This window comes from Hippopotamus amphibius, chromosome 3 (genome assembly GCF_030028045.1).
Source record: "Hippopotamus amphibius kiboko isolate mHipAmp2 chromosome 3, mHipAmp2.hap2, whole genome shotgun sequence".
NCBI classification, from domain to species: Eukaryota; Metazoa; Chordata; class Mammalia; order Artiodactyla; family Hippopotamidae; genus Hippopotamus; species Hippopotamus amphibius.
This window is the reverse complement of record NC_080188.1, coordinates 53,430,267-53,537,860: the sequence shown is the minus strand read 5'-3', so window position 1 is coordinate 53,537,860 and position 107,594 is coordinate 53,430,267. Positions and strand designations below refer to the sequence as shown.

General features: G+C 37.5%; 2 protein-coding genes across 10 annotated transcripts; one reads left to right on the top strand and one right to left on the bottom strand.

Moving 5' to 3' along the window:
* The first annotated feature begins 12,160 nt into the window (after positions 1-12,160).
* On the top strand, positions 12,161-80,610 carry LIN54 (lin-54 DREAM MuvB core complex component). 9 transcript variants are annotated; one of them, XM_057727304.1, is made up of 14 exons: positions 13,099-14,184; positions 14,452-14,613; positions 25,248-25,960; positions 30,027-30,150; positions 36,714-36,856; positions 61,666-61,882; positions 66,876-66,949; positions 67,660-67,857; positions 68,999-69,090; positions 69,891-69,962; positions 70,776-70,878; positions 71,032-71,169; positions 76,289-76,491; positions 78,572-80,610. In XM_057727304.1, the coding sequence occupies exons 3-14, from the start codon at positions 25,280-25,282 to the stop codon at positions 78,771-78,773; spliced, it is 2,247 nt and encodes a 748-aa protein (XP_057583287.1). In that variant the 5' UTR covers positions 13,099-14,184; positions 14,452-14,613; positions 25,248-25,279; the 3' UTR covers positions 78,774-80,610. The 9 variants fall into 9 exon arrangements, with proteins under 9 accessions (XP_057583290.1, XP_057583285.1, XP_057583289.1 ...); XM_057727307.1 differs by lacking the exons at positions 13,099-14,184; positions 14,452-14,613 and adding an exon at positions 12,161-12,316 and having other exon boundaries at positions 25,248-25,300; XM_057727302.1 differs by lacking the exons at positions 13,099-14,184; positions 14,452-14,613 and adding an exon at positions 12,161-12,316.
* Positions 80,611-85,542: 4,932 nt separating this feature from the next.
* Positions 85,543-107,157, bottom strand: THAP9 (THAP domain containing 9). The gene is made up of 5 exons (XM_057727728.1): positions 107,025-107,157; positions 99,981-100,176; positions 98,034-98,337; positions 96,701-96,851; positions 85,543-88,931 (listed from the first exon to the last, which is right to left on the bottom strand). The coding sequence occupies exons 1-5, from the start codon at positions 107,102-107,104 to the stop codon at positions 86,951-86,953; spliced, it is 2,712 nt and encodes a 903-aa protein (XP_057583711.1). The 5' UTR covers positions 107,105-107,157; the 3' UTR covers positions 85,543-86,950.
* Between the last annotated feature and the right edge of the window lie 437 nt (positions 107,158-107,594).

Below are 107,594 nucleotides of genomic sequence, written 5' to 3'. Positions count from 1 at the left end.
TCCTGATTTCCTTCTAGTTTAGTCTTCATTTTGAAAATGATATTTTTATTTCTAATTCTTTCCTGAGTTCCACCACTCATTCTGGATGTTTCTAATTTTATTATGTTATCCTGTCATATCCTTTATCATCTTCTTTTCAATTTAGTGATTACCTTCCCTTTTCTGACACTTTTTCTTTAACAATGTATGAGAACAAGTTTTCGTCCATTTCCTTTCTTCCAGACACTTTAGTCCCCCATTGCCTCTTTATTATACCTAAATAAATGAGACTCTTAGAATATTTTCTCTTTATACCCTTCACTCCTAGTGGAGACTTTCAGAACCTACAGTATTTACTTCTGCCCCTTCTGCGTCCACTTAATTCCTAGGTTTCACTGAGAAAAGTTGGTACTTTTGTTCCATTTCAGCAAGTATTTTGTTTTGCTTTGCAGTACGTCTCTTCTATTTTAGGAATCCTTAATTTACCACTTGTGTTATAATTCCCAGTTACATTGTCATTATTCACTTCTATTACTATATAAATTTAAAGTGAATTACTCACCGCAAATTTCCTTTTTCTTCATCTTTCCTGTCTTGATACAGGGTCTCTGTTCCATTTGTTTTTTCTTTTTTTGGCCATGCCCCATGGCCTGTGGGATCTTAGTTCCCTGGCCAGGGATTGAACCCATGCCCTCCCTTCAGCAGTGAAAGGGCAGAGTCCTAACCATTGGACCACCAGGGAGTTTCTTGGTAGTATTTACTCTTAAGTGGACCCTCAGATGCTGTGCATGGGTAACAAACCTGTGAATCTGTGCACATTCACAAATATCTTTCTATCATCCTGACAGTTAAATGGGATTTTGGCCTAGCTGCTGTCCTTTTCCCCCAGTGACCTTCAAATGTTATGCCACAGTTTTCTAGCTTCCAGGATTTCAGATAAGTTCAATGCCAATCTGTCTCTCTCTCTTTCTCCCTCCCTCCTCCATTCTCTCTCTCCCCTTTTCTCCCTTTTGCTTTCTTTCTTCTAAGAGACTAAGTATGCAAACAGGCAATGGCAAGACCATATACAAAAATAAAACTCTGACCCACAATCTGCAGCAACCGGTCCAAAAAATCAACTCACTATCTGCAGTAACCATTCCAGGATCCAAACAACAACTCCTGTAGCCCTCAGCCCCAAACAGCCACAACTTGATCAATAACTACCAGATTCCAGAGTTTTTGCTCCCACTTCTAATTTAGGACCAACCAGAGAAAGCCAAATATGCCCCCTTAACCAATCACAAGGGATACCCCACTTTAAGCTAGGCTGCTGACAAAATTCCTCAGGTTCACAGTTCCAATCAGGGAACGTTTAAATTCCCTTTTTTCCACTATAAAGCTTTTTCTGCCTGCCTTTTACTCGCTGTCAAACACAAGTGATGATGACCAACTCCCTTGCTATAGAAAGCTCTGAATAAATAGCTTTTGCTTATTGTTATTTGGTTGGTCTTCCTGTCTATTTCCACTCTTTCTTCCTTCTTTTTCTCCCCTGCCCCTCCTCTCCCTCTCCTCCCCCTCCCCACTTCCCTGTCCTCCTCATTGTTCTTGTTTTTCTTCTTTTTGTAGGAAACTTGTTCTTTCCACCTGGAAGTTTTTAAGATCTTTTCTTTATAGGAATTTCTCTCAAATGTGCCTAGGTGTGTCTTTTCTCATTGATCTTATCTGAAATTCACTGACCCCTTTTATCTGCAAATGCAAGTGCATCTTCAGGTCAGGGGAATATTCTAGTATTATTTGTTTAATATTACCTTTCTTTTATCATTTCCTTTCTTTCCTTCTGGAACTCCAACTAGTCATATATCAGGTCTCTTGGGATTCTCTTCAAAGTGGGTTGTCTTTTTCATTATAGCTTCTCTCTTTATATTTTCGCTCTGTTTTGAGATATCTTTTCCATTTTTCAGTCCACTTAGCAAGATTCAGTTCTCCTTCAATATATCTTCAATGCCGTATTTTAAAAATCATGATTTTCATATGTCTACTTGTGTAAGAATGATATAGCTGTTTTATTTATAGTAGCCCCAAGTGAAAATAAAAAACGTTGTCAGGAAAGCAGGCAAACAAAGTGTGGTGTATTCATTCAATAGAATACCACTTGGCATTAAAAAGGAAAAATTACAGATACACGCAACAACATGAATGAATCTCAAAAACAATATGCTGAGTGAACGAAACCAGACATAAAACAATCACATGTAATAAGGGTCCATCTACATGAAGTTCTGAATTAGAAAAAACTAATCTATGATGACAGAAAATCAGAAAGTGCTTGAGGAGGAGGAAACGGAGAAGGGTAGGAGTTTAGTAGGAAGTAACAGGAAGTGGAGGTGATGGAGGTGCTCCGTTGGTAGGCTTGTGGGTTACATGCGGTGTACGGATTTATCAAAGCTTATCAGACTGTACACTTAAGATCTGTGCATTTCACTGAGTGTAAAACCTTAATTTAAAAAGGGAACAAAGGGCTTCCCTGGTGGGGCAGTAGTTAAGAATCCGCCTGCCAATGCAGGGGACGTGGGTTCGAGCCCTGGTCAGGGAAGATCCCACATGCTGCAGAGCAACTAAGCCCATGTGCCACAACTACTGAACCTGCACTCTAGAGCCAAGAGCCACAGCTGTTGAGCCTGTGTGCCGCAACTACTGAAGCCCACGTGCCTAGAGCCACTGCTCTGCAACAAGAGAAGCCACCGCACTGAGAAGCCCTTGCACCACAACCAAGAATAGCCCCCGCTCACAGCAACTAGAGAAAGCCCATGAGCAGCAACGAAGACACAACACAGCCAAATAAATAAATTACAAGTTTTTTAAAAAAACAGAACAAAATCATGCTTTTTCTTCTATAGTCTTGTGTGTATGTATTGAGTTTAGTCTTCTTGAGTGCCTTTATTTATGCATTTTTATATTTTTTTATGGTTTAAGCTGTCTTCTGTCTTCTCTAATAGTTTCAAAGGCTAAGGATCTTCCAGCCTCAGAGGAAGAGAAGCTCCAACACAACTGTTATGCTTCCCCAAGGCTCCTCTGGTATCAAGATGACCAACAGATCCTCTTAATAATAGTACCAGGGCAGGTCTTATGCTTCCACTTGGAGGTCCATGGATCTTCACGGACTACACTTTCTTCACTATCCAGTGTGTTCTGATCCTCTTACCTTTCTATCTCTAGACTCCCTGTAACCCGAGGCTTCATTCGTGCCCTCTAGTGCCCACCATGTCTGTCTGCTGGTTCCCATGTGTTCATGTTTCAAGTGGGGTCATATGGCTGAAAGTGAGTGAAAGAGATGTGCTAGCCTGATTGACTTTTTTAAACCATCCAGTACCCACAACTTATTTGTATTAAGTAACCATTCAAAAAATATTTGTTAGCTAGAGTAAAGAACATACTTGGATAAATAGGAGACCTAGAAAATCCCAGCATCATTGAATGTGTTGGTATTTCCACCTAAATCTCCCTTCTCTGAGGGTGGCACTAAAATCAAGGAGTACACAGATTCAAAGGTGAGTGGGAACTAATATGGGTAAGGTGCAGAAGACAATCCAAATCTGCCACCAACTGTGGCAACAACCAGAAGCAGACATTAAACTCGGGTTGAAAAGCAAGAGTTCTGAGAGCCAGTAAGACAAAGATGAAGGTGAGTCAAAAATTATCCATGCTCTGGCTGTAGAATGTACTGAAATTTTAATATGACTGGAGTGCGGATAATTTTTGACTCACTCTCATAGAAAGGGGTGGGTTAAGAGAGTAAGTAGAAGGACTGTCCTGGGTACAAACTGTGATAACCATTGTGGTCCAACAATAGAGACCTTCAGACTCTCTTAATAAAATAATACCTGGAGGATTTCCAGCTTCTGCCTAGCTGGAGAGAGCTGGAAAAAGCATTGCTCTCTCTGCACAACAATAATCTAGGTAATCTATAAAATCATAACTTTTATTAAGCCAATTAAAGAGCTAAAGTCATAAGGCGACCCACTAACCCGAAACCTAAAGAAAGACAGGTGCTTCTAAACACAGATGAGATGCAGGCACTGGGTCATCTATGGCAGAGCATGGGAAGGAAGATGGGGCAGCCATACAAACAGAAAGGAAGAATTCTGCTGAATTTTTAAATAAATTGCTAAAGACTGAGTGTGGGCTGGCATGCTTGTAGAACCCCATGGAAACCACAGTCATAAAAGGAATTCACATCTACTCAGGCTCTTCTCCAGAGGCCACCACTGGGCAGCAAGGACAAAGATTGGGGGCAGGGTGGAAGGTAAGGAAAAGACTCCTGGGTCCTTCAATCCTAGAGGAGAGGCAGGTGAGTCAAAAATTATCCATTTTTGGATAATTTGGCTGCCATTGCAGGAAAGGCAGGAAGAAACCCAGACAGTTCTCCCCCAAGGAACAAAAGACTTAGATTGGTGGGAGAAGGCAGCAAACCCTGTTGTTCCCCGAGGGCAGCTGGAAGAATAGGAAACACAAAAAGAAAAAAGAAAAAACCCAAAAAACCCACACCTCTAATCCTGGGGAAGAGACTGGAAACTATTTAATTTTAGAGGTCATCATGCTCCAGGAGGGTTAGGATCACCCAGACCCAGGGACACAGAAGCTAAGAATGAAGCTGGAACAGGACCGCAGAGACACTGTCTTCCTTCCCCATCACCACAACTAGTCTAGTAAGCACCAAGTGACAAGCAGGTTACTACTCAGAAAAAGGCATGAGCCTAGAGTGACCCCCTCTGAGTGACAAGAACATAGAAAGCCTAAAGCTGAAAATGGAACACCAGCACTGAGAAAAAAACTTAGCAAACCAGCCCCATCTCTAAGCACAAAATAACTTTAGAGGAATTTGAAAATGATGATGTCCTGAAGGTAACCACAGCAACAATAAAACCCAAGCCCAGTGCAACTTCTGACTAGAATAACTCAACCTGTTACAGTAACAGCCTAGCAGAAAAGATGCATGCCCATTTCCAAGCATAAATAATATTTACCTCCATCTCTCCTGTCTGCACACAAGATCCAGCATCCAGTCAGTAATTATGAGAAACACACACACACACACACACACACACACACACACATCACTTTCAATAGACAAAGCAATCTAGAGATGTTGAAAGTATCTGGCAGGGAATTTACAATAATTATGGTTAATATGTTAAAATCTCTAATATAAAATGCAGGTAACATGAATGAACAGATGAGCAGTTAAAACAGAGAGGTGGAAAGTAAAAGAAAATATAAAAAGGAAATGCTAGAAATAAAAAGACATGTCAGAAAAGATGAAGAATGTCTTTAATGAGCTCATGAATAGGCTCAACACAGCCCAAGGAAAGAATCAGGGAACTTGAAGATAGGTCAAAAGAAAGAACCCAAATTAAGAACCAGAGAGTAAAAAGAATGTGTAGGTAGAAGAGTGGCGGTGGGGTGGGGTGGGGTGGATAGAGCATCCAAGGGCTGTGGAACGACCTGATCCAACATAGATGTAATTGGAATCCAAGAAAGAGAAGAGAGAAAGCATAAGGCAGGAGAAAGATTTGAAGAGATAATAGCTGAGAATTTCCCCCCAATTATGAAAGATATCAAACATATCAAACCATACATCCAGAGAATCTCGGAGACCCCCCCCCAAAAGATTGAAACAGTCACACACACACACACACACACACACACACACACTCCTAGACACACAATATTCAAACTGCTGAAAGCCAAAAATAAAGAGAAAATCTTAAAGGTATCTGAGGGCAGAGGCGGGAACGGGAGACACATTATATATAGAGAAATTAAAACAGATTTATAGGCACAAATTATGTGATTCAGAAGACAATGGAGTGATGTGCTGGCAATGTAAGGTGTCTGGACTGTACATTTTAATGGTTTTCCCTTGAGGTATACCTTCCCTTTGGGGATAATTCACTAAACACTACCATTCACGAAAGAGAAATGAAAAGCCACTGTTCCCGCATAATACTCTGACACCCATGTGGACATCGACTTTTCCTTTAATTTACCTCAGGAGTGGTGAATAATGGAATTATTCAGCAATGGTTAGTAATATCTTACTCAGGGCTTGGGGAGAGCAGAAGGAAATTACATATACGTGATGTGGTGGACCTGACACTGGTATGGTGCTCAGGGAAGGTAGGCCTTTCTCCATCCTCCAAGGTGGATCATGGTTGATCCAGGCAGGAGTCTGCAAACATGTTCTGTTCAGGGCCAAATAGTATTTTAGATACTGGGGGCCACATAAGGTCTCTTTGCTGCTTCTTCTCTGTCTTCTCCTCCCTCTTTTTCCATTTAAAATTGTAAAAGATACAAAAACATTCTTAGCTTGTAGGCCAAACAAAAACAGGCCATGGGCTGCATTCAGTCTGTGAGTCTTAATTTGCTGACCCCTACTCTAGGCCATTTATGGTAATTCCATTACCTTTTGCTGGTGAATGGTTTGAGAAGACATATATGGTCTAGGTCTGACTAGTGCGTCATGATGGGAAGTCTTCTGGGGGACAACTTTAACCTTGCAGATAAAAAGTGATGCGTGGGAAGAAATACCCTTCTTCTGTGGCTATTTGTGTGCTGTGTGTATTATGTCTATGTATGGTACTAAATAACAGCCACCAGAAGGGAAGCCTCTGAACTAAGACAACACCTTGAGACTGGTGGTGTGGAAAGGAGGAATGAGCCAGCATCTTTGATAATATCTTTTCTCTGTTGAGTTATCCTGGAAAAGCCTACTTCTATTTTATGAGCTGTGCAGACAGTTATGAAATACATAAGCTACTTTTACTTGGGTTTTCTGTGGCTTGCAGCTGAAAGCAGCCTAGTTACTGTAGTTAGTAAGGTACAACCATGTAGCAGATAGCTTTGTGGCTAGCTTTGTGAATTCACAGGTCCCAGGCCAGGAACAGCTCTAGACTTTTTACATTGGAAGAACAAAGAATAGCGGTTTAATTGGAATATGGAGGTTAATGCTGTGTAGGCATAGCAATTTAGAAAAAGACTGAAGAGTCATTTGTATTTGTTTAGAAGGGGTGTTTTAATGGATATTATAAAGTATTAAACCGCTCTGATCTCTTCCCATGCTACACCTGTTTATGCCGATGTGCAAGTTGTCTTCACGTTTACCTCTTGTGCTGGTTTGGACCAATGCTCCCAAATCTTTATTCCCTCTTTGTATTAGAATTTGTAATACATCTACACCCCGTGCCATGTACCTTTGCAGTACCTCTCACTAGAGTACAAAGGAATATATATCCTCCATCTCACTGATGTTGGGCTTGGCCATAAGAATTGTTTTGGCCAATGAAACATAAGCAGAAGTGACATTGTGCCAGTTGGGCTGAGGGGGAGGGGTAGCCTTAAAAAGGATATCATGTTTCCACTCATTTTTTTGTTGTGTTTCTGTGATCCACTAGAAGAATGTGCCCTAGGTAGCTAATGCCCTATCAGCTTGGGCCCAGAATTAAGATATATGGAATAGATGGGAACCCAACCAAAAGCCTGGGTTCCAACCTGGCCTACCCGAGCCTAGACTAGATCAATGAACCAGGCCAATTCATGAAAAAAATAAATGCTTGTGGTTATAAGCCATGAAGAATTGAAAGATGTTTCGTAATTAAAACAAAAAACAAAACATCAACAAACAAACTCTGGAGGCACACGTTTTCTCCTCCCGATTAGGTGGACAGTTGGGCACATTCCTTCAGACACATTAAACTCTTTGTGTCCAAGTCCAAACAAGCAAGGCTGAGAGAGAGGAAGCACTTGCCTCTCTCTGTGTGAGCCCTTCTTGCAAGTTCCCTGTCTCAAGATGTGCCTCCCAGGATGACTGATATTGGCAATATCGACTTCCTCCAAGGGAAAACCCCATCCCTAGCTACAGGGATGGTGATACCCCTAGCAGGACAAGTACATCAGAACAGTACACAGGAGTTCCAACTTCTATCCATTTAATTAAAAAGACAAAAATGACTACTATGGAGACCAAGAAATCAGAAAGCCAGAGGAAAAGTAAGTGCACCCTGCCTGGCACCCACAGATGATTTTCATGGTTGATTTTATTTTTTCAGGTGGTTTGACATTATTAATCACATCCTGTACCATAAGTGAAAAAACTTGGAGTGTATTCAAAGTGATACTGATCTACATTCCCTTATTCCAAACCCTTAAGTACCAATGTGTTTTGGAATTGAGGATTTTAGATGGCACGCGCACAGTCTAAGAATTATCATTTTTTTCTTTTAAAACCAACTTTAATGGAGTATAATTTACATATAAGAAAACATCCGTTTTAAGTGTACCCAATGAGTTAAGGCCATTGTATACACCCTTATTTTTTTTTCAGGGTGGAATAGTTCTTTTTTAAATTTATTTGCTTGTTTTTATGTATATACCCTTATGTAACCAAGACCGCAATCAACATTCCCATCATGAAAGACAGGATCAAAAGAATGTGTGTAAATAATGTCAAATATGTACACATTTGGGGAAGGATACCTACTGGGGAGTGAGCCTGAGTGGGAGGTTACTTTGGCTATGTATGGTACGTTGGCCTTTTTCTGTTTTGTTTTTTTTTTTTGCCATGTTGATGCGTAAACTTTATCAAAATAAAAACGTTTAACTTGTAAAAAAAATTCCCATCACCTCAGAAAGTTCCTTCCAACCCTTTTAGCGTTTATCAAATTCCATAATCAAACACACTCATATTTCTGCACTGACATATGTGGATATTCACACTAAATGTTCTAGAGAATATTAATACCTTATGTCATATTGGTTTTCCTACTAAATAAGTTTGTCATAAGCTTCCAGAAACTTTTCAGTTTTCAAAACATTTTGGATTTTAAAATTGTTAAGGGGTTATGAATCTGTTATAAAAAGAGTTATGTGACAATGAAAACAAAATAAGGGTGATAATTACATTATTGTAGTTTTATACATGATGGTTGCTTTATAGAAACACCCCGGATTTACGACAGATGAACTCAAGAGCAAAGGACTTCTAAATAATCTTTTGGAAATTAATGTATTTTAAGAAAATTTTATTAACTAGTGTGTACTTTGTATCTAGCAGTATATCTGGCACATAATAGGTGCTGAGTAGTATATTTTGTTTTTTCTTCTACGCAACTCATACCTCTGTACAGTCTTTTTATGTATTGTATTGATGTCTTCTTCAGAAACTCTATTTAAAATCTCTTATTTTTTCCTACTAGTTTTTGCCTGTCACTTCCTACAGAACTGTGCTGTCAAGTGCTAGCCATCGGCCACTTGTGGCGATTTAAATTTAAATTGATGATGAAATGAAATGAAAATTCCATTCTTTAGCCACACTAGCCACATTTCAGTTGCTTGACAGCCACAGGTGACTAGCAGCTACTGTATCAGATAGTGTGGATACGGAACCGTTCTACCATGGTGGAAAACTCCATTGGATAGAGCTGCTCTGTCTTGTTCACCACTTTATTCCCAGTGCCTTGCTCAGTGTTTTGGATTTGGTAGATGATCAACAAATACTTGCTGAATAAATGCTTTTAGTTCATCTGGAAAAGCTGTCATGCAAATGTAAACAAAGATTCTCTTTTGTTTGAACAGCAGTGGTTCTTACAGGCCCAAAATGCTCTCCTTGAAAAACTAAAAAATTAGATTATATTTCATACTGTATTGTAGCTTAGATTATTATTAGTTTTCAGTCATGAGCGCTTATCTTATGCCAGGCACTATTCAAAGTGCTTTACACATAGTACCTCATTCATGTTCATGACCTTATGATGATACTTTGTTCCCAATTTACAGATGAGGAAACTGAGGTGCAAGAGGAAAGTAACTTGGGTAGGTTCACATAGCTGTTAAGTGACAGGGCCAGAATTTGGACCCGCACAGTCTGGCTCCAGAGGCCAAATAATTAAATACAACACTGAGCTCCTTGTGATTATTTTAAATAAGGACCATTTTGTCTCTTCTTTTCACTATTTAAACCTCTTTTTTTTATGTTCCTATTTAATTGCACTTAGCTAGGACGTCCTGAAAAATGTTAAATAGCTGCTATAGCCCTACATCCTTGTGAGTCCCTGATTTTAATATGAATGTTTCTGCCTTTAACTCTAAAGTATGATATTACTGTTGTTTTTTGATGATTATCTTGATCCAATTAAGGAATTTTTTTTTAAAGTCTTTATTGAACTTGTTACAATATTGCTTTTGTTTTATGATTTGGTGTTTTGGCTGGGCGGCAGGTGGAATCTTTGCTCACCAACTAAGGATCCAACCCAGACCCCATGCATTGGAAGGCAAAGTGTTAACCACTGGACTACCAGGGAAGTCCCAAGGAACTTAGTTTACTCAGATTTTTTAAAATTCAGAAATTGCTGTTGAACGTTATATGATATATCTCTAGAGAATATCATTTGTTTTTTTTCCTTTAATTTAATAAATATCATGAGTAGATTTCTTAATGCTAACCACCATTCTTGGAATAAACTGTACTTTGTTATGGTGTGAATTCTTTTTATTACTCCATTATTGGATTTTATGTCAATATTCAATTTTGTCTTTGTAACAAAGTCATAGTGAGAATAGAAGAATTCTTTTTTTTTTTTTTTCTGGTGCTCTTTGCCTTGGGTTTTAGTAACCTGGTTGTGGTAGCCTTGTGGAATAAACTAAGAATTTTTCTCCTTTTGGAGGTGATCCCATGTTTCCCTAGATTTCAGAGATGGGATTTGGGTACCCCCATCTCACTCTCTTCTTCCAGAGGCGCCCCCAAGTACCACCCATCATTTAACCACTAGGATTTTTTTTTTTTAACTGCCAAGGCCCTTTTCTTTTCTTTCTTAATTTTTTTGGCCATATGGCTTGTGGGATCCTGGTTCTCTGACCAGGGATGGAACCCAGGTCCTCTGGAGTGGAAGCACAGAGTACTAAACACTGGACCGCCAGGAAATTCCCACTACCAGAATGTTTTCTTACACTAGCTCTCAAAGCTCCTTATAAACTGGACTTGCCTACTGATCCTCAATAAAGCCTGCCTATCATTCAGCTTTCTCACATTCCTTCCACAGGCCTCAGACCTTCCTGCTTCCAAGCCTTTACTAATTTCATGCCACGTGCCCTGCTAAATCCTAATCATGGAGTTTGAGGTGGAAGTTTGGGATGCTGTTGATTATGGCAAAATAAAACTAATATTTGAGGCAGAGACTGTGGGTAGCTGCTTGACACCCCTCACTTTATATGATCCTTAGGATCCTGGGAAGCTTTGTTATTTTTCTTTTGCAGATGGGAAAAGAAACTTGATAAATGTCACACACTAATTAGTGGAGGTGCCAGAATTTAAAACCAGGACTGCTTAACTCCAAACTGATTGCTGTTCCCACTACAGCATGTCTCACCTCCTCCATTGTGTTCCCAGGCTACAGTCTCTCACGTTCACCTGCACGTCCTCCGTGCTCCATTAGCAATTACAGGCTGTACCACACCATTTTATATTACATATACTCTTTTGTATTTTCTATTGTTTCCTCTGTAGTTTTGCCTCACACAGGGCAATTACTAACTGAACCTCTGCCTGTTTATCTGACTCCAAATTTGGGTATCTTTTCTTACCTTACAAAAAGAACAGAGGGAGAAATCAAAGGGAAAGACCAAATACAAAGAACTTTGATTGTGTTAGTCTTGGCTATATACTGTAAAAAAAAAAGTCCCTTTCAACATAAGTTTAATTCTGCGTGGTCTTCCAAGGGCTTTTTAGCGACCCCTGCAAATATCAGTGCCTAAAGAACGAAGAGATTTGGCATTTCTGATTACTGATGGCTTCCCCACCCAAGAACATCAAACAACGGCAAGACGCTGGAAATCGCACCTACAGCACAGACTTCCTAACAAGAAAAGCTAGAAGATAACGCAGTCCCTCCAAACCGCAGGCGCGACCCGGCTCTTGCCCCTCCCAGCCTCAGCCGGGTGGAACATTCCGTGAGACAGCTTTGACAGAGCGCCCACTCGGAGTCACGTGGAGCAGGAGCGTACTCGCGGCGCCTTGCGGGATGACGCTAGCTAGGGTTGCCAGGGGGCGGGGCAAGGCGCCGCGGAAGGGGCGGGGCGAAGGAAGCCGGCCGGGGAGGCGGGGCAGGCAGAGTGGAGGGGCGGGCGGAGAGGGGCGCGCGGGAGGGGAGGGCCCAGCGTATTATGGGATGCGGCGGTGGAATGGCGCTGGGCGCGTGATTTTGAACAAACCCGGGTCTGTGTCTCGGAGGCGCCGCCGCCGCCGCGGCTGCTGGGAGCCCAGGGAGCGCGGCGTGAGAAGGAGGCGGCGGCGCCGCCGGCATTGGTGAGTGTCAGCCCCTGGGGTGGGGGCCTCTGGGCGGGCGGGAAAGGGGGCGCTGCGGGTGGTGGCGCGGGCGGAGGGCGCCGGACCGCCCCCTCCGGGAGCCCGGGCGAGGGGGTCTTGGTGGAGAGCGGGAACCTGTAGTGTGGGGACCGCCGCGCCGCATCCCCGGGCCGCAGGGGGCGGGAGGAGCCTCCGGGCTCGGCCCCTTCCCGCCGGCACTAGAGAGGGCGGCTGTCACCCGGCTGGGCCGGCGCTCGGCCGGCAGCCCGCCCTTCCCGGCGGTCTGGAGGAAGGGCTCCCACGGCTGTTGACACGCACACTGTGCGGCCCGAGGAGCCGCCGTGTCGGCCCCGGGTTCCTAGGAACCGGTTTTGCTGCTGTGTCATTTTGTACCAGCTCCTCCTTTCCCTACTGCCCGCCACCCCGTTCTTCCTACGCCCCTTTGTATGATGTCTTCTTCGTGTATGTCCGTTTTCCTCGCGAAGCCCACCAGCCAAATGTCATAATGTTCCCGAGGTGCACGGGGGAAGGGAGCGGGCCAGGACTTAGCCTGGCCAAGCAACGGTAAACACCAAGCAGAGTGCGGGTGGACGGGGCTGGCGGTGGGGAAATAAAGTTGAAAGATGAAGAAATTGGGAAGGCTTGATACTCTCAGCGTCTAGCAGGCAGCATATAGAAACGGCGACTGGGCTGGGTGATAGGCAGCACTTGTTTAAGCCTGAAGCTATCGACTTTTATATGGAGTTGTCATCCAAGCAAGGTAAGGAAATGCCTTTTTTCAACTTCTGCCTTTCTTTTCGTAAACTAACTTGTAAAAAAGACAGTAGAGTGGCTCTGTTCGAAACCTTGAAATTCAATTTGCTCATTTCAGGCAGGTCTTTTAGAGCTTATGCTGTAGTTGAATGGTAGGTATAGAACTCAGCTTTTAAATGGGTGGTTATCAAATCTGAAATTAACAAAGGTAGCCAACGTAGTTTTTTTTAAAAATTCTGTACCCGTCAGAAGCCTTGCAGCTTATGTTTTCTTGATATTTCCTTGATGATTAAAATATGGGTATATTCTCTTTTAGTTATTTATTAAACTGCATGATGAGAGGAGCTGGTGGAGCTGGGTAGGTAACTCTAGGGTCTTGTTCTAAAGCAAGCTGCTTATTTTCACTGTATCAAATACATACATCAGTGGCAGATTTTATTCTTAATTTGGTGACTTAGATTCTAAAGACATTTGGCAAAGGATTTTAACTTAGAATTTTAATTACTGTATTTCAGAAATTATTCACTTATGAATAGGTTCAGTACATTTCAAACGTAGTTGTACTTTGACATATTAAACAAATGACAAACGAACTGGAAGTCACAGTGTTTATGGACAGAAATGATCAGACGAAATTAAGTGGAAAATAGTTCAGAACTTTATTTTGAAAACTAGACGTTTTGACCACAGTATCTGCCTGAGAATCAATGCCTGTAATTTACAAATGTATCTGAGAGGTCGGACTTGCAGCTGGAAATAGCTCATTCTGTCAAAAGTAGTGCTGACGGTGGAGGAAAATGTCAGAGCTGGTGCATGACGTTAAAGGTCTTGATCCTGTTTTTAGTGTCCGAGATGGACAGTGAATAAAAGGCATTCCATCATCTCTCAAGTTGCTTTCCTGAAAATAAAAGAGTTTGGGCTCTTTATTGTCCTTCTGCCCCCTTTCGCATGTTTTCTGCTCTTCAGACAAAAATGTGCCCGACTCGGGACCCCGCAGGTAGCGCGACTTGCTTTCGCCTTGCTTACCGGGCCCGCAGGAGCACCATCTTTCGTGGCCGGGTGAAAGGTCTCGGCGTGGGCTGTGTGTGCATGTGTATCTCCCCGAGCATTTGAAGGTTGGCGGGGCCGGCGGGAGGTTTCCCCGGATATGTGGGTGTGCGCCTCTCGGGAGGGGAGGGCGAGGGAGGGGAGGAGGAGGAAGGGGGAGGTTACTGGCGGCGGCGGCGGCGGCCCGGGCTCGGGCTGTCGGGGAAGCTGCTGAGCTGTGATGGTGATGACGAGGTGAAAATGGCGGATCTTTCGAAATACAATCCCGGCCCCTGACATACCAGAGGCGGCGGCCGCGGCGGCGTCGCCACCCGGGCTCCCTTCTCGGCCCCCAGGATCCCTGTAGCGCTCCAGTTCGGGCAGACTGGGGAAGGAAACGGCTGGCCGGAGCTACCGTGCACAGGCAAAACAAGCACCGCCCGGGCTCGAAATTGCCCGGGACCTTCTGGAGCCCCCGCCTCGGAGCCGGAGGGAGGAGAAAGCGGCAGCCGCCGGAGGTAGAGGAGAAGGGGATACCCGAGGGCTGCTCTGTTTTGAGGGCTCTTTATTTGGGGGAGGGGGTAGATGGGAGAAGAATTGCCTTGTGGGTCAAGGAATGACTAGTTCAGAGTGCAAAGAATCAGTAGCCTCGTAATGACATCAACATTATTCTTTGAGTATTAAGAGGGCTCGAGTTTGCTCTTATACCTAAGGCTGCTGCTGAGGCCTAGAGGAACCGCTAGCAGTTATCATGATTTCCTGATTTAATATTTAAAATATCCTCTCTGGCGGGTGTTGGTTTGATGATGTTCAGTAGTTTATGGGGTTGTATGTTTCTTTAGGGAGGCAGAGCATTGGCATTTTATTCTGTATTTAAGCTCTGTGTCTTAGATCATAGTCTATAACTTGTTGGGGTGTGGATGGTCACATTTTTTGAGCATATGGACCAGTTTTGTTGTCACTAAAACTGTTGTCTTTTTCTTTTATGGCTCTGTCATCTATAGAGGGCCCCTTGGCCCCTGCCATTTGGCAAATAACAATTGAGATACAGTCAGTCATATTTGATATCCATGTTTTTCCTTGCGTCTCATCCATTTCATGAATTCAGAGAGAAAAGTTATGGAAGATTTTACAGTAGATTTTATGACTCAAGTGAAATACAGCTCTGGGAGCTCTATTTTGGTTCACAAGTTTTATCTTCATTAAGAAGGAAGTTGTGATGGCTTGATGTTCACACTTGATATGAGTCAAATTTTAAGTTGGTTAAAGATGAATTGAGACCTCTGTCTTATTTTACTTTACATACTGGACTTATTGGCCCTTTGTTTAAAGAGCTGGAGAATTGGATTGATTGACTTTATGACATCCCTAGTCTGATTTCATTAGGTTACCTGAAGATCCGTGTATGTTTTAGATTGTGCTATAGATCCCCAACAGTAGTGTTACTGAAAAGTTACATGTGAATCAAATTTTTACACATTAATTTGGGGCCCTCTGTTTTTTTTCCAGCTTTTGTAATGGAAGCTTGGGTCAGTGGAAGGTTGAGTATATGAGTGAACAGAGAGGTGAATGTTTAAGACATGTCCCCTGGTAATGTTTATGATTAGCAGGGATTTTCCTTATCCAAGTTTCCTACAAAGAGATATCATATTATGTCATACAGTATTATTCATTGTGTTTTATTCAGAGAAGAAATGTTTTCTGTGTATGTGTGTGTATAGCTTGGATATTTGTGTGTCCAAATTCATTTGCTAGAAGAATAAGAGACCAAAAAAAATTTTTTAGGGGAAATAACTGAGAGGTACTCAGAGGTTTTAGTTAATGAATTTTCTAAATCATTTTTTTCTGCTAGTCTTGTTTTATCCAGTAGGAATTTGGCCATTGTTGTTTTTCTTGTAGCTTTTATGTTGCAGTTATTTGGTCTATGTCAACCCAGCTGCTACGTTAGTAGTAAGACTAAGGATTTTAAAAATAGTTAAAGTAAAGAGGGAGATTTAATGCTTTTTCATTGGCTTTCTTTTTTTTTTAATCAGCAAGAGCTGTTGTCTTTTTGTGATTCCTTGTGATTGTCTTTAAAGACTAGTTTTTAGGTTATTGTGGTTAAAACAGTTGCCTATTAATAATTAGAAATGTGTTAGTAAGAAATGAAGAGTTATGCCAGTGGAGGTAGTCAGGCATCATTTTTGATGGAGAGGAGCGTTACAGAGTCCCATTACTTTTTTTCAAAAATTACTATTGGGTATCTATTATATGTCACATACTATGCTAGGGATTGCCGATACCTCAGTATCTTTGCCTTAGGAAACTTTCACTTTAGGAATTGGTGGAGGGATAGGTTGGATAGGACCTTAATTCAGAAGGCCTTGAGAGTTACAGAAAATTTTTGAGTAGGAGAGTGACAGCCTCAAAGATGCACTCGAGGGAGATAAGTCCCATAGCTTTTTCTGTAGGATGTAATGCAGGTAAGAGGAGATAAAGGTAAAAATGCATAATTGGCTTCAAGCTTTGGAGATTTGGAAACTTTTGGTTGCAGTTGGAAGGAGACATTATGAAGGTGTAATCTGCATGATATGTGACAGATTAAAAGTTCTGTGGAGAGGCAATTCCCTGGTGGTCCAGTGGTTAGGACTCCAAGCCCTCACTGCCCAGGGCCCGGGTTCAATCCCTGGTCAGGGAACTGAGATCCCACATGCAACATGGTGCAGCCAAAAAATAAAAACATTAAATTAAAAAAATGAATAAAATTTGTAAAAAAAGAGAGAGAAATCAGGAGAAGCTAATTTAGATAGAGGAAGAAGAGAAGAATTTTCATTTGCACTTTAGTGTACTGCATAACTATTTTCACAGTAACTCTGCAAGTAAACTGGGGCTTAGATTATTGCTTAGAGTTGCATGATAAGCAACTGAGAGAGTCAAGATTTGGAAACAGATCTTTCTTATTTGAGTCCCCATGATTTTTCCACCATGTTAGTCTTGAGCATGAATAATATACAGTCCCACTTTAAAGGGAATAAAAGTACGTGGGTCCTCAGTATTGGCCTAAATAGTTTTATTAAAATACTTAATTTTTAGATGTATAAAAATTCCTTATGCTTATTGCTTTTATGGAAGTATAAAACAAAAGTAAATTTATAAAAACCATAAACCAAACTATAAAGACAGTAAAACCAATTAAATTTGGGACGATGGATGATGTTGTTCTGCTGAAATGAAATCTTTCGTTGCATAGTTAGTGTACTATTGTCTGCCTTGGCTAGGCATGCAGTTTTCTTTATGCTGAGCATCCCATGATAACTCAGCTCCTACACCACTTTACTGTATTTGAATGCTGCAAAGCTTTTCTCCTTAAAGCACTAGTTAGGTGGTTTGGCTTTCACTTAGAATAACTATATCATTTACCTTATAAGACCCTTCTATGCCTTTTTCTTTATTTATGAGGTGGCTATCCAGGTAATTCAGAATATACTTTAATAAATATTGGAATGAAAATATGAACTTTTCAAAATTTCTTCAAGACTCATGTCTTACAGTCTGCTGCTCCCAGTTTAGTTTGAGAAATGTAGTTACGTACCTAGTTTTTGAGTTGTTGGTGTTTGATCTTAGAAAGGAAAGCTAAAATCCAAGTATAGTTAACCAGTTAGTGCTGGCGGTACTCTCTAGGTACAAAAGTGTAGTTCTTAAGCATTCATATGTTTTTGTGTGAACACCTGACAAATTACTCATCTATAATATGGTGATAGGTCGCCATTTTATATTATTATAGGCAAGAATGAAAACAGTTGTTTACCAGGTTGTCCTCCACCTGTAACTAAGGAAAAGAACAGTGTTTCAGCACTGGTAATATTCTCTAAAAAACCATTTAAAGATGTAAAAGCATAATTTGTCATTTCTATCTTATATTATTTTTTATGTTGTATTTAAATCATTTCATTTAATGTCCTAAATCAGACCCTCCATTTATCTCTATCTTGAACTAATTACTGTAATAGCTTTCTAACTGGTTTCTCTGCCTCCAGTCCAATTAAATACTGAGATGAAGTTAATCCTCCCCAGAGTACAGCTGTGATCATGCCACTCTTCTGTTGGTTTCTGAGGCCTCTCTGGGCAAGGCCTTTGGTTAATTTCCCTCCACAAAGTTGGGAAGCAATATATACTAAATTAAATGCTGATAAAAATCACAAACAAGTTAAAAACTAAGGCTTTTAGAACTTTGTTTTATGAGCAGAAATATTGGAGGCATGGAGAATGTGATGTTCAATAGTCTTTTCTTTCCATACCTTGAAAGGTAACCCTTCACAGTCATCTGTAAACTAAAGCTCCTCAGTCCCATTGGCTTGTGAAGATCCTCTCTTTTCTTGGAGTGGTCCTCAACACAGGAATGATGAGGTTGCATGTGCTGGTACATATCTTCCATTCCTAAGGGATAAAATTAGAGTGATGATTCATGTAACTAGATGGCCAAACCCTTTCCTGCCATGCCCACAAGCTCCTTTTGAGAGTTTCTTTTAGCATAGGCCACCATGCCCTGCATGTGACCCTGATTGAAATAGATATGGATGTCTAATCATAAAGCAGTTATCATAGTCTGCTCAGTGGCCTATGAGGTGTGCTTGCTCCAGAACTCTGCACAGCTCATACTGCTTAGAGACTGGCCATTCAGACCTTTTCTTGTTAGAAGTTTGAACTTTACTCCTACTTCCAAGGGAAACTCCAAGTTGTATAGCTCCTAGTCTCTTTTAATAGGACAGATAAGACACTTTCTTCCTAATAAAAGAGCTTTAAAATATATGAAGAAGCAAAAATGCACAGAAGAGGAGACGTAGAGAAAGCCACAATCATATTTGGGAATTTTAATAGGCTTTCTCAGTAATTGATAGAAGAGGAAAAAGACTATGGAAGATCTGAACAACACTATTAGCCAGCTTGACCTAATTGACATTTATAGGGCACTACCCATACACTCAGTCTTAAATAAGTCTCTAAATTCCATCTCCACATGTGGAAATGGTAGAGTATTACATTCTCTGACGATAATAGGAACAAATTAGAAATCAATAATAAAAGGTAAAAAATCCCCATATATTTGGGAATTAAATAGCACACTTCTATACTTTCCATGTGTCAAAAATGAAATCACAAAGACTATTAGAAAACATCTGAAGTGAATGATAGTAAAAACATATTGAGGTTAGTAGTAGGGAATTTTTAACGTTAAATGTTTATTTTAGAAAAGAAAAAAAGTTTAAAATGAATGATCTAAACCAAGTGTAGCCAGTTTTTTTCTATAAAGGGCCAGATAGCAAATATTTTAGGCTTTGCAGACCATTATATATATGTAATCCCTCTCCCCCAACTGTTTACAAATGTAAAAATCATTCTTAGCTGGAGAGCAATACATAAACAGACCATGGGCTTAATTTGTTCTGTAGGCTATGATTTGTCAAATCCCGATCTGTGCTTCCATCTTAAGCTTTTAGAAAAAAAAAACAAATCTTAAGTGAAAGGAAGAAGATAAAGATAATAGTCAATTAAATAAAAAATGGACAAACCATTGGGAAAAGTCAATGAGGCCAAAATGGTTCTTGAAAAGATCAATAAAATTGAAAAATCTCCAACCAGACTGATCAGAAAAAGAAAAGAATAAGACAGAATGAGGATTGATGAGTTGCCATCTCTACAGACAATAAAATAAAAGAATAGTATGTATAACTTTATGCTAATAAATTTGGCAACTTAGAGGAATAGACAGATTCCTTAAAAGATACAAACTATCAAATATCAAAGGTCACGCAGGAAGAAAGAAATAACCTGAATAACCTATTCAAGAAATTGAATTTATAGTTAACCTCCTCACAAGAAAGCTTTATGTCTAGATGGCTTTACTGGTAAATTCTAACAAACATTTCAGGAAGAAATAGCAACAATTCCATGTAGACTTTTCATCAAAATTGAGGAGTGAAGACCTCCCAACTTATTTTATGAAACTAGCATTATTCCCAGAGAGCCACTACAAAGAAACTATAAACAAATAGCCCTTATGAGTATAGACAAAATTGCTTAACAAAATATTAGCTAATAGAATTTGGCAATATGTACAAAATGTGATTTTATGTAATTTTATATAATTTTGACTGGAGTTTATTTGACGAATGCAAAATTGGTTTAATAAAAAATCAATCAGTGTAACTCACAGGCTAAGAGAAAAGCCGTGTGATTATTTCACTTGTTGCAGAAAAAGCCATATGATTAGATATCCATGTATGATTATGACTGAAAAAAGAAACAACTACAAACTGGTACTGTAAATTAGCTTCCTCAGCCCGATAGAGGGAATTTATGAAAACCCTACAGCTAAGGGTAAGATGGGGAACAAGGTAAAGATGTCTGCTCTTACCACTTTTTTTCAAAATTAATTATTTTATTGGCTGTGTTGGGTCTTTTTTGCTGTGCGTGGACTTTCTTTTAGTTGCAGTGAGTGGGGGGGCCACTCTTCATCGTGATGTGCGCGCTCCTCGTTGCCATGGCTTCTCTTGTTGCAGAGCACGGGCTCTAGGTGCGTGGGCTTCAGTAGTTGCAGCACATGGGCTCAACAGTTGTGGCTCACGGGCTTAGTTGCTCCGCGGCCTGTGGGATCTTCCTGGAGCAGGGATCGAACCCGTGTCCCCTGCATTGGCAGGTGGATTCTTAACCACTGCGCCACCTAGGAAGCCCCTGCTCTTACCACTTTTATTCAGCATCTTACTGGAGATCCTAGCCAGTGTGGTAAGGCAAGGAAAAGAAACAAAGATATGCAGATTGGAAAGGAGGAAATACAGATGTTATTCTCAAACACCTTGGATTATCTTCCTAAAAAATCCTAAGGGCTCTGCGTTGAGATTTAGTAAGTGAATTTAGCTAGGTTGTTAGATGCACGGACAATATAAAATAATCAGTTGAATTTCTATATACCAGCAACAAACAGCTGGAAAATGGAAAAAGGAGCCATTTGCAATGCATCAAAAAACTTGAAACATTTAGGGATAAATTTACCAAAATACATACAAGACTTATACACTTGAGGTACAGAAAACATTGCTAAAATAAATAAGTAGAGAGGTGTACTGTTGGGATACAGATCTGCATGTGTCTTTGTGTTTCTGTACTTCTTACAAGTAAGGTGGTGACAGCCCTTTTAAACAATCTTTTCCAGGATGTTTGTATAGCATAAAGCCTTGGATGATAGAGGTAGTGACTCCTGGTATAGCAAAGGGCAGATTTGCTTATTGTCCATTATAATAAAGATAATATCTCCTTTTGGACAAAGGGCAGGTTTGCTTCAGGTTATAAATGATTCAGTTTCCTTAAGCTCAGGGTTCCTCAGTTGTGATGCAAACCTGCTGCCTACACAGTGTCTACCTGGGCCTCTCTGCGTGTCTACCCTATGGGACTTGGGGGCAACAGAGGAACTGATATACACGATACTTACGTTCGTTGCTGTGCTAGGAGTAGTAAGTCCCCTGTCTCTGACCTAGGACCACTATGTTGTCTGCCAGTATCCGTGAAACAGTGACAGACTACTTTGTTAGCTTGCACGGAGAGTTTAAAATCTCAACCCCCCTCCCAGTTCTTGACGGTTATAGCCATGAGAATGGAGTGCTGACAGAGACATGGCTTTTTTTTTTATATAAATTTATTTATTTTATTTATTTATGGGCTGCATTGGGTCTTTGTTGCTGCATACAGGCTTTCTCTAGTTGCTGCGAGTGGGGGCTACTCTTCATTGTGGTGCGCAGGCTCCTCAATTTTAGTGGTTTCTCTTGTTGTGGAGCATAGGCCCTAGGCGCGTGGGCTTCAGTAGTTGCAGCACATGGGCTCAGTAATTGTGGCGCATGGGCTTAGTTGCTCCATGGCATGTGGAATCTTCCCAGAGCAGGGCTCGAACCCGTTTCCCCTGCATTGGCAGGCAGATTCTTTACCACTGCGCCACCTAGGAAGTCCGAGACATGGCTTTTTGAAAGAGGAAGGATGAGGGCCTTGAGGGCTGAGCTAGGGGATATGGAAAGACTCTGATATCTGGTAGCGAATGCTCTTACCCAGGTGGTGGGTAAGGGTGGCAGGGGCAAGAGAAGTCAGAGCGCTTCAGTGTTCTACTTCTTAGTGAATACTTAGGGGCTGAGCTGAGAGGTAGCCTGAATGGTTACCTTGGTTGTTGTACTCTCAACTCCATGGCCCTAGCTGGGAGGCAGTGGGGCTGTAACTGCTGACTCAGGGAGTCCCCAAAGCTGAGAAAATGATGTCAAAAATGAGAATTTGGGTAGACCGAGAACATTAGAAGTTTGTTTAGTTGAGCTGCAAGTGTGGATGCTCGAAACTGAAAGTAAATGCACTATCAGACCACTGTCTCCCTCCATGGTGTGACTCTCTTCTTCTTACTCCTTTGCTTCAGGTGTTTTAAGGAAAAAGATGAATAGGGATTGGGCTGAGGTCTCCCTGTCCCTAAGGGGGACCGAAGGCCATATCCATCTGTCTAAATATGCTGGGAGAACTCCAAGGAGAAGAGGGAATCAAACTTTTATGGCTGTGTTGGATACTGACACCCAAGTTATCATCCTACCTTGTTCTGTGGGGGATGGAATGTTCAGAGACAACTGATGGGGCTTGGGCAAGGTTTGCAGTAGGGAAGGGAAGCTAATGTGACACTGTGGGTGGGGCCCTTTGTTGTTGTGTACTGTTATTTTGTCTTCCACTGCTGAAGCTGTGATTGGTGTGGATGTTTTAAAAGCCTCTTCCATAAATGCCCTGTTGTGTAAGTGCCAGAGGGGATTCTCCTGATCAGGAAGAGCCTCATCTAGAGAAGTGCTCATAATTTGGGGTCCCCAAACTCTAGTGATTCCTCTAAGCTACAAGTTACTGTGACTGATGATTTTGCAATATATATAAAGAACTCATCCAACTCAATAAGAAGATAAAAACCCAATATTTAAAAAAATTGGCAAAAGGCTTTAACACAGGCACTTTTTAAAAGAAGATATACATATAGATAACATTCATATGAAAAGGTGCTCAACATCTTTAGTCATCTGGGAATTGCAAATTAAAACCACGAGATATCACTTCACACCCACTAGAAAGGCTAAAGTTAAAAAGACCGACAAAACCCATTGTTGGTGAGGATGTGGAGCAGCTGGAAATCTCATACGTTGCTGGTAGGTATACAAAATGGTACAGCCGAGTTGGGAAGTAGTTTGGCAGTTTCATTCAAAGTTAAAAATAAACTTACCTTATGACCTTTCAAGTCCACTTCTAGGTATTTGTTCAAAAGAAATGAAAACATCTATCCATACAAAACTTGCAGTATTATTCATAATAGTCCCAAACTGGAAACAATCCAAATGTCCATCCACAGATGAATGAATAAATAAATTGTGGCAGATTCATCCCATGGACTGTTACTCAGCAATAAAAAGGAACTGGAAAAAAAAAATTATTTGGGATGAATTGGGAGATTGGGATTGCCATGTATACATCACTAATAAAAAAATAGCAAATTGTACACTTTGAATATATGCAGTTTGTTGTGTGTCAATTATACTCAATAAAAGTTTTTTTTTTTGTTTAAAAAGAACTGAGCTACTATTAAGTGTAAGAAAGAATAAAGATAAATCTCAAAAAACATGCTGAGGGAAAAGGCTCATACTGTGTATTCCTTTATGTCATGAGTGCATAATATATGGCTCCATTTATATGAAGTCCTAGAATGGGCAAAAAGGCAACACTAATCTAGTGAAGTGATAGAACAGACCAGAGTAGGATTTGGGAGTAGGGGATTGACTGTAAAGGAGTAGACTTATATTTTTTCTCCATTTTAAAATACCAGCAGTAAAAATTTAAGGCAATAAATTTTGTGATTAAAATTATGAACTTTGGTATCATAAAACATATCCTGAGTTTGAGTTCTGGCTTTATCACTTACTAGCTGTGTGACCTTGCACAAATAGTTTAACCTTTCTTAGTTTCCTCATCTGTAAAATGGGGGCAATAATGATACCATCTTGGAGTTGTCAGGATAGATTGTCATGCCATCACTGGTAGATAGTAAGTGCTCAATAATGATGATTAATTTTGGCAGTATTAGTATTTGTCAGTGCTAATAATTATAACTTGCTACTCATGTCTGTTACTCTTAATCTTGGAATGGGTACTGCATTTTTATATTTTTAAAAAAAAAGAAAAGAAGGAATTACTGATTAGGTTCTTACGGATCTTTGATGTTCTCTGGGCAGATAACTTATTTAGTCAGTCATAAATATGATGAACTGTCTTTAATATGTGGAGATGATGGTCTGACTCCCTTATTGGAAGTTCTGCATGACCTTTGGCTGAAAGCATCACAGTTCTGATTTGTTCATAATCTGCTTTATTATTATTACCATTTCTTTTTTCTCTGCGGGGACTGGCTATATACCTTTTAAATGGTTCCCTTTTTGACATTTTGAATGGCTGAAGAGGATTTGAGAATCTTCTTTCCAAATAAAGATTTCTTTAGTATGAAGTTAGTTGATCACACTTGGGCCAAATAAGCCATTTGACCTATAGTTGCTGAGATGGATTTAGAACTCTAGAAACTCTTTAATGTTAATTTGAGTACTTAATGGATTTTTATAAGTGGTATAGTAACCTCATTTTAGGACCTCTCTCACTGGAGATTTGATATTTTATAATATCTGTTTATATTTAAATCTTTATTTCCTTGTGCTAATCAGCAGTTTTCAAATCTGTCAATAGGGAAAAAACCCCACATAACTGGGAAGAAATAAGATGATCAGACATGTCAAAGATTAAAAGGTTTTATTTATGTGCAGGAATTGGAAATGAGTTTCCTGTAATTATGTGACTTAGTGTTGCCTGAATGCAGTAAACTTTTGCATTGAGACATGGCAAATGAGAATGTTTGCTTCTAGTTTTGTGTCCCATATGACTTACATTTCAGATTCTTGGAGGCTGAGGATTTGTTAAAATGGTTTAACCCAAATATGCATCAGGAATGTCCTTCATTCACTTATACATCAATAAAAATTTTTGTTTTGTCATTCACATTTTTCTTGAATACTTTTTTTCTCTTAATTCTGTTTTGAAGCCTAGTAATTTATTTATTTTTCAAATTTTATTGCAGTGCCTGATCAGCTTTCTAGCAGGAGAACGATCATGGAGGTGGTGCCAGCTGAGGTGAATAGTTTGCTTCCAGAGGAGATAATGGACACTGGTATAACTTTAGTGGATGATGATAGTATTGAGGCTGTTATTGTTTCATCCCCAATTCCCATGGAGACAGAACTGGAAGAGATTGTCAACATAAATTCTACTGGTGACTCTACAGCCACGCCCATTTCCACGGAACCAATCACAGTGTACAGTAACCACACTAACCAAGTTGCAGTGAATACCACAATTACTAAAGCAGATTCTAATACCACAGTGAAACCAGCTTTTCCAAGTGGCCTTCAAAAACTTGGTGCTCAGACTCCTGTGACTATATCAGCCAATCAGATTATTTTAAACAAAGTATCACAGACATCTGATCTTAAACTTGGCAATCAGACCCTTAAACCAGATGGACAGAAGTTAATTTTAACAACTTTGGGCAAGTCTGGTTCACCAATTGTTTTAGCACTACCCCATAGCCAACCCCAGGCTCAGAAAGTTACAACTCAGGCCCAGTCAGGAGATGCTAAGTTACCACCGCAGCAAATTAAAGTAGTTACCATTGGAGGGAGGCCAGAGGTGAAACCTGTCATTGGTGTCTCAGCATTGACCCCAGGAAGTCAACTGATTAATACTACAACTCAGCCCTCTGTGTTACAGACCCAACAGTTAAAAACAGTACAGGTAAAAGAAAAAAAAAAGAGGGGGCTTATTAATTAAAAATGCATGTTAAATATTAAATTGATTCATAGTTGTGTGTGTAGGGTGATTAAAATGCATAGTTGTTACTGAATACTTTTGAATGTTGCTTTTAGTAATTGTGTGGGTTTTTTGTAAAGTTTGATATGTCTAATGCTTTTGAAGATTTCTGCCAGAGAACTTAGAACTTAATTTTGGTTAAATTCCAATTTAGTGTATTTATAGTTTTTTACTCATTTTAAAACAATTTTATTCTCAGTGGTAGTTTGAGTACAAGGATGTTCTGCTGGTATAAAGATGCCAGAGTTGGTGTTGAGCTGTCACAGAAATCATTCAGATATGATATTTTCAGCTAACAGATGGCCAAAGTCTAGGAAAACTTGCTGCTGTGAGAAACCCTTCGAGCCAGCAGTAGTGCATACCAGCCAGTGTGTGCCTCTTCTTTGGAATTTACTGTGCGTTGCATCACTTGTGTTTGCAATGTAGAAAGGCAGTGCCATGTGATGGAAGGTTTAGAATTGGACCAACTGGATTTGAGTCGCTTCTCTGCTACCCTCCCAGCTGCGGAACTTTGGCTAGGCTACTTATTTTTTCTGAGTTTTTGACTTTAGCTGTAAGATGGCTGTTTGATGATGATGATGATGATGAAACACATAAGAAAAGTATTGTATGGTTCTCAAAACATTGAGGATCCTTCAAAATGGTACCCATTGTTAGTATGAACAGGACCTTGGATAGAAGGTTCCCAGAATATACATTAAGTGGTTCCCCATTTTTCATGCCCAGATAGGCCTTTTTAGGTCACCACTACTCTTAGAAATGCAATGATCCACTAAAGACCAGGGAACACAAATGCATTTCCTGTTTGACAGAGCTGGCCTTTAGAAAAAAGAAGGCATGAGTTAGAGAACTCATAGGTGTGTAAGGAAGTAGGAAGGTTTGGGGAACCATCCAGTCTCAGCTGATATTGGAAATAATGTTTTGGTTATTATGTTGGCAAAATAGTTAGAAACTTATTTTTCATGGGCTTTTTATTTAAGAACTTTATAAGATTTTTCAAACTTTATAGTTTGCCCGTGTCCCTTTTGCCACAATTAAACATTTAGTGCTCTTTCCTTTCTTGTTAATTATCATCTGTCACTATTCTCTGACTTCCTTTTACTTCTTTTGATAAGTGAGGATCTCTTGAATGAGATATCCTATCACCATCAAGCACCTTGTCCTCAGCTTGTTTTTTTAATCAGTTTTAAAACTTGTTTTTATTGGTTTACCACAGTTTATCTGGCTTTGGGGATGTAGATCATAACCATGTTCACGAGATACTGATAATGTAAATCAGAATGTTTTTTTTTTCTTTTTTTCATTTACAAGAGCAATGTATACATACTGTTTGTAAGACCAGTTTACTTGTATCCACTAGTTTTCTACTATAATCCCCTGAGTACCATCAATAAAAACAAAAACTGGGGTCTAATTCTTATAACTTCTGTTATTGTCGTTACTTTTATAAAATCTGGTTCTATTTATTTAAAAAGAACTATTTAAAAACAAAAACGAAGGAAACCCCATTTAGAATATTGTTCTACTTGTCCAGTTATTTTTAGGCAACTCAAATCTTTTCAACTCAAGAGTGGCCTGTAAAGCTCTGAAGCACAGAAAAAGCAAACAAAAAGCTACACATCTGTCTATCCATTTTAGGCACCAGAATACTTGGTCTAGTTTTACGTGGTATGTATGATCCTCTGATTTTGTTCCCAGACGGTCCTCAGCATTATCTGAAGTTGAATCAGTGTATTGAAACTATTAGGGTGTGGACAACCAAAAAGGGTGGAAGCAGGAGACCCTTCTTGAAAAATGAAGGGAAGAGGTGACATTTGAGGTCAGAGGCAGTAACAAAGAGGGATAGGTATACTTAATTACAGATATATAAACACTTTCCGATGTTTTTTGTGCATAGTATCTAAGAATAATAAATAATTAGTGGTCTGGAACAACATAACTCCTTATTAGTTCCTGAATCTATATAACACAGTGCCCCAAATTACCTGCATGTATTATTTGATCACATATTTGGCAGTCTTATTTGTAAATTTCCTTTCTTGATTCATTTTTGTCTTAATCTGTTAATTAGATACATTTGTTTAAAAATGATCCTTTATGCTGTTTTATTTAATAAAGTAAATTTGTTCTAGGGTAGTTTAGAATTCATAATGCAAAAAGCATGGTTCCTTGACAGAACTGGAAATCCTTATTTTCAGCAATGCTCCACTAAAGAAATGAAACCAAGGGCAAGTTGAGATTGTTGATGTGAATAATTAATGTGCTTTTGGTCATATTGTTTACATTTTTTTTCCTGGTTGGTAAGTATTCATATACTCGTATGATTGTGAAAATCAGTTAAAAATGAGGAAATACTTTAAGTTCCCAAACTCTATAGCTAAGATTATTTATTGCAAGACACAGATTTCCAAGAATTTTAATATCTCTACCTCTTGAGATTCTTTAATGCTAAGTCAATAGATAACATATTCTAACTTATTTTAGAGTTTTAAGCCTGTAAATACACTTGGGAAATATTTTCCCTGCATGTCTCCCAAATTGCATCAGTTTTTAAAAGTACAATTATGGATTTATTTGGGTATATCAGAGTTTTGCAAGCTAGATGTTTTTTAATATAGTAGGAGATCTCTTTGGTTTGTTTTTTAAAAAGGTGATTTGTATTTCCTTTACATTTTGTTTTGTCAGTAATATGTTCTGAGTGTAAGAAAGTAATGTATTCTAAGTGTAAGAAATTATGTTATTAAGTTTATAGTGTGAACACAAAGGTGATATTTACCTAGTTCTATAATCAATTATAGGTTCTGGTATATTTTGTTATTTAAGTTGGTTATATTTATTCATTTTGAGTTATTATTTCCAATAATACTATTTTCTGGGCCTCAATTTTCAATCTGCCAAAGATAAAATTAGTGTTTAATGTCCTTCTTGCTCTGAAAGTCTGTGATTTTTATCATTGCTAAATTTCTGCTTCTGACTTTTAGAAAAAGCTGTGTCTTTGCATACATTGATAATTTCAATATAAGAACATTGGTAACTCTACCTTCCTTGATTTGTGGAGCATTTTAGTTTAGGGTAGCAGCGTACCATGTGTAATGTAAAATCAGAGATGAGTAAAATATAGACCCACTCTTCAAACAATTTATAGTCTAGTAAACCATATTTTAGTAAGTAATATTTCAGAGGCTTCACCTTTAGAATAGTCTTTGTTTTGCCAAACATGTCTCTTTGTACCCTAGGCTGTTAATTTGTGTAGGTCCTCATTTATCAGCCCCTGATAAATAGATCTAAAGTTGAAGACATAATCATAAGGCTATATCTTTAATGTGTATTTAATATTTCGCTTCCAGGGGCCAATGAAATTATATTTACAGATGGCTTTATCATTTGCACTATGCTTTCTTTTTTTGTTTTGTTTTTTTTCTTCAGAGCTTTATTGGAGTATAATTACTTTACAATGTTGTGCCAGTTTCTGCTGTACAACAAAGTGAATCAGCTGTATTTATACATATATTCCCATATCCCCTCCCTCTTGAGCCTCCCTCCCACCCTCCCTATCCTACCCCTCTAGGTTGCACTGGGTTTTCTTAATGTACTGTACTCCATCTTTTTATTATTGAATAATTTGTTATTTGGAAAAGAATATTGCTGTACCATATTTGTGTTTCATTATTATTAAACATTTATTTTAAACATTATTGAACACTAAATATTATTTAAAAAAATTAATTTGGTTTTCACTATATGCATATGTCCCAGAGACTAAGGATTTGCAATAAAATCCAAAGGTATTATTATATAATGGCTTAAGGATGTGATCATATTAGTATTTTGATGAATGGCTGCATTTTAAATGTTTTTAACATTAATACTTAGGTATGTTTTGTTAAATGAGCTGGTTTTACATTTACTTTTGTATATCAGTCTTGTCTAATTTTGATTGAATAGGTGTTTTATAGAAACAATTGTCTTTATAGTTATTTATATATTTCAGATTGCTAAGAAGCCGCGAACACCAACCTCTGGTCCAGTAATCACGAAGCTGATCTTTGCAAAACCAATTAATAGTAAAGCAGTTACAGGACAGACAACTCAAGTATCACCACCAGTCATTGCAGGTTATACTTCTTTATAGTTTGTTAAGCTAAATATTTACCTTCTTTTAGGCTAAAAAGGCTATACTATCATCTTGAAATGTTTTAGTGCTTATTACAATAAATCAGACTGGTTCATAAGAAATGTTATACTTACTGAATGTGTGCTTCAAGCAAAATGCCTTATCTCAAAATCAGTCCATTGCTTTAGTCTCCTTAGTTTTTGGTATAACTCTGATAATACTAGCTAAGATTTACATAGTGTTTGCTGTGGGCCCCACACTATTCTTAGCTCTTTACATATAATGAAATATGTAATCCTCTGGCAATCCTATGGGGTAGGCACCAGTAACATCCCCATTTTGCCAGTGTGGAAACAGAGGCACTCAGCTAGTAAATGGCCAAGTAGGGATTTGAATCCAGGCAGTTTGTCTCTTGAGCATGTGCTAAGTCTAATGGATTTAAAGTAATATGTGCAAAAGTATAGTATTTCATGGTTTCTGTTTGAATTTTTGGTTTCAGTATTTTAATATTCTCTGCAGTTCTCTATGAAACAGAAAATTGTTGCAATAATAATTACTTAAGTGAGAACAGAATTTTAGTTATATTACTTTTACCAGCAAATTCCTTAGTGTGGCCAAATTCTCTTTTATTACATACTTTAGAATTTGTCATCACCGGCAATACCTCAGAAATCTTGACTTTCAGTATTTCATTCTCTTTTTTATTCTAGTTCATCTGCCCTTTGTACTTCCAATCTAGCAATTCTTTCACTCTGAAATCTCTAATCCATTAACTCTTCCACTTTCTCGTTAATAATCAGCCCTTTCCTGTCCTCGAATTCTTCCTTACTCAGTATGGAGTTCATGACCCATCATTATTGCTCCCTGAAAACACCATTCATTCTCTTTTCATTTCTCTTTCTATAATGGCTTGGGTAAGCCCAGCTCTCTTATTTCTTCTTGCCTGGCAAGCATCTCAGTACTTCTAGTGAAAAATCACATAGCCGTGGTGACTGGTCTTTAATTCAGAGCTGTACTAACATTACTCTTTTCACCATTTAGGAGCTCATTTTTAATTTTCATTGTTCTAAGAGCTTGTGGAAGCACCTCTGGGTGGTAGACTTTGACTGGAGACTTTCAAATGCTAATTACGCATTTATAGAATGTGTATTCTTGATGAGGGTACTTCAGATGTTAACTAACCATCCCTGGGATATGTATTAAAACCACATCTTACTGTCTTTGATAAATTTACAGACAGTATGACAGTAGACAGCTCTGAAGTCAGTGGTAATGAATTATCATTTTCCTGAGGCTTTGAATTATATGTAGGGAGGCTTCTCTTTTTAGCAAGTGAGAGAGGGCATGGGGAGATGGTGGTTTGAGGGCAGTGTTAGGTGAGTGAATGTTCTCTTTTTCTTTTGGCCTTTAATAGAGATTTGGGCTGGTATAGAATGCTCGGGCCTTGAGGGCCGTCATGGGAGATCGGTATGGCCCCAGAGGAAAATTTGGAAAGGGTTTGGATTTAGAACTGCTTCAGAAAGTGGCCTTTAGTTGGCTGAAAGTGAGTAAGGCTTGCATATATTGATGCTAAAGGGGCCACCAGACCCTAAAGAGGTTAGGTGGGTGGAGGTGGTTAACTAGGAGCAATGTCTCAGTACAGCGTTCTTCACTGTTTTGAGTTTGAGAGAGTCCCTTAAAACTTTTAATTATGCGGGGGCGAGGGGGAATTGTATGCTGAATAATTGTGGTTTTGCAGATGTGTCTGAGTGAATATTTGGTAATGTCAAGATTTCACCTCTGTTACGTTTGACTACAGTGGATGTCATTGCTGGGTCTTTAGGTCATTTACAATGTGTTGCACACTAATCATAACTTCACCTTTTAATTACAGACAGACTTATTAGCCCTCCCAAAATGCATAGAGATAGACTTCTATTAAATTTCACTAGAGTTGTTGGTATTCAGTTCAGTTTGAAGGGATAATATCTACTCTTAACTAGTAGTTTATAGCTTTTTAAATTCATATAAGCCAAATTTTAAACCACCAAAGTAGCTCTCCTGTTGAATTGTCTTATCACAGGGAGGTTCCGTTATCTTTATATTGTAGCGAATGATCTTTCAAATTACATGTAGACTGCTTTTTAATGGCTTTTGGGCTTCTCATGGAAGATGGATATCTTTTTCTGTCCTTCAGTCAAGATGTTTAGTGTTTGTATAAAATTGATTTTTCTTTTTTTTTTAAGGTTTAACTATTATTTTTAAAATTTTATTTATTTATTTTTATTTATTGGCTGCACTGGGTCTTCATTGCTGTGCACGGGCTTTCTGTAGTTGTGGAGAGCGGGGGCTACTCTTCATTGCAGTGTGCGGGCTTCTCATTGTAGTGGCTTCTCTTGTTGCGAGCATGGGCTCTAGGCACACAGGGTTCAGTAGTTGCGGTGTTTGGGCTCAGTAGTTGTGGTGCACGAGCTTAGTTGCTCCACAGCATATAGGATCTTCCCGGACCAGGGCTCGAACCCATGTCCCCTGCATTAGCAGGTGGATTCTTAACCACTGTGCCACCAGGGAAGCCCAAAATTGATTTTTCTAAAATGCAAATCTGATCTTGTCACACCCTGGTTTAAAAATTTCTTGGCCATATCCATTTCTCGTCCATTTCTTGGCCTTAATCCGTCAGGAATAAGTTAAAATGCCAGAGCTTTCTTAGCATTAAAGTCATTTATTATATAACACATACCTTTTTCATTTTCACCCCCTATTAGCTGCAGGCCTAGTGATGTAACTTATTTCAAGAGATCACCAAAAAAGAAGCACGTTCTCTCAGAACTTAGGCTCTTGGCACTGTTGCTTTTACCTGGAATGCCTTTACCTGAAATTGCTTTCCTCGTGGCTATCTCATCCATTTTATCTTTGGATTATCTCCACCTGTCTTGGAAGTTTTTGATCCCTAGGTTTAGTTAGGTTCTCTTTTTCTGACCATCTATATATTTCCATAAAACTTGGTAATACCTACCAAATACTTAGCTTTAATTAGACTTCTGTTAAATTTCACACCAGCTTTTAACGTCTCTGTTAGTTATGGTATATTGTAATACTTGGTCTTCTTGTCTGTCTGTCTCCCTTACTACACTTAAGATTTTTCTTAATAGTAATTTCAGATTTTGTTTGCCAGCTAGTTTTTAAAAGTTATTTTTGAAAAGTAGTGATAAATACACATAACATAAAGTTGAGCATTTTAACCATTCGTGGCATTAAGTTCTTTCACGTTGTTGTGCAACCATAACCACTGTCTGTCTCTAGGACTTTTTTCACATTGCAAAACTAAATCTCTATACCCATTAAACAATAACCTCCCGATTCCTTTCTTCCTCCAGCCCCTAGTAGAGACTGTCTCTATCCATTTGACTTTTCTGTGTATTTCATATAAGTGGAGTCATACAGTATTTGTCCTTTTATGACTGGCTTTTTATGACTCTCCGATTCCTAGCACAGTTTCTAGCACATAGATGTGTTCCAGTGAATGTGTATTGTTGTGTATCATGGAGACAGTGTGGTGTATGGGAGGAGATATTAGGAGACTTGGGTTTTAGTCATGGATCTTCTGTTGATTTTCTCTGTGATCTTGGGTAAATATATTTTCTGTTCATCTTCTTTCTGTAAAATGTTGATACCAGCCACTTCACATGATTTTTGAGATGGTTAAATGAGGTACAGAGATCCTCATTATCAAAGCTCTCAAGCTACAAGGTTGCTATAGCAGAACAACCTTCATCAATGTGAAAAGATTCACTAATGAGTTAATCTCTTGTAGAATTAGTCCTGGTTCAAATAAGCTAGCTCCCTGTCCCCAGCCTGTCCCATCTGTAACTTTTTAGATTATGTCTCTTTCGATTCTTGAAGAATACCTGACAGTAGAATATAAAATGCTTTGCAAATTGATTTCAAGGTAAAATTGTGTAACGTATACTTTCTTGAATCTGTCTGCAGAGCCAGGGATAAACAGGGATTTGGAGATTAATCAGGAGAAATGCTATCTGGATGAAAAACAAGTGACCCTTCAAAAAAAGAATAATTTGAATTTTAAAGGATATAGAGGGTTCTTGGGAAAATTGATGAAATCCTGAACTATTTTGGCAGAAATAATCTTCTGTATCATCATGTTGCATCCCTCAAATAGAATCTGTCACTGTACTGTCATTACTAATTTTCAGAAGAAGCCTATCTCCCTCAAATTCAGCAGTTCATTCTAAGAGATAGTATAGCTGTAATTATAAACTGAATTTTTGTTAAATATAAGCAAAAAAAGTTTTAGTTTTAGGGGTTTTTGTTGTTATTTACAATGAAACTTTTGTCTTTGGTTTAAATGTAATTTACTTTTAGTGGCCTTTCTGTGGTATCAGTTATCCTCAGGAATTGAGGATTTTTTATGTGTATGTTTTCTGAAATGTATGTAATGCTTAATAAATAAGAAATTGTAGTAATAACCATAAATGATGAACATTTTATGAAAATGTGTCCTTATTGGTAGTTTCTTTTCTTAAAATAATGATTGCTGGTGCTTCAGGCTTCTCCCACAGATATCAGTTTTGGAAACCAGAACAGACAAACATGTTACTTCAGGCTGGCTCCACATTTGAGGGTGGCCTTCTAAAAATATTTGATGTAGATTCGTTTAGTTTATATACAGTAGAATTGACTTATTTTGTTATGATGTAATTCAGCCTAAAAAACCCTAGCAAAACTCTCAACTGAAATTCATTAAGGACTATGTCAATAATATAAAATGTAATTGTACACTAAAAGAAATTGAAAAAATATATTTAAAATATTTTTAAACTTTGTGTGTCAGATAAAACTTGATTCATCTTAAAAAAAAAATGTATACTGTTGCATTGTTATTAGAAAAAAATAGCCCTGGAACTCTTTCATGCTAGTTCCCTATTTTTGTTTGAAGAGTAAGTGCCTTCTTTTTTTTCCTCTTTTTCCCTTTTTCTCTTCCTCTCTCCCTCTCTCTTTCATCTCTAACTATATCTGTAAGTTAAATCTAAGCATCTAAAGGGATTTTAGAGATAATTTAGTTATCTACCCTCTCTGTTTCTTGAGTGCTTGGAGTTCCTCTTCAGCCAGTGGATTTGATTACCCAGCATCTGTTTCCAACACCTTCAGTGAGTAGAAAGTCACTCATATTGAAACAGTCATTTCAATTGGAAATTTTTGTTAGAAGTTCTTTCTTACTACTGAACTGAACATTTTCTCTTTCTGTATATTAGTGCTGTGCATCTGATTGATACAGATTGGTTCTAATCCTTCAACTTGACAGCCTAGATCAATCAGGATAATCTTGGTTTTCTGCCATAATAAACAGTCTTTAAATCTCAGAAGTTTAAAAAAAATACAAATTTTATTTTGTATTCATACTTTATGGTCATCTACATGTCTTTTGTGGGTTAAAAAGGGTGCTCTCATCATGGTCACTCAGGGACCTGGGCTGATTGTGATAGAGGAAAAGAGAGCTTTGGAAGGTCTTGCATAGGCAGTCAATGTTCTGACCCAGAAATGACACATCACTTCTACTCATACTTTGTTGGTCAGACCTAGTCATATGGCCCTAATCTAACCACATGGAGCAAGGAGGGGTAGGAAGGGCAGTCCTACCATGTGCCCAAATGGCGTGGGGGGGGGGGGGGAGCGGGGCGGCTGGGAGGCGTGGGGGGCGCGCCAGAGTGGTAAATGGCAGTATCATGCAGTCTCTCAGGAATTTGGAGCTGTGTCATGTCTTTGTATTCCTCTTGCCTAGGATAAAAATTCCTAATATTTCAACTCCTTCTGATGTGATTTCCAGTTCCATAAGCCATCCAAACACACCATAGTTTTTCTGTGTTGTTCCTGAAGGATATTTCCAGAAGGGAACACAGCATTCTTGTTGAAATCTGGCCAGGACAGCTAGAATAATTTTTCCCCCTTTTGGCAGACTAAAATCAGACAATGTTAAACCAGTGTTCAAGTTAGCCCAGTGCCTATTTTATAGATGTGGTCTTAAATTGCATCCTGAATGGTTTAAGTTCAAACAGGAAGAAGCTGAGGTATAGTAGAAAACAGAGACTGAAGTTTTAAGACTTGGATTCAAGTCCTGACTTTGAGGAGCTGTGTTACACAGGACATGTTGCTTAGTTGTCCTCAGCCTATTTTCTGATAGATATAACTTAACAGTATTGATAAAGGAATTCCCCGGCAGTCCAGTGGTTAGGACTCAGCACTTTCACTGTGGAGGGCACGGGTTCAGTCCCTGGTTAGAGTACTAAGATCCCTCCAGCTGTGTGGGTGAAACAAACAAAACAGTATTGGTGAGAATGTGAGCAGAAGTGTTTTTGTGGACTTTCATAAGGTGGTATTAAGATACTAAGTGTTACTAAGAAGCATTGTTTTGTTTCCTTCTGTCTAGGTTCATTAGATCTACTTAAGTGTTTCAGTTCATACCTGGCTACATATGAAATATTGAACATGTATACTACAGTCCTTGTGGGTGTAAATCATCATCACATACATTTTTACACCAACTGATGTGCTGCCTCTCATTTGCAGGTAGGGTTCTTTCACAGTCTACTCCTGGGACTCCGTCAAAGACCATAACAATATCTGAAAGTGGTGTTATTGGATCAACTTTAAATTCTACAACACAGACACCAAATAAAATAGCCATCTCACCTTTGAAATCGCCAAATAAGGTAAAAAAAAAAAATTAGCCACAAATGCCAAGTATTGTGGTTAATGACTTTATTTTCTTACTAGTCACTTCAGATACTTCAGTTTTAATAGATTCCCAAACAGTTAATAGGTATTTGGTGAATACTGGATTAATTTAGTAATCAAGGATGTATGACAGATAAAAAACATACTCTAAATGCATAGTAACACAGTAATCATTTTGCATGCTGAGATTATTTCCGTGGCCCATGTGAATGTGGGTACAACATAAATGTTTTGAATGAGGTATGTTATTATGTAGGTATTTGGTTCCTCTTCAGTTAATATTTGTGCAATATTATTGTCTTTGGGTCAGTCACATATATAGTGACTCTAAATATAAAATGTTAAATGTAACTTTCTAAAAAAAATATTCTGGTGTCTTCTGCTTAAGCTATCCTTGATTTTATGGAGAGCTGAGCTTTTGCTGGGTAACAGAGTACCCAGAATACTAGAAATTGCCATCAAATGCTGGTAACCATATTATGGGGGTTTTTAGACTCAACAGAATTCATTCAAAGCATTTGAAAGCTCGTCATAATTTGTTTTCATTTTAAGGGAGCAGAGTACCTATCATTTTAAGTCACGTAAGTCATCTTAGCTCACTTTCCTAAAACATACAGATGTCATTATACCAGCATAATATTTTGAAAAAAGTATGTTTTAAAGGACATCTTCAGGTGGGAAGCCAAGCATCACTATTCTGTAAGGTGCCACCCTTGCGATTCTGGAAATACATTGCCCTTTGTACCTGCCTTTTTCTTTAATTTGTTACTATTCATGAATAGAACAAACATTAAACATTTACCTTACATTTTTAAAAAGTCTAACTGTTGGTTTCTGTTCTAATGAGACTTGACTATACTGTATGTTTGTTACAGTTTATTAAAATGGGATTCTACCTGCATAATAATACAGATTATTATTTACTTACATGGAATGAACTCAACAGATATTTGAGTGCTCACTGTGTGCTCTGCATAGTGCTAGGCACTGGGGATAAAAGCATGACTAAGATAGGTTTTAATTTTCAGTTAGTTCAATAGGGAAGTTAGACTCAAACATTAAGAATTGCCCTACAGAATTATAATGGTCTCAGGTGGATTGATGAGCCCTGCTGTGTGTGTCAGGGGAGATTTATACAAAGGATGCTATTCTTGAAAGGTCTTAACGTTAAAGGTAGTTTGGGCCTTAGCTGTGGGTGAGCATAGGAGCTTTCCGAATTAATACTTTACACAAAAATGTAACAGTGTGGCCTCGTGTGAAAGTGTAGTGCAGGGAGCTGCATTGCTTTGGTAGTGTGAGAGCCGGAGGTGCTAAAGTTAGACGGAAGGTTTCGTTACCCTCAGGGGGAGTTTGGATTTTATTGTTCTTTCTGTGACTTCCAGTTGCTTTTAGGACAGTGGTTCTCAGCCTTGTCTACACATTGGAATCACCTGGGGGCCTTTAATAAATACCAATGCCTGATTCTTATTCCCAAAGACTGTTTTAATTGGCCTGGAGTTTGGCCTGGTATCAGGATTTTTTAATGCTAAGTGATTCTAATGGGTAGCCTAGGTTAAAAACAACTGCTCTAGGATAATATGAGATTTGCATTTTAAAAAAGATGACTCTGTAGCATAATGAAAGATAGTTTGGAGGAAGGTAAGCCTGGATTCTAGAAGAGACCAGTTAGGTTATTTATCCTCAACCTTGGCTGCACTTTGGAAGTACCTGGGGACCTCTTGAAAAAAAAAACTCATGGCTGGCCTCTACCTGACCCCATTTAAATCAGTCTCTAGGCTGAGGCCTAGATGTTTCTTTGTTTGATTTATTTAAGTGGGAAAAATTTTTTTAATTTGTTTATTTATTTATTTATTGGCTGCATTGGGTCTTCGTTGCTGCGCACGAGCTTTCTCTAGTTGCAGGCTTTCTCTAGTGGTGGCAAGCAGGGGCTACTCTTCGTTGTGGGGCACAGGCTTCTCATTGCAGTGGCTTCTCTTGTTGTGGAGCATGGGCTCTAGGCGCACAGGCTTCAGTAGTTGTGGTGCTCGGGCTTAATTGCTTAATTAAGATGTTATAATTAATATTTAAAAATTTTAAAGTTGTAGGCCAGGGTAGAGAATCACTAAGTTAGATTATTACAGTACTTCACATTTGAGCTAGACTAGTAGCTAAGGGGCTATGAAGAAGAGATGTGTTAGAAGAGGCTTAAGACATAATGACTGGATGTCAGGAAGTTAGGGATGGGTAAACCTAAGGGATGACTCCTAGATTCCTAACCTGAAGAACAGAGTACATGGTGGCACTGTGGACTGGGATGCGGGCTATATCTGGTGGCATACAAGTAAGAACTAGCTTTATTTTTTTCTTATCCTTGACTTTAGTCATGTGATATTGAATCTTCCTTCCCTGGCTCTTGATAAGACCCTTCCCTGGCTCCTGATAAAATGTCATTTTTACTGTAAGAACAAGCCTTATTTTGGTGATTAAATTCAAAGGTGTGAAAAGTCTACTCCAAATCTTATGTCCAGTTGAATGGATGTAACTCAGACCTAACCATGACTCAGGGACCATGCAGTAGAGAAGAGGAGTATTATCTGTTTCTTCACTCTTCTACTTCCTCCCTCTTTGTGCTTTTGCCTTCTGATTGGAAGGAAGATTAGAAACGAAAGGACGAAGTTTTATGTGACTGCAACTATTGTATCCAACTTCCAGTACCCTCTGTGTGGCAAGTGTCCAAGGGTGGCCTTTTGGAGTTTTGCATTTAGGATGGTTTTTGGAGGCCCCCGTGGTATGTCCACTTTGCCCAGGTCCCTGTTGTGGTGCACATTGCAGCTACCTTTGGCAGTCTTCTAACTCTCTCTTGCCTCCTGCAGTCCACCAACGGCCTGTTACTGCTGAGTATCCTTCCTCACGAAGACACTTGTCTTTAGCCTACCACAATGCTTTAGCTCTTCTACAGCATCTATTTGGCTAATGGGAAGCCTGTAGAACCTGGTGGTAGAAGTGTAGCTCATCTAACTTCTGTCCTCTGTGTCCTTGCTCTGCCATTTTGAAGCTCCATCCAAACTCTTGCTTTCAGAATTCTCCAGGCTGGAACCAGTTTCCATGTTCACATATGGCCTAAACTCCTGGGGATACATGTCGTATTCTTCTGGGCTTAAGAGTTTCTTTATCTCAGTATATTGCCAGCCAAAGATTCAGATGTCAATTTCCCTGCTTAGAGTTACCACCCAGTCTGTCCCAGAGGTTTTCTTAGAGAACCCCTGCCTTTGCTCTCACTGAGGTATAAAGCCCTAGCATTCTCTCTGTTTATGAATTCACTTCTGTTTCTAATCTTGTTTTGTTTCATTTTCAGTAGGTAGGAGGTGGATGATAGAGATGCTGTCTTTTAGCAACTCTGGCATGGATGTTTTGTTTTTTAGGGTGTAGGGGAGTTTATCATTTGTAGTTCTCAGCTTTGGAGCTTTCACTAGAGCCAGATTTTAAGGCAGGAGAAAACATTCCATTATCCTTTTATACTAGAGAGAAAATATAGAAGGAGTAGCTGGTTTGGGCAAAGAGATATTGTTTAGTTCTTGGAGATGTTTGTCATTGAAGTACCCACTGATTTGTCTAGAGGAGGATGTCCATTAGGAAGCTGGATATAGCCAGTGGCTAAAACTGTTTGTATAGATGAAATCAACCAGGAAGCATGAGGTTGTGTATAGAGTGAAAAGAAAAGCAGGACTGAACCACAGAATATTAAGAGTTAGTAGAAGAAAAGGAGCCAATGGAAGAGAAGAAATGATAAGAGAAGTAGCATGAGAAATTTTAAGGAGTGAAAAGGGAAAATAGTTTCAAGAATGATGCTGGGCTACTTGCAAATGTCATAGAAAAGTCAATTAAGAAAAAGACTAAAAAGTAAGGATTTGCTGGAGATGTCCTTGTTCCCATTAATCAAAAGTGGGTCAAAAGGAAACCTCAAGCACCCATCCTTCCTTCTCGGCCAGTACTCATAGCCTGACCACCATCTGCCTTGAATCTGCCAGGACTTCTCTCATTATTTATTCCTGTCTATACTAGGTACTATCAAAAAGCCCAGACTTTTAGATTACCTTTCATTTCCCATATCTAATCTCCTTGAAGTTGTCACTATCTTCTGTCCCCTTACCCACCACCCATCCCCCAAATCTTAAAATCCTTCCACTGTGTCCTATCTGGAGTTGATAAGCAAATAATCCCCCAAATCCTCAACCTCTTCACTGAATATTTCTTTTATCTCCTTACTCTCACAGATACCTGACTCTTCCCTATGGTACTGCTTCCCCTGCAGACCTCTTAAGTGATGACTCTCCTTTAGCTCTTTATACCATCGAGCCTAGAAGGGGGGCCTAGGGAATAAGTGTCTTCCTTGCTTGTTCTCATTACAGTTTGGAGACTATTCTCACTCCCTTCTCCATCTTTGAAACTAATGTTACCAGGTTCCTTGTGGAAAGTCAGGCATGTCTAATGTTTTCTCAGTAAACTTGATATAGTAGTTGTCTTTTATTGTAGGGAAGATTTCTTCTATTATATTTATTTTCTAAAGTAATCCTCAGTTTTCTTAAGTATTTATTAGATATGCAAATAAGCACTGAGCTAATGTAAACATGATTCTGCATGGCTTACTTTCTTTTTACTTTAGATTTTAGCAATTTACTTTAGTTATCCTGTAGTTTCTGACATTTATTGTCTTTTCTCCTGTAGTCTTATTCTTGCTTTTTAGTATTTTTTTAATGGTGTATTTTAGTTTATTTCAAAAATACAGTGGTTTGACATTAAAAAAAAAAATCTATCGATTTAATTCACAACCTTAATAGGAGAAAGAATAATTATATGACAATCTCAGTACATGCAGAAAAATCCTAAAAATAGCCAACCTTCATTCTGGTTAAAACTACTTTAAACAATAAAAATAAATACTTCCATAACTTGAAAATGAGGCAAAATACATCAAACTTCATGTAATGGTGAATGTTAAACAAAGATACCTATGTTCAACCCTTGTTCAGTTCTACTGCAGGTGTGAGTTAATGCAGTAAGGCAAGAAAAAGAAATGAATGGCATAGAGCTTCAAAAGAAAGTAAAAATTTGTCACAATTTACTTATTACATTATAATATGTGTGTAAAATCTAAGAATCTGCTATTGAACTATCAGAATTAATGTATAAATTTAATTGACAATTATATATCTGGTCAATATAAAAAAGATGATTAGGTTATGTGGTCAGTATAAAAAAATCAATATTTCTAGACTTTTACACTTAAAGTTTTGTTATGATTGGTTTTAAATCTTCCATCTTACTAGTTATTTTTTCTTTTTCCTATCTGTTCTTTTTATTTACTCTTTTCTGCCTTTTGTGGGGCAGTGAATTGAGTATTTTATATGATTCAATTTTACCTGCACTATTGGCGTGTTATACTTTACTTTTTTTGCTTGTTTGTTTTTTGGTTGCTCTGGAGTCAAATACAAATTTTTGACATCACAGTCTACCTTCAAATTTACATCCCTTTGTGTAGGGTAATAACCTTATATAGAGTGCTCCCAATTCCTCCCTCCCATCCTTTGAGCTGTGAAACATTTTACTTTTACATGCTGTAAACTCCATAATACATTTTACTGTTTTTGCTTTACACAAAATTACCTTTTAAAATGATTAAAAGATAAGAAAAAAAAATCCTGTGTTTATTTTTGTTTGATCCATATCCTACATACGCTCTTTCTTTATGTCAGCCCCAATCTCTCTGTCAGGTATCAAACTCCTCCCTAAAGAACTTTCTTTGATATTTCTCTTAACAAAATTCTGCTTATAAGAAATTCTTTCAGCATTTGTTTGCCCGAAGAAGTCTTATTTTCCCATTATTTTTGAAAGATATTTTTGTTGGGTAAAAGACTTTGGATTTTCAGTTTTCCCCATACTTTAAAAATGTCACTTCATTGACTTCTAGATTGCATAATTTCTGCTAAGAAGTAATGTTATAATTTTCTTCTTTTTTCTTTCTGTATGTAATTTCTTTTTTCTTTTTTTCCTTTTCCTAGCTGCCATCAAGATTTTCTCTTTATATTTGGATTTCTGTGGTTTGACTATTATGTGTCCAGATGTGCGTTTTGTTGTTGTTCTTTTCTTTCTAAAATATATGTTAATCTTGATTTTAAAGCTTCTTGGTCCTGTGCTTTATTATCTTTTATTTTTTGAAAAATTTTGACCGTATGTCTTCAGATCTTTCTTCTGCCTCATTCTTTCTCTCTTTTCATTCTAGAACTCCAGTTTCAAAAATGTTAGACTGAGATAGTTCCATAGCTCTTGGATGCTCTGTTCTGCTCCCCCACCGCTGCGCCCCTTTCTTTGTGTTTCAGTTTGGATAATTTCTATTGACATATCTTCAGTTTAATTGATTCTTTCCTCAGTTGTGTGGAGTCTACTAAAAGGCCTATTCAAAGAATTCTTCATGTCTGATAATTGTTTTTATCCCATTTCTAGCATTTCCATTTGTCTCTTTTTTTATAGTTTTATAGTTTTCATTTCTCTGCTGTAGTTCCTCTCTGTTCATTGCACATTGTCTTCCTTTCCCACTAGGTCTGTTAACATATTAATCATAGTTACCTTAAAGTCCTTATTTGATGTTTGCAACATCTAAGTTATCTTTAAGTCTGGCTTTCATTTTAGAATAGCGATCTGGGCTGGGTTTTTTGGGTATGTGTGGGTTTTTTGTTTGTTTGTTTTAGAGCTTATACATCTAGGGTGGGGAAACTATATTCTATTAAAGGTAGGTGACTTAGCACAAGGAATGAAGCTGGGCTGTTGATTCATATCAAATCTGATCAGAGACTTCAGGATAGTTAAACTTTTGGATAACTGAAGTTCAGAAATGGTAAAGGTTTTCAGAGCTTGGGTCCTGGAAAGTTGGATCAAAGAAACAAGGGTTAGAAACCTCAAAACCCTCTCTTTCTCACTAATTTGGTCTCAGAGTAAGTAAATATTCCTAAAATGTAAGGCCTGGTCATACTTCATGTACTGTTAATGGGTTCTTTTTTTCCCCTATCTTTATAATGAACATGAATACATCTTCAAAATATCCTACTCTTTACTTTTAAGAGTCTTTGCAAATTATCCTGGACATCCTTGAATATGCCTTATACATACTTCTTGAAAGTTTTTCTCTTCTACTGAGGGGAGTGCTCTTCTTTTTTGGCCTTATTTGTCAAACAGATCTTTCCTGTTTGCCCTGCCTGTGGTAATTGAATCATCACATAGCTATTTAGGATGCAGAATGTACTTAATTCCCAGGGGAGGAATTTCAGAGCATAAGCTATGTTACATGGTTTAAGAATGGTTTCTTACTTCTCTGACATCTTTGACCAGTATAACTTTTTGAACTCTTCTTACTTTTGGGTCTTTTAGCTTGGGTAGAATTCTATAAAACTTCTGTAATTAAATTCTAGATTCAACATTTTACTACAGTTGCTTTATCATTTATTTACCCATTCGTCTATCCATCTTATTTTTTAAATGCATTTCAAAGTAAGTTGCACATGTTCAGTATACTTCTCCCCAGATATTCCATGGAGTATACCATTAACTAGAATTCACTATTTGTTTAGAGGGTTTTCTTTTTCCTTTTGAGGTAAAATTCACATATACTGAAATATGCAAATCTTAAACATTTGGATGTTTTCAGCTAAAATGAAAAAAACCTCTGTTAAGATAAAGAACATTATTACTACCTCAAGAAGTTAACAGTTAAAAATTTTTTTTCCTATTTCTGAATGTATTAGGGTAAACAATGCACCTGTCATTTGATAGGTTTTGGTAAAAAGCCTTTGTGACATATTTCCTAGAAATTGAGAAACAGGTGACTGCAGATTATTAAAAATTCTTTTGCTTGTAGTTCAGATAGTTTCCAATTTTTTTTCTTAATAAATTGAAGGAGGACATAAGTTTACAGATCATTAAAAATAATTTTTGATGGTAGAATACAGTGTGGTTTTTGATGTAAAACTCAGAAGGAATTCCAAGTATTAATGCATATTATTTACAGTAAATATCCTTCTGTTCATATATACTTATTTGTGAAAATGTGTTTCAGTATTTATTAAAAAAATAGGAATAGAATTGATGCTGAACTCTCGGTCTAGTGATATGTAATATTCATTTATGGATACAGGAAGTAATTTTTTTAAATGAGTCCTATCATCTTATTGAAAGATGCATTCCCATAAAATTGTTTTATATTGTAATAATCACCATTTGTAATATATTTGTTGTTTTAAGTGTATACAGTAATTGTATTATGAACTCAATCAAGACCAAATTAACACTTAGAGCTTTACATGGGGTAATAGGAAATAATGTTTTTAAATTTTCAATTTATACACATCTTTTTGTTTCAGAGAATTATGATAAAAATGTTACACTAGAATAAAATTTTTAAAGAATATGGAATGCAAACATAAGTTCACAGAGGAAATGGAATAATATAAATTTCTGACTGCTAAAGAGTTCTTTGTTTATATTTTAAAAAATATAATAGATACTGCTGAGTATCAGATCACTATGTTGATTTGATTCCATTGAATGCATTTTAAAAAGTAATGTGATAGTTTTATTTTTTAAAAGCTAATATTTATAATGGGCTAGAAATTACAGTAACCTGAATGATGTTCTCAATCCTCCTGAAGGTTATCTCCACTCCAGTCAACTGGAAGGGAAAAGACATGAAAAAGCACATCTTTTATGGACCAGACTTTTATGGACCAGGCTTTTATGGACCAGACCAGATGCATGTTGCATCATTCACTTCACTAGCTAAAGCTCAGTCTTGCAGCCTTACCTTACTACAAGGGAGCCTAGGAAGTATAATCTGGCTGTATGCCTAGGAAGCAGAAGAGAGTATGGATTTTGGTTAGCAGTAAGCAGTCTGTAATCATCCATATGTAGCGTAGTGGTGCTGTATTAACACAGGTACTTGACATTAGTTTGGCAGGAAACTGGGAGCCTGAACAATAATGAAGATTTCCTGTTACAAAGAATCGCTTCCATTCTCTATCTTTAAGTGGCTATCAATGTGTATTGAGGTCCATGTGTGCTATGTGCTGAGGCTGTGGGAACGATGGAAGAGTTTACAGTGGTTGGGCAGACAAAATTGAATGCATGTGAAACAGTAATGAACAGTGAAATAGGTGCTAAGTTGTGTGGTATAGACAAGGTAATATGAAACTAAAGCAAGAGAGAGGTCTTGACATTTCTTCATTCACCACTCAGCAATGTCTGCTATGTGTTAGGGGCTGTACTCTTTGGGAAAACAGAAGAGAGCAAAAATAGACATGTGGAACCTAAAGTCTGTGGAGGTGCGGAAGAGAATGTGACAAATGAATTAAATGATATACAAAGATATAAAATTACAAAACCAAGGAAAGACACATGATGGCATGAGATCCTATATAAGGGGATTCAACCACAGTTGGGATGATTAGAGAAGGCATCCCTGAGCTGAGGGTTTTTTATGCGTAGAATTAGAGTGGATGTCAGCCACAAGAGTGAAGGACTAGAGGTAAAAATGCATATGATGTACACACATGTATACGTATGAGAGTATATACATACAGAGTAGTAAGATGACTACTCTGATTAGAATTAGTAATCCTTTGCAGGGAGTGGAGAACACATGAAATGTTTCTAAGACAACAAAAGATATAATAAAAGTATGAAAGTGAAGTTTGCAAAAAAATTACTTAGGCAGTGTTTGTGTTGTGGATTCAAGCCAGGTAGAGATGAATTGTAAAACTGATTTTGAATTTGTTTTGCAAATATCCAGGCAAGAAGTGATATGAACAATGATAGTATTGGAAAGTTGAGAGAAAAGTTTTGGGACAGAGGTTTCAAAAGTTGATTGCTTCCGCTTTTGCTGTGAAGCTCTTAAATGTTTAGGTTAGGGGATGGTTCAGTGAGTACAGTTTGAAGTGAAGGGAATCTGTTTTCCTGATAAACTTTAACATAAGTTGTTGTAAGATTGATAAAAGTTAGAGTTGAGGTGACTACAGGTTGTAGGTCCCATTGATTCTGTTGCCTGAATTATTTTGTATGTATGTAGCTTCTCATATCAGCACCCATTAGCCAGGATGAAGGAGTAGAAGGAATAAATGACTAGATTTTCTTCCTTTTCTATGTTATTATATTGGTTTTGTTTTTATGCTTTTATGATTATGTTGTTTGAATACCTGTGGGGTCCTATTGCCATATTATTAAAAACGTTTTTACTGTAGAAATTTAAAATGTATTAAAAAATTAGAATAGTATAATTAACCCCCATGTACCCTTCATCCAACTTTGAAATTATCCACTTACCTTGTTATCATCTATAACTCTCTTCCCACCTTTTTTTTAAAATAAATTTATTTATTTATTTATTATTGGCTGTGTTGGGTCTTCATTGCTCTGTGTGGGCTTCCTGTAGTTGTGGCGAGTGGGGGCTACTCTTTGTTGCAGTGCATGGGCTTCTCACTGTGGTGGCTTCTCTTGTTGCAGAGCTCAGGCTCTAGGTTCATGGGCTTCAGTAGTTGTGGCACGTGGGCTCAATAGTTTGGCACGTGGGCTCTAGAGTGCAGGCTCAGTATTTGTGGCGCATGGGCTTAGTTGCTCTGAGGCGTGTGGGATCTTCCTGGGCCAGGGATTGAACCTGTGTCCCCTGCATTAGCAGGCGGGATTCTCTCAACCACTGCGCCACCAGGGAAGTCCCTCTTCCTACTTTTTAAAAAAAAATAAACCATGTTATTTTAAATGCATTTCTTTTTTTTTTAAGCTTTTTTTTTTATTTAATTATTTTATTGGCTGTGTTGGGTCTTTTTTTTTTTTTTGCTGTGCGCAGGCTTTCTTTTAGTTGCAGTGAGTGGGGGCTACTCTTCGTTGTGGTGTGTGGGCTTATTGCCGTGGCTTCTCTTGTTGCGGAGCACAGGCTCTAGGCACGTGGGCTTCAGTAGTTACAGCACATGGGCTTAATAGTTGTGGCTCATGGGCTCTAAAGCGCAGGCTCAATAGTTGTGGCGCAGGGGCTTAATTGCTCCACGGTATGTGGGATCTTCCTGGAGCAGGGATCGAACCCATGTCCCCTGCATTGGCAGGCGGATTCTTAACCACTGCGCCACCTAGGAAGCCCTAAATCATGTTATTTTATCTGTAGGTATTTCTTTATGTATATAAAAGATGGGGACACTTTTTTTTTTTAACTTATCCATGTTCCTTTAATGACATTAAATACCTAGTTAATTCACATTTCCCCACATTTCCCCAGTCATCTTAAATTTTTATACTATGTTTGAATTCAGGATTCAGATAAGCTTGTGGTGATTGATATTCTCTTACTTCCATCTCCATTTTTTGCTATTGCCTTAAAAAAAAAAAACAGGTTGTTTATATCCTACAGTTTTTCATAGCCTGAATTTTGCTGGTTGCATCCCTCTGGTGCCGTTTAGTTTTGAGAATTTCTGGAATAGAACTCAGATGGCTTCTACATCTTAAAACACCTTAGCATGTGTTTTACAGGTATTTCCTCCCAGTCTTTGGCTTGTCTTTTTATTCTTTTAACAGTGTCTTTTACAGAGCAGAAATTTTTAATTTTAATGAAGTTTGACATCAGTTTTTTCCTTTCATGGATTATACTTTTGGTATTGTATGTAAAAAGTCAGCACCAAACCCAACGTAACCTAATAGTTTAGTTTTATAGTTTTAGGACCATGATCCGTATGTGAAAGATGTTAGGATCTCAGTTGAAATTCACTTTTTTGCAAGTCAATGTCCTGTTGTTCCAGCACCATTTGATGAAACAACTATCCTTTCTCCATAGAATTGTCTTTGCTCCTTAGTCAGAGATTAGTTGACTGTGTTTGTGTGGGTCTACTTCTTTGCTCTCCTGTTTATCAGTCATTTTTAGTCTTTACCAATCTAACTGATTGAAAGAGCTCACATGGGTTTGATTTTTAAAAATTATTCGTATTTTTGTATCTTCTAGACTTCTCTGAACTCTGGTGCCCTTTGGGTGATTTGTCCTTTTTTTTTTGGTGTGTGAAGTTAAAAAGCTCATAGCATGTTAAGGAAATTACTCCTTTGTTATCAGTGTGGTTACAAACATTTTACCGAGTTGGCTTTGTCTTTTTTTTTTCTTGCAGACATTTTGCACATTAAATTTGTCGAAATAGTGTCTTCAAGTGTGAATTTTGAGTTTTGGGGCTATGCTTAGATAAGTCTTCCTTACTCCAATATTTTAAAATATTTATCCATTAAAAATCATTATTTGGTTTTATTTTATTTTATTATTTTGCATATAATATTCTTTTATTACAAATTCAGTACAAGAACAGATAGATTTATTCTTGTTTTTTAAACTCAATGGAATGGTTAAATTAATATTAGCCTGTATATCAGTTTCATCCTGACTGATTTTTATAATCCATCTTGCAAGGTGGGTGTCTAATTTTTCTATTAGGGTAAAATAATGCAATATACAATTTACCATCTTTATGTACGTTTTTCAGTGATCGGTTCAGTGGTATTAAGTGCATTCGTATTGTTGTACAATCATCTCTACAGTCCATCTCCAGAGTTCTTTCCATCTTGGAAAACCGAAACTCTATACCCATTCTTCCCTCTCCCTAGCCTTGGACAGTCACTATTCTACTTTCTGTCTCTGAAAATTGGGATCATACATCATTTGTCCTTTATTTGTGATCGACTTATTTTACTTAGCATAATGTCCTCAAAGTTCGCCAGTCAGAATTTGCTGCCTCTTTAAGGCTGAATAGTATTCCATTGTATTCATTTGTGGATGGACACTTGGATTGTTTCCATATTTTAGCTCATGTGAGTAATGTTGCTATGAACATGGGTGTACAAATACTTCTTGGAGACCCTGCATTCAGTTCTTTTGAATGTATACCCAGAAGCTGAATTTCTGGATCATATGGTAATGCTATATTTAATTTTTTGAAGAACTACCATATTGTTTTCCACAGTGGCTGTATTGTTTTACATTCCCATCAGTAATGCACAAGGGTTCTAATGTTTTCATATCCTTGCCAACACTTTTTCTGATAGTAGCCATCCTAATGAATATGAGGTAGTATATCATTGGAGTTTTCATTTGTGTTTCACTAATGGTTAGTGATGTTCAGGTATCTTTCATGTATTTATTGGTCATTGTATCTACCTTACATCTTTTTTGGAGGAATGTCTATTCAAATTCTTGGCCCATTTTAAATTGATTTGTTTGAGTTTTATAAGTTCCCTATATATTCTGGATGTTAATCCCTTATCAAATATATGATTTGCAAATTTCTCCTATTCTGTGAGTTACCATTTTACTCTGTTGACAATGTCTTTTGAGGCACAAAGTTTGAAAAATTTTAGAAAGTCCAGTTTGCTGCACACGGGTTTTCTCTAGTTGATGTGAGTGGGGGCTACTCTTCATTGTGGTGCGCAGGTTCCTCATTGTGGTGGCTTCTCTTGTTGCGGAGCACAGGCTCTAGGCATGTGGGCTTCAATAGTTGCAGCACATGGGCTCAATAGTTGTGGTTCACAGGCTCTAGAGCACAGGCTCAATAGCTATGGCGCACGGGCTTAGTTGCTTCGCGGTGTGTGGGATCTTCCTGGAGCAGGACTCAAACCTGTGTCCCCTGCATTGGCAGGCGAATTCTTAACCACTGCGCCACCTAGGAAGTCCTAGGTTTCATCTTTGATGTATTTGGAATTTGTTACAAGGAGTGAGTTATAGGGATCCAGCTTCTTTTTCTTCAGAGTAAATGGCTAATCCATACCATTTATTAAATAACTGATGATTCTCCATTGATGCCAGATTTCATCATGAACTTTAATGTGTATGGATTCTTTTATCTATTCCTTTGCTCTTCAGCACTCTGTTCCTAGGCTAATTCCATACTTTTTTATTTACCCTATCTTGATAATACGTTTCAGTCCTTAGGAGGGCCGATTTCTGATTTTATTAATTAATTAATTAATTATGATTGTTTCCTTTTTTTTCCTTTTTTTTTTTTTTTTTTTTTTGCCATTCTGTGCAGCTTGTGGGATCTTAGTTACCCAACCAGAGATCTAACCCATACCCCCTGCAGTGGAAGCATGGAGTCCTAACCACTGGACCACCAGGGAATTCCTTGGTTTCTGGTTTTTGTAAGGCTGATGCCTTATAAAGCACTTTGTTTAAACTTGCCTGATATGGTCATTTGACCCTTTCCTTGAATGCTTCCATAGATACTAACACATCCTTTTAAATTACTTATCCTGGGCTTCCCGGGTGGCGCGATGGTTAAGAATCCACCTGCCAATGCAGGGGACACGGGTTCGAGCCCTGGTCTGGGAAGATCCCACATGCCGCAGAGCATCTAAGCCCGTGCACCACAACTACTAAGCCTGCACTCTAGAGCCTGTGAGCCACAACCACTGAGCCCACACGCCGCAACTACTGAAGCTCAAATGCCTAGCCTGTGCTCCGCAACAAGAGAAGTCACTGCAATGAGAAAGCCGTGCACTGCAACAAAGAGTAGCCCCCCACTCACCACAAGTAGAGAAAGCCCATGCACAGCAATGAAGACTCAATGCAGTGAAAAATAAAATAAATAAATAATGAAATAAATCCTTAAAAAAAAAAATTACTTATCTTTGTCACTACAACTCATAACTGTGAATAAAACGTAAGTTAATATCCATGAAAAATTAGCAAATGAATAACTTACACCTGTTTCATAATATTTCACCAGTCAGTAAATCAGTGCCGAAGCTTCTGGTATCCATTGCAAAACAAGGTTTGACTCTGTCTTTAGTCATATAATAGATATAATATTTACCTTTTCTCATTTTCTCATTTGTCTCTTTTAGCTTGAAAGCATTTGAAAGCTTTCTAACTTGATTCTTGGTAGCTTTATTTTAGTAACCTAAAGTTTGGGAATTAGGGTAATGTAAACATAGTTTTTCCATGATGATAAGGTCTATAAACATTCTGCTACAAGTTTTTTTAAAAGCATATTAATACCAGAAAACTGCTAGCACTCATTGATGAGTTTAGTAAAGTAGCAGGATACAAAATTAATGCACAGAAATCTCTTGCATTCCTATACACGAACAACGGAAGAGCAGAAAGAGAAATTAAGGAAACTCTCCCATTCACCATTGCAACCAAAAGAATAAAATACCTAGGAATAAACCTGCCTAAGGAGGCAAAGGATCTGTATGCAGAAAACTTTAAGACATTGATGAAAGAAATCAAAGATGACACAAACAGATGGAGGGACATACCATGTTCCTGGATTGGAAGAATCAACATCGTGAAAATGTCTGTACTACCCAAAGCAATTTACAGATTCAATGCAATCCCGATCAAATTACCAATGGCATTTTTCACAGAACTAGAGCAAGAAATCTTACGATTTGTATGGAAACGCAAAAGACCCCGAATAGCCAAAGCAATCTTGAGAAGGAAAAATGGAGTTGGTGGAATCAGGCTTCCTGACTTCAAACTATACTACAAGGCCATAGTGATCAAGACAGTATGGTACTGGCACAAAAATAGAAAGGAAGATCAATGGAATAGAACAGAGAACTCAGAAGTAAGCCCAAACACATATGGGCACCTTATCTTTGACAAAGGAGGCACGAGTATACAATGGACAAAAGACAGCCTCTTCAATAAGTGGTGCTGGGAACATTGGACAGCAACATGTAAAAGAATGAAATTAGAACACTTCCTAACACCATACACAAAAATCAACTCCAAATGGATTAAAGACCTACATGTAAGGCCAGACACTATCAAACTCCTAGAGGAAAACATAGGCAGAACACTCTATGACATCCATCAAAGCAACATCCTTTTTGACCCACCTCCTAGAATCATGGAAATAAAATCAAGAATAAACGAATGGGACCTCATGAAACTTAAAAGTTTTTGCATAGCAAAAGAAACCATAAACAAGACTAAAAGGCAACCCTCAGAATGGGAAAAAATAATTGCCTATGAAACAACAGACAAAGGATTAATCTCCAAAATATACAAGCAGCTCATGAAGCTTCATACCAAAAAAGCAAATAACCCAATCCACACATGGGCAGAAGACCTAAATAGACATTTCTCCAAAGAAGACATACAGATGGCCAACAAACACATGAAAAGATGCTCAACATCACTAATCATCAGAGAAATGCAAGTCAAAGCCACAATGAGGTACCACCTTACACCGATCAGAATGGCCATCATCACAAAGTCTGGAAACCACAAATGTTGGAGAGGGTGTGGAGAAAAGGGAACTCTCCTGCACTGTTGGTGGGACTGTAAGTTGGTACAGCCACTATGGAAAACAATTTGGAGGTTCCTTAAAAAACTACAAATAGAACTACCATATGATCCAGTAATCCCACTGCTGGGCATATACCCAAAGAAAACCATAATCCCAAAAGAAACTTGTACCATAATGTTTATTGCAGCACTATTTACAATAGCCAGGACATGGAAGCAACCGAAATGCCCATCAACAAATGAATGGATACAGAAGATGTGGCATATATACACAATGGAATATTCCTCAGCTATAAAAAGGGATGAGATGGAGCTATATGTAATGAGGTGGATAGAACTACAATCTGTCATACAGAGTGAAGTAAGTCAGAAAGAGAAGGACAAATATTGTATGCTATCTCACATATATGGAATCTAAAAATGGTACTGATGAACTCAGTGACAAGAATAAGGATGCAGATACAGAGAATGGACTGGAGATCTCGAGGTATGGGAGGGGTCGGGGGGTGAAGGGGAAACTGAGACGAAGCGAGAGAGTAGCACAGACATATATATACTACCAACTGTAAAATAGTCAGTGGGAAGTTGTTGTATAACAAAGGGAGTCCAACTCGAGGATGGAAGATGCCTTAGAGGACTGGGGCAGGGAGGGTGGGTGGGACTCGAGGTGGGGGGAGTCAAGGAAGGGAGGGAATACGGGGATATGTGTATAAAAACAGATGATTGAACCTGGTGTACCCCCAAAAAAATAAAAAAAAATTTAAAATGTAAAAAAAAAAATCCTCTGGAGTAAAGTTTGTTGTTTTGAAAAAAAAAAAAAAGCATATTAAGATGGAACCCTATAAATTCCTGATTTCAAACTATATTGCAAAGCTATAGTAATCAAAACCATGTGGTATTGGTATAAACAAAGATAAATTGATCAATGGAACAATAGAGAGCCCAGAGATAAACCCACACATATATGTCATCAATTAATTTGCAGCAGAGGAGGCAAGAATATGCAGTGGGTGTTGGGAGGACTGGACAGCCACATGCAAATAATGAAACTAAACCACTACTTATACCATACACAAAAATTAACTCAAACTTGATTAAAGACTTAAATGCAAGACCTGAAACTCTAAAACTCCTAGACGAAAACATAGGAAGAAAGCTCCTTGACATTGGTTTTGGCAGTGACTTTTTGGATTTGACACCTAATGCAAAGGAACAAAAGCAAAAATAAACAAGTGGAACTACATCAAACTAAAAAGTGTCTGTACAGCAAAGGAAGCCATCAACAAAATGAAAAGGCAGCCTACAGAATGGGAGTAATTATTTGCAAATCATGTATCTTGTAAGGGGTTAAAGTTCAAAACATATAAAGAACATATACAACTGAAAAAACAATCTGATTTAAAAATGGTCAGAGGAACTGAATAGACATTTTTCTAAAGAAGACATGCAGATGGCCAACAGGCACATGAAAATTGGTGCTGAACATCACTAATCATCAGGAAAATGCAAATCAAAACCACAATGAGATGTCATCTCACACCAGTTAGAATGATTATTACCAAAAAGAGGAAGAAATAGCAAGTGTTGGCAAGGATGTGGAGAAAAAGGAACGCTGGTGCACTGTTGGTGGGAATGTAAATGGTGCAGCCACTATGTAAAACACTATAAAGGTTCTTCAGAAAACTAAAAATAGAACTATCATGTCACCTAGCAATTTCACACCTGGATATATATCCAGAAAAAATGAAAACACTAATTTGAAAAGATAATGCACCCCAATGTTCAAAGCAGCAATATTTACAGTAGTCAAGATATGGAAGCAACCTAAGTGTCCATCGACAGATGAATGGATAAAGAAGACGTGATACACACAACACACACAGACACAGACATGATTACAATGGAATATTATTCAGCCATAAAAAAGAATGAAGTCCTGACATTTGTGACAACGCGGATGAACCTTGAAGACATCATGCTAAATGAAATAAATCAGACAGAGAAAAAGATAGTGTGTGGTCTCATTTATATATGGAATCAAAAAAATAAATAAATAGAAAGAAAGAAAGAACTCATAGATACAGAGAACAGATTGCTGATTGCCAGAGGCAGGGTGTGTGGTCAAAAAGAGTGAAAGTGGTCAAAAGGTACAAACTTATAAGATAAATAAGTTCTAGGGATGTAATATACAAGCATGGTGACTATAGTTAACATTGTATTATATATTTGAAAGTTGCTAAGAGAGTAGATCTTAAAAGTTCTCATCACAAGAAAAATACTTATGATTATGTGCAGTGATGGATGTTAACTAAACTTATGTTGGTAATCAGTTTGCAGTATATACATGATCATGATGTTCTATATCTAAAGCTAATACAATTTGATATGTCGATTATATTTCAATAAAAAGAATATCAAATCCTCATAAAATAATGCAAAAATCGAGTCTTGTCATAATTCTATGTAGAAATGCCTATAAATTGCAATTTTAAGAGATTTCACAAATCCGACTTTTAAGGAGCAGGTTACCTAGGCTTCATTATATCTGTTCTACCATTCTTTATCACAAACTTATGTGAAAAACTATTTCCTGTAGAGTGTCATTACGTGCTACTGTCTGTCTTTCTCTTGCACCAGTATATTACATTCAAATTAACAAAAAAAAAGAGAGAGAGATTCCGTTCTGAGAGAGAGATTCTCTTCTCTCCCCAAAAAGCTATTGTTAAGTTGGGGAAACATCCTATACCATACCCATCTAGGAGATTTGTCATGCTTGTTAGCATATTAAAGACTCTAAAGTGGGAAGCTGCTACATAATCTAGGGAGATCAACTCCATGATTGGTGATGACCTAGAGGGGTGGGATAGGGAAGAGGGGAGGGAATATGGGGATATATGTGTAAATACGCCGGAAACTACACAACATTGTAAAGCAATTATACTCCAATATAAATCAATCAATCAGTCAATCAATCCTTAAAAAAAAAAAGACTAAGAATTCCCAAAGCAAAGACCTTTGTCTAACTTTGTTTATCTCAGGGTTACATAATTAATGTGACAGAAGTAGGTTGTTTCCTGTAATATCTGATCTTGAAGAGCTTATATTTAATAAAACAAATGCACTTCAGTAAATGCTACCCAGTCAGCATTAAGGAAAGTATTATTCTAATTTTCTAGTAGGATTAAACAGATATCATCTTAATGTCTGTTCAAAACAGCAAAATTTGTACAGGTGTCCGAAAACAGTATACAAATTTCATTTAGTGGTAATGTTCTCCTCTATACAAACAGACAAAATATAGAGAAGCGTTAGGTTGCTCACCAGAGTACATACTAGATTGAGACAAACTGGAACAAAAGCTCATATGTCCAAACAGTGATTTCTAAGCTGTGCTTACAAACAGAACCCAATTTCAAAGTGTACTTCCCCTCTCCCCGCCCCCCCCCCCCCCCCCAAAAAAAGCAAACGTTTATATGAAATCCCACAAATTCAGGGTTTGGATGTTGGTTGAACCCTCTATCTCCAGCTTCATCAAATAAGAATCCTCATTTACAGAACAGGAAGAGTGATTTATTTTTCCTTTTTTTTTTTTTTTGGTAAATCTTCAGTTAAGTAAAGACTTCTGGCATTTGCTAATTGGAAAATAATAAATTTATTCCTCTATATAATTATGACATTAATGTGTAAATAGAAATGGCTTAGGAAATAGTGCAAAGTAAAAACAAATCTTTCAAGTCCATGTTTTTCAGGATAACTACCAATACATGTTAAATGTAGCTATTTTGAATCTAAATTAAGGTATTTGCTTTTTAACCCATCTGTCAAGGATGTAAATCAGGAAATAGCAGTAACCAAAGATTTTTATTGAATTTACATAAACTATTTTTCTGGTAATGTGCTATTATGTTCAGAGAGGCATTCACGTGGAGTTTCTCAGACTACTCTACTTCAAGGAAGGTACCAACTTGTGAATTCTCAAAGCGTTTAAGTGTAGTATTCAAATACTTTTGTCTTCTACAGAGTTAGTAGCTTTTATATGTTACTTAGTATTTTAGGTGTTAAAAAAATGCAATTTAATCAGTGGTTGCCAAGAGTTAGGGTTATGACTACAAAGGGAAGTGCCGGAGAGTTTCTTTGTGGTGATGGAACAATTTTGTGTCTTGATGGTGAATTTATACAGTCTTTAGTGTACATCCAAAAAAAGTCTGTGTAAAAACTGGGAAATTGAATAAGATCTGTTCTGTGGTTTAGTTAATAAATTATACCAAATGTCAGTTTGCTGTTTTTGATAATGTCCTGTGGTTATGTGAGATATTTTTCTTGTGTGGAAAGTGTACATGGGAACTTTGTATTAGTTTTGCAACTTCTTGTGAAATCTAAAATTATTTTAAAATTAAAGTTTTAAAAAATGCTATTTATACTTATATTCAGTATACTAACCAATTAAAAAAATACTTTCATGTTTCTTAGAGCCAGATGTGCAACTTTAGTTCTTAACAGAGTTCTTGAGGACTGAATGCCCTTTACTTTTATTCAGTCATTTAATAACTGTTGATTAAGTGTCCACAGTAGGAGGCATTACAGCATCTTAAGAAAATGGGCTTTGGAGTTGGCTCTGGTTCAGATCCTGGCTCTGCTACTTTTAGCTGTGTGAACTTGGGGAAGTTACTAAATCTCTCTGAGCTTCAGTTTCTCCATCTATAATGGGCATAATGATAATGATACAAATAGCAGTTCGTATTTTTAAGCATTGTAATATGTGATAAGTTATTATTTGCACCTTATATAGTTTAACTCATTTAATCCTTATAACAGTCCTATGAGAAAGGTGCCATTTTAACATTTTCAAATGAGGAAACTTAGGCACAGAGAAGCTAAATTACTTGCACAAGGTCACTCAACTAGGAAATATTGGAACCTAGATTAAAGCTCAGTCTGGATTTTCTGTTTTTGGCTATACAGAACTAGCTTGTTGAAGACCAACTGTCCCTCCAAGAACAATTAAAAAAGAAAAAGAAAATGTATTTTAAAAATTTGTTTGAAAGCATTGAAGACCTACCAAGGGAGCCAGGACATTATGGGCCACCATCCTGAACTCAAGGGAAGTCTAGAGAAGCCTGCCTAGTGTTCGGTGTGACCCTTCTCCATAGGGAATTTGTTGGTTTGTAAGTTGTGGCTGACTGAGAAAGTAAGCAAAGAGTGGCCCCAGAAAGTTGAGGAGCTGAGTAGACCTGTCAGTCCCATAGACCTCATGGACGAAACTTTGGGTTCAGGCCCCAACAAGGAGAAGGAAGCCTGGTAAACACTGGAGTCCTAGTTGGGGAAGGAGTGAACCAAAAATGGACAAGGCCTCCCAAAGATTGAAGCTCAGCTTCAAATCAGCTCAATTTGTGATTGGTTTAGGGTAATCTGCCCTTACTCTTAACTGCCTGCCAGAAGCTGAAGTGAATGCTTTCTGGAGAATGTTTGGCACTTAGTCAAAAATCAGTAGGCATATCAAGCAACCAGACCAAATTATTCAAAACGTAGAGATATAGGTAATAGAGTTATCAGATTTGCTTTTTAAATAGCAGATTAATATATTCAGAGATTTATTTAACAAGATGAACTTCAGCAGAGAATTAGAAACTGTAAAAAAGAATCAGATGAATATTTTCAAACTGAAAACTGAGATTAAGAATTCAGTAGATGAATTTATCAGCAAACGAAAGACAAAAAAAGGATTAGACATTTTTTGAGAAACAGTGTAGAGAATTTCTTGTCTGCAGACCTGCACTTAAGGAAATCCTAAAGTGAGTTCTTTAGGCAGAAGGAAAATGATCCAAAATGGAAGCACAGGAAGGGTATAGAAAGGACAGAAAGGGGAAGTTTGTGGGTATATCTAAATGAATGTCTTATAGAGTTTGGATTATATGGAGAATTAAAAAATACTTAATGGTAACACAAAGATGGGGCAAGAATAAACAATATTAGTGTTCTGTGGTTCTTTCATTGTCTGGGTGATGTGTAAAGTAATAATTTAATTCCTGCATTCAACATTGTAATCTCTAGGGTAACTACTTTAAGAATAGTAACATAATTTATAAATAACAAGCTGCCATAGGGGAAATGAAATAATGAAACATTTAACCCTAAAGCAGGCAAAAAGGAGAGAAAAAGGAACAAAGAGGACAGGTGGCTCGAACAGGAAACTGTACAATGGTAGATTTAAATCCAAATAGTTAATTAACTATGCTAGATGTAAATAGATGTATACTGATGAAAAATATAGTCATATCTGATTTTGTTCTAAAAGAGCCTGTTAGGGACTTCCTGGGTGGTCCATTGGTTAAGACTTTGCCTTCCAGTGCAGGGGGTGCGGGTTTGATCGTGATCGGGAAGCTAAGATCCCACGTGCCTTGCTGCCAAAAACCCAACTATAAAACAGAAACAATATTGTAACAAATTCAATAAAGACTTAAAAAAAAACAAAACACAACAAACAGTCCACATCAGAAAAAAAAAAATCTTTAAAAGAGCCAGTTGTATATAGCTTGTAATAGTTGTAGCTTGAAGTTTGGGATACAGAGAAGTTGAGGAAATTCCCTGGTTGGTCCAGTGGTTAGGACTCAGCTCTTTCACTGCTGTGGCCCAGGTGGGATCCCTGGTCAGGGAACTAAGATCCCGCAAGCCTCACAGCATGGCCAATAAATAAATAAACAAGGGAAAAGAAAAGTTGAAAGTAGAGTTGGAAACTTAACTAAACCAGCCCTGGTACTTGTGCCATGCTGTACCTAGTTCATAATGTGGTTGCTAAATTTAAATCAGATAATCTTAGAGTCTTCAAAAGCAATGACCTCTATATGTATTAAGTACCCAGTAAATTTAACTATTACATCTGAGGCACCTTGTTTCTTTTTTTTAAACATAATTTTTCTTTTTTTATTGAAGATTTTTAATTGAAGTATAGTTGATTTACAATGTTGTGTTAGTTGCAAGTGTGCTGCAAAGTGAGTCAGTGATACATATATATATTCTTTTTCAGATCCTTTTCCATTATAGGTTATTATAAGATACTGAATACAGTTCCCTGTGCTATACAGTAGGTCTTTGTTGTTTATTTTTTATATAGTAGTGTGTATCTGTTAATCCCAAACTCCTAGTTTGACCCCTTCAAACTAGGAGTTTGACCCCTTCCTTTCCCCTACCTTGTTTCTTAAAATAGTATTCTGTTTTCGTTTTGAGTTGGTATACCAAAGTCTAGTTGGTATACAATGTCTCTTGCACCGTTGTGCACATCTCACTCATAGGTTGCTTGATTTTTCAGTAGCTTCCATATGTACACGTTTTATCCCTTTTCTTAAGCTTTAGATTTTCATTTAACTCACTGACCATCACAGCTGTTATCTCTTATCTTTATTTTAAATCTCCTTTATGGTGCCTCTGCCTAATGATAATATGTGAATTATTTTATGCTGAAGTAATCTACTTTGACTATTATCTGTAGAGTTTCCAAACTAAATGATGTTCTTTTTTCCCCTGTACTTTTATGAAAGTGTTCAAATTCTTCAGAATTATTCTTTTATAAATTGTTATCCATGTAATGAATATAGATTTCCTCTATCATGCCCCCTGTCTTTTAGCATGAGGGCTTTTTGAAGAATAGATGGTGGTATAATTCTTTATAAAATAATACCATGGAACTAGTTAGAGAATCTTGTCTGGATCTTTGATTTGTATGACAGTCTATTGTACGTTGGTTAGACATCAATTGGAGAAATCTTAAAAGACTTTTATTCTGTTCTGCTTTTGATGTTTCATTTACCTTTCGGGGAAGTCATATTACTTTTTGTTGGACTGAAGGAAAGGATTAAAAGTGATTAAAATGATTGTATTGAGTCAGATCTGAATCATTCAAAATTAGTTTCCCTAGACAACCAAAATAGTGGTAATTTTGGATTGAATTTGGCCTTCTACCCATAGGTTAGTCGTACATTTGTATCTGCAGAATATTATAACCTTTCAGAATTGACTAGACTTAATGAGGGCTTTTCTTTTGGGTTTCTTTCTCCTTTAGGACATGTGAAAATGAAATTTGCCATAGTTAATTTGGTGGGTAGCAATAAAACCAAATATCTGTGTCCTTTTTCTCTATGTTGAATATGAGGCTTAATTCAGAAAGTTTTTAAATAACCTTTTTCTTATAAATTTTAACTGATATTAACAAAACTGTGTGAGTTCTTATAATTTAAGTAATAGTTTCTTCATACCAAGTCATCTGACCTGGACTGTCAAGGAAGTTAACTACTAGAGATGGAAGACAGATCTCATTAATTTTGGTTTCACTCATGTATTCATTACTATTCATTTCTCTTTGAACAGGTTGTTCCTTTCAACAGCTTTTGATGAAATTCAGGAACATACTTTTTCACTTGAGCAATTGTCATAAGTAAAAAGGAGTAGGAAAGCAAAATCCCAGATTAATGATAGCCATGTTGTATTGTTTAATAGGCAGTGAAATCAGCTGTGCAGACCATCACTGTTGGAGGCGTGAGCACATCACAATTTAAGACAATTATTCCTCTGGCAACTGCTCCCAATGTCCAGCAGATTCAAGTGCCTGGAAGCAAGTTTCATTATGTCCGACTTGTTACTGCCACAACAGCCAGTAGCTCAACCCAGCCAGTTAGTCAGAATCCCAGTACAAACACTCAGCCTCTTCAGCAAGGTTAGTAACCATTTTTTTTAAAAAACAGTAATTAATGCTTTGAACATTATTATAGAAATTGGTCCTTTTCTTGCTGAAATCCTGATTAAGTATGGCATTTCAGCTGAGAGTTTGAGTCAGCAGCTGTTGCAGAAGGCAGTGAAATAGAATCCCAGTCATATGTAACTATAAAATTTCGTTCTGCTAGAAACTGATACGCAGTGTGTTATAATACCAGGTAATCATAATTATTCATCAATTTGTGGGTAGCCTTTTTATTGCTGGTTTTAAAACCTACCATTATGCCAGTGGGATAGATTTAAATGGAACCGAATTATTTATCTTATTTTCTAAACTACAAAGCCACCTAAACTACACAGGGTTTGGGGGTCAGTTAAAATGACCAGTAGGCAAGTATAAATGTTAAGCATGAACTTTCATCCTTTATTTATTTTAAATCTGTAATTGCTAGTGAAAAATCAGTTAAAAATGTTGTTATTTTGCTCATTTGTATTTCTACTGAAAAGTATTCCTGTTTGTAGTCCTACTTTCTGTTTGCGTTTAATCCTTCCAGTCACCTGATAGCCATATACAGACTCATACCCATAAGCTTTCTCCATATTTATCTACTTTTTAAAAAATTGAAACTGTGAAAGGATCTGGACAGTTTATATTTAGGGCCTAATTTTTTTCCATAGAAGACTACTGCATATTCCGTCGGTGTCAAAATGACATGGCAAGTGAATGATCTATTGTTTACTGGTTGTAAATAGATGAATTAAAGACCATTTGTTTGCTCCATTTTTATTAAGGGATTAGAGGGTTGGAGCTGTCCGTTGCTGATAGCTAGTTCATCTAAGGGAAAGTGGAAGAAGAAACTTTTGTTTGAAATTACTGATGGGAGAAAATGGAGGATGCCTAAGAGAAACACTATTTTAGTGTGTATTCTATTAAAATTAGACACCTCAAGAAATTATATTTTCTCTTCCCCCTTCAAACTGATTTTGAAAGAAAATCTTTTATTATAGTGTTCTTTATGAGAGGAAAAATGAAATTTGCATATACTGCTGACTGAGGAAGTCAAGTTTATATTCTCTCATTACTTAGCTAGTGCTACAGGTCCAGTTTTCTTGGATATCATAATGATATAAAGCAATCATTAGATACAGTTGGTTATATTTTGTGTTTATGTGTTTGTATGTATATAAATATGCTGAGTATCCATTCCCAGTGTAACGTTAACCCTGATTTACTCATTATCAAGAATAAGCGTTTGGTATGAGTAGAAGAGGAAGCTGAAGATTCAGAAAGAGTGGAGGAATGGGTTGGACATTGCACAATTCTGGTGTATTTACTGATTCCTTCTTTTCCAACTGCATGTCTGTCTTTCTTCTTCTCTCTACCTGTCTGTTCTCTTTGCCTCCTAGCAATCCCTCATCCCCCTCCTGCTTCCCTGCTGCTTCTTTTTTTTTGCTTTCCTTTACTTTCCCTCTCTGTTCTCCCCATTGTCTCTCTGGCTTCACCTCTCTCTGTATACTCCCTCTTCCCACGTACTCACGTACATATACCACCCATGCTACTTCCCTTATATCCACCCATATTTTTCTCTTTTTGTCTTTCTCTCCTATCCCATAAAAGATCTGAGTATGTGTAAAATAGATTATTTAATAGGAATAATGAGTTAAATTTACCATTTTCATTAGAGGTACACTAAATAGCTGCTCTAGTTCATGATATGTGTTAATATGCCTTTCTAAAGGCTTAATTCCCTGTGAGGGATTTACTTAAATGCCAAAGGGAATTGGGCTTATCTTGTACATTTCCCCATCACAGACATACAAACACCAGTATTCACAGGTTCCACCGTGTTAACTGCTGGCTGGATGGCAGATAGAACAGTAGAAAGACCCAGAAGATTGCTTGGTTAACCTCTTTAGAATATAATCTTCAGTCTTGGTGAAGGAGGAAATCAATTTAAGAAGTTAAAAACCCTCAAACGCTTGCAGGTATGGTTTCTAAAGTTTCAAAGGAGGCTGTTCTAAAAGGATTGTTCAGAATTCCTGTTAAAGAGCAAAAAATTAAAAATTATGCCAGCTTCTAAAACTGCAGTCGTGGTAAGTGGGACCATCCTCAAAAGTTGAGGAGGCAGCTAGCTATACCCCAATTAAAAAAAAAGGTTGAGGAGAAATCTAGACTGTTGACTTAGTTATACATCTCTCTGACCCCCTTCCCATGTATGTTTGATAATGTGTTCTTTTCTGGCCGCTGTGTTTTCTGTTTTCTTCATTGCCCAGATTTCAGTTAAAACCCAGCATGCAGAGGCCAAGCTAATGTAAACCTAAAGTTCCCGAGTTTCCCAGCTCCATGTGTGTGTGTGTGTGTGTGTGTGTGTATGCACGTGTGTGTGTGTATGCACGCGCGTGTGGATGCATGTGCATGCATGGGGACACTCCTCTGTCCTTACCCAAGTGAGGATTATCCAGGTCTCCCATGGAATGTGAATGAGGGCAGGACACACATTCCTCCCCCGTCATTTCACAGACCCCCAGGACGTTCCTACATTTCTCTGGCTGTGCACTTACTCAGAATTGCTGCTTGTGCGCTCATGGACCAGTGACCATCACTGCCTTTTCAAGGAACAAGTGGTGTAGGGAGTCCTCTTCACAGTGTTCCAAGCATGAATTCAGGCTTTTAATTCCTTTCAATTCCTTATAGTGTTGCTACAGTGGTTACTATAATCAGAACAGAATAGGAAACAATTTCAAACCAGGTATGAGAGTCACTGCTCCTGTAATTCATGGTCATACTCTTTTTGTATAGCAACTTTATGGAGATACAGTTCACATCTACCATAAAATTCACTCTTTTTAAGTACAATTACAGTTTACTGGCTTTTAGTACATTCAGAGATATGCGATCACTGCCATTGATCCCACACTCTTTTCTGGAGGTCTCCGACCTTCTGACCTGCCTCCTCCTCCCTAGCTTGTCACCTTGCTGGTGTCCTGCTCCCTTTTAGATCAGAGTACTCTCTCTCTAACGTTCTTCCAGGGCTCTCAACTTTTTGTCTTCAGCCATCAACCCTCCCATCCCCACCAAAAGTTAAAAAAAAAATCTGTTAACATTGTTAACAACCTTTCTATCCAAGGAACTCTGTTCTTTTTCTTTTATTATTATTCAGAGCAGTTAGTTTTCAATGTTGACAGTAGTTTAGATCCCGTTATTTCAACCTCTCTCTTTCACAGCAGGCTGTAGGCTTTTCGCATACATAAGACGTGAAGGGGGGTCCCTTCTTTCTTCTTAAATCCTTCCTTTAGACTGTGGAAGTGGCAGTGGGCAGTATTAGAAACTACTTCTTTTGATCCAAACATACAGGTCTAGTACCAACCTCTCCTCAACTTCATCACTGCATCCCTCCATGTCCGTTTTCGTCTTCCCTTCAGATCAGCTCATCCTTGAATTTTTAGTTCTAATAGATGTCATTTTCCCATTCACTTGAAAGCTCCATGATAACTGACTTTTCTTCCCTTGTACCTATAGTTTCTGCCATCCTTTCATCCCCACTCTGTCTCTTGCAGCTGTTCTTTCCATTCCCAGTGCCATTACCCCAGATTAGACTGTCATGTTTTGTACTCTTCTAAGTTTCTTTGTTTCTTGCAGCTCTGTTCTGTTTTACATGACTGCTGCCACATAGTTTCTTTTTGTGCTATTCCAATAATGTTTCTGTATGTCACAATCCTCAGAAACTTCTCATTGCCTACTGAATTAAAAATACAGATCTTTACCCTAACATTCAAGGCCTTTTTTGCCAGTGCTCGCCTACTTTTACCTTCTTCCACCCTAGGTTCCAGCCAGGCCGGTCTGGTCCCTAGCATCTTGTGAAGTGCCTTGCTGCTTCCCAGCATCAAGCCTCCACTTCTCACGCTGCGCCTCTGCACGGACTGCCCTCCTCTAGGCTGCATGCCTGCTCTGCAGCCTGGCCATTGGTCAGGACCCACCTCAGACACTGTCCTCCAAGCAGCTTTCCCTCTTCCCATCCCCTGCCAGTCAGATGTATGTTCTGTCTCCTTTGGACTCCCACAGTGCTTTCTCTCTCTCCTTTTTTTTTTTTAAACAATATTTGCTTTATTTGGGTACTTGTCTAATCTGCTCTACTTGAGTGTAATCTCTTTGAGCAGGTGTCTTGTACTGTAGTTGCCTTGGAACTTATATAGTAGTAATGGCTGTAACACTTATATAGTAGTAATGGCTGTAACAACAACAGTCACGATAATGGCAGCCGACATTTATTGAGCACTTACTGTCTGTTGAGCACTGTTGCGATGAATTTTCATGAATTAACGTATTTAATCCTCATACCCTATCAGGGAGATACTATCCCTAAATTGCAGATGGGGATACAGGCAAAGAGAATTTAAGTAGTTAGAAAGCAGCAGAATTGGGATTTGAGCCTCCAGGGTCTTATGACTTAGGAGGCTATATTCTTTTTTTTGTTTTTAATTTATTTTTTATGATGTATAGTTGGATCAAGGAGACTATATTCTTAACCTTCCTGCTATGCTGCCTTTTAGTAGTACTCTGCAAATAATGAATTGTGCAAGAATGGTATTGTCTCTGGCTTGAATATAAACACATAATTAGAAATAGTAACATTGTTACCCAGGCTCCTGAATGGCACTTTTTAATTTATGCATCATTTCTTTTGACTGGATTTAGTAGTGACTATATAAAACAACTGAATACAGATTGAAGTATTTTCAGTAGGATGTCTTAAACAGCAGACATTCCCTCATAAAGGAGATAGACTATAGCTACCTTAGATATAAATTCCCTGGTAGATGGGTTAAAGAATTTTGAAGGTAACTATCTTGATTAAAGATTCCTTCAAATAGGAAACCAATGGAATTCTTTAAGCCCTTTCATAAGGATATCGTGAGGGAACTAAGTATCTTAAATGTATTAAATACTATATTCTGTAAATAAACTGACCTTTTCCTCCCTCCTTTTCACAAAGCAAAACCAGTGGTTGTTAATACCACCCCAGTGCGGATGTCAGTTCCGCTTGTCTCAGCGCAGACTGTCAAACAAGTGAGTATCACATCACTTCTTCTCTCAATCTCTCCCAAACAGATAATGTACCTTTTTTTAAAAAATTTTATCTATTTATTTATTGCCTGAGTTGGATCTTCGTTGCTGCACACAGGCTTTCTCTACTTGTGGCGAATGGGGGCTACTCTTCTTTGCAGTGTGAGGGCCTCTCATGGTGGCTTCTCTTGTTGTGGAGCATGGGCTCTAGGCGTGAGCTTCAGTAGTTGCAGCAAGTGGGTTCAATAGTTGTGGCTCTCGGGCTTTGGAGCACAGGCTCGGTAGTTGTGGCGCATGAGCTTAGTTGCTCCGCGGCATGTGGGATTTTCCCAGACCAGGGCTCGAACTCGTGTCCCCTGCATTGGCAGGTGGATTTTCAACCACTGTGCCACCAGGGAAGCCCTTACGATTTACTTTTAAAATTGAAAGTTAAGATTCACGTATAAGAGATTTATTTATTTTTATTGAAGTATAGTTGATGTGCAATATTGTATAAGTTACAGGTGTACAGTATAGTGATTCACAATTTTTAAAGGTTATTTTCCATTTATAGTTACTATAAAACATAGGCTGTATTCCCTATGTTGCACTGTATATCCTTGTTTATACATAATAGTTTGGACCTCTTAATCCCCTAAGTTTAAGAGATTTATACTAAATTGAGAAACTGAAATTTATTTTTGTGCTCATTGATTTACTTTCTTTCTTTTTAGGTCGTTCCAAAACCAATCAATCCAACTTCCCAAATAGTCACCACCAGCCAGCCACAGCAGCGGCTCATCATGCCTGCCACCCCACTGCCACAGATCCAGCCAAACCTCACGAACCTGCCACCAGGCACTGTGCTGGCACCGGCTCCGGGAACAGGGAATGTGGGCTATGCAGTGCTTCCCGCTCAGTATGTGACTCAGGTATGGGTAAAAAATTAAATCATTGCATTTCAAAAAGGTTAATTGGGTCTAAGATGTCTAGCTTTATCACATTCTAAAACTACTCAAAAACATCTAACTCAGTGTTTGGACTGTTTCCAAAACCTTCAGTTGTTAATGAAAACTTTTGAGTTTATTTTTATATATCTTTAGCATTTAGAAATACACAGTGCAAGTCAAGTACACAAGTCAGGTAATTTGGAGCTGAGGACAGGTTTGGTGGGAGGGCAAGATCATGTAGATATGAGAGAAAATAGTTTGAGTTAAAATCAGCAGAGTCCCAGTGAGTTTAGAAAGGACTATGAGTATAAAGAAGCTCCTCTTCACGCTAACTTAGTTTTCTTGGAAAATAGACCATGAGATGCCTTTCCGGGTAACGTGTCGTGAGTGATCTGTCCAGATCTGGTCAGCTTTAGATGACAGCTTTAGATGACATCTGGTGATCTTCAGAATCAAAGCCACATATTATCCAAATGGTTGGCTTGGGTTAGGAGTGCTGCTTTCTAGGAAGCGGATAGACAAAGTTTTCTTTTTCATGTAAGAAACAAGCAAATTAGCACCATGTTCTAAGCTGTTGAGTTGATCTACTCAGATTATAAGAGACAGAAACCTTTCTGTGTACTTTAAAGAAATATACTTTGGAATATGTTATGTGGCTACTGATTGAAAAAAAGTTCAGTATTTTTATCATTAGCATCTGTTTTCTTATGTTTAGAAATCAGTGTGAAATAGAAACTTAATTATTACGTAACTTCTCATTCTCTGTAACTTGTGATAAATGATCACATTTTATTTATTTTATTTACTGCATTTTTCTAGCCAATACAAGTTACTGCGATACTTTTAGGACATTCATCTAATTCTGATATACTTATTCCTCTGTGAAAGAATTTCTTATATTTGTGCCGTGTAGTACGTTAAAATGTTCACATTGTTTTTACCTCTGGTATTAGTTTTGGGTCTTTAAAAGAGCTCTGTGAGGTAGTGAGTGTATTAGTATGAAATTCTCCATTCTGTGTTTCCTATTTTAGTAGATAAATTTGTGCTTCTCGTTGATCATTATATTTAGGAGTATTGTCCATTTTTGTAAATATGGTCTGAAATTACCTTTCTTTATATGTAGCTACAGCAGTCTTCCTATGTGTCTATAGCAAGCAACTCCAGCTTTACCGGAACACCTGGTATCCAGACCCAGGCAAGACTTCCATTCAATGGGTGAGTTATTTGAATATATGTAAGTTAAGTTGTTGGATCAGGTTAAATGCAGCATCAAATATACATATGTATTTGAAAATACGTGTATTTAATTTTTTTCCCCTCAAAGCCACATGAGCGTGCCTTGGCAGTACTTTTTATTTTGAAATACTTTAAACAGGAAAGTTAACAGAAATAGAGAATTCCCAAATTATCTTTTACTCGGATTCACCAGTTCTGACAAGTGTTTTGTTATTTTCTCTTTCTTTTCTCTCTTTTTCTGTCTCCTCCTGAATATGTTTTTAAAATGATATTAACTAGCTTTTAAATTGTTATTTAGGTCCTTGGTTTTTTTTGTTTATCTGTTTTTTAATTTGTTAATTGCTGCCTTTGCAGTATTGGTTGAGAAGCAATGCTTTAGTTAATTACGTGGAACCAGTCTATCCCTCCTCTCCCCTCCTAATTCCGACCTCACACACCCTTTTGTACTTACTGCCTTTTATAATTGAATCCCAAAAGAGTTTAGGAGATTTCAACTTCAGTTCTCTTAGAAGAAAGAGTATTTTTTGTGGGATGTTCTTTAGAAACTATTGATAACTTCCTTGTTTTTAATCTGTATTTTGGCTTTCTACCTTTCTTTTCATGTTACAACTTGCTTTTCAACTTAATGTACATGGAACAACATAGCAAACTTTTATTAGAGATGGATACGTTTGTTAAAGCTTTGTTTAGGAGGAATTTACAGATTAGAGACTTTTCTAATTTTAAATAGTTAACTTTAATTGATTAAAGTGTATATCTTTTTATGTGTGTCTGTGTAGCATAATCCCATCAGAGTCTGCCAGTCGGCCCAGAAAGCCCTGTAATTGTACAAAATCGCTGTGTTTGAAATTGTAAGTCTTTGTAAGTCTTTTTGCTACTTTGTAGTCTGTTTCCTCATTTGATAACTGAAAATGCTTTTAAAAATAAATGGAGTTAACTAAAAATTCTTAACAGACCAATTTCATAAGTCTAAGTAAATAAACATACAAGTAAATGTTTGAGCACATATGATGACAGTGTAAAAATACTCCTTCATTCAGAAAGAAAGAATTTTAGTCTTTACCACAGATGAGGCACTGGAGTAGGGGTTAGGGATCCAGCAGCGTGAGACAGACATGACCTCTGTCCTTACTGACAAATTTGACCTTATTTATGACCTTTATATTTGGTCTCTTAAAATGAGATGACACTCTGAGTAGTTTTTTTAACTTGATTAATTTGCTTATTGGTACTGAACTAAGAGATTTGACATGAAACAAATAAAAAGCAGTGGTCTTATGGAGGTTTAGAATCCAAAGAAACATGACAGTGGTTCAAATGAGCAGATTCCACTAATATCAATAGAATATAACCCATATTTTCCTTTTTGTGACTTTGAAATAACATTTTTTTGGGTGCATAAAAATCACGTAGCTCTTGTGTGTGACAGTTGTTACTGTTGGAACTAAGTTTCTAAACCGAAATTCTAGGAGCAGGTAACTTTACCTTTGAGCCTTGTCATGTGGTTGACAATCAGTATACGTTGTTAACTGTATAAATAGGTGGCTCTGAGCACATTTCTCAAATGCTTCACTGCATATATAATGCTGTCAAATAAGATAATTTCTGGTTTTATTTCTTTTAACAATGACTTTATGTGACTTAAACTGATTTTTATATTCCAGATATTGTGATTGCTTTGCAAATGGTGAATTTTGCAACAACTGCAATTGTACTAATTGTTATAATAACTTGGAACATGAAAATGAAAGGCAAAAAGCAATAAAGGTGATTATTTTTTATTTCATGTAACTGACAGAAGTTTCCAGGTTCGCCTGTTTTTTGTTTGAGCTCAGGTATTTTAGAAAGAAGATTAATTCCCATTGCAGAGTTTAATCTACTGTGATTTAACATCACTTGATGTTTGATCTGTTTTGATAGGCATGCCTTGACAGAAATCCGGAAGCTTTTAAGCCTAAGATAGGGAAAGGAAAGGAGGGAGAATCAGATCGACGTCACAGCAAAGGATGTAATTGCAAACGATCAGGATGTCTTAAAAACTACTGTGAATGCTATGAGGTGAGATGGGCTGGGGAAAAAAATGTAACCATCTTTTGAAAATAACTTTAGAAAGAGCATACAAAAAAAATTTACTTGTAAATTGGGAAATTACCTTGCTATTGCAGTTTGAAAATATTGCAGTTTGAAAAGTCAGCCCAAGCAGGGCTTCAGAGGAATAATACCTTTGTTTTGTCATTATAGCTTGGGGTCTCATTAGCAGATTTATCAGCTCATAACTTCTTGGTCATTGTACCTGAGAGTATGTGAACCACAGCACCAGTTTATTGATTTTCAATAAAAATAACATCAAAGTGGCTCTTCACTGAGGGGTATTACTACCCAGTTTCTCCCCCACAGGCTTTTTGGAAATATATATGGATAACAAAATAGCATGCATTTCAGGGTGCAGTCCTGATAGCATGCTCTGTGGCAAACTAAATTATGTTAGGAGGTTTGCCTTGTGAGCATAAAAATAGGTAAGGAGGAATATGTAACTGCTGGATGAGGTTGTTGGTTATTGTGAGGCTATTGCATCCTTTTTTACCATTTTTAACCATCCCATTCACCTAGCTTTTTCTATTTGTGGGTCAGGCATCTTCTCTGAAAAATGTATACTGAAACTCTGCTTTGACACATGCCATGTAAATCATCCACTTGTTTCAGACAAAGTACTATATAGTTTATTATTTTTATTTCCAAAGCTTAAATAAAACAATCTAGTCATACCCAAAATTAATCCTAGGTTACTATAATTGGTTTCTTGGTGTGCCCGAAACTCTTTACTGGCAATCTTTTGGGTTGAGTCATTCCTACGGTTGGCTCGTCTCATTTATTACACTTTCATTCTTTCAGGTTTCATATGCAGAGGGAAACCTTATTTTAGTTTTGGTGGAAGGCCTGGCCTTATACCTGGTAAAGTAATACCAGTAAGCACTGCACTCTCGCTTGGCCAGGTGTGCTACACTACAGGAGCGTGTACCACGCTCCAGGAGCGTGTACCTGCAGTCCAGTACCCTCCCACCCCCCAAGTGTGTCACAGTAAAGATTTTGTGTACTGTGTGTTCTCTCTGTAGTGAATTCTTTTTTTCCTTAATAAACGTATTTGTCTATCCATGTATTCATTTATTGGCTGTGTTGGGTCTTCGTTGCTGCACGCAGGCTTTCTCTAGCTGTGGTGAGAGTGGGCCACCCTTTGCTGTGATGTGCGGGCCCCCCACTGCGGTGGCTTCTCCTGTTGCGGAGCATGGGCTCTAGGCGTGTGGGCTCTGGTAGCTGTGGCACGTGGGCTCAGCAGTTGTGGCGCATGGGCTTCATTGCTCCTAGGTCGCCACCAGGGAAGTCCTGTGAATTCTTAATTTATGTATTTCAGAGGTCAGATACTCCTCTCGAGACGTATAGTAACATTTTGTTAGTCCTAAAGTCAATAGGAGTGAACATTGTACGTAATCAAGATTATTTTTGAAAGTCTCTTAAACAATGTCTCACAGTCCAACAAGCCAGTTTTTCATCCAACATTGGGAAAGACTGACTCTTGTTCTTTGCACACCTGATGAAATAGGTGGCTTCTGTTCACAAACCATATCATACAAAAATTGTCATGAATATGTAAAAATGTAAGCTATAAAACCAAGTCCACACACAAAAATGAAAACATGAAAAAGCTGGGTCAGAAGGGTAGAGAAAGCCTTTCTTGCATATGGCGTGAACAATCAATACATGCTAAGTATATGAAATTCAGACATACATGAACTAAATAATCGAAATGGTTGACAAGTCTGTGAATTATTAGAAGTAGAAAAGGCAGTGGACTGGTCAAAATATGTTAGAAGAGAGAAAGCTGCTCCATCTATTATTGTAAAATCCTTGACATTCGGGATATAAACAATGTCTAATAACTAACATGTTGTTCTAAAAGAGCAAACAATGGAAGAACTTGGAATACAGTGAACTCTGGCTAGCAGTGGCCCGTTGGCTCTCTGTGAATTAATTATGATGTTGTCTGACAGTTTGTGTTGTTAATCTTTTGAATTGAATTGGCTTTTTTGGTCCAGTTGCTCTGTATCTGGATGAGACATTCATGTCCCTTTCACATGCCTTTCAGGGCTTGTTGATTGAATGATATTGAATGAGTGACTGTCCACATTATTTAAATGATTGTGCCTTTTCTTGTGACCTTCCCCCCCTCCCCTTTTTTTTTTGGCCACAAGGGAAGCTGAATTAGCAAAGCTAAATGGATAGCTTGTATTTGTAACTTCTCCCTCCTGAGTTCCTATTAGACTTTATTAGTACCTTTCTTATAATTATTTATTTATTTATTTATTTTTGACTGCCTTGGGTCTTCGTTGCTGTGCGCAAGCTTTCGCTAGTTGTGACGAGTGGGGGCTACTCTCTGTTGCAATGTGCGGGCTTCTCACTGCGGTGGCTTATCTTATTGCAGAGCACAGGCTCTAGGCACTTGGGCTTCAGTAGTTGCATCACACAGGCTCAGTAGTTGTGGCTTGCAGGCTCTAGAGTGCAGGCTCAGTAGTTGTGGCGCACGGGCTTAGTTGCCCCACGATATGTGGGATCTTCCAGGACCAGGGATTGAACCCATGTCCCCTGCATTGGCAGGCGGATTCTTTTTTTTTTTTTTTAAGAACTTTTATTGAGATACAATTGACATACAATAAACTGCATATATTTAAAGTGTACAATTTGATTTTTTTTCTTATTAGTAATGTATATATGGCAATCCCAATCTCCCAATTCATCCCACCCCAACCCCCCTCCCGCTTTCCCCACTTGGTGTCCATACGTTTGTTCTCTACATCTGTGTCTCTATTTCTGCCTTGCAAACTGGTTGATTTGTACCATTTTCCTATATTCCGCATATATGTGTTAATATATGATATTTTTCTCTTTCTGACTTACTTCACTCTGTATGACAGTCTCTAGGTCCATCCATGTCTCTACAAATGTCCCAATTTCATTCCTTTTTATGGCTGAGTAATATTCCATTGTGTGTGTGTATGTGTGTGTACACACACCACATCTTCTTTATCCATTTATCTGTCGATGGACATTTAGGTTGCTTCCATGACCTGGCTATTGTAAATAGTGCTGCAGTGAACATTGGGGTGCATGTGTCTTTTTGAATTATGGTTTTCTCTGGGTATATGCCCACTAGTGGGATTGCTGGGTCATATGGTAACTCTATTTTTAGTTTTTCAAGGAACCTCCATACTGTTCTCCATAGTGGCGGTATCAGTTTATTCCCACCAACAGTGCAAGAGGGTTCCCTTTTCTCCACACCCTCTCCATCATTTACTGTCTATAGATTTTCTGATGATGGCAGGTGGCTTCTTAACCACTGCACCACCAGGGAAATCCCTTTCTTATAATTCTTAAAAGCTTAATCCAAATTACCATTGTTGGTATGTCTTTTTGAGGTTAGGAATTTTATCTCTTCACCATTAGATACTTCTGTTGGAGTCCCAGAGTGGCTCATAGTAAATAACCCAATTAACTCAAAAGGTATATCCGTTTTTTTTCCCATTGGTAAATGGAATTTATTAGTGTGTTGTGAAAAAGGAGCAGGGTAGATGTATTCATAATATGATCCATTTATCTTGCTAGATACTGTAGAGAGAGAGGACAGTAGGCTTATTAATTATTTAATTTATTAATGTTTTAAAGAACTGGTCATACATTTTCCTTTTGTTGTTGGATTATTTTTATTATTACTGTTATTGGCTGCATTTGGGTCTTCGTTGCTGCACGCAGGCTTTTCTCTAGTTGTGGTGGGTGGGGGCTACTCTTCATTGTGGTGCGAGGGCTTCTCATTGCGGTGACTTCTCTTATTGCAGAGCACATGCTCTAGGCATGCGGGCTTCAGTAGTTGCAGTGTGTGGGCTCAGTAGTTGTGGCACACGGGCTTAGTTGCTCTGCAGCATGTGGGATCTTCCCAGACCAGGGATCAAACCCGTGTCCCCTGCATTGGCAGGTGGATTCTTAACCACTGCGCCACCAGGGAAGTGCCTGTTAATTTACTAAAATTGATGTGGGTTCACTGAAGAAAAAATAGGCAACAGAAGATACTAAAATTTACTAGGAGTCTGGGAAATGTAAATTAAGGAACAATGAGATCTCATTTATTAAAAAGAGCTACAATATACATTGTTGGAGGGAATGTGGGAAAGGCTTCCTTTACACATTACTAATGAGATGTGAGGTGTTATAGCCTTCTGAAAAAACAATCTGGCCACATCTATTAAAATTAAAATACACATACCCTTTGACCAGTGAGCCCAATTCTAGAAATCTAGCTCATAGAAATAAAAGCAAAAAATCTTTTTATGGATTGTTTGTGGAACTCAAGAACTGGGAACAAAGTAAATGGCCATCAATAGAGGAGTGAATGCCCAAATAAAATGTGGCACATAGGATAAATTCAGCCTATGCCAGATGACTTGGAGGGAGGGATTTCATGAAGTATAGTATGAGAAAAGGGAGATGCAGAGAAGTAGGTATATGATTATGTAAAACAAACAAAGACAGACTTCCATATTTGAGTTAATATATGTATATGTACATAAGGTCTGTGTTTTTCATAAATGTACATATAGTTTACATATCTTTACGTGAAAGGACACACTGGTTTAATATGGACTGTTGAAGGGTTTGGGGAATCTGGGGGTGGGGATTTAAGGAGGGGAAGGTATTCATAATAAAAATAGCATCTGTGAAATCCCTTTAATGTGATATTGTGTGTGTTTGCAAACGTGGGAGGTCACCAACAGGTTAATGGTAATTTGAGGTGGCTGAATTCTTCATGACCCTTATTTTTAAATATTGTAATGTATCACTCATTTTTTATAAAAAATGTGTTATTCATATTGAGGAAAATCTGTAGTGGGGGGAAAATTAGCATGGAAGGCCTCAAATGAGCATAGTATAGCCACTGTCAGAGTGGCCAAGAATACTGGACCTATCCACATGCATAGCTGCCCCATTTGGTGCTTGTCAGCAAGAGATGTTTTCATTTTATCTTATGTCAGTTGACCAGCCAACTCTGTTACCTATAAACTTGATCATGGAGTCTACTCTAGTGATGTCTTTTGGTTTTGATTTGGAAGCTTTTCTTTTATAAATCTTTTAGGCAAAAATAATGTGTTCCTCAATATGCAAATGTATTGGCTGTAAGAATTTTGAAGAAAGCCCAGAAAGAAAGACATTGATGCACTTGGCAGATGCAGCCGAAGTAAGGGTACAGCAACAAACAGCAGCAAAGACTAAGTTATCCTCTCAAATTTCGGACTTGCTTACTAGGCCAACACCAGCTTTGAATAGCGGAGGAGGAAAGTAAGTCAATATATTAATATCTTTTTATAGTATGATATATTCATTTTTGGTAAAGTTTCTTTTGGGGGGCAGACTTGGGCTCAATTTTGGTTGTTGCAAACCTGACTTTTAGGAATTTAAAAGTAACAGAAAAATCACTGTCAGATATATTGTACAGTTCTAAAATGCACAGTAATATTTTAGGTCACTGTGCTTAATTGGGTTCCTCCCTGCTAAGATGAGGTAATTATGTAATTTGACAAACCCTGAAGAAAACCAAAGTTTTTGTACCTCTTGCTGGTTGTGTTGTTATTCGTAGTTTTTCACATTCTTACCTTCTCTTGCCTTTCCCTTGCCCGCTGTTGGAGCTCCTATCACACACTGTTATTGTAGCTCCTTAGTTCCCTAGACTGCTGAGTTCTGGGGTAGGAAAGCTGGAGCTTTACAGTCATGCCAACTGGAGTTTAAATACTATCTGTGCTCTGTCGTAGTTTGTGACTTCGACAAGCACTTCATCTCTCTGAGCTTCTCCTCGGTTTCCTTTTCCTTTGCATCACTCTTTTCATGTGGCTGTGAGGAGTAACGCACAGTTTGGCAGGGCCCAGTGCAGCAGAGTTTGCTGACTTGAATTTGTATTAGAGAGTTTATTAGAGGTTAATTTGAGGAATTATTAAATGGAATGAGCCTTGACAATGGTATTTTATTTAAAGTGTCTAAGCTGAAGTAAGATCCAACTTATAAAATTTACAAAACTAAGGCTTTTTGTACAAAATGTTTCAGATATTAGTTCTAAAAAACTCTTATAACTGGAATATAATCAGCAAAAAATTCGTGACTGAATGAAGTGGAAATGGGCAAATACCTCGCAAGGGGTCCTTTCTGGTCATCTGCTTTCAGTAAACCTTAGATTATTAAATCTAATCTCTGCGGAGATTAAAGATGTTGCTACACTAAAATATTTACAGTAGGAAAATGTTTGTTATTATTAAGTGTGAAAGAACACAAAAGTATACAGTTATCAAAACTAAGTATAAAAAAACTGTATTAAAAAAGTCCTACTAGCGTATTAACAAGCTTTTGTCTTTGAGTGGCAGAAATTTGAATTTTTTTCTTTCCATTTACTTTCCTAAAGTTTCCAAATACTATATAATGAGTGCTATTATACATTATTACTTAGTTATACAATATTATTGTAATGTTAATTTTATTGTAATATATTTTCTAATTTAAAATGCTTTTTATATTGTAAAGATTTCTGTACAAGTATATAGCAGCCTAAATCCTATTACCCTATCTTGTCATAATGGGCCTTAACTTCAGACTTCATTAATTTTGTTTTGCAGTTTCCTTCTATCAGTGACTGTTTACTTACAGATTGTTAAGTTACTGATTAGGTTAGGTTACCTGATTTTATCTCGTAGGCTTTAAGACTTGGCTACGTGTAGCTCGCTTCAGGATGGATTCCTCTGCTTTAATACTCAATAATTCAGGTCTTTATGAATGAAACTCCATGTACAGAACAGCATCTGGTGTCCCCATCGTTTTGTTTTGGTTATCATGGAATAATGCAAAATTTTGGTGTGCTTCTTTTCTTTACAAACATTATATGGGACTATGGAAAAGTGCTTTATTTTCCATGTTGTCTAGGAGATAGTGCTTTCGGTTTCCAATATTACTCATTCATTCATTCAGCAAATATTCATGGAGTGTCTCTGTGTCAGGCACTGTTCTAGGCAGTATGGAAACAACAGTAAATAAAACAAAAACTGCACTCACAGCTTACATTCATGAGTCAGGAGGACTTCTGTTATAACAATATCCAGTCAACACGTAGAATTACATGTTTCAGTTAACCGAATAACTCTGTCTAGGTAACATGTATTTTATGTAAAATGTTATATTTTTAAAATGTGTTCAATAATAAAACCAGGTCTAAGTTTTTAAAAGTTCTTTGGATGTGCTTGTGTTCATCACACACACTGTGGTGTTCCGTGTGCTTGATGAGCCTTGAAAATGTCGACAGAGATTTCCAGGTGAAAGAAATGCTGTTATTCAACCCCATCATCATCTCTCTCTTTCTCTTTCTCAAAAATCATTTCAGATTGCCATTTACGTTTGTCACTAAGGAAGTAGCTGAAGCTACGTGTAACTGCCTTCTTGCCCAGGCAGAGCAGGCAGACAAGAAGGGAAAATCAAAGGCAGCAGCTGAACGGATGATACTTGAGGAATTCGGGCGATGTCTGATGAGCGTCATCAGCTCTGCAGGAAAAGCAAAAAGTGACCCTTGTGCCATGAATTGCTAACTTTTGCACAAAAGACTGATAAATGGAACTAACTGTACAGAAAATGGAAGGTGCGGGGACACTTGATTTTCTGGAAGATAGTTTAACAGTTATTGTATTGTTATTCAGTCATTGTGAGACCTGAAATTGTAATATTGAAAGAGAAGAAATTTTAAACAAGGAACTTAGTACATTTTAAATCTTAGTTAAATCTGCTTATGCCCCTTCTAAATTGAATTTTCCTTTATTGTATTATATAGATTTTTAATTTGCTTGGGTTTCTTAAGAACTAGATGTTCTATCCTTCTGATTCTATTAAGAACATTTATAAATTACTATTATATAATTTATAATGATGTATGGCGTTGTATGACTTTGTTCCCGTAGAAAAAGGCAAAGAAGCACTGGTTTTACCCAGTCATTCTTTGGTACTACATCTAGAATATAAGCAGAATGTCTACATAAACAAATTCTTAGGAAACATATTCAAATGACATTTTGTGTTTAGAAAAGCACTATCTTTTTAAGAAAAATCAACTTTTTAGGGTGGATTCTGGAATAATATCCTGTTGTCACTGGGAATTGTCAGAATGGGAAGTAATCCATAGGTACATTTTTAAAAGAAAAAATTATTTTGTTTTTTTAAAAAACATGTAAAGTGTTAAGGGACAGAAATTACTTCTCAAAGGATGGACAATTTGTTTCTATAATAAGGAGTGACTAAGAAATACTCTGGGATGTTTCCATTTTCTTTCAAGGAGGCGGTATGTATTTGAAATAATAAATTGTCAGTGATTAAGGGGTACTATTAAAATGAGCGGTGCGTTTGAATAGAAGTAAATACACTATTATGTAGTGATACAATAGAACCTTACATAATTATCAGGTATAAAATTTGGCTTGGATGGAGACATAAAGGATATTGAAGCTCTAAGAGATGAATTTAGAGAAGGATTTTTCATCCATACAAACAGTTCTCTTTGTAGAGTTCTGAACTAAGAGGTTTCAAAACAGTCTACGACTCTTACTTGATTTACTGAAAGGGGCCTCCTATCAAAGCTTTCAAAATGGTAGTGGGATTTCTTTTTATAAGGGAAGCTTAATATAGCATTATTTTTAGCCAGTGATTTGGTAAGCTAAAGGTATGAGTGTTTTCATATAATTACTAAAATAACCTAAGTCATTTTCAGTAATTCAGAATTCAAAAGCTTTATGAATTTAAGAGCCTGTTATAATAGGACTCTGGATTTTATGATGAGAAAAAACCATGTTGGAATTCAGGCATTTTATTAGGTACCTTAATCCTCAGTAATTAGTAGTATATGATTATTACATTTCCTACAAGGACTCTATAGTTGTATGTATTAAGTGTGTATATATGTTCATATGAACATGCAAGATATAGGCAGTAGAAATTAATCCAAAAGAAGGTTCCGTTATTCATTATCTTCCTTTTGAAATCTGGATTTACAAAATTATAGTGCAGTAACTTTAAATGTAGATAGTGCAAACATTCTTAGCACCTCAATCTAGTATGTTTAATTAAAATTTGTAAAAATGTAAATTAGTGTAAGAGGATAAAATAATATCTAATCAAGTTATTTTTCAAAAGATTACAATACCTTTTTGGTCTAAACCTAAACTTTGTTCATTTTGTACATATTCTGTGTTTAATTCTAATTGCACCTTTGTGATGTGTATTTATATACAGTGTGCATAAAATGTTTGTGAAATTTGGATTACAATTGTAGATTATGTATGACGGCATTGCTTGAGAATGTTTTGCTTGTAAAAATTTGAAGGTGCAATCAAATGCTACTAGTTTTTCTGATTTTCAAGAAGCTATCTAAAGTATTAAGCCTTTTCCTTCCTGTGTAGTACTTACTAAACAACTTTTTGTATGTAGGCATTTGCATCAAATTGCTGAACAAGATTAATATCCACATTAATCCAACAATTTTAAAATACTATTTGGGGAGGGTTGGGTATATGATTTTTTAGCTCTATTTACATCCCAAAGTAGAAAGATTAAATTTATATTTACTAGAGCTATTCAAAGAATACACTTTTCTATATTGTAAAAACAGGACAACAAAGTAAATCATACAGAAAATAAACATTTATACTATTCTGTAAAAAAAAAAAAAGGGGGTTTGCATTTTTTCTTTAATAACACCACTTTTAACCATTTAACATGCAAGAAACCTTTAAAAATATCTGATATTAAGTAAATTTGACATTCTGAAAGCACACAACTAAAAAATAAATCTTGCCCAATTATCATTAACATAAATTGCTTTGAAATGAGAATATGTCTTCTCTGTTTTCCACTGTTTCTTTTAAAGGACAGAAACTCAGTCTACTCTTTCTGTTCTCTTAATGTTTGATGCTTTTATGGTGAGGACCTTAATTTCCTTTTCTCTCAAGAAGTAAAAGCAACCTGTAGATCTTATATCTGGATTATTTGGGAAACAGAAACTTAGTGTTACAGGTAATAATAAAACAAGTAGAGCAGTGACCTCAGGAGAGAGACTACTTTATAGCTTCTCCATTCTTTGATATGGACAGCTAACATTCTCTCAATCTTATGTAGAATGTGAATAAAAATACCTTTAGAAAAGTTTTCTATTTTTATTGCTTTATAACACAAATAGCTAAGAAAATGAATGCTTGTTATGTAAATGCAGCTTCAAACCAGGACGTCCAGCCCTGTGATCATATTGCATCTCTTAAGTGTTTTGTATAGGAATTCTGGAGCAGCAACCCAAAGGAGAGGGAAGCCAACCAGCTAGAAAGCCTTTCCTATTGTAGTTATTTTTCCTTTTGTAAATAACTTAGGACTTTTTTTTCCCCCTTGCTAGGGCTTCTTTAATGCACATTTTGTTCTTTTTTATAGACCAAATGTGAGCTTTTTATAATCCAAGTGATTTTATAAAATGTTAAGTTATAAAGGCTTTCATTAACATTTTGTTTTAAAGTTGTTTTATGAAAGCATTTTAGGCATTTTTAGTTTATTCAAAACAATAAGGGGGACTTCCCTGGCAGTCCAGTGGTTAAGACTCGGCCTTCCAATGCAGGGGGTGCGGGTTCAATCCGCGGTCCGGCAGCTAAAATCCCACATGCCTAGCGGCCGAAAAACATAAACAACAGAAGCAATATTGTAACAAATACAATAAAGACTTTTAAAATGGTCCACATCAAAAAAATCTTAAAAAAAAAAAAGCAACAAGGAAGTGTATTCAGGGTAATGTTTAAGGCCACAGACATTAATATAACTCTGTAATTTACTATATCAGTAAATGAAATCTGGCAGTATGTTAAAAAAAAATACATCCCAGAAATAGGTTGACCCAACATTCAAAGAAATCAATGTAGTTTAGTGTGTCAGCATACAAAAGAAAAACTACACGATCATCTCAAAAATTGCAGAAAATAACCTTTTGAATATACCAACTACTACTAGATTATATGCTTTAAAAGGGTGAATACTGTAGTAACAATTTTTTTTTCAAAAAAGTGCAGAACAATCATCTGACAAAATCCAACACCCAATTATGATTCAAAAAAAAAATACTCTTCAGCAAATCAGGAATAGAAGGGATCCTCAACAAAAAAATCCTACAGCTAACATCATATGAATAGTGAAGACTGAATGCTTTCCCCTGAGATTGGGGACAAAACACTCCTCGCCAATGTTGTGTTTGAGGTCATCGTATAATAAGATTTTTTGTTGTTGTTTTACGAAAAGGCCATAGACTGGGAATGAATAGATATGACAGTATGTACTTGTGGATGGTGTGATATGATTGTCTATATAGGAAAGTCAAAGGATCTTAATAAAAAGATATTAGGACTAATAAGTGAGTTTAACAACATTAGTATGCAAAAGTGTATTTCTACATAGTAGCAATGAACATTTAGAAACTGAAATTCTAAAATTACCATTTATAATAGCACCACAAAACATGATATGCACAAAAATACGTATATGTATGTGAAATGTAGGAAAACACTGATTAAAAAAAATCAAGGACCTTCAAAAATATATATATGTTATCTTGTTCATGGATTGGAACATTCAATATTATTAAGATACTATTTCTCCCCAAATTAATCTATAAATGCAACATAGCTCCAGCCAAAATCCCAGCAGGAAGTTTTGTAAAAACAAGCTGATTATAAGATTTATATGGAAAGATACAACTAGAATAGCCAAATGTTTTTTAAAAAAGAACAAAGTTGGAGAATTCCTACCTGACTTCAAGACTTATATAAGGCTAATCAAGATAATGTGGTATTGATGAAAGACTCATGGATCAAGGGAACAGAATAGAGAGCCCAGAAATAGATTCGTATTTATGTGGTCAATTTTTGACAAGGGATTAAAGGTAGTTCACTGGAAAAGAATAGTCCTTTTAACAAGTGGTGCTGTGATACCATCAATATGTAAAAATAGGAACTTATACCACACACCAAAATCAGCTGAAAATGCATCATAACAAATCCAAAACTTAAAACTGCAAAATATCTACAAGAAAATAAGAAGAAAAATCTGTGACCTTGGTTTAGACAAAAATTTCTTGGATATGAAACTAAGTATAATCCCTAAAAGAAAAAAAATCACTAATAGACTTATTGGGACTTCCCTGGTGGCACAGTGATTAAGAATCCACCTGCCAATGCAGGGGACACAGGTTCAATCCCTGGTCCGGGAAGATCCCATATGCCACGGAGCAACAAAGTCCGTGTGCCACAACTACTGAGCCCATGTGCCACAACTACTAAAGCCCGCGTGCCTAGAGCCCGTGCTCTGCAACAAAAGAAGCCACAAGAAGCCACCACAATGAGAAGCCTGTGCACCACAACGAAGAGTAGCCCCTGCTAGATGCAACTAGAGAAAGCCAGTGCAGCAACAAAGACCCAATGCAGCCTAAAATATAATAATAATAAAAAAAATTAGACATCAAAATTAATGGCTGTTCTTCAAAATACTAAAAAAGTAAAAGCCACACTATAACCTTTAAAAATTGTGTAAAAATTGTGTACAACACTATGTTGTACAACTGAAACTTACATAATACTGTACATCAACTACACCTGAAAAAAAATTCAAAAAGCCACAGACTGGGAGAAGATATTTGCAAGACACATCCGATAATGCACTTATATCCAGAATATATAACTAACATTCAGTAAGAAAACAACCAACCTTCCTTAAACTATGGGGAAAAGATTTGAACACACATTTCATCTAAGAAGACTGTGAATGCCAAATAAGCCTATGAAAAGATGTTCAGCATCATTAGTCATTAGAAAAATGTAAATGAAAGCCACAATGAAATATCACTGCACACCCATTAGAATGGCTACTTCAAAACAAAACCCTGACAATACCAAGAGCTGGGGAAGAAACAGAGGAACTAGAATTTTTCAAACATTCCTGGTTGAAGTACTGCACGTACATCACTTTGCAAAAAAGCAGCTTGGGCAGCTGTGGGTTTGTTTCTTTTAAGAGATTATGAACATTTTTCTTTTTTTTTCTTTTAAAACAGGCAGTTTGTTACAAATTAAAACATACCCTTAACATGTGACCCACCGTATGGATACAACACATTTTTTATTTATCCATTCATCAGTTGAACTTTTTTTAGCTATTCTAATGCTGCTATGAAATGTGTACATTTCTCTTGGGTATACACCTGTCGGTAGAATTGCTGGGTCATTGGTAGAACTGCTGGGTCATATGACAATTCTACATTTAACTAACCTTTTGAAGAACTGCCAGGGTGTTTTCCAAAGCGTGTGCATTCCCATCAGCAGTGTATGACGGTTCCAGTTTCTCCATATTCCTGCCAACACTTGTTACCTTTCCTTTTCATTACAGCCATCCTAGTGGGTGTGAAGTGATAGCTCATTGTGGTTTTGTTTTGCATTTCCCAGATGGCTGATGATGAGCACGTATTCATGCATTACAGGCCATTTTGTATATCTCCTTTGCAGAATAACTATTCATATTTTTTACCCATTTAAAAAATGGGTTTATTTGTCCTTTAGTATTGAGTTCTCTGTATATTCTACATATAAGTCCTTTATCAGATATATGATTTGCAAAAATTTTCAATGGGTTGTCTTTCACTTTCTTGATGGTGTCCTTTGAAGCACAAGTTTTTAATTTTGATGAAGTGCAATTTACCTTGTTGGGTTTGTGCTTCTGGTGTCATATCTAAGAAACTATTGCCTAATCCAAGTCTCCAAGATACACTCTTATTTTACTCTAAGAGTTTTTCAGTTTTACCTCTTAAATGTGGGTCTTTGTTCCATTTAGAATTAACATCTTTGCATGTGCATATCCCGCCGTTCCAGCACTATTTGTTGAAAGTAGCAAGGATAAATTTCTGAAGGGAATGTTTGTTTTCTCCAAAAAAAAACAAAAAGAACGAGGGGGCTGAGTAGAAACTGTAAACTACATTACCCTAATCAAATATGAACAAATAATTTATTTTAAAAATTTCACTGTCAAGTAAATCTGACATCAGACTTGGAACACTTCACTAGGGCAGAGCAACTAACTGTGCTAATGGCAGTGATGGAAAGATTCTTGTCTTCAATGTTTGTCCAATTTATCCAGCACTTAAATAATGCAAAACACTATTTTAAGAAATTACAGAATATATAGCACGAGTCAAAAGTAACAGCAAAGAACATAAGACACTACAGATATGAACCTTATTTTATGTAAAGATCAAGTACAAAACTTGGATTTATATAATCAATACATTAAAGGTGGTGATTTATAAACAGGCTTCCTTTAAATAAGATTTATCCTGGTGCATCTGAACTCATTCTCTTGCTAACAAAACAGAACCCACAATATTTAGACTTCTCAGCAACAGCTCCTTATAAAATGTAGTACAGTACAACTCTGGTTATATTTCAAAATTGAAGCCTTTGTTTGAGGTAGAACCAGCAGAAATATATCAAAATGTACTATTTAAGGGGGATTTCAACTAATAAAACTCAACTTTTACCTAGTTATTAATCTTTTACAACAAAGTTTTCATATTAACTGTACTTTGTGACCATTACCTCCATGACACTAAGAGTAGATATTTTACATACACAGGCGAATAATGTGCTTGTTTCTTCTTTTTCCCATATCTGAAAGTACGTGTGTTTTTTCTATTTAGGTTTTCAGACCTCGGTATGAGAGAATGCAGAAAACTGTTCTTAGTATGTTTCCATCTTCAGATTACTTAAGCTCCTAAATTTCTGAAAAAACTCATGTATAAGACAAATTTTTTCATACTCATTGACTCAATTGACCATCTTTTTCCAATTTATTGATCACATGCTATGAAATGCCATTGTTCAACACTGAAAATATGTTAATTTTCCTCTTCAGAAGAAGTTGAAATAAAGTTCAACTTTATTTTATTCAAATAAAGTTCTCTGATGACCACTGGGCTCCTGCCATGGGAGTCCAGTAAGTATCCACTCTATTGTGTTACTCAAAAGTAGTATTCAGAAGTCCAGAGACAATGGATTGTGAAAATTACATCTTCTATGTATTCCCCAGACACTTCCCAGCTTGGTTGCAGCACAAGGAATCATCTCATGGCTCATGTGTTTACCTTCTGCCTGACGAAGCTTAATTATTTCTATTTTAGTGTACCCCAGCAAAAGGATTTTTGTGGTGTTTGACGTTTAATTCAGCCTAATTTTCAAACCATATCTTAATTTTCATGTGTAAGTAAGGATTATGTTCAAAGTTTGACAGGTATTCTGTTAAAATTCTTTTTCTCAGTGTTAACATTCTTAAGAGCTGTAAACCAAAGCTCTTTGAGGGAACGTAGTCTTTATAAAAGGGGTCAATGTTTGGTGACTCCTCATCGTCGTTACTCTCCCTTGTTTTCAAAGTATGTCCAAATTACTCAGTCGTATAGTAGTCAACTCAAAGACAGCACCTGTTGGGCAGTCTGTTCCTACTGACTTACTGCTTTCTACGTTTTGGGTAACTCTGAAATGCTTGCAAACCCTTCCAAAGTCCAAGCAGATTTGATAACATGCATAATAGAAATTCCTAAGTCAGAACCACAAACTTGTCCACTGTGCAGAATGGTCAATCTGCAAAATACACGTTGAATTTTAAAGTAAATGTTGACCAATTATTTTTAATAAAAATTTTTATTTTAGGTCCTTCATTTGAATGGATATCCATCGTTCCTTAGCAAATGCCTGAATTTACTGGTATTAGCAAAACTTGAATATTTGTAATTCTGTAAAGATGACCAGTGTTTCCTTAACAAAGTTTTCATTTCAATTCTTTCTGAATGGTGTTTTAAAGGGTACTGAGTTGCACTTTTAGCTCTAATCTTTAAGAAACAGACTGTTATATCCTTCAGCAACTTTACAAAGTGATTGATGGCACACACCTCTCCATCAAAGAGATGCTCATCTAAATCTACAAAAAGATACACATGCCCAGCAAGCTCATGTAATATTTTCTGTTGAAGATAAAACTCCCTCTGTTTCGGAAGTAGTAGCTCATAAACTGCCATTCTCGAATGGATTCTTACAACTCGCTCACAAATATCTATGACTCGGCACAAACTTTCTGAAGGGAAATGCAAACCATTTTCCTTTTTAACACATAACAGTGATCCAATTTTAGAGGCTTTGAGATCCGATGCATATAGTGCACTGATGCAGTCCTCACATGTTAAAAGAGCTGATAATTTATTTGCAATATAACCAGCACAACTGGTAAGATTTTGCCTATGATCTGACAGGTCTAGTAACGCCTCACTTAGCGAACAGTCAGACCAGTCTTGGCAAATATCCTCTTTGTGAAAAAGAGTCTTTTTAACGCTGACACCATACTGACGCTGAACTGTCCCAAGGGCCAAGTCTGTCCTTCGAGCAATTGAAATGTCAAGGATGCTTACTTCACGTAGAAAAACCTCATCTTGTAATCTGTATCTGGTCTCCAAATTATGGTAAGCTTTCTGGAATGCCATGCAGGTAGGGTGAGAGCTGGTTACTAATACCTGTCTAAGCATCTTTAGAAATAATTCCAGGTGATCTTGACTGAATTTGTAAGTCAGAAGATATGGAAAAGGCATGACGTTTGGGGAAATGTAATTTTGGTAGAGCCACTTTAAGCTCTCAGCATTAAGCAAAAATCCCAGGAATCCCAGTTTTCGCTTACCTTTAATTATTTGATTATTGCTAGCATCAGATAATGTAACAAAAATAGTCTTGGCTTCGATTAACACACGGTTGATTTTATTAAAAGTTTCAGGTAATAGAGGTCCTTTAAGTCCCTTTCCATAATAGTTCCTACTATTAAAAATGTCAAACAGATTGTTAATTAAGCGTAAGAATTGGATGGTACCAGTACAGTTTTGAAAAAGAGGCAGGCCTAAAGACCGCAAACATTCTAATGCACTGGCCACACCCTCACTGAAGAGTTGGGCAGCACAATTCACCTTCAGTATGTGGTTCTTCAAATTTGCAAGTTTTCTTGGGATTCTCTCCATATTTGATAATTCCTGTTCCTTTAACGTCACTAACTCCACTAGGTGCTGCCAATGTGCCGTGCCACCAACAAACTGAATGCTTTGAAAATTCTGAAATGCATTTCTTATTAATCTAAGCAAGTGGCAAGAATCAAAGAAGTATGCGATCTGTTGACTAGAAGATGAAGGATGCTGAAATGTACACTTCATGTTGTCTCCATCAAGATGTATCCCCAATGCTTTTGCCATCTGAACACTGTGAGCTGTAGCATCAGACGTGACAGACAGAACTGTGATCCCTATATCACTCAGTTTACCAATCGTCAGACGAAGTAGCTGAGCTTGCAAATATCCAGATGCCCTGTTTACAAAAAAATAACCAAGAGGTGTCCTCCAGTGACCAGAAACACCCACTGCCATGAGCAAAATAGTTTCTGAGGCAAGTGGCGTTTCATCAGCATCAAGTTTGCCAAGACCAAAGTCCATAAACCCTTGCAAACGGTGACTGCTGGGATCCCACTGAAGTTGTTGCTTGAGAGAGATACCTTTTATTATCAGTGAACAATACTGATATAGCTGGTCTCCATTCTCTACTTTTCGTTGAAGAAAAGAAAAAACACTGCTGTTGAAGCCTGGACCAGGTTTGCATTTGGACAGCCATCTAGAATATGTAAAAAATGAAAAATATAAAACACAAATGAAGAAATTAAAAAAGGGAAAATGCCTTAAATGGTCCAAAGTAGCCTCAAATCCCTGTTGAAATAAAGCTAAGTATAGGAGCCAAATTCGACCCACGTTTTCAAGCATATATTCATATAGTTACCATAAAAATAGTACAATAATAGAGAAACTTAGAAATACATAATAGCATTTGAAGATACAGACATACCACAAAATAATTTTTAACTTCTTATTCACTTCTTAAAAAAAGTATAAAAATCAATTACCCACTTTGTTCTCATTGCTGTGTTTATAATTTAGATCATAAACCAGCCTTACCCGTACATTCACTGAAATGAGAACACTGTTGAGGAGGAAGGAAACTTTGAGAACATCTAGTATATCTACCCCATTTTAAAGATTAGGAAACTGGAAGGAAGAGGGAGAGGCTGAGCTGCCTGGCCTATACTGTGCTGCTAGTCATGCACAAATATGAAACCCAGGTTTCCTGAGGCCCTCGCTTCAGTGCTCTTCTCACGGCTCTTTACAGCCAAAGAGTTACACCTGTGGGGCAATTATATATAAGCGTCTGCACCTGTTTGCTCCTAGCCACGGTGCCTACACCATTATCTTTATCTTAGGAGTTCTTTTACAGTTTCCTTGACCTTCCCCAACTGCTGATTATTCTCTCCTACTACTGTGAGCGCCTGTCACTAATAGACAGAATTCTTTTCACTCGGTTCTAATTTACACTCATTTGTTGCAGATCAGGAAAGAAAGTAGCCACGTTTAATAATTTTCTAAAACAAGACTACGGATTCTGAGGTAGACTGATGTGTTTATCTTCAATGAAGTTCACTTTTATAATTAACATGACTTTTTTTTTAGGTGGAATTTCTGATGTGGGGGCTATATTCTAGGCTGCCAAGGTTTCTTCCTGGACAGCCATCTCTATCTAGCTGAAATTTTAATGTACTTCCATTAAGTATTTCAGGACAGGGCTTTCCAAATATTTTGCTGCAACCTAGAAGTTTCATAAACAGAATGTATCTTTACTATATGCCATGCACAAATATGTGTGTATATAAATGCTTATACAAAATTTAATGCCAATTATGACCCACTAAATTGGTTTCAAGATGCACTAATAGATTTGAAAAACACGATTAGAGAATGCAAAAGACATACTCTATTTAGGAGACAAAAGTATTAATCAGTTTTTTATACTTAAAAATAGGGCAAAATAATAAGACATTGAGAAAACAGTATAGTGGCTTTCCACCAGGGTGCTACAGCCCACTAGTATGTTGAAAACCCTTTTCAAGTGTCATCAAATTTCAGTCAATTGCTTAAAATTTACTTTTTTGCATTAGGATTCTCAAATGAACACTAAAGATGCTAACTGTGTTTACGTGTGCAGCAAGTATGCAATGAAACTTCTTAATGCTTCTAGGTAAAAGTTCTAGTTTAAAAAGGTTAAAAAAGCTTATGTTCTGGTGAGCTTGCTTTTTAAATGAAAATCTAAATGGTATCTTAATGTCCACAACTACTAGAGTGATGTTCACCAGGCAGAAAGATATGTGGACTTGTTGATTTTGTTTTGTTTTGTTTTGTTTTTATAACTGAGAGTAGAAATACCCAAACTAAGTTTTTAGAGTTGTAGGGAAGCGACTGATTTCTCTCTCAAAGCAACTTTTTCCCCGACTCAAAATGAAAAAAAATTTTTTTCTGATCGTATACAATAACACATTCATTTTTTAAAAAAGTGAAACAATACAGAAAAGTGCAAAAAAGAAAGTAAAAATTGTGTTAATAAATGGACTCATTTACAAAAGAAACAGACTCACAGACGCAGAAAACAAAACTATGGTTACCAGAGGGAAAGGGGCGTGGGGGGATAAATTAGGAATTTGGGATTAGCAGATACACACCACTACATATAAAATAAACAACAAGGGACTACTGTATAGCACAGGGAACTATATTCAATATCGTGTAATAACCAATAGAAAAGAATCTGAAAAAGAATATATATACATATAATTTGAATCACTTTGCTGTACACCTGAAACAACAAAATATTGTAAATCAACTATACTTCAATAAGAATAAATAATTAAATAAATAAGTAAATAAATATTTCCTGGGCATTATTCCAGATCCCTTTATATATACACACCTAGATATAATTTTCAAAAATTGTACTGAACTTATTTTTCTTTCCTTCACAGTAATGTTATACTTTTACATGTTCTTAACTACTGCCCTATGACAATATTTTAAGTGTATACACACTATACAACAGGAAAACGAAAGCATAAATAATTGAACCAACTTGTATTGAAGGACACTTAGGTTGTTTTCATTTTTTAGACAATACCAACGGTAGCACAATGTGTATTTGTGTGCACACGTACACTTATACATATTTATGTCATTTACATAATTCCTAGGAGTAGGATGCACAGGTAAATTTCCTTATGCATGTATTAGAGTAAATGGACTCAACTTTCAAAGAAATTTTGGGTCTCAGGTGCACATAATTGGGTGAGTCAATTTATATATAGTTCACATTCCCAAATTGTCCTTCAGAAAGTTTATACCAATTATAATTGACATTCTCATCAACATATTTTAAATTAAACATCAGCTTGGGACTTCCCTGGTGGTCCAGTTGTTAAGATACTGAGCTCCCAATGCAGGGGGCCCAGGATTCGATCCCTGCTCAGGGAACTAGATCCCGCATGCTGTAACTAAGAGCCCACGTGGTGCAACTAAAGATCCCGCATGCCGCAACAAAGACCCGGCACAGCCAAATAAATAAATAAATAAATAAAACACTTAAAAAAATATGTAAATAGATAAATTAAACGTTAGCTTAGTTATGGAATGATCACAGCGAGTCAGTTGGGTAGCTTAAAGCTCTGCCTGGGAAAAACGTTGTGCTAAAACTCCACAATGCTGAGCTGGGTGTTCGTCTTTATTAGTTCCTCCCACTGTCTTGGTTATTTCTGAAGCTTTCACATCAACTCACCCATAAGGAGCTAATTTACTAACTTGTAATGAATACCAAGATAGAAAATTAAATTAGAAACAGAAAATCTACTAAGATCATACTAAGTGTACCACTATTATAATAAGGAAGACCAAAAGTGTCATGACATTATTTCAAAGGGTTTGTGAAAATAAACTACTTTAAAGACCCAAAGCTCTGGAATTATAAGCACAGCTCTGGGAAGGTTCTGGATATAAAGATTTCAAGAGAGAATTGAAAAAGGATCTAATTTCAGTACCGAGAAGATTAGAGAAGTGACTGGTAGTAGCTAAGAACTGAAGAAATAATGATTAGAAATGAGTGAGTGAGGCACCTATCTAACTGAATCAAGGGTTTTTAAAAATGTAAGTCTGGTTTGGTCTGTTATCCGTACACTTGTTTGTCCGTCATCAAGGAGGGAAAAAACAACAACTATTCATATTTTCTCCTTTCTCCCAAACTTCTAAAGCTTCCTTCCCAACTCTTAGCTATTAACTTCACGTCACTGAGAAAATAGAAGCAATTTAATAAAAACTCATTTTCTTACCACCAAATCTGTTAATGTGTTGTATCTGTATCTCTCTCTTCTTCCTGTTTGGATGCGTGATTTGTGCCTGCTCCTAATTAAGGTCAGATCCCCCTCCCGACAATGGTGTTGGATGGTGCTCCCCTGCAGTTACCCTTTCTCTTGTGCATTACTGATTTTCTTCTCTGTACATCACTCCCACGAGCAGGCAAACATGGTGCAGCATCTGCCGTCCCATCAAATATCCTCCCACCCATTTACCTTCCTTCCACCTACAGACCCATTTCTCTGCTCCCTTCAAAGCAAAATTCCTTGAGAGAGTCCGTAATCACTGTCTCTACTTCTCTGCCTTCCAGTGTTTCTTGATTCCACTTCGGGCAACTGCTTCTATTAAGGTCATCAATGACCTTTCCATCTTGCAAAATCCAATGGCTTCTAGGCCATCACCATCTCCTGGTTTTCCTCCTGCCTCACTGGCTGCTCCTGACCAATAAATGTTTATTGAATAAATGAATATTCAATATAATTAGAGATCTAATATTTAAGCAGAGATGTGTTGAAAATAGATATAACTTTTTAAAATACAAATTTATTTATTTATTGGCTGCGTTGAATCTTCTCTGCACACAGGCCTTCTCTAGTTGTGGTAAGCAGGGGCTACTCTTCGTTGTGGTGCACAGACTTCTCATTGCGGTGGCTTCTCCTGTTGCAGAGAATGGGCTCTAGGTGTGCAGGCTTCAGTAGTTGTGGCGCATGGGCTTGGTTGCTCTGTGGCATGTGGGATTTTCCTGGACCAGGGCTCGAATCCCTGTCCCCTACATTGGCAGGTGGATTCTTAACCACTGCGCCACCAGGGAAGTCCCGATATAACTTTTTAAATGGGGGAAATGAATGGAAATGTAATCAAATACAAATGTTTGACCACTCAGATTTTTTAGTATAAAATCTGGGTATTTCTAATATATTGGAATAATAGATGGCCATTAAAACAAAATTTCACGATAAACAGATTTTTAAAAAAATGTCTGGGAGAATATATATCAAACTGCTAATGGTGGTTATCTTGTGGGATTGGGGGAATGTAAGTACTATAAATATTTTTCACTTGCTGGTATTTATATACTTACATATTGTTTCAATATTTTATAAAAAACATGTATTACTATCACATTAAACAAGGTACCGGGCTTCCTGGGTGGCGCAGTGGTTAAGAATCCGCCTGACAATGCAAAGGTCACGGGTTTGATCCCAGCTCCAGGAAGATCCCACATGCCATGGAGCAACGAAGCCCATGTGCCAAAAATAAATAAATAAATAAATGCAATAGGAAAATATGAAAACAAAACAAAACAAAACAAAACAAAAAACAAGGTACCTTAGTTTCAGACAAAGCACCCAAAGAAATAAACAACCCTTTGAGTGCTAAAATTATAAATCGAAATAATGACATAGCAAAGGTAACAAAACAAAATGACATGAAGAGAAACAAGATCAATGTGAGCTGGAATTGCCAGAGATGATTTAATTCAGCAGAACTATAGAAATGAAGAAAACCATTGGGGGTGGAGGGAGAGTGAGATGAGAAGTCATATGGAATGTCTCATATAAACCATAGTGTAACATCAGTAACTAATGCTTTAAAACCAGTGCACAGGAGAGGACCTGACAAAAAAAGGTGTGGGAAGAAGCAATAGCAACATAGTGTCTATAAAAATGTCTCCTGCTTACCAGACAGAAAGTAGACATTTACAAATAAGTATAATATCTAGCCTAAATGGTAAAATCACATACCTAAGAGAGTGAATAAGCCTGTACACAGATGTTCATCTCAATATACAATATAGCACTTACAACCAAAGAATAAAAACAATATAAATGTCCAATAATTGGAGAATGCCTGAGTTAAGTAGGGTAGGACTGCCTGATATTATGCAGTTATTCAAGATTATAACTATGTAAAAAACTAGTAAATCTAAGCACAGAAAAAAGACTGGAAGAAAATTCCCTATAATAATAATTGTTTACATATAATGTAGAGGAAAAATTAATGAATTTTCCTTTTTCTCTCATTTCTAATTTTTTTATTAGTAGTATTATTGTAATAGTATGTGTAGAGGAAAATTCTCATTCTTTTTTTTTTAAAGGGGATGTAATATACAGCATGGTGACTACAGTTAGTACTATACCCTGTATTTGAAAGTTGCTAAGAGAGTAGATCTTAAAAGTTCTCACAAGTTCTCACTGCGCGTGCACACACACACACACACAAATCTGTAACTATGTGTGTGATGGATGTTGGTTAACTAGACTTATCTTGGTGATCATTTTGCAATATATACAAATATTGAATGCAAATATCAAACACATAATTATTCTGTACACCTGAAACTAATATAGTTATGTGTCAATTACATCTCAATTTAAAAAAGAGATGCTCCCCCCAAGTGGGGAAAGAAACCCTCATAATAATTAAGATCCTTCCTCCCAACAAGCCTCAATTTCCCCCTTTTGTAAAATGAGGGGGTTGAGCTACATGATCTCTCAGAGTTTCTCCAGTTCAGAGCCCCTATGAGTTTGTTTTAAAGTTGAAGCAATAAGAAACCAAAAGGCACCTTCCAAGAGAGAAAGTTCCTGCCATTCCTGGGCGGCCTCTGCCCCAATGTCAGTGAATTAAATGAAGTACAGCTCTTTGGACAGTGACTTGAGGTCCACTGCACTCCTTCCTACATCTGTTCAAAATTTTAAACAACCATCCAGTCATTCTTTCATTCCACAAATATTTATCAAGAGACCATTGTGTTCCAGGCACCCTGCCAGGGCAGGAGGTGTAACAAAGAACCAGATGCAGATCTCATATTTGGGCAGCTCAGAGTCTACTGGGGAAGACAGTGCTTTAAATACTAAGATTCAGTTCCACATTGTATGTGCAAGAGGGCACCTAGTCCAGAATTGGAAGAATGGCAGGCCAGGCTTCAGAAAGGATGTGATATCTAATCTGAACCTGAGGCGTGAGGACCAATCTCCAGGACTAACAGGGAGAATGGGCATTTCAGGCAGATGGACTGACTACTAAGTCTCCAAGGCAAGGAAGCAGCAAGAAATGCCTTACAATAGGAACATGGAATCTAAGAGGGCAGGGCGGGAGGCAGGAGACTAGCCGCAGAGCTCAGCAGGAGCCCCACCACATCACAGAGGCTCAGTGAGCCACAGAGAGGAGTCAACCGGTAATGGGAGGCTTGGGCAGCAGGAAAATGACTGGTATGGGTTGAATTGTGTCCCTCAGAAAAGTCCTAATCCCCAGGACCTCAGAGCATGATCTTATTTGGAGATAGGGTTTTTACAGAGGTAATCAAGTTAAAATGAGGTCATTAGGGCACACCCTAATCCAACATGACTGGTGTCCTCATAAAAAGAGGAAATTTGGACACAGAAACATGCATGGATAATGGAAGACGATGTGAAGAAACACAGGCAGAAGACCACCATCTACAAGCCAAGGAGAGAGGCGTGGAACAGACCCTTACCTCATAGCCCTCAGAAGGAACTAACCCTGCCAGCACCTTGATTTTGGACTTCTAGCTTCCAGAACTGCGAGGCAATTCATTTCTGTCATTTAAGTCAAATAAATAAATAAAAATAAAGGAATCTGTAAAACCAGTGATTAAAAAAACAATAAAAATTGAGTATTAAATTTATAAGGCATTATTATAAAGTCACTGTGTTTTTGCTTCCCACTAAGAGAATATAAATATAGCTACGTATTCTGACCACAAATTCTAAAAAATTATTTTTCATAATCTGATCTCCGGACAACCTGCATTTGTACCAACTACAGCACTTATGAAATATTCAGATTTTTTTTAATCTTTGCCTCAAATCAATGGTATCAACCTAGAACTGTTTTCGATTTTCTAGATTAGTCACATATGAAAACTACTGAAGTGTATGAGAAATTCCAATATCTCAAGATTCAGATTTTACCACCCAGAGTATCTCTATCATCTGAAAGACGCAAAAAAATTTGTCAGCCTATATGTCTTCATTTTGTTGGTGAAATATTGACTGTGAGAATATGCAAATACCACCTAGGAGTTTTTGAAAAGAGAAAGTGGATGAAAGGAGAGTGTGAATACTAATACATTAACGTATAAACTGCAATGAAAGAACAAAATGTCTGTTACATTTAAGATCTAAAAGGTAATTCACTTACGTTCTGAGGATGGAAGAATGAGGCAGTTTAAGAATCTTTCTTACATAATCATAGACTTTGCTACTGCACAAGTAGAGTGTACACGCAAACTGCTTCATTTCTGTGGAGTACTCAGCTGTTTCTCTCCAGTTATACAATTCCCACTGAAAATCTGTTAAAATAAATTTATTCTTTGTGATGAAAAATGTGTACAGTAACATTTTCAGGCACAGATCATAGCATTTGGATATAAAATGTGCTAGGCACCAAAATTCAAATAAAATCACATTTTAACTGAGTTTGTTCAGAGGTTACATCCAATCTTAGAGACTAGTAACCAATTTATCCTGTTCATCTTGGATCATTTCACTAGAAAGTAAAATGTTTCAATTTGAGTCATTATGTTTTACTACTCACTGGCAGCCTGGGTGGAGATTTTTAGAGGAACAGGGAAGAAAGTGAAATAAATGGATAAATTAAGTCCCTGGATTATGAGGACATTTACTTGTTATAGTTTGTTCCCTGGTTACCATTTACCTAAGGGTGAAAATTAGACATGAGAAACATTTTGGGGGACAGGGTACTATTTAGAATGAACAGATAATCTTTCCTACCACTGAGAAAAAAAAAAAAAGTTCCCTGCTCCTGGTACAGACCCCAATTTATAACCTATATTCCCCTCTTGGAAAAACACAAAATACTCTCCTTCATTGGAGATACCTACTCTTTTCTAGAAGAGGACATGATTCTTTTTTTTAACCAGAATGCAAATCCAAAACCTCTGCAGCTTTCATCAAAGAGTAAGTTGGCAATTCTTATCTTGCCCCTCTTCAAATATCCTGGTTCACAAAGAAGTGTAGGTAGTCTTTCAATGAACATATGTATATTCTATATAGAATATTTTAGAAAAAAATGTGGAGACATACAATTTTCAAACTCAAAGGGATTTTGCAAATTATCTAGTTCAACTCATTGCAAAAAAAGACTTTAGTGATAAATTTGTAGCAGTTAAAATTGTTTATAAAGAATTTGCAGTGACAAGAGTGTGATTATAAAAATTGAAAAGTACAATATATGGTATAAACCACATGATCTCATTTCTGGGTGGCAGTACCTGTTATTTTCATCATTTATACATTTCTTTGCTTCTCTTATCATAAACATATTACTTTTAAAAATGTAAAATCATAAAAGGATTTTGGTGATTATTTTTCATTCTTCTTGCTTATGCTAGAGACTTTTCACTTCTCAGCTAAAAGCATATCTTCATAGGCAATACAAAATAAACATGTAATGATATTTCAGAAAAATTAAGAGTTATGTTGTAAATATTACTGGTCATTAGGGAACATACCAGAAAATTGTGCTTGTAGCAGACACTCTGTTTCCTCTGAAAGTAGCTTCTCTTCTACAAGTGCATCGATTAATCGTAAGCCCTTTCTCTTCTTGATCATCCTGTAGTTTTTTGCAGAAGCAAGTCTTTTTTTGGACACTTGTAGCATCTGTTGCACCTCAGCCAGTTTCTCTGCTCCTATTGTCAGAGGTCTCTTTAAACTGTAGTTATGGTCTTCAGTAGCAACCTCTTGAGAATTATCAGGAAGTGGCTGTTTTAGGATTTTCTGTCTTGCTTTACCTTTAAGGTGTACACCTTGGAGAACCTATGACACAAATAGAAAGTGAAGTTTATTTTAGAAATTATCACACAATGATTATCTGTAAAAATACCACTGAATACAAAGCACTCACCTGTTTGCCATGGAGAGGTAATTAGGAAAGAAAAGGTCATAATCTCTGACTTTTTAAAATGTATAGTTTCTGGGACAATGTAAACAATTTTCTTTGGGTGGCGGAAGGGGGGGGGGGCGGCTACATAAATAGTAGCCTGATGCTGCAAGTTTCTGAAATGATTAAAGTAACTAGAGAAAGGTGGTGGTAATTTGGGAAGGTTTCACGGTAGTTTTGATTGTTCTTTGAAGGAGTAATAACACGGTTTAATGGAGGGGACAGGGAAGTTATTTGTGCAGAAAGGAAGGCACAGGGCAGAGCATGGGCTTTGGAATTAAGACTCCTGGCTCCCCAACTTGTAAGCGGTGACTTAACCTCTATAATCCTTTATCTTCTCATTTATAAAATGTGGATAATAATACAGAGTTGTGTTGAGAATACAATAAGATAATTTATGTAAATCACCTAGTGTAATGCCTGGACCACTCTGGGTCTCAATATATCGTAACTATTATTGATTTTACAAAAAAGCATAAAAGCAAGTCAATTTATCATGCATACGGTGGTAAGTATATGTGGTTCAAGAAGAGAACTCAGGGCAGTTAGAGATGCACAAATCAATTAATAGATAGCTCTTCAAACTTATGAGTTTGGATTTGACACCAACTATATTTTTCTGAAAGAGAGAGTGAGATAAAACAATACTGAAAGGAGACTTCAATGAATAAGAGGAAGGTCAGGGCAGTGTAAGGATAGAACAGTTGGATGACTATTTGCAGACTGCAGACAGTGACTGAGAAATATATGAGCTTGTGGCTAGAGGGTGAAAGGATAAAATAAAAACAATCAAAAGAAACATAAGAATGAACACCAATAATGGTGACTGGGATAAAAATAAAAGCAATCGAAAGAAACATAAGACTGTAACACCAATACTGATGACTGATTCATAGAAAGTCTTCTATTTTCTGTATACCTCTTTCTGTATCAATGCTAATAATGAGGTATGTTTTTAGTCACAATCAATAATATTTTTGGGGACAGCCCAAAAAAGGAGGGGGGTAGATAATTTCAAAGTATTATGAAAACTGTCTCATCCTTAAACAAAAGCCTGAATTCTAAGGCTGTTTATATTCACTAGTTGATTTTTGTAATCAATTTAGTAACCTTTAGGTATAACTAGACATACGGTTTGCATTTATACACTTTGCTTTATTTTATTTTTGGCCGTGCCATGCAGCATGTGGGATCTTAGCTCTCCGAACAGGGATTGAACCCTCGGTCCCTGAACTGGAAGCACAGAGTCTTAAGCACTGGACAGCCAGGGAAGTCCCACATACACTTTATTTTTCAAAAAAGCTCCAAAGCACAATTACTAATATTATATATATATTAAAAAACAAAAAACAAAAAAGCTAGTTTTCTAGGCATTTAAAGTGTACTATTGGATTTATTTTAAGATCTAGGTTTTTGGTTTTTTTATCTCTGTAAATTCTAGCTATAATGTGAACTGTCCTGATTTTTAAAGGCTCTGTAAAATTTAATTTTGTTTAAGATTTTGTTTAGATTTAAGTACCTTGTATAGAGAAACAGAAGGCACAGCTCCTTTTTTCAGTTTTCTTCTTATGCCATATGACTCAAAGTCACTTTCTTGAAAGTGTTTGGAACATAGCATAGCACCTGGTCCTGGGATCCAAATCTTTTTGCTTCTGGGGTCCATACGATTAACAGCCCTGATCCATTTTGAGCGCTGAATGGTATCAGTTGGAAATCTATAGCAATCATATTAAAGTTCCATTAACATGAAAATATTATAGTAATACTACAGTAGTATTTATTACATAAACCCATTTATTATTTAACTGCTTTATATAAACATTAAGTCCAGCTAAAGTTTAATTCACTTGATCTGATTTCATTTTTCAAAGTTCTTTGACTTTTTTCCAAAAACTCAATATCTAAGTGATCTTATCTGTTTCAATTTGTATGTGGACAATTCTCATATTAAACACCCTACACATTCTATCTTCACAGCCTACACTTAACAGAATCTGCTCAAATTTAATATGTGTGTCTTTCCTTTCCTGTGGCAATTTTAAACTATGTCCACAAATTCTTTGGTACTCCTCCTTTTGAGGGGTGGAGCCTAATTCTCCTCTGCTTGAGTGTGGGCTGGCTGGGGTTAGTGATTTGCTTCTAAGGAATATAAAAAGCAGACATGACAGTGGGCATTAAACTAGATCATAAAAAGCACTGAGGATTTGTCCTTGCTCTCTCTGTTGAATAGTTTTATTCTAGGGGAAGTTACTTGCCAAGTCATAAGCAGCCCTATGGAGAGTCCACATGGCAAGAAACTTGAGTTCTCCAGCCAAAGGCCATGTGAGAGAATCTTGCTGAAAGTAGATCCTTCAGCCTTGGTCAAGGCTTCAAATGCAAGGCTTACATTTTGACTGCAATCTTATAAGATACCCCATAACACCCAACTAATCCACTCCTCAATTCCTGACTCTCAGAAATTATGTGAGAAAATAGATGCTTCCACGGAATTTTGAGGAAATTTGTTACTAAGCAGTAGAAAACAAGCACATTTCCTATACTCAATTTTCCTATTTTGTTTTGAAAGGACCACTTTTTCCTAGCCTTGAACATAAAAATTATGTTGCATTTCTCTACTGGTCAATCCAGACAAATTATACTCAGAAATGGGTGAGGAAGAAAACTTATGAAATCAATATAATGAAAATCACAGAACTACTCTTTCTTTTCCCTCTTCTTTTTGGCTGTGCTGTATGGCTTGTGGGATCTTAGTTCCCTAGCCAGGGATCGAACCCGGGCCCTCCTCAGTGAAAGCTCAGAGTCTTAACCACTGGACTGCCAGGGAATTCCCTGCACCCTCTTCTTTGATTTATTTTGGAGACAGATCTATACGTAGCTTTATGACTTTTATATATTTTAATTAAGGCTTTAAAACACATAGTTGTTAGGAACTGAAACTGGTGAAAATTTTAATTTCCTCAGCTACTTGTTAGGGAAATGATATAGCAGTATGGTAAAACACAATTCTGAGATACTCAATCACCTTGAGGAAGAACAGTGAATTGGAAAACCTCTATTAAGCCTCAGTTCCCTTTTATCAGCCATCTGGTATTAGATACATCTCTCAATCTGTCAGCCTCCTCCAGGGCTGCAGTAAGAGTACCTGAGGATACAGATGTGTTCAAAAGCACTTTGTAAATGGTAAAGTACTATCCAAAGTCTGTTCTTTCTTAGGAACAACTAATTCCACTTTCAGGACTTATCATTTTATTGTTCCGGAAAGATGATACTACTTGATGAAGAGAGAATGTGCAGGGAATTATTTTTCCAATAAAGAGGAAGCACATCTCTCTCTTTTCACTGGGCTCTTTCCTTAACTGATGGCACGTGTTTGTGGGGCCACGTTTCTAGATTGGGTGTAGTCTCTAACCATGCAAGGGACCATCAAAAGTTGGGCTAGTCCACCAAGTTATATTACTAGCCTGATTCTCTGACGCAAAGCTTCCCAACTGGCATGCCTGCTGAGAACAGTTATCAGTCCCCTTAGCCCATTGGGTGGGCCTGGGCCAGCTGGAGCTCTTGAAGTAGTTACATCAAGCCAAACCCAAACTGTTTTGTGAGTTTGCCCCAAAGTAATAAACAAATACTTCTGATGTGTAAAATGACACAAAAAGTGTTGGTAAATACTGTGGTCTAACCAGCATGACTAACTAATTTGAGTTCTGGACAAAATTAAATTGGTATTAACAAGTTGATACTATTTTTAAAGCATTTACCTTGTGCTCTATATATATGTTTTAAAGACTTAGTTTTGGTCTTAAAAGACTCTACAAGACAGGTTTTTACCCTTTTTCAGAAGATAACATCAAGACTGGAGCAGCCAAGTTTAGCCACCAGTAAATAGTCAATTAAAATTGGAATTCATGTTTCCTTAGTCTAAAACCACCTTTGGCAGAAGAAAAATCTCAAACCAATCACCATCTCATACACTGTTGTGTATACAACAATGAACTGGCTTACACTGTAACACAGAATCCATTTTCTTCCTCCTGTTGACTACGGCTTTTTTATACTATTAGCAGGGATTTAACTTTGGCTCCCTGCACATCAAATATTTTTCAGAAAAGTGGCTTAACAAAACCCCTCCTACAGTGGTTACATCTAGGGAGGGAGAGAAAGAATTGAGGGGCAAGACTTCAACTATACCTATAACTTAAGTATCTTCTAAAGACAGCAAAAGCAAACACGTTAACATCTGCTTATTCCTAATAATAAGTGTTTGTTACATGTAAATAAAAGTTTTAAAATAGAATTCATGACAACAATTAAGGCAAAAGCTCTTCCAAATGATCACACACATAATTCCTTGGTTACGAAATACATTTCTTAATCTCTCCACACCTACAAAAAGAGAATGAACTAAAGGGTCATTTTACTTTTTAACTCTCCAGTCCCACTCTGTATTTAGCCATTTATGTGTTTGACAGAGCACCAATATTCTTACAATCAGTTTCCACACCTTTGAGTCATTTTGATGTAGGCTTTTCAACCAGAGCCGCTTGCTTATGTCCTTACAACTTCTTTCATGACTCTGGCGATGGTGCTAGGGATGCTGGGGAAGGCTTCAGAAGACATAATATCTGAGCCAGAGCTGAAATGTCAATAGGAGTTTGCCATGCAGATAGTGGCCACTCCAAACAGATTCGAAAAACACGCAGATACAAAATAATTTACTTGGAATTTCCTGGCTGATAACGTTTGGAAAGGTAAGTTAATTTGGGGCCTTGAAAGGAGAGTACAGAGGTAGCTGGGAGTAGTTATAGATGGGAGGTAGCTAGAGATCAGATCACAAAAGATCTTGTATGCATTATATAAGCTTTGGATCCATCCTTCAGGTAAATGGCCACCACAGAAGTCTACACTCATCTATTGAGAGTTGAAGAAATTATTAGAATTTATAACTTTTTGCCCCATCTTCTAATTTTTGTTTTTCATAATATATATTAGTATATCACCTCATAGATGAATTTATAAATTATTAAAAACCCATATGCATATACCAGAGACATGTATACAGGGCTTTTTTTGTTTTTTTAATGGAAAGAGCTCCATGTTCAAATAGCTTGAAGGCTCCCGCAATTTGACTAATTCTCTCCTTCCCATATTACCTTTTTGCTGAGTCCTTACTTCAGATCAATATTACCTTGTCACCACGACTAACACCATAGTATTCTAATCCCTTCTCCTGTCTCTATTCTTCCCTGCCTTCCTTACAATTTCCTAGGTGTCAGGAAGACAGATGATTCCTTTGCATTCATACAGTCTTGTGTTTAATTCTGCACACATTATACAATAATAGAAATATATAAAAATAGAACTACCACATGATCCAATAATCCCACTACTGGGCATATACCCAGAGAAAACCGTAATCCAAAAAGAAACATGTACCATAATGTTCACTGCAGCACTATTTACAATAGCCAGGACATGGAAGCAACCTAAATGCCCATCAACAGATGAGTGGATAAAGAAGATGTGGCATATATATACAATGGAATATTACTCAGCTATAAAAAGGGATGAGATGGAGCTATATGTAATGAGGTGGATAGACCTAGAGTTTGTCATAGTGAGTGAAGTAAGCCAGAAAGAGAAAAACAAATATTGTATGCTAACTCATATATACAGAATTTAAAAAAAAATGGTACTGATGAAACCAGTGATAAGACAAGAATAAGGATGCAGATGCAGAGAATGGACTGGAGGACATGAGGTTGGGGGTGGGCGGGGGGTGAAGGGGAAGCTGGGACGAAGTGAGAGAGTAGCATAGACATATATATACTACCAACTGTAAAATAGATAGCCAGTGGGAAGTTGCTGTATAACAAAGGGAGATCAACTCGATGATGGATGATGCCTTAGAGGGCCGGGACAGGGAGGGCAGGGGGGGGGGGAGTCGAGGGAGGGAGGGAATATGGGGATATATGTATAAATACAGCTGATTCACTTTGGTGTACCTCAAAAGCTGGTACAAGAGTGTAAAGCAATTATGTTTCAATAAAAAAAATAATAGAAATATAGAGGGAATGTAATTCATTTTAGTTACATTACAATTCCCTCAATATAGAGGGAAGAGAGGTGTATGAGGAAAGGTATGAGGAAAGGATTCACAGAGGAGCTTGGACTCAGGCACTGAAGAGCCCAAGGGATTAAAATCCTTCCTTCAGGGAACCAGCATGACAAAGTTTTCATTTTTAAAAAATCATTTCCAGGAATCTAGAAAATGGAATGAATGGGGAAGAAATCAGGCTGGAAGAATCATAGCAGACTATTGGAATAACTGCATCACTTTTTTTTTTTCTAATTAAGCGGTCTTACTGTGGTCCTTGACATATGAAACAAATAAAAGCAATAAATGAGTTCTTCCCTATTTAAAGAAAAATGCACATGAAAAACAGGGCAGCAAAAGGTTGAGGAAGAAATTAAAGAAAAGGGAGAGTACTAGGGAGAGAGTGTCAGTACAGCCAAGGGAGATAAGAGTTTCAAGGAGTGGTCAGTATGATTAAAAGTTAAAAAAAGATCAAGAGAAAGATTTAGAGGTACTTATTTAGATTTGGCAAGATTACCTATGACCTCAGTCTGTGCTCTTTCATTACAGTAGTGACAGATATCTGACTACAGTAGGTTGAAAATGCAAAAGGACTTAGGGAAGTAGGTGTATGCTTCTGTTTTGAGGAACTTGGTTATAAATGGAAGAAGAGGATAATGTAGAGGTGCACAAAGGTTCAAGAGTCTGTGTATCTGTGTTTAAAAGCGGAAGTAACTTGAGCATGCTCAGTGTTTTTAGACAAGTAACCAGTAGAGAAAGCAACTTAAAATAAAAAGAGAACAGGAACTAACTGATGGAAACAAATGCCAGAGGAGAAAGTATACAATTATAACAGCTTAGGTGGAGGAAGCAGTCCTACTTAAACTAAGCAATACTACAAAAGGCCTACCATACATAGTTGAAACTCAACTCCACGTTAAATTTTTTAAGAAAATTTGTCTCCAAGCTACTTTTTCCACTCTTCTACATTGTATCTTCACTCTGCATCCCTTTATATTTTTCCATGATATTCCTATTTAAACGCTATCTTCCTTCCACCCCACTCCCCAGTCTAGGTAAGGTTCAAGGTCCAACTCAAATACCACTTGTCCCACACAGCTCTTCTTGATTTTTTCATAAAAGTCCCTTGTCAGTGGTTTAACTCTCTACCCCTCATATTGCCTTAATAGGCTACCACTTTAAAAAATACTGTACATTTCTTTTTGTCTGTGAGGATCTGTTCTACCCACTTTTCTACTTCTCACTGATTTCAGTGACCTTTACTAGACTGGACCACAGATATGGGTTCAAATTAGATCCGTCGGAAAATAAGCCCTACTCTTGTACCAAATATAACTTCCTTGCCATGACCAGATACAGCCAGAGTCGGACCAGGTTTGCAGAGCTGGGCTAATGATACTGAACTGGTAATGACAAGACAGTACTGGTAAAAACCTGAAACTGAGCAGGTCCCTTCGTGGCCCTCCTGGGTACAAAAGCCCTCTGTGCCTCCCATTTCTTGTTTAAAACAAAACAAAACAAACCACACAAAAACAAAAAAACGCTTCAGTCTCCTAAACCTTCCCTGAGTTCCAAAGAGCAGACCCAAGCAATGACTAATTAGGGAAGTTAGGGAATTGGGGAGGGGGGAGAAGCAGTTAAGCCAGATAGCCTGAACAATGACAGTTCAGTGGTAAAAAGAGTCCTAGTTCCTCAAGGGATATACATAACAATCTGATGCCTATCTTTGGGTAGTTCTGCGAAAACTAACCCCCATCCAGGTGGAGGATGCTGACTACTTAAGGACCACAACAAGTACTTAAGACTTCAGACTGGCTGCAACCACAAGTCTGATGATTCAGATTCTCTTAACACCAGCCTGTAACCTCACCCCCATTCAATCAAAATAACGTCATGCATCCTGCAGCCCTCACCCCGAATGCTGCTTTTAAAAGCCCTAAGAGCCATCAGGAAGTTCGTGACTTCTGAGCACCAGCTGCCCATTCTCCTTGCTTGGCACCCTGCAATTACCACTGGACTTCCCTTCACCACAACCCGGACTCAGTAAGTTGGCTTTCCTGCGCGGTGGGAGAGGGTACTCGAGTTCAGTTCTGCATCAAACTGATCTGTACTCATGCTCCTGAGCAAGCCACACACTAATGAAAGAGCACGCCTTCAACAGTGCTTCTAAAGCGCCTTCCCTCCCCGTCTCCTCAATAAGACGACCGAAAGGAAGCAAGACTCCTTTCGAGTAACTCTTGCTAAAAGCTACTGGAAAAAGAAACGCACATCAGAGGCAAACACTGAGCAAGAACAGGAAGAGCCTTAGCTCTCAAATTTGCCCAAGTCCCTCCCCCGCCCCCACGCCACGCACGCCACGCCACGCCACGCCACGCCGACGGCGAGACGCACCGTCCGCCCCGCCCCGCCCCGGCCTGGCCTGCAGCCCGTCTGGCTGTGCTGGGAGTTAGCGTGGAGGCTGCTCTCACGCACTGGTGGAAGGAGAGGCCGCGCTCCCGGCTCAGCACGGTGTCCCGGGTGCTGCACCCCACTGCCGAGCAACTTCGGGTCATCTTCTTGCTCTGTGGGGCTCCACCGTCTGTGTTCCCGCGACAACATGAATCGCGATAAAGTTAGCTCCGCCCGCTGACTCCTCGGCTACGACCTTTATTTGTCGGGGAAGGCGGGCTCTTAAGGCGCACGGCTCCCATCCTCCTCTCCGCGGGTACTGCGCTCGCCGCCGTGGCCAATCACAGACCACGTCGTGTCGCAGCAGCCAATCAGAAAGCCGAGGGGCCTAAAGACGGGCATTGGGCCGCTCCTCCCTCCTTGTTGGAGGGTGGTTAGTGAATTTAGCTGCCGTGGGCTCGGTTTCGTATGCTCTGGTTAAATCCATTGCCATCGCGCTTCTTGTGAGGCCCAGCTAGAGAATGCGAAGGGTAGAGGCAGGACCACAGTTGAAGCGAATCCAGAGGCATGTGCCAGTGGGTCTCCAGATGCGAGCTCTGAGAGTGACTGGAGGATGTGACGGGAGGGATAGGAGGGAGAGGGATAAACGCAGAA

Bases quoted from the DNA above. Each gene is read 5' to 3' on its own strand.
- LIN54 (XM_057727301.1), top strand. From the start codon at position 13,055: ATGGAGTTGTCATCCAAGCAAG. The intron at 13,077-25,247 runs GTAAGGAAATGC...ATTTTATTGCAG, and splicing joins GGAGTTGTCATCCAAGCAAG to TGCCTGATCAGCTTTCTAGC. The intron at 69,963-70,775 runs GTAAGTCTTTGT...TTTATATTCCAG, and splicing joins AAATCGCTGTGTTTGAAATT to ATATTGTGATTGCTTTGCAA.
- THAP9 (XM_057727728.1), bottom strand. From the start codon at position 107,104: ATGACCCGAAGTTGCTCGGCAGTGGGGTGCAGCACCCGGGACACCGTG. The intron at 98,338-99,980 runs GTACTTAAATCT...TTTGTGTCATAG, and splicing joins CTTCTGTTTCTCTATACAAG to GTTCTCCAAGGTGTACACCT. The intron at 88,932-96,700 runs GTAAGTGAATTA...TACATATTCTAG, and splicing joins CATTCTTCCATCCTCAGAAC to ATGGCTGTCCAAATGCAAAC.